Genomic DNA, 104,857 nt, shown 5'->3' with positions numbered 1-104,857 from the left:
ATGGAGAAAAAGACCAAACACTGATGCAGAAAGAAAGAACTCATTCTGGATGGAAAATGAGCTCCAATCTTTATTACATTGCAAAAGAAAAAGCTTTTACCCTTTTATTACTAAGTGAATTTAACCCAAGTTTGTAAGAAGAAAGTTTTGTTCTTTTAATAAGACTAAGTCTGCCTTGTTGTTAACAAAAGACCTTTTCTGTCCCATGGTAAGGAGGAGCCTGCCTGTTCCTTCTGCTCTCTGCAGCTTCTTCTTTTTTCCTCTTTCCCTCTGCATTCTGCACATTGCTATCTTAGTTTTTTATGTTACCTATAGTTTCTAAAGTATTCCACTCTGCATCCTCCTTCTAATCTTGCTCTCTCCTCCTGCTCTGGTGCCAAAAATAATGCTCTAACTCTCAATCCCTTTTCTCTGAAAGCTATGCTTATACTTGAAAGTTCTCCTTAAGTTCAGCTCTGTCTAAAAAATTCTCCTCAGCTCAGTTCTGACTCTTCTCTTTTGTCTTCAGCACTTATACATCTTTCAGAATATATGATCACATGTGAAAAAGTTCATCACAAGTTCACACATCAGATCATCAACTGAAATAGAAGTTTACAACAGAGACTGTTTACATGCATATCCATTAGTAGTAATTATCTGGCTAAACATCCATCATCTGTCTCAGCTCCACAGGTTCACTGAGAATTAAAAAGCCATAACTAAGTTATTAGTGAAGTTTCGTGTAGATAAACCCAATCAATATTTTATCTTCTGTCCTAGCACCTATAATAAATCATCAGTTCCCGTTTTATGACCTTTGGTTGATAGTTTTACAACCTCTTGGAATGTGCTCTGCGTAGTAGAAAGTCTGGTTACTAACTAGACGCAATTAACTAGTGACATATGGGAGACTGGTAGAGTTCTCATTTCAGTTTTGACTATCAGAAAAGGACCTAAATGCAGTCCTAGTATAAAGACCTTAATAAATACTGATATAATTTTAGGAATTCTTATAGGATCATCATTAAGAATTAAGAAGTCATCTATTTGTCTAAACAGCATCACTATAAGACAGTAATACATCTTTGTAGTTCTGCAGAGATCTGCTCAAAAGGGGTGGGCTAATACCTAGTGATTGTTATATATGTCTAATAATAACAGGAAAAGCATATGAATAGCAGGAATCTTAACCTAAAATGGTTTTCTCCTGGGCCTTGCCTACCGGAGTTCCATCGTTGAGGTTAATCTAAGGCAGTCATCTCAGGAAGATCACCTGCTAGTATCAGCTTGTCCTATGATGGCTCCTGACAAACTAGAGTCAGTGCAGACCCACTGGTCAGATGGCAGTGGTGGGAAGCTGTGTGTGGAGGGGGCCAAGACGTAGACACACTCTGAGTTCTCTGCTCACTTGGACTGTGAACCCAAAGCCACTCTGAAATGTGAAGTTTATTAGCATAATTACTATTATTTGGGCTTTCTTAGACAAGGCCTCATAGGTTAGCCCAGGCTAGCCTCAAATTAACTTTGTAGCCAAGGATGACCTTGAACTTCCAACCTTCCTCCTCCACAGCCCTAAAGTTGATTCTTTTTTTCCCATGAATCACTGGAGATGTTTGCAGTAATAGCAAATAGGCTGGTCTCCAGCAGACACTGTCCAACATATCACTGCTGTCTTATGGCTCGACTCTTGTGCTGCCTCCCACCAGCACTCCAAGGTGGCTACTACCCACATAGCCGCAGGTTACGTATGCATAAACTTCTGTATTATTCTTTAAGTGGCTAAGCAGCATTACATCTTATAAATGTACCAACGTTATTTTAAAAACCATTTACTCCAAAGCATTCAGTTGTGTGTACATCTCAACTATTAGAAATATTTAATTCAACAACTATACATTTCTATATATTAAATAGAATATAGTCATTAAATATGCAATTTTATAGCCTTTTAAATTTAAGGCTCTATTAAAACCATGGTTCCATATCACTAAAAGCCACTCACAAACACAATTTTAATGGCTCCATAATAATATGTGGCATTATGATCACAATATCATTATAATATATCACAGCAACTATAGGAACACCCACCTGGCTCAGTTTCAGTGCTGGCTCCAGTTTCCCAAGACTACAAATAATACTGAAATGAATGTACATACACACGGAGGGGGAGGCTGTGTTTTTCTTTTATTTTACATTGGGCTATTTGAATTAGAATCATATGTCAAAACACTGATTGCTTCAAAACTGATGATAAAGTTCAGTTAGTTCCCAGAACGGTGCCCAGTTTCAGACCCACCTGAGTGGTCTGAAGTAATTCGTTCGATTGCACCCTAGACAGAACCATTTGCATTTTTTTTCTGAGCGTGGCATACCCAGGTACCAGGCTCATAAATCCTCCTATAGCCAAGAGCTTGCAAAATGCCCTCTGTGCACACTTGGGAGGACAGTGGACCAAGGCAATGTGGCTTTGGGATTGCAAACTCTGCATCTTTTCTTAGGGAGCTTGGTCTCTGATGGATGTGCCACCTTCTGTATCAATCATGTCACCAGAGGCATAATCAGCGTCGTGGGTGGCAAACAGCCGAAAAATCAGTCTACTCCACCACCATGAATTTCAGTGGCTTCCGAAAGAACAGCCTGTTATTCTGTAGCCTAGGAAAGTGCCTCAAGCACAGCTCTCTAGAGGAGCAGACCAACAGAACACATATATCTGGGGCTTTGCTGAACTGGCATTCACAACAGGACTTGGGTAGTCTAGCGGTGGCTGACTGTGCCCTCAGGAGCCTGAGAACCTGGTAGCTGCTCAGTCCAGGAAGTAGGTCCCTCAGCAGTCCCGATCCAGCGATGCCAGCCTGGAACTCCCTGGAGAGTTTCTGTCTAACCTTCAGTCCCGTTTAAAGGCCAGAGAAGATGGATTCTCTTGTCAGGAGCGGAGGTCAGCAGCAAGTTCAAGAGGAAACACCAACAATTACAACCACACTGCTCTCTCATTGGGCAGCTTTGTCTCTGGGTCTGCTCTCTCATTGGGCTACTTTGTCTCTGGGTTGCCCATTGGTAGGTGCTTGCATGTAGGGCGGGTCTTCACTGTTAGTTACTTTCTTGAAAGGATTGTACAGATGGGGGATGGGGTGGGGTGAGGTGGGGGTGGGGTTGGGGGGCGGGGTGGGGTGGGGGGCGGGGTGGGGGGCGGAGAGGTGAGGGCTTCAGAGTGATTCTAAATTCTCCCAAGTTGGCAAACAAAAGCAACCGTGTGACACTCCCAGATGTCCTTCTGTGTCAGACGGGGCTGTTTGTAAGGAGGCTCATCCACAGGGCTGAACAGTCAGTGCCTTAATTACTTCTAGTGCTGTGAAGAGACCACTACCAAGGCAGTTTATAAAGGATCATTTAATTAGGGCCATGCTTATTATTTTTGAGGATTAGTCCATGACCATCACGGCCAGGAGCACAGTGGCAGGGAGTCAGGCCTGACGTTGGAGCAATGGCTGAGAGCTCACGTCTGATCCATTAAAGTTACAAGTAGAGAGAAAAAGCCTGAGTTTGGCATGGTCTTTTGAAACTCAAAGCCTACCCCCAACGACACACCAACTCCAACAAGGCCACACCTCTAATTCCTCCCAAACAGTTCCACAAATGGAGACGGCGGGCGGGGCACCGGTCGTGGGGAAATAAATGGGTGGGAGAGATGACCAACGTCCCACCAGAGCTCCAGGGCTCTGGGCGGGTGGACGTGGGAGACTGCCTCGGGACCCCACAGAACCGGAACCGCTGTGGGATGGGCATCTGGCCATGTTAAGCCACTAGACCTCACTCCAGGAGTGAGGGGAAGATTCAGTCTTCTGTCCGACTCTTGGACACCACAGACCACTGGGTACCACTGAAGAGTCGGCTCTGGGGTCTCTGGGCCTCACAGAGGCCAGAGATGACAGGTTCTCAGCCTCAGACATCCCAGACATCGCTGTGTTCCCGGAGAGCTGAGAATGAAGTTGAGAGCCACACAGGCAACTCAGTCAGCCCCAGGGCCAAGGGAGAAGGGGCAGGGGGAGAAGGCGCTGGGTGGTTCCCGCTTAGCTGAGAGTCCTTGGTCTGGTCTGGTGGCCAGAAACACTGGGAGACCTTCCTAAGGGAGAGTAGACACAGCTCTTTAGGGGAAGGTCTATTCCATTGTTCTAGCACAGTGGGTCTTGATGAACAGAGATGGTCTATAGCTTTAGAGCCTTATTGAAGAAAACAGAGAGAGAGAGAGAGAGAGAGAGAGAGAGAGAGAGAGAGAGAGAAGGTGGAGAAGCAGAGGCCAACCATGGCCATGTGGAGAGAGAGGGGAAGGGAGGGAGAGAGAAGGAGCAAGAGGGCTAGAGGGAAAGCAAGAGAAGCAAGAGAAACAAGAGAGGCAGGAGAGAGAGAAGGGGCCAAGCAGCCCCTTTTATAGTGGACTGGGCTACCTTGTTGTTGCAGGGTAACTGTGGGGAAGATCATACTTGGCTATGGCCAGGTAACTGTGGGGGTGAAGTCTGGACAGCCTATGTGACTGATGGTCACAGAATGATGGAGTTGGGGGCTCCTGGTATCAGGCGTTTGTGTCTGGGGGTGTAACTCACTGTTCCATCCCTTGTAGAATTTTCTACTAGGTCTCTAGAGTAACCCTCACTCGACCAGAACACAGACTGCCTTTCACAGTCCCACAACCAAACATTCAAATAGCGGGCTTGGCTGCAGCTGAGGATCATGGTTCCTGTCTGTGTGGACCCTTCCACAAGATTACAGGGGCATCATCACAGCAAGACAGCTGGGTTTCTAGGGCCATTACTTCTGAGATCCATGAAAGGGGAGCTGCTGGGCTTTCACAGTGATATCACTCTATCCGTTTTCTGTTACCAAGTAATAAACTACCACAGATGAGGTAGATTGCAGAGGTGCTCGGTCTGTGCCAGGCTGCACCAGGCTGTGGAGGCTCTCAGCCAGTGCCTGGCTGCATCAAGCTGCATGTGCTTCCAATCTGTGCCATTCTGCACCAGGCTGAAGTAGTGCTCAGCTGGTGTCAGGCTGCACCAGGCTGTGGCAGGCTGCAGAGACCCTCAGTTGGTACCAGGCTGCAGCAGACTGTGGCAGCACTCAGTCGGTGCCTTGCCGTTTTGGAGGAAATAATTCAAGGCTGATGTGGCTTGGTTCTCTGCTCAGGGCCCCCTAAGATCCTTATTTCTAAAAGTTTCCAGGGTCCCAGGCTGGGTTTGTCTCTACTCTCCATCTTCAAAGACGCAGAACAATAAAGGAAGCCCTGTTCCTGTGTCCATGTCTGGCTTCCTCTTCTGCTGCCAACTAGAAAGAAACTCTCTTCCTTCCAAAGGCACACATGAATAAGAGGCAATCTCTCTTCTGTCCTGTGAAAGCTGCCATATTCACAAGCAATCTCACTGGAGGGAAATGGACTGCAAAGGATATGACGCAACAGGAGACTCTCACCATCTCACCTACTACACTGATACCCATGGTACTTGGTCATCATCCTGTGATGGTCCTTATTCATAAGCAAAGGGAAGGGGACCGGAGGGCATGTGCCTCATTGGGGGACATTCATGACCCCCCCTACTATATTCACACCCATGATGCCCTATCAGGAGTCAGAGTCTAGACTGAGGGACAGAAGTCTTAGAACCTGCCCCTAACCCCTGCCAATAGAGGAGTGCTGAAGAACTGTGGGTCATGAGAAGATGGTTCGGTTGTTTTACCTGTGAGAAGATGCAGCTGCGTTAACACCTTATATTTGTTCTCCCTCACTTTCTGATGTTATTATTACCACAGTGAAATTCCCGAAGCAGGGCTAAGCTTATAAAGAAAGGAGTTCTAAAGTGGAAATTTCTAGTTTCTTTGGGGACTCTGTTGTGTCATGTGATGGTTTTCTGGAAGCTGTCTTAAGATGTTTTGCTGAAGCAGACACACGGGAGGATGTTTTGCTGAGAACAGACATGCGGTTGTTTGTTTGTTTGTTTTTCTGGAAGCTGTCTTGGAAAGGGTCATGTGATGTTTTGTGAGAGTGGATGCTTGAGAGGACATGTGGGAAGGATATGAGTATAACCCAACAGGCAGTGGACAGGGCTGTGTGACATTGGTTCACCTTGACGCTCTTTGCTGGTCTTCATTGGACTTTGCTGATGCCGGTCTTCCCTGATGACACCGTGGCATTGGTTCACCTCGCCTTCTTAGCTGCTCATCATTTGTTGTGACTTCGTAGAGAAAAAATGCACCAAAGAACTCCTCATGATATCCAGGCAGCTTCTTGTCTCTTCTGAGTGGACTCAGGCTGATTGGCAGAGCCTCATAGTTTCTTCTGGATCCATCTACTGTTGCTAATTCATGTGGACTGAACTGCTGGTATCCTGCCAAAGAAGATTAGAATCCCACCCCCCTGAAGAACTATTTCCAAACAGGTCCACATTCTCCTTTGCCCTATTGCCTTTCCCTTCCATTACCTCTGGTGGCTGATGGGCTAGAAGGGAGGTTAAAGTATTTAAGAACCATTATAAAATAGGTTTTGAAAACTCTGAGTCTCTCATGGTGTTAGCTTCTTATCTATGAGACTACACACTTGAGGAAATCAACTTGAAAGGAGGAGTTATTTGGTTTTGTCCAGAGGTTTCAGTCCATGATCACTTGGCTCCCATGGCTTCAAACCTATGATGAGGCTGGGAGCATGCAGTAGATAAGGTTACCCTGTTCACCAAAGAGCAGCTGGAAAGGAAAGAGAGAAAGGAGAAGTTGAGATCTTGATGGCCTTCTCCAGGGAATGTCCCTAGTGGCCTAACTTCTCTCTCACCACCTCCCAATATCTACACAGCTGATGGTCAAGCCTTTAATTCACCAGTCTTTTGAGTTGATGGTTAACTTCAGACCCAAACCACAGCAAGGTTCAGGGGGCCTAACCCTAGCCCCGGCTTGGCTTCATGAATGTGTAAAATCCCATATGTGTGAAAGATCTCAAAACCAGATAGATGCCAGATAGGCAACCCCACCTGAGAGCATGCTGCCTAACTGACTTCCTTTCAGGTCCTCCCAGTATCCCACACACCTCAACACCTCTAAATACAGGCCCTTGGGTGAAAGATCACAATAGAACCACAGCACTTGGGGTCAATGAGTTCCCAGTCCACAAGACACAACTATCCTCCTGGGAACAAGAAGCCTATTGAGACAACCTGACCAGTTGACAAGCATCTGTGATTGTTGCAGAATGCCGTCCTCCAAACATGACAGATTTTGACGTGTTCATCAGCAGTGGCTGTGACTGCTAGCAGGACTTATTAACATCCCCCACTGGAAGAAGTAGAGTCATCAGAAACTGACTTGAGATCTCAGCCACTGCCTCCTACAACACACACACACACACACACACACACACACACACACACACACACACACATTCAGGATTCTGCTTTAATCATATATGGCCTTGTGGTCTCAGCAGCTGCTAGAATATACTGACTGGGAATGGTTAAATGATGGGCCTCCCCACCTATGCAGCCATTAAGAAGCTATCATCCCAGCTGGTTGAGTCTTTCAGGTTGGAAGACTCCTTTGGTGTCACCCTGTATATTAGATAATCCTCTGCCCAAACTCTATAAGCACCATAAACTCATTGACTCCCTGGGTTGGACCTTGGTGTGACCATGCCTGGTTCATCACTTAGTAACTTGGAGGAGGTTTTTGGTTTTTGTCTCCCCAGGAAAATTTTCAAGCAACCATGCTGTTTTGTTCCAGGTTTTCCAGAGGACCGGACTACATTTGAGGACTTTGACTGGGCCTTGGGTCCTACGCCAGGAGTTACACACACATACACACACACACACACACACACACACACATACATACATACCAGTTTTCCTGAGAGTCACACAGTCCATACACTAGCAATTGGCACAGAGTAAAATGAGAGTTATCCGTGAGAATAATCTCAAAATTTCAAAGGCAGAATGTGTTTTGAAAACAAAGGAGAAGCAGAGATCGCCTTTGGGAGCTCCTAGTCTAGTTTATTCCATTCTATTTTTACTGATGAATCTTGCCTCAGACATGACTTGATGACTGCCACAGCACAGGTATGCACACTGAGAAATAAGCATGGCGTCCTTTTATGGCCATAGGTACTTGCACCAGAGCTGCTCGTTGCTAGGGAAACAAAACTCCACAGATGTTTTTGTTAGCTGCAGAGGGACTCTTCTTGTTTCTGGGTAAGAGAATTGAATTTACTTTGGCTTCAGACAGGAACATTTATCAAACAGGCTATTGTGGGTGAAACACAACTCCGCAAAACAGCCATGCCTGAGCCTTAACCTCCAGTACCTGTGGATGCCTCCTTATTTAGAAATGGAACCACTCCTGAGTAATCGAGTTCAAACAAGGTTAAAAGAGTAAGCCTCAGACACTCGGAAGAAAGACCATGTGGAGAGACCCCAGAAAAAGCCAGGTTCTGGTGGACAGAGACTAGAAAAATAGATGCTATACCACAAAGAAGGTCTGTGGATACCAACATCTGAAGATGCCTGGGAGAAAAGTTTCTCCACAGATGGAATCCAGGGCACTGATGCCTGGGTCTATGTCTTGGAACCTCTTCATGGCATTTCCTCCGTGCAAACCACTGGGTTAGGTCTCTTGGTTACAGCATCCTCTTTATAACTGGACTGCTGGCTGGAAGGTGCCATCTATTCTGAGTGTAGGCTTCCCACCTCAGCCAGTCTTCTCTGTAAATATCCTCAAACCCAGGCTAGGGGTGTGCCTTCTAGATGACTCCAAACCCTCACCTACCCCTGCCAGGGCAGCCATCCCTTCCCTAGCACTGTATGAGCAGTTGGACGACTGAGGATGGAAGCCAGGTAGTAAGCAAAAAAAGCTTAAGCTAAATTTTGCTCAGAAACCTGTGACCGGGTTTGTCTGTCAGGAAGAGCCAATACTTGTATCTCTATCAATGGGACATCTAGTTCCCTATTAGCATGGACCTATAGACACATGCCAAACCCCCAAGCTATAGTCCCTAAGCAGTGGGCTGCAAAATCCTTCAAAGTGGTGGCCGGCCCCTTGCTTCCCACCCCAGCCCATGGCTATGGTAAGATGCAAAATGGTGATTCCTGTCAAAATGGCAGCACCATATTCTTCTCAGCCTGCAGCTTTCACAGTAGCTACAGGAGTTGCCACGGTGAAGACACCTTTCCAGCCTCAGCCTAAAGCCTTAGTGAAATACCATAGGAGCTCTCCCACAGGAGCCGTCTGTCCTTAGTGGCAGCACCTCCTCTCCACCCTGGACTCCCAGTAGCCCCACAGAGATGGCTCCTCAGCAAAAGCTTGCTGCATCCCAGAAGGACTTCCCACCCTAACGCATGGTCCCACTACAGGAAAAAGAGGGGGGCAGGGGAGTCACCAATTCCTGAGCAGGAAAACCCACCAATCCCTGAGCTCCTCAAGCTCAGGACTTGAAATCCCACCAATCCTCAATCAGGAAATCTCTGGCCTGACAAGCTCCAGCCCCTAAGAAATCCTATATAAGCGCTGCCCCTTTGTCCAATTCCCTGCTGCCCACTTCTGGGGACAGAATCCCTGTATTCATCCCTCCACACCCTGGACCCTCCAATAAATCTTTTTCATGAGATTTCCTGCCCAGTGTGACTCTCTTCTCAGAAGAAGCTAAGAAGCAAAGAGGAGCGGAGCTGAGGTTCCTGAGCCTCCCCTGGGAGCCGCAACTGAGTTGCTGCTGAGTTGTATGGTCCCTGGGCTCCCAAGTCCCAGGATGCCCTTCCATCCGAGCAGAAGTACTTACACACACTAGCTCCTGGAGTCTTCTCCCCTGTTGCTATCCTAACTTCCATCTTACAGGCTGCCTCCTGTCCCTGCCTGTTTCTTTAAAATCAGAAAGGCTCCCCACCTTTTGCTATTCTCTCTTCCTCCAAGAGGTAGTCATGATGTCTTCCAGTTCCCTCCTGCCCAATAAACCTTTCTCTGCAGCCAAGGAGTGGTCCACTTGGTGTTTTCACTGCACACTTGCTTACGTTACGATCTGTGAAGCCATGAACACGATGTGCCGGCTGTGGCTTTCCCTCACACACTTACACAGACTCCTAGTGACCAAGACCAAAATTTTATGTCTGTGTTCCAGAGGGTGACTTATGGGTCGCTCAGGAAGCCAGTAACCCTCTGTCTACTCAGATCCTAGAGAGGAGTCCTGGTTGGCCCGCTGAGGAGAAATCCTATCCACTTCCAGATCTGGAAGATCCATCATAAACATCTGGATCCTTCCTGCCCTGCCCGTTTGAAGCTGTCAGCAGCCCTTTTATCTTGACTGCAACAAAGAAAGTTGTGTCCCTGCTGCTTTCAAATGCTGATACCCTACTGGGAAACTCCTGCAATGTTAAAAAAAAAAAATTTTTTTTGATCCTACCCGGAACAAAAGAAACTATTTTGGCTCCCCTTAAGTAGGGCTAGCAGTTATGAACTGTTAACATTTCCTACAGTAGCTGTGTTTTATGAATTCCTCCAAGCGTGTTTAAACATCTCAGCTGCTGACCAGCCAAGGGTTGAACAGCTCAGGGTTTCACGCGCAGGAGTAGAGCCCAGTGCCCCAGATCCCAAGGCAGTGACTCCTCAGCTCTGTTTGGAATCACAGCATACCACAAGTTGTGTGGAGCAAAGGAAGAATAATGTCCAAAGGAGTCTAACACCTTGTCCTACTTGCTCACAGCCTGATAAGGTGGCAATAGGTCCTTCAGTACTAATGTTTTATTCATGAATGTCACCTATGGCTCAGGATTAGTCTCAGCCATGCGCAATTTGGTATCTTCTTCATTGCTCTTGCAGAGGACTTCAGTTCATGCCAGAAGCAGCATAGCGCTCTCTCTCTCTCTCTCTCTCTCTCTCTCTCTCTCTCTCTCTCTCTCTCGCTCTCTCTTTCACTCTCTCTCACTCTCTTTCTCACTCTGTGTGTATGTATGTGTGTGTATGTATGTGTATGTGTGTGTGGTATGTGTGTGTGGTGTGTGTATGTGTGTGTGAATGTGTGTATGTGTGTGGTGTGTGAGTGTGTGTATGTGTGTGTGAATGTGTGTGAGTGTGTGTATGTGGTGTGGTGTGTGTTTGTGAGTGTGTGTATGTGTGTGTGTGGTATGTGAGTGTGTGTGTGGTAGGGGGGTATGTGAGTGTGTATATGTGTGTGTGTATGTGAGTGTGTGTATGTGTTGTGGTGTGTGTGTGCTATGTGAGTGTGTGTATGTGTGTGTGTGTGTTGGGAGGTGTGGTGACACAGTTCCCGCCCCTAGAGCATTGCCAGGCCATTGATCCCCACGTGTGTTGTTGCCCTGAAACTGATATACTGTCTTTTCTATATTACTTTCAATCTTGCTTTCTGGGGAATTTGCTTTCTCCATTACTCAGAGCTAATCACTCCATAATAAACAGATCCAGTTCTCAGGAATGAGGGACGGAGGTGGACATGAGGCTGTGGAGAATGGGGCACAGGCCTTCCGCTTGGCCTTTAAGGCCATGGGAAAGGATCTAAATGACATAACCACAAAGGCCATAGAAGCCTACATGGTCCTTTTCACTGCAGAAATAGTTCATTGTGAGACTTGGCCTTGAAACTTGGAATCATGAGGAGATACAGGTACCTTCCAGTCCAATGACTGCTGCATTAATTAGCCAGGGTGACCTTGGGGACATCAAGGACAGAGAGTTAAAATGTCTCAATAAGAAAAGGCATGGATAGGAAAAGAAGGGATCTATAGAAAACAAGCAATGGTGATGGGTTTATCTTACAGGAGGAAGGTTTGTACATGATGTAGAAACAAATAGCATTAGAAGAAGAGTATATGAGGCCACGGAATTGCCAGCGTAGGAAACAAAGGTTAGAGAATTAAAACATGATGTACAAGCGTATAAAACATTAGTATTTTGTTCTCCTAGTTTCTTGAAGGATTGAAGACGACAGTGCCTGGAGAGATATTAGAGAAAGCTAGCTGCTTTACTTACATAAAATTTAAAACTTTGCAAGAACTTATTTAAACCCCAGTAGTCTGTCACCTTTCTGTTCTTACATGAAAACAGTTACTGCTGTTAAAGACTGCTCCCTGCTGTACCAGGAAACTGCAAGAGCTGTGCCCAGTTACCTGTGAAGAACAGGCTGTGTAAAAACCATAAAGAAACATGCTTTTGCTCTGTGTTTAGTTTCTGTTTTAAGGAAGCAGGAATTGGAACTAATGACCTGGGATTTATAGAAATATTATATAAATTTAAGGATTTCAAAAAAATATTAACAATAGTGAAACCCTTGATGGTGTAGCTTTAGTAAATAAAAGACTGGGTGCAGGCTCTCTGGTCAGGAGAAGGAAAAAGAATGAGAAGAAGGAAGAATTATGAGACTGGGGTCTTCATGACTGTGCAGAATACCATCTCTCCACTTCCCTGGCTTCATTCTTCAGGTCCTGTGTTTAGATCTCTATAAAGGGGGCTCTAAGGCACCCATTAAGTGTGAAGCCCCATCTCTGGGCCAACTGCAGTGGCCTAGCCAGGCAGCCTAGAGGACAAGCAGTCACACACAAAAGGCACAAGTGCAACAGGGGCTGGGCAGTTTCCTGTGGGCAGGGAAAGAAACCGTGGGGAAAACATGAGTCCACTATGGGTTGGTGGGTATTTTCACAGCTGATTGCTTGTCAGTCTGTAAATATGAATCTCGCCTTCTTCCACATCCTACTTCAAACCCCACTTGTGTCAGGGATCTTCTGAGCCTCCTGGTGCTTCTTCAGCAGGCAAGAAAATGCCACTACCCACCTCTCTTCTGGATGGAGTTCTCCTTTCACCCTAGTCGACCACTAGGTGGCGACAGACCTCATTAACCAGAGCTGTAAGATACCAGCCTGAGTGCACAGACACCCAAGACAGCTGAGCTGGCCCGTGCATGAGAAGGAGCTACAGACAGGTATTTCCACGGTGTTAAAGGACACTGGTGCAGGGACCAAGAAGGAAGGACCTGAGAGAACAGCAGGAGGCCTTAGGGAGGGTGGGCATGCCTTTGGAGAACATTTAGAAGAGTTTTGAAGGCAGGTTATAGTATTTCATTTACTGGGATTCTAGTGTTTGGGAAGAAGTCAGGAAACATATTTAGGGGTGTTGTGTGAAGTTCTTTCTGGGGAGATACAAACACCTGCTCCTCCCCATACCCAAACAAGGCAGCAACAAGCCCAGATTAGGTTGGCCTGATCCTGCTTATATTCTAATGCTAATATTGGATCTCCAAGACTGGTCGCCCCAGAGACAGAGTCTGCCCCTAAAAGCTAAGTGGCCTTGCCCAAGTTATTTCTAATTAGTAAATATAGATGCCAACAGCCAATAGCTCAGCAGAAGAGACATCGGTGGGGTTTAGGTTTCATGGGCTTGGGATCAGAGGAGGATCACAAGGGGGAAAGAAGGTGAAGGGAGGAGGAAGCCGCCATGGGTTAGGTAAGCCATAAAAACATGGCCCTGAGGGCTGGCCAACTGGAGTTAGGAGCACCCCAGATGAAACGTAGTAAATAGTAAGTGATAATTCAGGGTGAGCGATAGAAAGTAGGCTCTAATAACATAGAGGGTAGTTATCCACCCAGGTCTTGTGCTATTTATTGTAAATATAAAGGGTGTGTGTGTGTGTGTGTGTGTGTGTGTGTGTGTGTTTTATCAGGGAACTAAACGGTCAAAGACAGGATACAAACCCTGGGTTGAAATTAAACAATTTCTACAACAAATGTGCCATTCCACCAAAGCCCAACTTGGGGGTCCCTTAAGTTTATTGCACTTACTTAAACATCATGGATTTGGGATTATTTATAGGACACAGGGAACCCCAAAGCAGCCGCTGTTGTATTTTATAAAAAGATGAGAGACCAGAGACATGTTTGGTAGAGGCAAGATATGGTATAGGAGAAGGGGGTGCCTCTGTGGGCCCACACTGAAGCATCCGTTCCCCCTGTGGTACCAGCCACAAGCTGGTATAGTATAGAATAGAGTTTATTCAGAGCATGGGGAGGAGGGTTGAGATGGTAGTAGAGACAAAGAAAGGCAGAGGAGGTGGGGGCGAAGAGGCCAGTCATGAGCACATGGGGAGGGTGGATGGGAAGAGAGAGGGAACAGGAGCAAGGGGACAGAGTAAGAGCAAGAAAAAGAGAGTGAGGAGGGGGCAAGCAGCCCCTTTTATAGTGGGTCAGGCATACCTGGCTGTAGCCAGGTAACTGTGGAGCGGAGTCTAGACTAAATGCCAACAGCCATACTTCGGAACATGTTACCCCAACATGATGTTCCCCACAGCTATATAAATAAAGTCCTTCCCTCCACCTTCCACAGTCCACCCCCTGTGAGCACGAGGCCACTTGCAGTTTGGGCAGAATTAGACACAGTTGACTGGGAAGAACAGGGTACGGTGACAAACTCTCAGGGGACATCGTGAGGAGCCCTCCCCCTGCTCACAGCAGTAGTTACTGTTGTTGGAAGATAACACTCCACCACACAGGCGACTCTGATGCAGTAGTACTAAATGAGAGGAAGCTGGAGTGGCGGACCATGCGCTCCAGCTGTGCCAACCATTCCCCTGGATGGTCGCTAGGACCATGATAGCTGTGGGGCTGTGGAGCTATGGAGCTTGTCATGGTTTGAATAAGAATGCCCCAGAAGCTCATATTTAAATGCTTAGCAGTGTAGCTCTTTGATAGGATTAGAAGGATCATGAAGTATAGCCTTATTGGAGGAAGTATGTAACCAGGGGTGGGCTTTTCATAAGGCCCACCCAAGGTCTATTCTTTCTGCCCCTCTCTACCAATCGGGAGGAAGTTCTCAGCTACCGCTCCAGGACCTGTCTGCATGCCACCATGGTCCTGCCCTGTTAATGAACGAAACCTCTGAAACTGTTGGTTTCAGTAAATACTTCATTTTGTAAGAGTTGCCTTGGTCATGGTGTCTCTTCACAGCAATAGAACAGTGACTAAGATATGGCTTCAGGTCCATGCAGTGGAGCTGTGAGGCTGCGGGCTTGTGGGACTGCGGGGCTGTGGGGCTGCTGGGTTGTGAGGCTGTGGGGCTGTGGGGTTGTGGGGCTGTGGGCCTGTGGGGTTGTGGAGCTGTGGGCCTGTAAGGCTGAGGGGCTACAGGGATGGAGGGCTGTGGTCCTGTGGGGCTGCAGGACTGCAGGGCTGTGGGGCTACAGAGCTGTGGGGCTATGAGCCTGTAGGGCTGCAAGACTGCAGGGTTGTGGGGCTGTGAATCTGTAGGCCTGTGGGGCTGTGGGGCTGTGGGGCCGTGGAGCTGTGGAGCTTTGGGGCTACAGGGACACATGGATGGGGCCCTGGGTTTCTCATATGTCTGGGGCCATGGAGGCCTTTGCTTCTCCTTGCCACTCCCTTATGCTCTCTTACACATGCCTTTCTCAGGCTCTTCCCCTTCCCTCCTCTCCCTCCTCCTCCTCCTCCCCCCTCCTCCTTTCCCTCCTTCTCCCCCCTTCTCCCTTTCCTTCCCCCTCCTCCTCTTCTCCTCCCCTTCCTCCTCTCCTCCCTATTTTCCTCCTCCATCCTCCTCCCCCTCCTTCCCTTCTCTTCCCCTCCTCCTCCCCTTCCTCCCTTTCCTCTTCCCCATCTCCCACTTCCCCTTCTCCTTCCCCCTCCTCCCTCTCCTCCTCCTCTCTCCACTTCTCTTCTCATGCCCTCTTCTTTCCCCTTCTGTCTTCTTCCCACCTCCCTGCTGGCAAGATTATTCCAGATCCCAGAACTTTGTTTCCACTATGACTAGCACCTTGGATCCCAACTGTGACATCCCTGGAATATGGACTCTTAACTGTTCCACCTTAGTTGGCTGTCCCTACAACTGGCTGTTGTTGTGGCCATGAGGATAAGCTACAGTTTCAAAAAAATGGGTTTCAGAGACCTCTTTGTAGGAAGGAGAGTGTCAGAGAAAGGTTTGACACCACAAAGTCCCTTAGATAGAAATTCTAGAAGCTGGTAGCCCCTGCCCAAACCCAGAACTCATACCCAGAGCCAGGACTACTGTCAGAGATGTCCCCAACTCAGACTGCAGAGTGACTCCCCAAGACTGTCTTGGCACGTGAGCATGGGAGCACCTACACACACACACAAGTTCTCAAGTCACTGAGCTCTGTGTGCCACTGCAGCCATCTGTCCTGCTACACAGCCCAGGCCTAAGATGACAAGGCCTGCCCATTGAGCGAGTGACTAGAGCCCTTCTATCTCAATTCCTACATTTGGAAGAAAGAAAAACAGACACACACACACACACACACATACACACACACCCAGGAAACATCCAGTTTCGAACAAGAGGCAAATACTTTTTAGGATAAGTATGTCCCATGAAACAATTTATGGAGCATATTAATACTAAAAATATTTGCTGTTCATCTGCATACTTGAGACCCCCTTAGGTGTCTTCTGATGTCTTAGGTGTATTACCGATGATCTGTAGTTAGCTGCCCTACAGTTTACCTGGCAATACCAGGATGGCCATGTGGTAATTAGTGAGGGAAAGCTAAGAATCAAGCCTTCCAACATCTGAAATGAGCCAAGCATTCGCTGACTCAGTGTCAGGATCACTTTTTCCCTCCAGGCTGTGTTTGTTCTCAGTGAGATTCATTCACACTTGGAACTCTAGGGAATTATTGATCATTTCCCATTTTACAATCAAAACTCTTTAAGTTTGCATGATAAAATTATGTAGCTGTCCCAGACGAGCAGAAACGGTGCAGGTTGGGATGAAGTACTGTACTTCTGCCACCAGAGGGCACTGCAGGGTGAGAAACTAAATGAAAATTACACTTAGTGATTTCTGTTGTTTATTTTTTAAATGTATGCCCATCCCGTGTGTGTGTGTGTGTGTGTGTGTGTGTGTGTGTGTGTGTGTGTGTGTGTGTGTGTGTGTGTGCCCTTGGAGGCCAGAGGACAACTTTGTGTGGATTCCTTGGTGACAGTGCCATCCTCCTTTGAGACAGGCTTGCCATTAAGCTAGGCTGGCCAAAGAGCAAGCCCTAGAAATCTTATTTCTGTCTCCCTAGATCTGGGAATATTAGCATGTTAAATAACACCCCTGACATTTTTATGTGCTTCTTGGGATGAAAGGGGGGTCACACTCAGGTCTCCATACTTGCAAGGCAAGCATTTTGCCAATGGAGCCACCGCCTCAGCCCTAAAATTTTAATTTACTAACATCCCGGAGCTGTTTCCCTTCCTGCCGGCCACACACACACCAACCACATTCTGTTTTACTCTGTGAATGCCTGAGTCAGATGCTCTGAATGCTCATCCCAACAACACAGGCTGTAGATTCTACTACTATAGAAAAACCATGAATGAATGACTATCCCCTACCTGGCTTTATTTTTGCATATGAAGATGTGTGTTTCTGCTTTCATAATCCAGTCTAAGATTAGCTCAGGCATTCTGTACTCTTTGAGAGGAGGCACCTATTTAGATGAGTGTGTGGAAGGCACTCTCAGCCTCTGGTTAAACGTGTTGCCACCCACCCACCCCACACCCGAGGTTCATCAGAAATGGTTCAGGGCCCCAGGGATGGTACCAGCAGGTGCTGTAAGGAGGTCCTACAGTCATTGGTAATATGTTCTCAAAAGGAACTGTGGAACCCTGGTCACCCCTCCCTTTTCCATCTGCCATTGAGCACGCTACATGCAACCTTCTCCAGAGGACCAAACAAATGAGGCCACCTGACCTTGGATTTGAACCCCAGAATCATAAGGAAACCTTATCAGGGGTTTCATTGTAAATGACACAAGCTAGTTAACATAGTGACCATACCTAGCATGCATGGTGGATATAAATGCATGCTTAATGGAAACAGGTGAATGAGTGAAAGCCAACCATGAATGTTACATGTTGTCTGCAAAAATTCAAGCATTGATACCAGGTAGTGATGTCTGCGAAATTTGTGAGGAAAGATGATGTAATCACCTGAAATCTGGATCTGTCTCTATTGAGAAAACCTACCTCCTACACTCTGTCCCATACCATCTTAGGTCAGTACGCTGAGAGTGCACACATCAAAAGAGGACACAACAGACCCAGACCTACTGAGGAAGCCATTGCAGTGAGAACACATTGGACTAGGTAGTAGAATATTATTCAAAAATGTCAGGTCCACAGATTCACCTATGGGCAGGAATAGCCATAATTGTTAGTTAAAAGAATGTTCTTGCTATGAACCGCGCTGTGTCCTCTTCGAATTTCTGGCTTTAAAATAAGTTACATCAGCATTTCATCCTTAGCCGAAGGCCCACAACCTCCCTCCCTCCTAAGGTGTAAGGCGCTAACACAGAGGTCCACAGCCCATCACTCTTAGATTTCATCCAGGACATCATGACTCTCCAAGCTCCAGCACCAACTGTGAGCTGCGCTCAGAACTGTCACATCAAGTCATTCTGTTTCTCATGTCAAGTCTTCCTGACATGCCTCCATGAGGGTTGCTCCAGCCACTTGCTACAGGCGAGTCACCATCCCAGACTCCATTCCAAAGAGACCTTGGCCTAGAGCAGATCCTGGATATTGTGTTTTATAAAAAGAAAGAGAAACCAGGGATATGTTTGGTGGAGGTGCCTCTGTGGGCCCATGCTGAGACATCCCTTCCCCCTGAGGGACCAGTCACATGATGGTATAGTATAGAATAGAGTTTATTCAGGGCATGGTGAGAGGAGTTGAGGGGTAGTAGAGACAGAGAGAGAGAGAGAGAGAGAGAGAGAGAGAGAGAGAGAGAGAGAAGGAAAGGGGAGTAGAGGCCGCCATTAGCACATGGAGAGAGGGTGGAGGGGAATGGGGAGAGAGAGGGTAGGGACAGGAGCAAGAAGAGAAAGCAAAAGAGTGAGGAGGGGGCAAGTAGCCAGGTAACTGTGGGGCAGAACCTAGACTAAATGCCAAGACTGGAGACCAGGCTTTGAACAGGAGGTGAATGGAATAACAAAGAAGTTAAAGGTCAGGCTTAGATCAGCCATCTTCCTATACCAGTTAAACAGGTTTGAAGATCTCTTCTGGTTACTGTAACAAAACCATCGTAACAGAAAGGGTTTGTTCAGCTCATGTTTTGAAGGATATAGTCTATCAGTGGGAAAGTCAGAAGGAGAATTACATTGTGTCCCCAATCAGGAAGCAAAGAGAGATGAATGGGAAACACAACTCCCTCTCTGTTTTCAGTGTTTATTCAGAACTGGCATCCCAGGCCATGGGACAGTGCCTTCAGGGGGAAGAGTGGGTCTTCCCTAAGCTTAACTCTCTGGGAGTGGCCTCACAGACACTCCAAGAGCCCTGTCTCCTGGGTCATGCTAAATCCAACCAAGTTGACGATGAAGAATAACCCTCACACCTAGCTAGTGGGACAAGAGTCGGATTCAAGTGTTTTGATTATTTTTCTGTTTTATCGGTCAGTATTCAGAAAGAAAATGCACATTAGAATCCCAGAGGCCGAGGGCCACAGGCCTCATCCGCCCGGATCAGCACAGGGGTAGCTAGAGCGCACGGTCGGCTGACACCCGCCAGCTACCCACAACACCCGCCACAGGATCTTAGGACTTCTGGAGAGTGGAACACAGCTTCTGCTCCAATCCAATTGCGCGCGGGACCTGAGACTGCATTACTTAGGGAAGCAGAAACCGGCCTGAGTAGGGCCACAGGCCTCATCCGGCCAGATCAGCACAGGGGTAGCTAGAGCACAGGGTTGGCTGACACCCGCCAGCTACCCACGACCCCCGCCATAGGATTTTGAGACTGCTGGTGAGTGGAACACAGCTTCTGCTCCAGTCCAATCACGCGGGACCTGAGACTGCTTTGGTTGGGGAGGGAGAAATCCAGCCTACATAGGGCCACAAGCCTCTTCTGGTCAGAAAAGCACCGGAGTAGCTAGGGCGCAGGGTCGGCTGACACTCGCCAGCTACCCACAACACCCGCCACAGGATCTTAGGACTTCTGGAGAGTGGAACACAGCTTCTGCTCCAATCCAATTGCGCGCGGGACCTGAGACTGCATTAGTTAGGGAAGCAGAAAACCGGCCTGAGTAGGACCACAGGCCTCTTCCGGCTGGACCAGCACCAGGGTACTGCCAGCTACCCACGACCCCCGCCACAGGATTTTGAGACTGCTGGTGAGTGGAACACAGCTTCTGCTCCAATCTTTAAACAGTGACAACGACAACAACTAACCCCAGAGACTACCAGATGGTGAAAGGTAAACGTAATAATCTTACTAACAGAAACCAAGACCACTCACCATCATCAGAACCCAGCACTCCCACTTCGCCCACTCCAGGGCACCCCAACACACCGGAAAAGCTAGACACGGATATAAAAGCATATCTCCTGATGATGGTAGAGGACTTCAAGAAGGACTTTAATAACACACATAAAGAAATACAAAGGAACACTGGTAAACAGGTAGAAGACAATAAAGAGGAAGCACAAAAATCCCTTAAAGAATTGCAGGAGAACACTGCTAAAGAGTTACAAATCCTTAAAGAAAAACAGGATAACATAATCAAACAGGTAGAAGTCCTTACAGAAAAACAGGAAAACACATCCAAACAGATGATGGAAATGAACAAAACCATACTAGACCTAAAAAGGGAAGTAGACACAATAAAGAAAACCCAAAATGAGGCAACACTGGAGATAGAAACCCTAGGAAAGAAATCTGGAACCATAGATACCAGCATCAGCAACAGAATACAAGAGATGGAAGAGAGAATCTCAGGTGCAGAAGATTCCATAGAGAACATCGGCACAACAATCAAGGAAAATGTAAAATGCAAAAAGATCCTAACTCAAAACATCCAAGAAATACAGGACACAATGAGAAGACCAAACCTACGGATAATAGGAGTGGAGGAGAATGAAGATTTTCAACTCACAGGACCAGCAAACATCTTCAACAAAATTATAGAAGAAAACTTCCCAAATCTAAAGAAAGAGATGCCCATGAACATACAAGAAGCCTACAGAACTCCAAATAGACTGGACCAGAAAAGAAATACCTCCCGACACATAATAATCAGAACAACAAATGCTCTAAATAAAGATAGAATACTAAAAGCAGTAAGAGAAAAAGGCCAAGTAACATATAAAGGCAAGCCTATCAGAATTACACCAGATTTTTCACCAGAGACTATGAAAGCCAGAAGATCCTGGACGGATGTTATACAGACACTAAAAGAACACAAATTCCAGCCCAGGCTACTATACCCAGCCAAACTCTCAATTAACATAGATGGAGAAACCAAAGTATTCCACGACAAAACCAAATTCACACATTATCTCTCCACGAATCCAGCCCTTCAAAGGATAATAACAGAAAAAAACCAATACAAGGACAGGAACCACGCCCTAGAAACAACAAGAAGGTAATCCCTCAACAAACCTAAAAGAAGACAGCCACAAGAACAGAATGCCAACTTTAACAACAAAAATAACAGGAAACAACAATTACTTTTCCTTAATATCTCTTAATATCAATGGACTCAACTCCCCATAAAAAGACATAGACTAACAAACTGGCTACACAAACAAGACCCAACATTTTGCTGCTTACAGGAAACTCATCTCAGAGAAAAAGATAGACACTACCTCAGAATGAAAGGCTGGAAAACAATTGTCCAAGCAAATGGTAGGAAGAAACAAGCTGGAGTAGCCATTCTAATATCTGATAAGATTGACTTCCAACCCAAAGTCATTAAAAAAGACAGGGAGGGACACTTCATACTCATCAAAGGTAAAATCCTCCAAGAGGAACTATCAATCCTGAATATCTATGCTCCAAATACAAAGGCAGACGCATTCATTAAAGAAACTTTAGTAAATCTCAAAGCACACAGTGCACCTCATACAATAATAGTGGGAGACTTCAACACACCACTTTCACCAATGGACAGATCATGGAAACAGAAACTAAACAGGGACACAGTAAAACTAACAGAAATTATGAATCAAATGGATCTGGCAGATATCTACAGAATATTCTATCCTAAAACAAAAGGATATACCTTCTTCTCAGCACCTCATGGTACCTTCTCCAAAATTGACCACATAATTGGTCACAAAACAGGCCTCAACAGATACAAAAATATTGAAATTGTCCCATGCATCCTATCAGATCACCATGGACTAAGGCTGATCTTCAATAACAAAATAAATAATAGAAAGCCAACCTTCATGTGGAAAATGAACAACACTCTTCTCAATGATACCTTGGTCAAGGAAGGAATAAAGAAAGAAATTAAGGACTTTTTAGAGTTCAATGAAAATGAAGCCACAACATACCCAAACTTATGGGACGCAATGAAAGCATTTCTAAGAGGAAAACTCATAGCTCTGAGTGCCTCCAAAAAGAAACTAGAGAGAGCATACATTAGCAGCTTGACAACACACCTAAAAGCACTAGAACAAAAGGAAGCAAATTCACCCAAGAGGAGTAGACGGCAGGAAATAATCAAACTCAGGGGCGAAATCAACCAAGTGGAAACAAGAAAAACTATTCAAAGAATCAACCAATCAAGGAGCTGGTTCTTTGAGAAAATCAACAAGATAGATAAACCCTTAGCCAGACTCACTAGAGGGCACAGGGAAAGCATCCTAATTAACAAAATCAGAAATGAAAAAGGAGACATAACAACAGATCCTGAAGACATCCAAAACACCATCAGATCCTTCTACCAAAGGCTATACTCAACAAAACTGGAGAACCTGGATGAAATGGAGAAGTTCCTAGACAGATACCAGGTACCAAAGTTGAATCAAGATCAGGTTAATGATCTAAACAGCCCTATATCCCCCAAAGAAATAGAAGCAGTCATTAATAGTCTCCCAACTAAAAAAAGCCCAGGACCAGATGGGTTTAGTGCAGAGTTCTATCAGACCTTCAAAGAAGATCTAATCCCAGCTCTTCACAAACTATTCCACAAAATAGAAACAGAAGGTACTCTACCCAACTCATTCTATGAAGCCACAATTACTCTGATACCTAAACCACAAAAAGACCCAACAAAGATAGAAAACTTCAGACCAATATCCCTTATGAATATTGATGCAAAAATCCTCAATAAAGTTCTTGCTAACCGAATCCAAGAACATATCAAAACAATCATCCATCCTGACCAAGTAGGTTTCATCCCAGGGATGCAGGGATGGTTCAATATACGGAAATCCATCAACGTAATCCAGTATATAAACAAACTCAAAGACAAAAACCACATGGTCATCTCATTAGATGCGGAAAAAGCATTTGACAAGATCCAACACCCATTCATGATAAAAGTCTTGGAAAGATCAGGAATTCAAGGCCCATACCTAAACATGATAAAAGCAATCTACAGCAAACCAGTAGCCAACATCAAAGTAAATGGTGAGAAGCTTGAAGCAATCCCTCTAAAATCAGGGACTAGACAAGGCTGTCCGCTTTCTCCATACCTATTTCAACATTGTACTTGAAGTCCTAGCCAGAGCAATTCGACAACAAAAGGAGATCAAAGGGATACAAATTGGAAAAGATGAAGTCAAAATATCACTCTTTGCAGATGATATGATAGTATATATAAGTGACCCTAAAAATTCCACCAGAGAACTCCTAAGCCTGATAAACAGCTTCGGTGAAGTAGCTGGATATAAAATTAACTCAAACAAATCAATGGCCTTTCTCTACACAAAGAATAAACAGGCTGAGAAAGAAATTAGGGAAACAACACCCTTCTCAATAGTCACAAATAATATAAAATATCTTGGCGTGACTCTAACTAAGGAAGTGAAAGATCTGTATAATAAGAACTTCAAGTCTCTGAAGAAAGAAATTATTGAAGATCTCAGAAGATGGAAAGATCTCCCATGCTCATGGATTGGCAGGATCAACATTGTAAAAATGGCTATCTTGTCAAAAGCAATCTACAGATTCAATGCAATCCCCATCAAAATTCCAACTCAATTCATCAACAAATTAGAAAGTGCAATCTGCAAATTCATCTGGAATAACAAAAAACCTAGGATTTCAAAAACTCTTCTCAAGGATAAAAGAACCTCTGGTGGAATCACCATGCCGAACCTAAAGCTTTACTACAGAGCAATTGTGATAAAAACTGCGTGGTACTGGTATAGTGACAGACAGATAGACCAATGGAATAGAATTGAAGACCCAGAAATGAACCCACACACCTACGGTCACTTGATCTTCGACAAGGGAGCTAAAAACATCCAGTGGAAGAAAGACAGCATTTTCAACAAACGGTGCTGGCACAACTGGTTGTTAACATGTAGAAAAATGCGAATCGATCCATTCCTATCTCCTTGTACTAAGGTCAAGTCTAAGTGGATCAAGGAACTTCACATAAAACCAGAGACACTGAAACTTATAGAGGAGAAAGTGGGGAAAAGCCTTGAAGATATGGGCACAGGGGAAAAATTCTTGAATAGAACAGCAATGGCTTGTGCTGTAAGATCGAGAATTGACAAGTGGGACCTCATGAAACTGCAAAGCTTCTGCAAGGCAAAAGACACCATCAATAAGACAAAAAAACCACCAACAGATTGGGAAAGGATCTTCACCTATCCTAAATCAGATAAGGGACTAATATCCAATATATATAAAGAACTCAAGAAGGTGGACTCCAGAAAGTCAAATAACCCCATTAAAAAATGGGGCTCAGAACTGAACAAAGAATTCTCACCTGAGGAATACCGAATGGCAGAGAAGCACCTGAAAAAATGTTCAACATCCTTAATCATCAGGGAAATACAAATCAAAACAACCCTGAGATTCCACCTCACACCAGTCAGAATGGCTAAGATCAAAAATTCAGGTGACAGCAGATGCTGGCGAGGATGTGGAGAAAGAGGAACACTCCTCCATTGTTGGTGGGATTGCAAGCTTGTACAACCACTCTGGAAATCAGTCTGGCGGTTCCTCAGAAAATTGGACATAATACTACCGGTGGATCCAGCAATACCTCTCCTGGGCATATATCCAGAAGATGTCCCAACCGGTAAGAAGGACACATGCTCCACTATGTTCATAGCAGCCCTATTTATAATAGCCAGAACCTGGAAAGAACCCAGATGTCCCTCAACAGAGGAATGGATACAGAAATTGTGGTACATTTACACAATGGAGTACTACTCAGCTATTAAAAAGAATGAATTTATGAAATTCCTAGCCAAATGGATGGACCTGGAGGGCATCATCTTGAGTGAGGTAACACAATCACAAAGGAACTCACACAATATGTATTCACTGATAAGTGGATATTAGCCCAAAACTTAGGATACCCAAGATATAAGATACAATTTGCTAAACGCATGAAACTCAAGAAGAATGAAGACCAAAATGTGGACACTGTGCCCCTTCTTAGAATTGGGAACAAAACACCCATGGAAGGAGTTACAGAGACAAAGTTTGGAGCTGTGATGAAAGGATGGACCATCTAGAGACTGCCGTATCCAGGGATCCATCCCATAATCAGCTTCTAAACGCTGACACCATTGCATACACTAGCAAGATTTTGCTGAAAGGACCCAAATATAGCTGTCTCTTGTGAGACTATGCAGGGGCCTAGCAAACACAGGAGTGGATGCTCACAGTCAGCTATTGATGTATCACAGGGCTCCCAATGGAGAAGCTAGAGAAAGTACCCAAGGAGCTAAAGGGATCTGCAACCCTATAGTTGGAACAACATGATGAACTAACCAGTACCCCAGAGCTCTTGTCTCTAGCTGCATATGTATCGAAAGATGGCCTAGTTGGCCATCAATGGAAAGAGAGGCCCATTGGACTTGCAAACTTTATATGCCCCAATATAGGGGAATGCCAGGGCCAAAAGAATGGGAATGGGTGGGTAGGGAAGTGGGGGGGGCACTATGGGAGACTTTTGGGATAGCATTGGAAATGTAATTGAGGAAAATATGTAATAAAAAATATTAAAAGTTAAAAAAAAAAAGAAAGCAGTGGCTTCTATTACATTTGCATTCATTCAATAAACCTCTCTCAAGTCAGCAACACACGGGCCTCGAAGGTCAGCCTCTGCCCCTGGCTCTCCTGGGGGCTGGCAGTGTCTGCAGACCAGCAAATCTTGAAGGCTGCTGTTTCACAACCACACAGCAATGCATGTGAAGAACCCAAGATGCATGCAAACAGCTCAGGTTTTGAATAAATGCACAGCCTGTTGACAAAACTTCCTTCATGCACGTCTCTTCCATGAGTAGCTTCCCTTCTCCGTCCAGCCTTAATTCCAGGAAAAACTTCTGTGCTTCTGCCTCTGATAGTTTATCTGTCATTTTTCTTTTAAATGTTATTTTTTAAAGATTCACGCACTTTATGTATATGGGTGCTTTGTCTGCATGTACATTTGCATGCCAGAAGAGATGATAATAGATTAAACCTCTAAACCTGTAAGCCAGCCACAAGGAAATGTTTTCCTTTATAAGGGTTCCCATGCCGGGCAGTGGTGGTGCACGCCTTTAATCCCAGAACTTGGGAGGCAGAGGCAGGTGGATTTCTGAGTTCGAGGCCAGCCTGGTCTACAGAGTGAGTCCCAGGATAGCCAAGGCTATACAGAGAAACCCTGTCTCGAAAACCAAAAAAAAAAAAAAAAAAAAAAGAGTTCCCATGGTTGCGATGTCTCTTCACAGAAATAAAACCCTAACTAAGACACTTCCCTAAGTCCCTTTTGGTCAGGATTGTACCACAGTCAGAGATATGAAGATAAGTGGCTAATAACACAGTTAATATGATCTTATGATTTAAAATTGCCACTTCAGATCATACTGACAGCCCCTCTTCTTGCCACCCCAATCCCACGCTGGTCAATACTAGTAAAGTTTCTACTGTTCCCTAGAATTTCATGCATATTGCACCCATTTGCTTCCCTTGGTGGCTTTAGAACACAGCAGAGTCTTTACTGTATCCTTTATACCACAGACGAGACGCTCAAGGCCCAGAAACATCAGGAGACCTGTCGAATGTCACTTAGGAGTGAAGGGACCCGAGTTGAATATCAAGTTGGGCCCCTTCTGTTGATTTCAGGCCCCACAGAGATGGAAACGATATGCATGGTTGGTTTGCAGAGTCCTGAAAGCTGACCACAGCATACCCCTTGGGCTCAATGACCCAAAAGACACAGGCAGAACTCTTGCTAAAATCACTCTTCAGGAAGATCTTACCACTCAGCTTCTCTAGATAAAGGGCTTTTGAAGACCAGAAGTTCTACTGCAGGAATGTCAGGAGGTCCATCAGGGACAGGCATTGTCCTGTCTCTTTCCTCACCTTTGAACTCCCTCAACGTTTCACTCTGTTTATCTGGAAGGGAAGGTTTAATAGTTATCCCTCCCTTGAGATTCATTCCCAGGTAGTTAAGCCTGAGCACCAGGCTCAGCTAGCACTCTTCCCTTTTGTGAAGCTCATCTTAAAAGTCTCCTCCCAGACAGATGTGATTGGAAGGAGCCTGTCACTCAGGGCTGCTAGAAGGAACTTTTGGTGACTCTGAGCATGAGCCTCGGATCCCATCTCCCTGGTTCCATCAGTTTGCTTAGCATCTTAGAGACTTGCTGTTCCTCAAGGGCTTAGCTACTTAGGCTCTGAATTCCACTCACATAAGGTTACAGCTTCTTTCATTGGCCTCACATTAGCTTGGAATTTGTTGTGTCTCTGTGTTTAGCTCATAACTTCTGCAATACTCTGGGGAAACGTCTGTTAAGTGATTTAGTGGTTGACCAAGATCTGAGAGAGGATGCTGAAGGCATTAGAGCCTGTGGCAAATTATACTGATGTGTAAAGAATGACTCAAATAAATGCCACAGGACTTTTACCTAGAAACATCTTAGACAAACACATTGCCCTCCTATGTACCCAGAAAGCAGAAAGTTGGTCTCCTCTTACCTCACAATACCATTCAGGCTAATCTAGTACTGCTCCAAGCCATATGAATGAGAGCTTTGTGGGTACTTCAAAAATGTTTACAAAGGCACCAATTATATATTATAAGGGTTATACTCATTTAGTCTTAAGGTCCATAATCTTTGCACATGAGTCCAACCTAAAGACAGCCTAAAGTGGAGAACTTGCCCCTGTGTGGTTCCATTTTCTGAAACATAAATATTTATCAACCCACACAGGACATGGACCTGAATCACAGCAGTTTTTATTTACAACAGTTTAAACTAGAAAAGATTTGAATGTCCACACCGTGGAAGACGAATTAACACATTTGGATATTTTCGTACCATGTAGCACTATTTAGCGACAGAAAAAAAAAAGAATAAAATATGTTATACACAGACAGAGAGAGAAGTCTCAAAATGGTATTCTGAGCACAGGCACAAAGCGCTCATCAAAGATGATTGTGTCTACACAGATCTAGAAAAGCTTTCTCTTACCCCCACTGTCTGGATGGACCACTGGCTGCTGTGGGTGGCTACAGGCGTCTTTGGGGAATTTGTGTTCAATTTGCTATAGCTCATCCTCCTAGTGATTCATATTCACTCTACATACAAAGTAGTCATTATATCCAAAGACCTAAATTCTCAAGCCAGTATACTGTCAGCCCCATTTCAGAATCTCTCATCTTATGGGCATTATTAAATATCTGCCATGCTGGTAGACCCTGAATAGCTTGATAATACCAGGTGAAGTGAGGTTTTTAAATAGTGAGGTCTTTCAAACTCTCTTTTGCACCTGAATCAGAATAACCCATCTGGAAACAAGCCGATATTTTTATATTAGTATTGGAAATGTGTCTCTCTCAGCATCTCTGTCCTAGGAGGAATACATGTGCAAAGAAACTCATCACAATAAGGAAGCAGTGTCTTCCGGACACATTAGAGCTCATGCACTTACAATTCAAGAGACTGACAGTGCACACAAGGCCTGCACGAGTTCAAACAAGACAAAATGACAGCACCAAAGAAGGGAAAATCAGTTGTCTCCAATGGAGCATCACTGGACATATCAATCACACAACAGGGAAGGCCCAATGCCCAAGTGTAGTTGACCAAAACAAAATGGACACCATGATGTTTTGGTTGGTTAGTCGAACTTACTGGGTTTTCTGCTTGTTCTTTGGTGTGTGTGTTTGTTTGAGAACAAGACACACACAGAGGAGAGAGAGAGAGAGAGAGAATAACATTGGAGAGGTAAGGAGGATTTAGGAAACATCAGAGGAGAAAAAAATAATCTGATCAGAATATATTGCATAAGAGAATTTTTGTAAATTTTTGAAAGAAATAAGTCATGGAAAACACAACAAGGAGTGTCCACAGCACATAGACATATACCGCTGCTCTGTTCATCAACCGTGGAGAGGGCACGTTTTGGCAGATCCAGAGAACAGACTGTCTTCATGTTAACCGTGCAATGAAGCTAATTAGAACACCAGACAAACTTAGCCATCCTGCTTGTAAGCACGGCCCTAAGCCATATAACATCAAAGCGAGGCGAGGTGCTGATCATCAGTTGTGTGTCCTGAGTCCCCTCATAACTATCAACACACGACACATACTTCGAGATTCCTGTATATTTTACTTTTCTCATATATAAGAATAGATTTTAAAAACTCATGCAGCAAATATCAGTTTGAGGATAATTTAGCACACGTTGATTTTGTCAGTGGAAGTAAATTCCAGCAAATAATAGTTAGAACGGCATAATTCGGAATACTGACACCACCAAGCACTGGCTACTCTTTGGAGCAACACAGCTACTCTTCTGCAACTGGTGGGAAGGTGGACAGCCTGGCCACTTTGGAAGGCAATCTGCAGGCTACTCACAGAGCTAGTGCATCCTTCCCTCACAGTTCCTCCATCTGCCATGCTCTTCAGCACTGACCCAAAGGATTTAAACTCATCCGACACAAAGGCATGTGTATTTATAACAACTCTACTTACTGTAAAAACTGGGATAGACTGGATGACCCCTCAAGAGATGAATGAATTTTTAAAAACTCCAGACAATGGAATCGTATTCAGCACTAATAAAGGAAAGGAATGAACTAAACTGGATCTTTCTTCCCTTGAGTTGTTTGCTCTGGGTCTTTCACCGGAAGCAAAAATAATGAACAGGGTAGCACCTCAGACTGCCCAGAAGTAGAATACTAAGGAAGAACGGCTAAGATGCTGGTGTAATAATTAATGTATCATATCCAGAAACATCACCTGCATCATGAAATTACATTTCAGTCAAGGACAGACTGCATACAAGCCTACCCCAGTAAGACTATAATGAATATTATTGCCCAAAGACACCACAACAGCATCGAGACACACCACAAAACTCACAAACCTAACATACTGCCCATTGTATAAGCACACATGGGGGCTGGCAAGAGGGTTCAGTGGGTAAAGGGGCCCATGGGATGGGCCCACACCAATCCGTGACACTATTAATGATACTCAGCTGTGCTTGCAGTGAGGAGTCTAGCATGGCTGTTCTCTGAGAGGCTTTGCTAGAGGTCCAGCCTCAGTGTGAGGAATGAGAGCAGCTCTGCTTCAATAATGACTTGGAGTCAGCAGTGGATGCGAGCTGTCAGTTCTGGTGCTCTCTCTTTACCTGAGGATTCTCATCATTCCTCAATCTTCTCCTTTCTTCTCATTCTTTTTCCTTCCTCTAACCAGAGAGCCTGAACCCATGGCCCCTAAAGGCCAAGCGGAGGCCTATTCCTCTTCCTCCACAGCCTCATGACCACCTCCGCACCTCATTCCTGAGAACTGCATCTGCTTCATTTATTATGGAGCGATTAGCTCTGATTAATGAAGGAAGTATATTCCCCAGAAAGAGAGATTGAAAGTAAAACAAAAGAAGAGACTGCACACCAGCTTCAGGGCAACAACAACCGTCAGCACCCTGGTGATGCTCCTGGGGCAGAAACCGTGGCATGATGCCCCTTTAGCAACCACGCTGGACCAACTAGGCTCCACCCAGCAGCTGATGCAGACAGATGCAGACACCCACAGCCAAAGAGTGGATGGGGCTTCTGGAAACTTATGGAAGATTTAGGGGAAGGATTGTGGACCCCAAATGGAATATGAACTCCACAGGAAGACCAACAGAATCAACTAACCTAGACTTTGGGGGCTCTCAGAGACAGGAACCATCAGCCAAAGAGCATACACGAGCTGGACCTAGGCCTGCCACACATATATGCAGCTTGGTCTTCAAGTGGGTCCTGAACAACTGGAGCATGGGCTATCCCAAAAGCTGTTGCCTGTATGTAGGATATGTTCTTCAAGCTGGGCTGTTTGGCCTCAGTGGGAGAGGATGCACCTAGCCCCACAGAGACTTGATGTGCCAGGGTAAGGGGATGGGGATTTCACCCTCTCAGAGGAGAAGGGGAGAGGGGAAGGATTGTGGGAGGGAGAGACCAGGAGTGGGGGGCAGTGAGCAGGATGTAAAGTAAATGAAAAATTTTAAATTTTTAAAAAGCTGTATTTTATCATGCCATAAAATGTAATGCCTTATCATGCTGTAACATGTAATATATCCAATGTTAGCCACGTTTCCCAACTGTAAAAAGAGGTTGCATAAAGAGGCCAACTACCTCATCGTAGAAAGATCTCCTGGCAGCACACTTCTTAGAACAAACTCCATATTGGGTGAGGTGGTTGTGCCTGTTGTGTGAACACCAACAGCAGCAGCAGGCAGGGCCCCAGCTGGGAAAGGGGAGGAGAGGGGCAGGCTGCTGTTGGCATTCTCTGTGGGTCTCACAGCACAGAGGCTCCGTGCATGGGTTAACATTTGGGTTAAAGTAATTACTCCTTAAAATTTACTTATATAAGAAAACTCATATAAGCCTATAACTCTAAGAACCCATCTTTACGCATCAAAAAATTACACATACTCAAAGCCTTTAAGAGGGTTCCACAGCCCAATCTCAGCACTAATCGTCTCCAGAAACCTTGGCAGATGACTCCTTAGATATGTTTTAAGCCCTGGAAAACAAGCAATATTCCGCTCAAGCTGGCACTTTTTTTTTTTTTTTTTTTTTTTGAGAGCACTGAAAATGAGGCCTGGCATTGCAGTCGCCTGACACAGCTGGGCTCATTTTCCCTATGTAACTCTGACAGTAAATGGGCTATGCCTCAGATGAGGATCCACGGCCCCCAATGTCACCTCTGTGGAGCAGAAGACAGACATGGACTGTCAGTTGCCTGCTGACTCGAGTCATAAGTCAGCATTTGTCCCTGGACTAATCGCAGGGAATCCACAGGAGTTGGGCATCATTAGGCAGCCAGCCAGCGACACGTTCTGCCACATCACAGTTCCTAGCTGGTCAGAAAGCATTGAGGAGAAAAATCTGGGGAAAGGAAGGAAGGGCTCGTGGGAAATCACACCCAGTACTGAGAACATAGGGAACTCCTCTGTGTGGTCATGAGGCAGGAAGGGGGAAACACACTGTTAATCATTGATGCTGTGCAAATGCATTATGGTATATAATATGGAGGGAGATGTGTGTGCTCCATGCTAAATCCACCCTGTAAAAACCCTCTTATTGACAGTAGGTTGCCTATTGCCTGGACACGTTTTTATCACTTACTTTGTTTTCAGAGGTGTCAACTTGAGGTTGTAAACTGAGTGGCTAGCTGTCAGAAGGTCATTTGACCATCAAGCACATGTCATTATCCTTACTCCAGGAAGGATTCGGTTTCCCTTAGGCAAACTGCCACCAACACCTCTGACCCCTCACACCCTCCCGTCTTTCCAGGTTGTTTGTTTTATAATTTTCCCACCTTCATAGTTCCCCAAAGCCATGGGGTATAGCTTCATTTTTATTCATTTTCATCTCTGGAGATATTTGTATTTAATACTGATAAATATCCCTAATAAGATTGTAAGACACTCTGGTTCCAAACTCTAGGAAACATCACACTGAAACCACACCCTCACCTCCATGAGTGTCAGGGACCCTGTGGAGGAAACACACCATGGCTGACTTTTGGTGCAAAGGCATAGCGCTCTGAGATCTAAGCCATGTCCAGCTGGAGGCTCTAACATATCAGTGAGGGGGTCTCAGAAATCACCACCAAGGGTACAAAAAAGCATTCTGAGATCACATGTGTAGATATGGACGCTCGTTAGGAGAGCCTTCAGGACTAACTCCTGAGCAAGGCCATATAGCAGACAGCTTGTGCTACCATAGGATGTTTCCTAGGGAGCCACGCCCACCTTTCAGTCAGTCTTCTAAGCCCAATTCTCTTTTCCCTGGAGCTTGCAAAGGCTCAGTGGGCTCATTGGAGCCAGACATTACTTTCCCCCAATGCTGATTAACTTGGAAACCTTTGAGCAACCACAGGCTCCAAGTCTCGCCATGGGAGGCTTCTGTGAGCCCATCCACCATGGGCTTTGCTCTTCCCATCATATGCCAAGATGGAGCTGACCTGCTGCCTTCACCACAGGCTCCTGTGACAGCATCTGAAAAGGTGGCAGGTTAACCCCGTAGGAAAACCCTGCCTTAGCATCCGATCTCCACACACCCAGACCTGACAGGGCATGGACAAGGGCAGTCGGTCCTTCTAAGTCCCGGTCTTGACTGTCTGCTCAGGTGATCACAACCACATTTTTGAGACTCTGTGTTTCTCTTCCCTGTTTTTGGAAATATGGCTTAGGCAGGTCCTGGAACCCTGAGTCTGGTTATCATCTACCAATATAAACCCTGTGTGCCCCCTCCCCAATACCACCTGGGCCATTGAACTCGCTGAAAACAAACAAGCCATCAGCCATGCACAAGACTCTTGATAATATACACATGCATATTTCTTTCTACGTTGTGGATGCAAAGGTATGGGATTTTAAAGTGTCCCTAAGCACTCCAACCTCAATGGAAGAAAGGATTTGTTTTGGGGGTTTCCAGCTTCAGGTCATCTGGCTTCTGCTAGGTGCTAACTAACACAGCTTGAAAGTCCTCACTAGGCACTGGTGGTCCCATCTCCAGAATAGCTCCTTGCTGTTGGCCTGAGTCCTGCCAGTTCTGGAAGTGTTCTTCAGCCTGACTGCTTCAGACTCATTCTCTACAGCTAGCCTCAAGTCTGAAATGAGGCACCTCTGCAGGGGCCTCTAACCCCTCTTGTTTGAGTCACCACAGGGTAGGCAGCAAGGGTCTGCATGATGAAAGACCACCCACAGTGTCTAGGATTATAACCTAGATGACAGTAAGAGAGGGTCTCCCAGAGAAAACAAACCATGTATCTCCCAGTCCGGTTCTAGGCAAAGCTTCCAGCCGACCAACAGACCCTGTGTATGCATCTCCTCTCAGCAGCACCCACTTCTCTGGTTCTAGACCCCATTGCTCCAAGTGTTTTGCCTCATTCCATACCTGCCTCAGCTGGAAGGAACCCCTACGATAGGCTTAAAGTCACTGTCAGAAGGTGTAATTATTTCTGTACTGGGGATTGCTGTAGAGTGGGTATCTCACTCTACAACAAAATCATTACACAACAGAGTCTATTTGTTTTGGGTTTGTTTCTTCAATTTTTAGAAACTTTTAATTTTTATGCGTGGCCATGGAAATATATTCACAGGCTACAAAGAAAGAACAGGAGTCCCAGTAAAACTGAGATTTGAGCTTTTCTTCAACCACTCTCTGCTTGTTCTGTGCACGGCCAGGGAGGCTTTCAACTTAGCAAAACATCATGAAAACTGCTGATTCACGCTCCACAGCCAGGAGTGTTATTCCTGCATTGGTGCACAATTTTCTATTGCTTTCTCCCCCTCCCTCACCCCCGGAATGTAAGCATCATTTTCAATCCTTTGCTAAGGCAAGCCATGTTCCTGTAAGCAGTCCTTATATGTCACTTCATTGGTGCTGGAAACGCCAGCAAAGGGAGAGGGGGGTCGGCCACCAGCATGGGGGGGGGGGATCATTAGCTCGGAGGATAACGGGAGTGTAAGACTGCTTGGCTATCGCTAACACGCTACACACCTTCTCAAAGGAACGCTTAGGGTGGTTTCCATGACGACAACTTGATCAAATCAGATCGATTTCCCCCGTGATCCCTTTTTCTGTATGATTCCAAAGTACTGTTGGCAAACCTGGAACTCGCACAAAGTTGGAAGGAGGAGTGGAGCAGGCACTGCCCTCACTGCAGGTTGCCATGGTCACCACCAACAGCAGCAGCCAGAGAGAGACCCGGCAATGGGTTCCAGCCCCAGCTTCCTCCCCGCTGCCTCAGCCACACGCACAGCTCCGCAGCCACAATGAACCTGCACCTGCACCTCCAAGGCCCTGGCTCCCCTTGCAGCTGAACCACATGGCTTTTCAGTGTGGAGGCTGCCAATTCACCTCTGATCCGTTAGCTCTGCCTCCTCAAGCTCCTGCTAAGGTGGCAGAAGCCCATTCCTCCAAGTGAACTCCTTTCCCACGCCCCGTGGGTCTGTCTCGCCCTAGAAAAGAGAAGTGTGATGTGGGAAAATGACCTCTGCTCGCCATAGGAGGTCAGAGAGGTTCATTTAGGCTTAGGGGTAAGAAAACCTGTGAAACCCTGACCTCTGACAATGCAGGCCCAAGCTAACCTTACATGTCTCATTTCTTGTGTACTGGTCAGAGCTTGCCCAGAGGTGCCATGAGAGATCGTCCGCAGAGTGGGCAGGGCTGTCTACGCTGGAAAGTTGTGGTCAGCTATTGCATGATTTAGACTAGGGGTGGGAAGTAGTTCGGTTTGTTTTGCTCTCCCTTTTCCTTTTTAGCTTGAATTCAAGCACATTTGTCTCTGAAGGTGCAAACCAGGTGGACACCTTGGGTTGTGTTCTTAAGGTGCCCAAATAAAGCACAGTCATGACTAGCTAATACCTCGTATTGTAGGCAATAAAGCCCACAAGGCCTCAATCCCAGACAAAGAGCTACAGGCAACTAGAGAATGCTGAGAGTGGGGAAATAGCCTTCCTCAGGAAGAGCGCACAACTGGTTCTCCAATACCAACTAGAAACAGACATGCAAATCCTATCACATGGGTTGAGCAGGTTGACTTTATGTTTTTAGGAAAAAACAGATTACTGGTTATATAATATATTCTTAATTAAAAAGGACGGGAGATGTGACATAACTATTATAATTCCCACCCAATTTTTTTTTAATATACACAACAGATAGAGATCTGGAGCCACTGGTCCTACTGCCCCTTGTTCAGCTTCTGCCAGCTCTAACTGCCACCCCTCCAAGCTTCCACACACATCTGCCCCACAAATTAGAACCTGTCTATGCCCTATCAGCTCCTGCTTTATGACAACCACTTACCTTGCCTAAGTCATCTTGGTAGTTGGGAAGGGAAGCTCTGGCAACCATCGTTTCCTGTGTTTCTGGCTAACACAAACATCCTGGTTCCTATGGTTATTTCAGAGATCTCAGCTACCCTCTCCACAGGCCACAGGTCTACTTCTGGCTCTTAAGTGAGCCCCTCCCTCTAGTGGGAAGCTCATCTAGTGGTTCACTGCTGCACAGAATACCAAAACAGGGCCCTCTTAAAGACAGGATTCTGCCCTTCCCCTATGAAGTTCGACTTTTGCTATAGGCTTTCTGTACACACTAGTTAAGGTTTACAGTTACAGTCTACAGGAACCAAATCTCAGCAGCAGAGTGGTATCAGGTAGAACAGGAAATCCATGTAAGTCCAGCAAAATGGCTCAGAGTCAGTAGAACCCAGAGAACAAGGAACATTCCAGAATGTCCCAGGAAAAGCACCAAAAGATGCTTCTGCCCCTGTAGTCAGAGATAACCCCAAACCCAACTTCTATCTTGTGGAGCCTGACATCTCAGGCTAACGGTCATTGGTTAGCCAGAAACAAATCAAGGCCTTCAGAGGACAAAGTAAGGGAAGCCTGAGAGGGCCTTGACCTGAGGCTTCTGAGCATTTATGAGAATACAGCCTTTTCTTTATAAGTATCTCAGCCTCAGGTATACTGTTACAGCAATGCAGAGGGCCTAGACACCTCTCCCAGAAGTGCTTGATGCTAGATGAACCATGTTACGAAGGTCTGGCCAGTGAGGAAAGGAATCATGTTCAGTCTACCCATCTGGTCCCCAGAGAGAGGAACAGGCTATTCTCTTGACCAATTTATCTTTCTTACTTGTGGGAATAGATTATAAAGATTTTTTTCTGTTGTCATATTCTTGATTTCCAAGTTCTTTCTCTGTTCTCTAGCTGTTTTTAATGTTTTACTTAGTAATATTGTATGTGTGATATGTGAAACTGTGAAGACACATGTATGTGCCACAGAATACATCCTGTGTATCCTGTGTATGTGTGTGTATGTGTATGTATGTCTGAATGTGTGTGTATGTTTGTTTATGGTATGTGTAGTATGTTTGTGTATGTATGTGGTATGTGTAGTATGTTTGTGTATGTATGTGGTGTGTGTATGTATATATGTGGTGTGTGTGTGTATGTGTGCCACAGCACACATTTGGAAGTCAGAGGATGACGTCTGTTAATCATGTCTCTCCTTCCATTGTATGGGTCCCAGGAATCAAACTCAAGGCCTCAGGCTTAGGTGGCAAACCCCTTTACCCATTGTGCCACACTGCCAGCTGGAATTCTCATTCTTTTTTTTTTTTTTTTTTTTTTTTGTGCAAGACAGGGTTTCTCTGTAGCCCTGGCTGTCCTGGAACTCCCTTTGTAGACCAGGCTGGCCTCAAACTCAGAAATCCACCTGCCTCTACCTCCCGAATGCTGGGATTAAAGGCGTGCACCACCATGCCTGGCCTCCGAATTCTCATTCTTAAACACTTCCTCTGCTTGTACTCTTCATGTCCTTTCCATTGCTGCCATAAACGCAACCAGAAGCAACTTGAAGAGGAGAATGTTTCCGCTTCCAACCCTTGGTCACATTGCATCCCTGAAGGAAGTCAGAGCAGGAAACTGGGCACAAGGACTGAAGCAGAGGCCGTGGAAGAGTGCTGCTCACTGGCTTGCTCCTCACAGCTTGGTCAGTTTGCTTTCTTATACAACCCAGGACCACCTGCCCAGGGTTTGCTCTGCCCATAGTGAGCTGGACCTGAGCACATCAATCATTAATTAAGAAAAGTCCCTAAGGATTTGCCCACAGGCCAGTCTGATGAAGTTAATTCCTCAGGTGAAGTTCTCTCTCCTTAGATGATCCTAACTTGTGCCAAGTTGACAAAAATCTAGCCAACACATTGACCCCTTGCCAAATCAACACACAAATACATCACTCATAACCTCTCTTTTTTAATTATCCCCAAGATCTTATGTAAATAACATGATATAAAACGATATAACTTTAAAACTCTCATGGGGTTTAAATTTTCAGCACTTAAAATCCAAGTTCTCTGTTTTAAAAGGTTTTAAAAATCCAAAGACTCTCATCACAGGCTCCTGTAAAATCAAACATAAGTTAAACAGCGCTAGAGAAATGAGAGAGATGGTTCAGTGGTTTGATTTTACAGGATCTTGCCACTGGCTGATCTTGCAGAGGAGCCAGGTTCCATCCCCAGCATGCACTTGGCAGCTCACAACCACTGTCTATAACTCCAGTTCTAGGAGATCCAGGGTCTCTTAGCCTCTGCAGGCAGTGTATATGTGTGGTGCACATACATGTATGTAGACAAACATAAAATAAATCTCAGGTGGGGGTGTGGAGAAATGTCTCAGTCTAAGAGGACTTGCTGCTCTTCTAGAGGACCTGAGTTTAGTTCCCAGCACACCCGTATCAGGTAGCTTTACCAGTTCTTATAATTCTAGCTTAACATCTTCTGACCTCAGAGGGTAACAGTACACACACATGAGAACACACACATGCACACATGCACACAATTAAGTCACATGTTTCTCATTCTGTAAAGGAAGGACCAAGGCAAAACCAAGTGGAGCAGCATAAATACCTTAGTGTCTTCTGGTGTCTGAGGCTCCTTGATCATGAGAACCCAGGATCTCCTCTGTCTCACTCTGCCATCTGCACACGTGGCTTCCTTCTAAGCTCAGCCGAGTGTGTAGTTCCACTACATATCTTCTGCCATACTTGATGGGCATCTGACATCTCCATTGTCCTGGAGTCTCCACGGGCTGTACCTTCATAAATGGCTTCTTGGCCTCTCTTCAGGGACTCCCACTTTGCCACACAGCCCAAGCTGTTCTCCATAACCCTACAGTCCTGGGATTTTCACTGTTACTGAGACTATTTCTTCATCAGTGTCCTCTCCAGGCCTCTCCCTGTGCAAAGTCTCAGCTGCCTTCCATGACCCCCCTCCATTCTGCAGTTCTCATACTGCTAAAACCAGTTCCACGTGGGAGACTCTTACACATGACCAAGTTCAGCTGCCAGCATCAGATGCACCCTTGGCCCCCTCTGGGCCCATCACCATCACCAACACCAGGGAGAGAGGGAAAGAGGGAAAGAGAGAGGGAAAGAGGCAGGGAGGGAGGGATATAGTGAGGAGGGAAGAGAAGAAGGGAGGGATAGAAGGAGGAATAGAGGAAGGGATGGAGGAAGGAAGAGAAGAAGGGAGTGATGGAAAGAGGGAGAGAGGGAAGGAGGGATAGAGGGGGAGGAGTAGAGGGAGGGAAGGAGAGAGGGAGAGAGCTCTAGGAGGCTATAAAATGAGTGATAAGCAAGCTTGCAGAGTTGATGTGATCTAATCCTGCCAGGCCTCTTTTAAGATACACACATTTAACCATAATCTGAATTCCAGGCATAAAGCTCGGAGGTGACCCTCAGAAAGAACATATGCTTCCCTTGGCAAACAGTTTCTACTCTCTAAGACTCTGAGTAGGGTATTTCTCAGGTATGGGGTCTCCTCTTCCACATTCCAGAACCAACAAATCACACACACACAAGCATTAGCTGTTAACAGCTCACTTCTGGCACCATGGTTTAGTATAGTATTTGAAATCTCAAAATAGAAAGAAATGAGTAGAAAGTCTTGCTTGGTTCTGGTGTTGTCTCTGGGAGACAGATCTCTGGAACTCGCCACCTGGTTAATATGGAAATGGGCTGCTCCTGTCTGAGGCTCCTCCCTGTCTGTTGTCACCTGAGGCACACAGGTGTTACAGTACATGTGTGGGACTCAAAGGACAACCTCTGGCGTCACCTCCTGCCTTCCACCTTGTTTGAGGCATTGGCTACCTCGTCTACTGGGCCAACTGGCCCTCAGTTTCTGGGAGTCTCCACCTCCCATCTCACAGTAGAGAGGCTAGGATAACAGACATGTGCTTCTGTACCCAGCTTTACGGAGGTTCTGGGGATCCAAAAGTGAGGTCCTCTTGCTCGAGTGGCAAGCACTTTATCCACTGAGCCATGTCCCTGGCACCTCTTCTGGCTTCTTAATAATCCAACGCAGACCAGAGTCTGTCATGAAGCAGAGGCTTACAGGATAAGATGCCTTGGGAGATGATGGAGAAGCAATCTGGACACCACCCCCTCCTATATGCCAGAAGTGGTTACCACAGGGAGGGTGCTGTCCCTACACCAGGATGGGTCAAAATGTACCCGGTGAGAGAAACAAGCTGAGAACAGATAGCACAGGGAAGGCTGTCGGTTGGAACAGTTTTTACACTAAGAGAGAAAGAGAAAGACAGAACTGGAGAGGAGGAGGTCTGGAGAAATGCCAATATAAACAGGGAGAGCAATCTGTATACTGAAGGACTATTCTAGAGGGGATGGGGGGCCCTGGAGCTGCAGATGGATAATAAATGATGGTAGGAGCCTCGTTGGAGAGGCAGCAAGACTGACATGCAGGCAGGACTGGGCCAGCCTTCACAGAGAGGCGAGGCATAGCTGGTGGGTGAGGGATGAGCAGAACCTTTGGAAGCTGGCATCCTGCACTTCCATGCACAGTCCTGCTGCTTCCAACTTTTGTTTGGTTTCTGAGACTGGCAGAGGAGGCAGGCAGCACGGAGCATGGGTGCAGAGAGTCAGTGGCTGCACCCCATCAGACATGACAGTCACGCTAACGCCAGAGGGAGACGCTTCTGATTCATCCACCTTAGACACATCAGAAACCCAGGATCCAAACTGTACCTCTGAAAAGGATAATTATCAAAGACCCCAAAGGCACAGTCAATTCGTAATATTAATTTCTTAAGCTCAAACAAAAGGAAACTACACCCGAGAGAGAATAATTCCAGAGGATAATTACCTACTAATGTCTGGATTTATAATTACCAACAGTACCCACACACACACACACACACACACACACACACACACACACACACACACACTGCTCCATCAGATGTTGAGTGCCCCAAAGTCCTCAAAACTGTAGTTTTATGGCTCTGTTTCCATAAAATGTGAGAATCGAGAAGTCCTCGTATCTTCCGAACATAAGCAAGGATCTCCAGCAGTACTTTTCTAAGCATACAAAATCAAAGCCAAATTAAAAAAAAAAAAAAAAAAAAAAGTTTTTCTGTTTTTCCAGAACCAAACGCCAGTGGAAAGATAGCAAGATAGTACAATTTAGGCCATACATGTATTGCTAGCTTCAGAGGAGCTGAAAGTTAGAACCACTCACACACATTATGCTGCTTATAACTTAATTTTTATTAAAGATAAATATCATTAATAAATCATAAATACATATACCCACTCCCCAAGTACAGTATCAGAGCCTCATACAGGCAAATGACAATTCCAAACTCCATTCAGTGACACTTAATTTTTAATCCTTTTGGAAATCAAATTTAACCACAAAGTGTCCGCAGGTGCAGATGAGTCGTTTGCAGTCATAGGAGGCATTTTTTTGTTTGTTTATGTGAAATGAGTCAGCTCTCCTCCTCTGACATTTCCCTGAAGCAGAATGTAAGCAGCGTCTGGGCTCCCCTCTGCGTGGGACAGAGAGATGGTACTGGATGACATCCAGGGCAGGGTGGTCTGATCCCGCAGGTATCAACCTGAGCATCTGGTTTAGCTTCCCTTCTGTTACTGTGACAAAATCAACTTGGGGAAGAGAGGGTTTATTTGGCTCACAAGTCCAGGTTGCAGTGTGTTATTGCAGGGAAGTCAAGGCAGGAACATGAAGCAGATGGGCACACCACAGTCTCACAGACAGAGAGGTAAACACGGATCCTTGCTTGCCCTTGGCTGGCTTTCTCCTCTCATACTGTTTAGTATACCCTGCCTAGGAAATAGTGTCGCCCACAATGGACTGAATCTTCCTACGTCAATTAATAATGAAGAAATAATTTCTCATTAAAACTCTCTTCCAGAGTTAGCAGTTAGAAATACCCAGCACAGCATCTGAACTAGAGGCACCAGGCTCTGGTCCCCAAGACCCCTGCAGGAGGTAGTAAACCGCATGGTGCAAAACAACTCAACAGGGGCTGCAGAGGCACAGTAGGGGAGCCCTGATAAGCATTAGGGCTCCATCCCCAGCACCAAAAACCACAAAACAATACCACAAAAAAAGCAGGTATATGACATTTGGCCACAGAATCCATTTTCTACTTGTATTTAAAAGTGTTATACCTGGTAATTAGAAAATGCTACTTTTAATGGACTTAAAACCTTTTGCTATTGTTACTTTGCTTCACTCTAACTTGCTCCTGTCAGGCTTACACAGCCCTTCTCGACTCTGAGCTTGGATAGTTTCACCCTTCACCTCCAGGATCAATCTAAGGCCGGCTCTGAGGGTCTTATCCTGGGAGTTAAATTAACAGGTAGGAAACTAGACAGACCTGGGGCAAGACCCTGACAAAATTTTCTATTGAATTCCCAACCAAACTAAGGCATTTTGCAAATAATCCTAACTGAGAGGGTTTTTTTTTTCCTACTATACCTGTGCCAGTGTTCACACACAAGGATTTGCATCATGGAGAGCAACACAGAAATAAAAATAAGCAAAGACCTTCAGAGGTCACTGTTTAAAGGAGTCTTTGCAAAAATTGTCTCACTTACATGTTACTTGTTACAGTTTTGCATGCACATGTGTGCAGGCACGTATGTGTGCCACTGCGGGCTTGTAAAGATTAATTCTCTCCTTCAACCACAGGGGTCTCAAGGACTGAACTCAATATGTCAGATTTGGCCACACATGACCTCGTGAGAAGGCTAGTCTCAATGGGAGGTTTGTGAGAATTCCACGGATAACCCCAGGGCCAAGTCACGGGAAGTCAAGCAGAGCCAGGAAGAAGTAGACCAACACTCAAGACAACAGCCAGGTCAGAAGTGGCCGCGTGCAGGCAGAGTGAGATGCTGGTGACTCCTGGGGTAGCACCAGCCCCAAGCTTCTGAGAGAAGCAAGCCCATGAGAAGGGATGTTGATGGTGCACCAAAGGAGAAGACAGAGCATTGTGTCTGTGCCACGTCTCCGCTGCTGGGTGAGTCACTGAGTCACCTCAGCTGCCTCTGCGGACAACCAATCTGGTTGTAAGAATGAAGGATGGCCCCTTGCCAGGGGTGCTGGCATCTTCAATGCAACAGTAAATGTGACCACGTCTGCTTAGGCTCCAGTGCCCTGTGCATATACTTACGCCCAACCATCTTCACTGAATGCTCGATCTTGTATGCTCTCTGCAGACCTAACCTTGACCTTGTTCATGATGTGCAGATGCAAAGAGCAATATGGCTAATGAATGAGTAAACAGAAGGTCTAGCACATGGAGGCTGGTACTAGGTGCCGATGCCAGCTCTCCCACCCTCTAGATAGCAACACCACCACATGATTACAAGCTTTGGCTTCCCCCTCTGTCAAAGAAGATGTAGGGTTGGGTTGGGTTTGGATGGTGTATGTAGTCCTTAGTACACACCCAGGAACAAATACCCTTTCTCTTTACCTGGTTCAGAATTTCACATATTCTCAGTGAGGGTCCAGAACTTGGTGCGGCATGATTTTGAAGAATGTCACAGACAGAAGAAATTTCCCCAAGAGTTGTGGAAGAGATTCATAGGAGAGACAGGAGCAAGCATGAAAATGAGGCCCTGGAGGCAGCTTCCAGCTTCCTCCAACCTAACGGTGTTCCGACCGTTAAGTTTTCCTGAGTTCAGGTGAGAGCATATTCCAACATTTACAATTACACAGCCTTTGCCCCAAGCACATAGTAAAATCTAGAAGAGTAAAAAGCTGTGGGAAAGCAATAATTCCTGTGACACAGAGCAATATTACATGTCTGATGAATGGCCATAAGTCCCCTGTCTTTACCCAGCTCTGAAAACCTTCAGGGGTAGGGACACTAAGCTGAGAATAGAAAGTTAAATTCCAAAAGGCAGCACTCAGCATGTCTACGACTACATGATAAATTCTGGGAGGTCGGTAAGGACCACAGATTCGGGAAGAGCCCCTAGACTGGGCCTACTTCCTGGCTCTGTATCTCAGGGGCTTAGACCCAGTCCAGGGCTCAGGAAAGCTCCCGGGTACCCATACAGACCATGCCTGTACCTGGCTACCCTTGAGTTTGAACTTAGAGGTCTGAAGTTCCCCCAGGGTTGCAAATAGTCACTAGTAGTGCATCCAATGCAGAGCTGTCTCAGTGGAGACATCTCCCTCACTGGGATGTTAGCAGTAGTCAGTCTACACAGAAAGACTCAGCAGCGGCTTGTCAGCCTGACTTTTATGGTCCTATAAACTGGGCTCCTTCTAGCATGGAAGTGAGTGACAGAGGCTACAGGCATGCTTGTCTCCTAAAATCATACTGAGGACACTTTGGGTATCAAGTGGTTAATCTATATTAACTCAGTGCCCGGCTATATCATTTGAGCAAGAGGCAAGGTCTGAGAAGCTGGTTCATACCAGCCTTAACATTCAAAAAGTACAAGTGAGGGGCAGGAGACTCCAGAAAAGGACTGAAGATGCTACTTAGTTATAAGAATCCCCCACACACACACACAATTTCTCCCACCACCACCTTCTCCCAAGGCATGGGATACCCAGTTGGGGATCGACCACCAATTGAATCCTGATACCGCTTGATTCTCATTCCCAATTTGTCTACAGGCTGTGAGTCTTTGAACGAGTAAGTGACCCTGGCTGCTGGCTCTTAACCTACCCAGGGCTTCTAATGTATGCTGAGCCCTGAAACAGGTGGATGAAGGGCATGTCTCAAGCATTGAGGGCATCCCACAAAGGCCTGAAAAAACGAGATCTGTTATTGCTCTGGGTGCCGAGTGGGAAGAAGTCATTCCTCAGCTTTCGTATGTATCCTTTCCCATGTGCCTCTGAGAACATCCTCATTGTCTCTCTACCCGAGACAGTTTCCAGCAAGACCATCCCAGATCATCCCAAATCATCACCAAAGGTTATCAGAAGTTTGTCCTAGACGCCCCCCAGGGTCCCCTCAGACAGCAGGACAGTCCTGTTCTTTAGAGTTCTCCAGTGCTTGCCAGTAAGTGAGCAGGTCCTGGGGCTTCATAAAATGGCATGCCACAATTTTCTGAAAGCGGCACACGGAAAAGCGTAAACCGCCAGGGAAGAAGGTCTGTTTGGTGTGCAGCTCCTCCGGCCGGATCTTTAGCTTGGCCAAGCAGAGCCCAACAAACACATCCTCCAGCTTGATGAACGGAACGCTCTCTGAGACGTTGTATACTTGGATCGCCACGTCGCTGGAAAAGACATAACCAGTACCGGAGCAAAAAGGTGGGTACCTGTCCCAGGGATATTCGAACTTACTCACAAACCACTTGTTGAACTTCTGCCGGATGGGAAAGTCGTGGGGCTTTATGTAGCCTGTGAAGAACCTGGTCGTTTTGTTTTTCTTCAGCAGCAGTTCCGTCAGATAGCCAACATTCACAAACATGTCAGAGTCTGTTTTCATCACGTAAGCTGTCTGAGGACAAAAGTGGTAGACCCATTCCATACCCATCATGGTCTTCAGGGTCAGGTTGAAGTAGGCGTCCTTGAAGTCCTTCTGGATAATGTCGCGGTGCTGCTCGCTCTCCAGGGTTGTGGCATCCATCTCCTCGGTGTTGTCAGAGGTCCCCAGAAGGAAGAAGGTCCTCACCTGTTGGCCCTGCACCGATGTCTCTCTACCCCACGTCTTGCGGATGGCCATGCGAGCGGCCAGCTGCTTGTGAGATGACGTCACCAGCAGCACCAGGAAAGGCGGCTTCTGCTTGCAGTCTATATCCGGAATCTGAAGGAACTTCCCGTGACTTTTCTTGAAAACAAACGGGAGTTCTCTGAAAGAATCCATGCTGAAGTACAAGCAGAGTGCGCCCATCATGAGAATGGAGGCGTAAACTAGCCTCGTCTTCATGTGAGCCATCTGAAAGAACAAAGACAAAATGGCTAGGCCTGAGAAGTGTCGGGGTAGAGTAATAAAAGCCCGAACACATAAACTGAAAAAATTTTTAAAGTTTACCAAGAAAGTTCCCGATGCAAACGAAAAATAAGTGTTTAAGGAGATAGAATTGTTGCTAGCATTAATTGTATAACCTTTCTAAAATGATATAAAGCTGAAAAACTCAGTAACTTAAGAGTGAAGACAGTTGTAGACCAACTTACAAATCAATTGTGGCAATACACAGCGTTAAGGATAGTAAATTGTTTCATATCTCAAAAGTACTGAATTTAGAAATCACTTGTTTGATACCACCTTTGTATGTTTGTCTTTTCTTGTGTATCTTTAAATAACTGGTGATTGATGTTTGAATAAAAAGTTTTCTTTGGTGTAAAAAAAAATTAAAATTGTGAATCGGTGCAAACATCACTCATTATATATGTGTTCGGAATTATATCAAACCCCATACATATACAATTTTAAAAGGAACTTTTAAAATAAATGCTGAGTTGATGTGCCAGGTAGGTGAGATACATGAAGAGACGCACAGTTGAGTAAACTCTGGAATCTTTCAGAACAGAAGTGGAAGCCACACCTCAATGGTGAGGCACAAAGGACTGCCTAACACATTGGCTCACAGTGCCACACCTGGGATTCTAGACACTGGTCCCAGTTCTAGCCAGCCCCTCACTGATGGACTATTCAGACTCCTTGACAAAGAATGGCACAAAGTAGCTAGACAGCCTATGGGTCTGGAAGCTGTGCATTCTGGGTATACGCACAGGAGTGTCCACAGACTTCTCTGTGCTCAAAAGTCAGCTCTTAAGAATTTGAGTTCCTGAGAGGCTCATGTGTCTGAACTCTTACAGCTAATGGTGCAGCTATAGGAGAGTGTAGAGTCCTTTATGAGATGGGGCCCAGCGACAAGAAATGAGTTCTTAGGGATGAGCGTTTTGTTTATGACACGGTCCACTACATGTCCTCTCTCTGCCTCCTGGTCCAGGAGAGGTGAGCAAGCAACCTCATACTCCTGTTACCATAACTACAAACTGCCCCCAGTGGTACCTATGTCTTCCTACTGCAATGGACTATAACCTCAAATCATGATCCAAAATAAGTCCTTTCTCTGTGGCCGTCTCTCATCCGGTACTCAGTCATGGCAATGAGAAAAGTTGTGAACTCAGAGCCACGTCCAAGTTTTCTGATTTGAGAAATTACCTTGAAACTCTCAAAACCTGTGACTGTTTTAAGGCTACTCTTTAAACCCTCCAATCTGGTTTTCTTTTATCACCCGCCTGCTCTTCTTTCTCAGTAAGTTTGGGAACAGCTGTGTTAGTGTGGTCATACTGAGAAGGAACAACACTCACCTTTGCCGAGTAAGAGCGCAGGTCCGTCCAGAGGGTGAAGCCGCAGAATAGAAGCCAAGAGGAAATTAATTCCTTTTGAAGAGCAGCCAGTGAGTGAGGTCCCACACTACCTTCTGAGATAACCTTTTGGACTTGGTTTATCTACCGAAAATGATGATTGTGTCTCTCGGAAATAACTAAAAAAAAAAAAAAAGATAGAGTTCACGTTGTTCACACTTCACTGGAGGACTTGACACTTCCCTCTCTCAGTGTGACCTTGAGCAAGTGTTTGAACTGCAATCCTAGCCTCAGTTTTGTCACTTCTGAAATTGGTACAACCGAGATGCAAAGCCAACCCCTGCCTACAACAACAAATATCTGAGAATCCTCTTGAGCCTCACAGGTGATGATAGGACCTGAGGTGATTTGAATGTGAATGACCTCCACTGGCCTATATGTCTGAATATTTTGTCATCAGTTGCTGTAACTGTTTGGGAAGGGTTGGGGAATGTGGTCTTGTTGGAAAAGGCGTGTCACTGGGCACGGGCTTTAAGGTTTTCCAGTGTGCACTCTTTTGCCTCATGGTTATGGATCTAGATGTGAACTCTAAGCTGTTCCGACCATCTTGTCTTTGCTCTGCCATCCTGGACTCAAACCCTCTGAAACTATAAACCCAGGTGAATACTTCTATGAGCTCCGTTGCTCATGGTGTTTTTGTCACAGCAAGAGAAAAGTAACACAGAAGTTGGTACCAGGAGTTGGGTAAAGCTGGATCGCCCCGACCTTGTTGGGTTCTAGAGGAACATAGAAGACAGTGGGACTTATGACTGAGGCGCTGGTTGAGCACTGTAAGCTGAGCTTAGTGGGCCATCCTAGGAGGAGTGTGGAAGAAAGTTCTGTGGACTGTGGTGGCCTACCTCAAGGGGTTTTAAAGGAAACAATATTAGTAACCCAGATAGAGACCATGCTTGTGATGTTTTGGCAAAGAATGTAGCTGATGTCTGCCCTTGTCATAAGAGTCTGCCTGAGATTAAGTTGAAGACTGAGAGATTGATTTCACTTGCAGAGATTTCCAGACAGCTTAATACTATTATTGGCTTTGGTTATCTGTAATGACTCCTATGCAAATACACATATGCAAAATAATGCACGGTTTGAGGAAAAAAAATCACTTTCCTCAACCAGGGAATTTAATGTTGGAGCCAAGACTTGTGCTGAAAGAGATAAGGAGATTAAAGGAAGGCCTGATCCAATGTGGAATAAAGGTGTCCTCAGGACAGGACCCCACCCAGCTAAACTCTCATCTTATGAGAGAAAAGGACATCTGGAACTTTCTACTCCTAAAACACAACAAAGGAAAGAAACTGCAAACATGATTTCGGGGCGGGGGCTAGCCAAACTTGAAACTGTTGTCCATGTGGTTCTGGCTTCAGAGTCATGAAAGGTACGAGGGTAAAGGGCTGTGGAGTCTTCCTCTGTGCTTAAGGAGAGCTGCTGAGGCTAGAGAAGTCTCTTCATGAGGTCCTGAGAGAGCTAGAAGCCCTGAGAGGCCATCGCATGAAGTGGTGAAAGTGAAGCCTGGGTTGCATGGAGACTCCAAGATTTTAGACCTGCCAGAGCCATGGGAATCTACCGAGGAGAGCTGCACGCAGGGAGTGGAACGTGAGAGAGCCATATGATGCGGTGAGCAGGGCTGGAAAGGACGAGCCAGCTAAGCTCAATGACATTAGATAGAGAACCTCAGCATTTGGACGTGGCCATGCTTAGTTTCAGTCTTGCTTTTTATCCAATATTTCTTCACTATGAGCTTTGCTTCCTTTTAGAATGGATATATACATACATATATACACAAACCTATGTGGTCTGAGAGTGTACTAAAGCAGTTTGAATGAGAATGGCTCAGAGCAACTTTCTCGGAGGACCTGAGTTCAGTTCCTGGTACCCATGTCAGGCAGTTCACAACCACCTGTAACTTCAGCTCCAAGGAATCTAATACCCTTTTCTGGCCTCCGCAGGCAACTACATTTTGTGTACAAACCCACACAGAGTCACAATAACACACACATAATTTTAAAATTAAATAAAAATACATTTTAAAAAATCATTACAGTGTGTGTGTGTGTGTGTGTGTGTGTGTGTGTGTGTGCCACAGTACATGCATGGAGGTCAGACAAAAACTTACTGGGAGCCCCCTTCTCTCCTTCTACCATGTAGATACAGGTCTCATGTCATCAAAACTGGGAATGTTAGCATGTCTAGGCTAGCCCTGCCCCCCACCCCCCTAGTTACCTGGCAACAGCCAGGTATGCCTGACTCACTATAAAAGGGGCTACTCACCCCCTCCTTTCTCTCTTGCTTTCTTGCTCCTACTCTGTCCTCCAGCTCATGCTCTCCCTCTCTCCCCTCTCTCTCCACGTGTTCATGACCAGCCTCTACTCCTCTACTCTCTCTGCCTTTCTCTGTCTCTACTCCCTCAACTCCCCGCCCCATGCCCTTAATAAACTATTCTATATACTGTTGTGTGGCTGGCCCCTCAGCTTGGATGTCTCAGCTTGGGCCCACAGAGGCAACCCCTTTCCCCACATCTGACTTTATATCCACCAAAACATATTCCTTCTCTCTTCATCTTTTTATAAAACACAACAATCATGTTTGGTAGCACATACATTTACCTCCAAGGTGCCTTTTCTCTAGACACTTCACAAAGACTGACGTTCCTAGGGACAAACACTCCACTCCCTCACTTCATACATAGATAGCAAATGCTAGTCCATGGGCAAAGAAGAGGCCACACCCAATGCCACCACTTCCTGCGTTTCCTGTTCCCAAAAGGAATTGGACCATTTTATTCTATCTACAATAGATTTACCAAGAAGCTATGTCCAAAGTTCAATATCCCATGTAGAGTAAATATTTGTACCTTGAATTGTAAAAAGCAGACACCTCCCTCTCAGAAATTAGAGTCTGAGAGATACTAGAACCAGCAGGAATATAGATTAGGACAGCATTTTCTGGAAGGGTGGTGTCTCCCTAGATTGTAGCCCCAAGCTTCTAGTAGACAGAAGCAGGTGGTCACTATGTGTAATGCCAACCAAATGTGAACACTACGGCAGAAGTGAGTGGGTGAGCTTGGGCTACTTGGCCTTTAAGCTGTGCAACCTGAAAAGATCCATTCTGCTGAATGTAGCCGAGAGGGGCATGAAAGGAGTGGCTAAGGACGAGAGGACAGTACGCAGAAAGGAAATGAACTCACGGGTCACCACAGTTGAAGCCAGAGAAGAACGATGGCTGCTCAGTAAATCCCATCCCAGGATTACCAGGCAAAGACTGAGCCACCCTTTCCCAGGAAAAGGCTTTTTCATGATTTGCAAGGAAAGCAGTCCTCAGGCCCCACTGGCAGACGCCATGTAGGAGGAACTACAAAGGGAAGTGAGCTGCCTGGAGATGGTCAACCATTTTGCGCAGCTGCGATGGATGTACCTCGAGAGATACAGCCTCGGGGACTTCATCTCCCGATTGCTTCTTACTGGTGCTGAGTCTTCCCAAGTTTGTCATTGCTGTATTCCTCATATATGTTGTGATTAGGCATGGGGAGACTCTCACTGCCTATAGTCTGGTATGATTGCTTCCTGAGAGACCCAAAAGTAAAACCAGACATATGTAGATACTTGATTTTTTTTTTGTTTTTTTACAAAGAAGCCAAAACCATACAGTGGAAAAGGGAGGGCATCTTCAGCAAATGTTGCTGGTCTATCTGGATGTCTGCATGTAGACAAATGCAAATAGATCCATATTTATCACCCTGCACAAAAGCGTATCAAAGACCTCAACATAAAACCAGATACACTAAATAAAATAGAACAGAAAGTGTGGAATAGCCTGAACTCATTGGCACATGAGACAATTTCCTGAAGAGAACAAACAGTGGCTCAGGCCTTAAGGTCAACAATTGACAAATGGGATCTCATGAAACTGAAAAGCTTCTGTAAGGCAAAGGACACCATCAATAGAATAAAATAACAGCTTACAGATTGGAAAATTACCTTCACCAGCCCTACATCTGACAGAAAGTTAATATCCAAAATATGTAAAGAACTCAGAAGTCAGACACCAACAACCCAAATAACCCAATTTTAAAATGGGTATATTAGTCAGGGTTCTCTAGAGTGACAGAATTTATGGATTGTCTCTAAATATTAAGGAAATTTGCTGGAATGACTTACAGACTGCTATCCAACTAACCCAACAAGGGGTAGCTGTGAATGGGAAGTTCAAGAATCTAGCAGTTTCTTAGCTCCATGAGACTATGTATTTCAGCTGGCCTTATATATAAGCTGGAATCCTTAAGAAGTAGGTTCCAACAGATGTACTGACCAGTAAGTGCAAACAGGCAAAGAAGAGAGAGCCTTCCTTCTTCCAAAGTCCTTAAATAGGCCTCCAGCAGAAGGTATGGCCCAGATTAAAGGGTGTACCACCATGACTAGATTTAGAATTTGCTCTGTCCCAGACTGGCCTTGAACTCAGAGATCTGCTTGCCTCTGTCTCTTGGGATTTAAGGTGTGTAGTTTGCATGGGCCTAACCTTTTCATGGTCACTATGCCTCAAGATCTGAATCAAAAGTGAAAGACATCCCATGTCAAGATCCAGGTCAGAAAACTGTGTCTTCTAGCCTCAGGATCTCGATCATAGGGGTGTGCCCTCCATTTCTGGATTGTAGTTCATTCCAGATGTAGTCAAGTTGACAACCAGGAACAGCCATCACAATGGGGTTCAGAGCTAAACAGAATTATCAACAGAGGAATTTCTAATAGCTGAGAAACACTTAAAGGCATGTTCAACATGTCTAGTCATCAGGGAAATGGAAATCAAAACAACTCTGCAATTCCACCTCACACCCATCAGGAAGGCTGAGGTCAAAACCTCCAGGGACAGCTCATGCTGGAAAGGTTGTAGAGAACACTCCTCCATTGGTGTGGGAGTGCAAACTTGTGCAACCACTCTGGAGATCAATTTGGTGGTTTCTCAGGAAATTAAGAATAGCTCTACCTCAAGACCCAGCTATATCACTCCCAAAAGATGTTCCATGCTCCCAGAAGCTCACTTGCTTAACTAGGTTCATAGCAGCCTTATTGATAATAGCCAGAAATTGGAAGCAACCTAGATGTCCTCCAGCTGAAGAACAGATACAGAAAATGTGGTTCATTTACACAGTGGAGTACTACTCAGTTATTTAAAACAAAAAAATTCACGCATTTTTGCAGGCAGATGAATGGAACTAGAAAATATCATCCTGAGTGAGGTAACCCAGACCCAAAAGGACATACACAGTGTGTACCCACTGATAAGTGGATATTAGCCATAAAGTACTACAGGATAACCACAATACAACCCACAGACACAAAGAAGCTAAGTAACAAGGAGGGCCCAGGGAGGATGCTTGAGTCTTTCTCAGATGGGAAAACAAAATAGATACTAGAAGGGGAGGGGAGTGAGGAAGGGGAATCAGGTGCAGGAAGAGCAGGAGAGAGAGAAGGGAAATCAGCCGGGATTTAGGGGACATCTCTAGGACATGCCAGAGACCTGGAGCTGGAGGAGACCCCAGGATGTTTATGGGGATAACTCTGAGACTCCTCACAGTGGGGATATGGAGCCTAAAGTGGTCGCTTCCTGTAGCCAGGCAGGACTCCCTGTGGAGGGATAAGGACACCAAGCTCCCTCAAAAACCTCAACCCAAAACATTCCCTGCCTCCAAGTTGTGCAGGGACAATGATAGAGGAGCAGAGAGGGAGGGAATGACCAACCAATGACTAATCTAAATTGAGACCCATCCCATGGGCAAGAACCAATCCCCTGACACTATTAACTGTATTGTTATGCTTGCAGGCAGGAGCCTAGCATAACTGCCCTCTGAGAGGCTCCACCCAGCAGTCAAAGGAAACAGATGCAGAGACCCACAGCTAAACATTAGATGGAGCTCAGGGAGTCTTGTGGAAGAGTTGGAGGGAAGGATTGGGGAACATGGAAGGGATAAGAAAAACCAAGAGAGTCAACTATCCCAGACCCTTGGGGGCTCCCAGAGACAGAACCACCAACCAAAGAGCATATACATGGGCTGGATTCCCTCACCCCTACACATATGTAGCAGAAGTTCAACTTGGTCTTCATGCAGGTCTCCCAACAACTACAGTGGGGGCTTACCTTGACTCTGTTGCCTGCCTGTGGATTCCATTCCCCTAACTGGGCTGCCTTGTCTGCCCTCAGTTGGAGAGGATGTGCCTAGTCCTGCAGTGATTGAGGTGCTGGAGAGACAGGAGTGGGGGGGGTGATAACCAGGGGAAGGGCTCCCCCTTTTCAGAGGAGAAAGGAATAGAGAGAGGATCTGTGTGAGGGGGTACTGAGAGGGAAGGGTGCTGATATCGGGATGTAAAGTGAATGAACAAATAAATAAATCACTTTTAAAAGATAAAAATAAATAAATAAATAAATAAATAAATAAATAAATAAATAAATAAATAGATGCAGCCTTGCTGCAGGAAGCCTGTCACTGGGCTTTCAGGATTTATAGCCTTGCCCACTTCCTGTTCTTGCTCTCTGACTTCTGTGTGCAGATGAGGTGTGATCTCTCTCAGCTTCCAATCCCTGCCCTGTCACTGTGAACTCTGGAACCATAAGCCAAAATGAATCCTCCCTCCTATAAGTAGCTTTGCTCACATTGCTTCGTTGCAGTAACAGAGAAGTAACGACAAATACCAGGCCTCAAAGGTGGCTCGTGTTGAGGTGACAGAAGTGTTTTCTGCAGGCATGTGGAGGAGGCACCAGACCCTGAAGGAGCTTCTGTCGAGGACAGAAGGAGTTGGAACCTCTAAAACATTCTTCAGAACATACAGGAAGCAGCATTCAGAGGCACAGAGCAACGATGTCATACAACTCAGTTTATACCAAGCTGACTCAGGAAAACAGATATTTGATATGTGTCTCAGCTAGGGTTTTACTGATGTGAGCAGACACCATGACCAAGGCAAGTCTTATAAAGACAACATTTAATTGGGGCTGGCTTACAAGTTCACAGGTTCAGTCCATTATCATCAAGGTGGGAGCATGGCAGTGTCCAGGCAGGCATGATGCAGGAGGAGCTGAGAGGTCTACATTTTCATCTGAAGGCTGCTAGCAGAATACTAGCTTCCAGGCAGCTAGGATGAGAGTCTTAAAACCCACACCCACAGTGCCACACCTACTCCAACAAAGCCACATCTTTTAATAGTGCTACTCTCTGGGCTGAGCATATACAAACCATCACAATTTGAAAGCTGAGGCTCCCTACTCATCTTATTGAAAAGGTCTCAGGGCCCACGGAGAACACTGAGGCAAAATGTCCTTTTACAGGAGTGATTCGTTATTAGAGTTATTAGGGCCATTGTTGCCATGGGGAAAGCATGGCGGGGGGATGTGAGAAGAGCTCATACCCGTATGTCAGAGTAGAGCCATTGGCCCCCAGGAGATTGATCCTCAACCCACTGTAAGCCTGTGTCCACCTGTACTGTTCACCTGAATCATGCTGCCAAAGGTCACAATAGCTTGCTCCGGGTCAGAAAAGACCACAGGGACATGCAGAGACACCCACACTGACCAGGAATGAGAAGAATTGCATTTTCAAACCCTCCAGCAGGTGTATATTTTAAGAAATGCTTCGTTAAGAAAGCCCCACCTGCTATGGCAGCATCCACCCAAAGGGGCACACATATGACTCAGCAAACATTGCCTGATCCTAGTCAACAGAAATTAGTGCTTACAGACACCAAGAGACAAGGCCCGGGGCGTTCATAGCAGCATGGTTCATAACTGCCAGAAGCCACTGACTTACTTGCAAACAGAAAGTTTAATATAAACAAAAGCCTAGTACAAAGAAATTGCTACCTTGGGGGCACATGTGGATACATAGCCAAGGAAAAGCCTCACTGATCCAGATCTGGACCTGGTGGTAAAGGCAGAGCCATTCAGTTCTATATCATAGGAACATGCTTGAAAGCACACACACATACACACATATACACATACATACACACATACATATGCACACATATATGCACAAAGACACACACATACATACACATATACAGACATATATACATACACACACACACACACACACATACAAACACACACGCACACATACACATATACATACACATACATATACATACACACATATACACATATACATACATACACACACATATGCACACATATATACACATATATACACACATATATATACACATATATACACACATACACACACATGCATACATATAAACACACACAAACACATGCACACATACACATGCACACAGATACACATATACACACACATACAAACACACACACAGAGACACACATGCACACACACAAAGAGAGGAAGGGAGGCAGGAGGGAGGGAGGGAGGGCTGGAGCACCTTGGGCTGCCTGAGCAAGCTGTGTGCAAGCCCTCACTGCTGCTCTGGAGTGGGTGGCCTTGCTCAGAAGCTGCTTTCTGCTTGGTGCTGATGGCGATGGCACCCTCACCATCAGAGCCTGTCATGCCAGCAGCGCTGACCTTCACGGAAAACTCTTTCCCCTACAAGGCTTCTCCGACACTGACAAGCTTTAAGAGCTGGACTTTGAGCAGCAATATTCAAATGGTCCATATCTACTTTCACAGTCCATGGAGCGGGGGACAGCAGGAATACATTGATACCCAACACAACTGTTGTCAGGAAATAACATGTGAAATGCCATACAGCCATAAAAATACAAACAACACGTGCACCACATGCTAACACAACAACACTCTGGCGTGGGGGCGGGGAGTGAGAGAGAGAGAGAGAGAGAGACTACCCATGAATGCACCCATTTATCCCAAGCAGAACAAGGAAAAACCTTTTTATGGTAGAGGAAGTCAGAACAATGATTATCTTTGGCGAGGGATTGTTGTCAGGAAGGGACACAAGGAAACTTCTGGAGAGCTGAATACATTCTATTCTTGCTCAGAACAGTGGCTACAAGGATATAATCATGTTAAGACTCATTGGAGCAGGCAGCTAAGACATGTCCTTTTGTTATAAGCATACACCATGCATGATGCTTTGATGGAGCAATGCTCCCCATAGGCCCATGCTTTTGAAAACTACACTTGGCCTCCAGTTGGTAGTGCTGTTTGGGGAAGTTATGAATCCTTTGGGAAATGGAGCCTTGCTAGAGAAAGTACATTACTGAGGACAGGCTTTATATCCTAGCCTGTCCTCTCTCTGTCTCTGTCTATCTCTGTCTCTCTCTGCCTCTCTTTCTCTCTGTGTGTATCTCTCTGTCTCTCTCTCCCTCTCCCCTCCCTTCTTCTCTCCCTCCTTCCCTCCCTCCCTCTCTGACTCTCTCTGTGTCTTTGTCTCTGTGTCTCTGTGTGTCTTTCTGTCTCTCTATCTCTTTCTCTCTCTCTCTCTCTCTCTCTCTCTCTCTCTCTCTCTCTCTCTCTCTCTCTCTCTCTCTCTCTCCCTCCCTCCCTCCCTCCCTCCCTTCCTCTTTCTTCCCTCCCTCAGCTGCATGTCAGAGGATGTGATTGACTGCTAAGCATCCTGCCCTGCTTTCATGCTTGCTGCTATTCCTCCCGTGATTGACTTTTATTCACTTGGAACTTTAAGCTGAAATAAACTCCTTCTTTCATAAGTCACTTTTAGCATAGTATTTTATCTTAGCAACAAAAAAAAAAAATAACTAACACAGTATGCTAATACTTCCATGGAAATTAGAAATCTCTGAAAACATGGTATCTTCTAAGAACCATCCGAGTTCATTTGGTCACAGATTTAATCCCCACTACCACCACCACCACCAATGCAGTTCATGTTCCTGTGTGTCACAAAACAAGCCGCAGAGAGAAAACTGGGTTTGTTATTTTCAGTCTCATCCAAACCACATATCAGTGGCGGGGAAGGCTGGAAGCTGGCAGAACCCTTGATCACTGTGAGTTTGTACAATGACTCTTGCAATATCTCATCAGTTAATGAGTCAGTCAATTACATGCCAAAGCCAATTCTGATTCCCATTATGAACCGGCTGTGACGCAGCAGATGCAGATACGGGAGTCCCAGGATGCAAATAGAATGGAATAAATCAGGAATGTGGAATCAGAAGACAGTCTACAAGGCTGATTCGGTTGCTGCAAGCATACAGACATGAATTCTTTCAGAAAAAAAAATCTTATGAAAAAGAAATCTTGAGAATTCTTCAAAAGAAATCTGGGCATGATGGCAAACACGTCTGATTCCAGCACTGAGAAGATGCGGACAGCAGGTCCCTGGGACTCACTGGCTAGCCTATTTGGCCAGCTCTAGGCATGAGGAATGAGACCTGGGGTTGACCTCTGGCCTCCACATACATGTACATACACATGTATCCTCACACACAAACCCAAAAGAAGGCTGTTCTCATCCAGCTCAGTCCCAGAATGTCATGTAGTGCTCCACACCTGGGTCCTGAATCCCTCATCACATGGAGGACGGAGTGACTGTGACTCTTCCCACTACAATATGGTAGCACCAACATATGGTACCTAGAGATGCCAGCTTGGTTTTGCTCCGTGTGTCTCACCTTCTCATAGGCAGCATGGGCACTAACCTTCCTGTCGATAAATGGAGGTCTCCACGGGTTAACTGGAAAGCCCAGAGGATAAGATCCTTGCTCCAAACTCGTTGGTTACATTTCAAAGCCTCATCTCTAGGTCTAAGAACACAGCCAAGGACATCTGCCCCTCAGAGATCAATGGCCTTCTCTTAAAGGGCAGTGTGAATGCACATCTGGCCTCCATGACTGGGGCAAAAATTTATCCAAAGGCAGCAGTGGGCAGGGCCCAGGCCAGGGAAGTCACTCATGGGGATATTTAATGGAAGCTACTCCACAAGCCAATCAGTAGAGATGGGGCATCCACACTGGCCTGGTGGGTAAGTACAATGTGTGGAGGAAAAGCTGCCCCTGAGGGGAAGCTAGAGAGGCAGTTCCACATAGCCTTGTAATGACCACACTCAGAACCAACACATCAAAGGAGGAGGCCATGCAGAAGATTTCTCCAATTGCTCAGCTGTGGGGGGAAAACACAGAGTGGCTAAAATCGTAACTGTACCACCCCACAGATCTAAATGTGAAGTCACCAGGCAAGGGTATCAGCTGTTTAGGAAGGACCTTCTCCCTACCCTGTCTTCACACAGCAGAGACAGAATTCTAATGTGTGTTTTGTTTGTTTGTTTGCTTGCTTGCTTGCTTGAGACAGGTTCTTTCTACATACTCCTGGCTGTCCTGGAACTCACTGTGTAGACCAGGCTGGCCTCAAACAGAGATCCACCTGCCTCTGTCTCCCCAGCGCTGGGATTAAAGGCATGTGCCACCATGCCAAACTGTCCTTTTCTAACCTTAAGGTGACAGTGTTTCCTTCACCAGAACTTCACCCTGCTGAACTCAGCTAAACCTGCTCATCTCCACAAGACACCAAGTTGGTGCTCTGGAGGCTAAGGCTCTGCCTATGAACTAGAGGATGCTAATCCAGTCCTCTGCAGGAATCATCTCCAACAGTATGAAACACCTCTAACGTTGTGAGCTATCCTGGACATCTCTCAACCCTTGTCTTAGTTAGGGTTTTACGGCTGTGAAGAGATACCATGACCAAGGCAAGTTTTATAAAGGACTGCATTTAATTGGGGCTAGCTTACGGGTTCAGAGGTTCAGTCCAGTATCATCAAGGTGGGAACAGAGCAGCATCCAGTCAGGCATGGTGCAGGCAGAGCTGAGTGTTCTACATTGTCATCTAGAGGCTGCTAGTGGAAGACTGGCTTCCAGGCAGCTAGGATGAGGGTCTTAACACCTACACTCACAGTGACACACCTATTCCAACAAAACCACACCTACTCCAACAGGATCACGCCCTCTAATAGTGCCACTCCCTGGGCCAAGTGTATACAAACCATCACAACCCTACAGGGCTTGGGTTGTCTTTGAGAAAATGTTCTTTTCCAGCCTGACAGGGGAGCTTCCTGCTGGGAAATTACACTTGACCTCAAATTCTTCTTTCCTGGGCATGAAAAATGTCATCTTACCTTGCCTAGAACTTCAGATGGGGAACAAGAAGGTGTCTGGGCTGTATTCAAACTCTGTCCCTCACTCTACAATCTGCTCCCTGATGAAGATGCTGGGCTTCTGGGTAACCCAGATTCCTCATCTGTTGAAATGGAGTGAGAGGAAGCCCTACTTGAGGCTTAAGATATCCCTAGCCACATAGGAGGCATTGACACAAAGCACAGGATCTAACATAGAAAACTATGGATGGCAATTGTTCAATACTTCAGGGACATATTCCCTCATGCACGACTATGGTAAGCTTCTGACAATGTAGCCCTGCCCCTTCAGGGCAGCTGTGGGAGCCACAGCAGAATAGAAGTCTGATGTTGTCTCTAACCAATAGACTGAAGAATGCAGGTTGACTGAATCACTTTTCAGAGTGACAGTCACATTTCCAGAACCTATCTTGTTACCAACCTATCTTGAATGCTAAGTACTCAGTTGACCTAAAGGAAGACAGGTGGCACTTTGTAAGCCTGGTGTTGGATAACCCTGGGCTCACTCCCACTAGGACTGAGACTAGTGTTGAGGTGGTGTTAGGGCTAGAACTAGGGTTAGGGTTAGTATTAGGACTAAGGTTAGGTTAGAGGTAGGATAAGAACTATAGTTGAGTTTAGACTTTCAGTTATCATTTCCTCCCTCCTCTCCCATCTCTTTCCCTTCTCCAGCACTAAGCTTAGAACCAGGACCCTACCTGGGTTAGCCTTAGGCCAGTGTCAGGACAGGAGACAGAGCTCTGTTAGAGATGGAACTAGGTTTAGGATTAGGGTTCTAAACAGGATTCAGTTAAGGATGGATTTGAGATAAGGTTAGTGTTACACTGAAGATTAGGGTTGGGGTTAAGCTTAGGCTTAGTCTCGGATTTGGAAAGGCTTAGGATTGTCTTTTAGGTTAGGGCTAGAACTAGGGTCATGTTTCAGGTTAGAGTAGAGTCAGTTTGGGTTCTGGTCATGGATGTCTTCTGTGATGTCAGGATTCACCTGGGATTTCTGTTTCTTGCTCACTGAGGGGAGGCTATTTGGACAGTTTCCCTGATAGTCTTTCAACTCAGTTCTCATCATTCACAATTCCTCATTGCCTCTCCTTCACCTCTAGGACTATTACCTTAGCACACTGGACACCCCAATTCTTATAGCAGAAAAAAAGGTCGGAGCCTTCCATAACGTCTTGTGCCCAAGAACACCATATTTAACACCAAGAAATCAGCCTCTGAATCCTGCTTTCTTGAGAATGACTTGGGTGTTCTCTCTTCAATAGCCCCAATGGCTAAACCTCCTCTGATACATCCCTGAAGAGCTAGTTCACACTCTTACATACAGCTTCAGGTCCCCACTTTTTTTTTCAATACAGGATTTCTCTGTGCAGCCCTATCTGTTCCAGAACTAGCTCCGTAGACTAGCCTCAAACTAGGATATCTGCCTGCCTCTGCCTGCTGAGTGCTAGGGTTAAAGGCATGGGCCTCCACTACTTGCATGTCTCCACTTTTCACTCAAAAACAAACAAACAAAAACATCATTTAGGTAGTGTACTGGCTAGTTTTGTGTCAACTTGGCACAGCTGGAGTTATCACAGAGAAAGGAGCTTCAGTTAAGGAAATGCCTCCATGAGATACAACTGTAAGGCATTTTCTCAATTAGTGACCAAGGGGGAAAGGCCCCTTGTAGGTGGGACCATCCCTGGGCTGGTAGTCTTGGGTTCTATAAGAGAGCAGGCTGAGCAAGCCAGGGGAGGCAAGCCTGTAAAGAACATCCCTCCATGACCTCTGCATCAGCTCCTGCTTCCTGACCTGTTTGAGTTCCAGTCCTGACTTCCTTGGTGATAAACAACAGTATGGAATTGTAAGCTGAATAAACCCTTTCCTCCCCAACTTGCTTCTTGGTCATGATGTTTGTGCAGGAATAGAAACCCTAACTAAGACAGGTAGCATTTTCCAGCCCTTTAGGAAGAAAAGAACATTGCGTGTTGATTTCCTTGAAGGAAAGATCATAAACAAAGAAGTTGCCTTTGGTAAATCAGTGTGAAGCTTGTTAAGTCTTTTGACAAGAGTTCCCTGCCAAGCGTGGCTTTGCCTTAGCAAAGAGGAAGGAAAAGCTTCAGTCAGTGAGTCACCTGGGAGATGTGTCAGAGGACAGCAACAGATGAGCCTGGAAACAAAGAAGAAGTCAAGCCAGACATGCATCAGAGGGTGGCTTACTGCTCAGAATGAGGACTTAGAATGGGCATTAAGTTTATGATAAGATTACATATCAGAGTTTTATACCATACAAGATTTGCCTGCATGTTCACTGATGGCTCTCGCCGCTCACTGGGCTTGTGGAGGCTTTCTGTTGGCCAATGTGTTTTGGCTCTGGCCAGTGGTAAGCAACAGCAGAAATACAAGGGAAGGTGACAGGAATCCAGACACCGGGTCTCTATCTAGCTTTGTCTGACAAAAGGGTTATTCTCTTGAGGTACTAGCCCATCAGATGGCCCCTTAGTACAGCTATACTTCCTACTTGGTGTTAGGTTACAAGCCTTCTCCCACCTCTCTGGGGCACCATATGATCTGTGAACATGGTTGTACCTGAGGTGTTTGCTGTGGTTTGAATGAGAATGGTCACAGCACATTCATATATTTGAATGCTTGGTCCCTAGTTGTTGGAACTGTTTCAGTAAGGATGAGGAACAGTGTCACATGAGATAGACTTTGAGGTTTCAAAAGCCCACACCAGGCCTAGTCTCTCTCTCTATCTATTGACCCATCCATCCATCAGTCCATCCATCTATCTCTATTTCTATCTCTCTCTACCTCCAACTTGAGGTTAAGATATAAGCTCTCAGCCACTGCACCATGCATGCATGCCTTCCTACTGCCATGCTGCCTCACCATGATGGTCATGAACTCACTCACCTTTGAAACTATAAGCAAGCTCTCAAATGCTTTGGTCATGGCACCGCTTCATCATAGCAAAAGTAACAAAGACAGTCCTTCATTTTATTAATCATGTTAGGAGAGAGTGTACCTGAGGCTCCTCTAACTACACCATCCTGTTTGACTTTAATCAAGTTTCTTAAAACCTTGAGCCTCTGTGTCTTCAAGCTTAGAATAAGGAAGATTATATTGGGTTATAAGAATGTGTTTACAGAATAAAGCAAACATTAATTAGAGGGATTTTGAAACTAAGATGAACTTGGCACATGTGAGTAGCTACTGCCTTAAAACAAAGAATCTGCACATTGTGAAGTTTGATTTCAGAATTACAAGCTTTATTCTCTGCAAACATCGTGTCTAGTGTCATATAACTCTATATAAAAAACAAAAAAACAAAACGAAAAACAGGGTCCCTGCAGTGTTCCTCATTCACACACGAGAATGCAATGACCAGGTATGACTTGGTGGCAGAGCACTTATCTAGTATGCACAAGGCATCAAAGAAAAAGACAGGGACTTCTGAAAACTTAAAATAGAAGCCTTAGCTATGTCTCTGTAAACCATTTAAGAAAATAAAATATAATAGACTATTCTAGAACCATATTTTAAAATTGTATTTGTACATGGATTCTGTGTTGATTACAGATATTATTTGTGCCAAGATCTCAGTTCAAGACTTACCAAGCCAGAGAAGTCAATGTCATGTCATAATATGAAGTCACCCTTTTAAACTGACCTTTCCCTTCAACCTGGGACTACCTTATCACAGTGATGGTAAAGACGACTGTTGAATCATCACTGCTTTCGTGATTCCCTCATTACCATGGGACCAAAGCACAAGAATGACTGCCAAAGCAAGCCCTCGTGGAGTCCAGTAGATGGGAACACCAGTCTGCTAAGTTCACATTCTGTTGAACCAAGATGACCATTCCCCTGAACCCAGCAATCCATCCCTCAGCCTTTTCATGGAAAAAAAGCACAGTAGCCATTTTCAAGGGACAATCTTTGTGGTCAGAAAAGTCAGCACAGCTTGTACATTGTTGTCTGTGTTTCTGCCACATGCTCTCTCACGCTTTCTTAGTGACACGGGCCACAGCAGGCTTGGGTGGAATTCTACCCAGGAATATCACCATTATGTTGGTGTCTATCTTAACTCTCAGAGTTGGATGGCAGGGAACACTTGTCAAAGAGGATTAACAAAGAACTCTGACTCCAAGGCTGTCCCCTCCAGCATCTGGATTTCTTTTGAATCTGATTTTAGCTTCTCACATTCACATCACTCCAAGTCTGGCTGCAAACACACGGCCTGCTCTGGAGATGACTTTGCCAGGAAATCTACAGATTTTACTGTGAAATGATTCACAGCTAACATGCAATACATATTACAACCTTGTTAAAAATTGTTAAACATTGATAGGTTTGTTAGAAAGTCCTCCTGTTTAGTAGAAAGAAGCCTCCTATATTTCCACAGGTGTCTGGCTTTCCGTGTTGGCTGACACAGAACAAGTTGGGACTGTTTTCCCATGAAAACACAAAGTCGTAATTTTGTCTACTGATTTTATTATATATAATTCCACTTGTTTAAAAAGCCAGTTGATTGAGGAAATATGGAGGTGGCTCAATGGATAAAGACCTTGCTGAAGAAATTTAACGATCAGAGTTCAGATCTCTAGTACCTTTATAAAAGCTGGGTGGGCATGGTGGCTCACCTGTCTTCCCAACACCAGAGAGGCAGAGACAGGGGATCCTTAACTACCTACAGGATCCCCGAGAACTGAAGTTACAAATGACTGTGAATCATCTTGTGCGTGCAAGGAATCAAACCTGGGTCCTCTGAAAAAGTAGCCAAATTCTTGAGCTCCAAGTTCAACAAGAGACCCCACCCAAGGAAAATAAAATGGAGAGTAGATGAGGAAAACAGCCAACATCAACTTCTGTTCTGCCCACCCACATGTGAAACACACACACGACACACAGACACATGCAAAAATAAATAAATAATTGAGGGAATAAAAACCTTAATTTTATGCTAAAATTGGAGCGTTGTGAGCACACCTTCCAGATTCTAGTGGCTCTCGGCTTAAATCGGCATCGTTGTTTTTACATATACCTCCACACACCAGCACAACCACATCACATTTAAGCAGTGGACTGTCATCCTGGTCACGAGGCAGCAACTAACATAAAAATCATAAACATAAACTTCATAAAAATCAAAACGTCTAACTCCTTAGTAAGAAAGAAAATCGATCCTAGGGATGGAGTACAACCCCTGCACTAGGGAAACCAGGAATAGAAGATCTTGAGTTTGAAATTAACGTCCCTAGACAGTAGGAGAGAGGAAGGGAAGAGGGAGAGTAGAGAGGAAGAAGAGGGAGAGAGAGAGAGGGAGGGAGAGAGGGGGGAGAGAGGGGGGAGAGAGGGAGGGAGGGAGGAGAGAGGGGGAGGGAGGAGAGAGGGGAAGGAAAGCAGGGAGGGAGGGAGGAAGAAGAGAAAAGGAGGGAAGAAGGGAAAAAGGGAGGGAGGGAGGAAGGAATGAAGGAGGGAGGAAAGAAAGGAGGTTTCTGCTGCTGTTGTTTCGTTTGAATTCCATTCTATTCTTTTTTTGTATGTCTGTGCACCACATGCATGCCTGGCACCTCCAGAAGCTAGAAAAGGATGTGGAATTGTGATTATTACAATTGTTATATGTGTATGATGTGGGCACACGTGCTACAGTGCACGTCGCTGGGCTTGTATGTTAGCAAGTGCATTCAACTCTTCAAATCGTTTTTCACTACCCCAGCTTTCAGACTCCTTAAGATGCTGACAGAAGCTAGGCTCTGGTGGTTCCCGCCTGCAAGCCCAGCTTTCAGGAAGTTGAGACACAACGGGTAGCCCAAATTTGAGGCCAGCGTAGACTACACAGTAACGACTTCCAAGCCAGTATGGTCTACAGAGTGAGACCCCGACTTCAAAAAAACCGAAACAGCAACAACAAAGAACACAGACAAGACTCGCTTGAGTTTTTCTGATCTTTGTGCCCTTGCCAGATTGTCAAGGTCACCAATAAAAAACCGGAAATTACATCAAAAGCAACAATGCCTCTAAGAAAGCGACCCAGCACACTAAAGAGGCTCACCAGCTATTGTTTTTGATTTTCCTAATGGCTTATATATTGAACTTTATACTAATGTCTACATTTAATTGGATAATGGCTAAAAGGTGGCTAGAGGTTGTTTGGGGTGAGTCTGTTGTAATGGACTGGCTATAAAATGTGTCACAGCCTCTTTTGTACCTAGGGTTCTTGTGATCATTGTTTGGGGATCAGTTCCAGCCTCATCTCGGACACCTCTGCCCTTGCTGGGAAATAGAACAGCCTTGAAGCTTCCAGCAAAAGGCAGCACATGGTCAACTCTTTGTTCCCTCTCCCACCAGCCACTCTGCCTCTCCATCCCATAACTTCCTCTGTTCAGTATGTGTAACAGCTGATTGCATCTGATGGAAGCCACAGGCGCAGAATCTTAGTCTCTGACAGAAGGATAGCATCAAATTAACACTAAACAAGTGGAAATAACCTACACTTAAAACGCTGAAGAAAAGCATAGCAATTGATCAAATACATGATTACATTCAGTTTATGTCCATTGAAATGACTGCATCTTCACACTTACCAAGCTCTAGGAGATAAAGATAAGGCAAGGAGATCTCTTATTGATTAAAGTAAACACCAAATTGTACATTATATGTGGCTAAAACAGAGGCTTGGAATCCAGGATGAACAGCAAACAGATGGAAACACTGTTTCTAGATCGCACAACAGAAAAGTAAGGAAAAACCAGAGGGTGAAAAATATCCAACAGGAAACAAAAAAGTAGAGAATGGAGCTGAAGAAAATGTGGCAAAGAGGAATCTACTCACTCCAATGCCTCAGAGGACGTATTTTAAATGAATTACGATAATTTATTTAAGGGAATGAAGGAATGGCTCACAGGTTAAGAGCACTGACTTTTCTTCCAGGGGACCCAGGTTTAATTCCCAGCACACACATGGCAGCTCAATCTGTCTTTAACTCCAATTCTGGGAGATCCCACACCCTCACAAAATACACATGCAGACAAAACACCAGTGCACATAAAGTAAAAATAGCAACAACAACAACTACAAAAACCTATGAAGTAAAAAGAAATTTAAGACTTTTAAAAAAGACTAAAGTAAAATTTTCAGACTTGGAAAAATGAGCTACATATAAGTTTAAGTTCTGTCTTCAGAAGGGAAGTATAAAGGAAGGTCAGGAAACTCTATGGAAAAATATTTATAATTGCAGAGAAAATTTTAAAAACTGCTTCCATGAGAATACTATTATTAACTCTATCAATAAATTCCAAATCTGAAATTACTTTATAGCAAATTATAAACCTATAAAGTTTGCTGAACAAGAAACAAAACTTGGATTAAAAAAAAGAACAATGAGACAATAAGTCTGTAATAAAAAGTCAACCTGTCTTCATTCTAAGGGATATATATGTGTATATCCCTTAGAATATATATTTCTAATATATAATATATTTTTAATTTTATTAATATTATATAATATTTATATAATACATATATGATAAAGTATGTAATGTAGAGTATATAATATTTATTATTATATCATATATCATGTATCATATACTAAAATATATTCTGTTATACAATTAATATTAGCTAATAATAAATGTTACATAATTTATATATATTATATATATATGATTTCAAAGAAACAATAGCCAGGTATGGTGGCACACCAGTATTTGGGAAGTAGAAGAAAGAGAATTAGGGGTTCAAGATCAACCTTTCTATTTGGGGGCCAGCCTAGGCTACATGAGACCTTGTCTTTAAAAAAACAAAAACCAAAGAAAACAATAAACAAGCACTCAACTGCAGTCAAGGATAAAGAAAGAAAAGCAAACTGTAACCACAAAAGCAACATCTCTAAACAACACTATGTGTGAGTGTGGGTTGAAAAGAAACAACACACTATGTGACAATATTGGGGGGGAGGGGACAAAATATTGTTGGGGAAAAAAGATACATCAAAAATGAGTCAATAAGTTTAAGCACTAATTCATCATTTTAAAAAGGAAACTTCTTTTTTTTTTTAAAGATTTATTTATTATATGTAAGCTGTCTTTAGACTGTAGCTGTCTTTAGACACTCCAGAAGAGGGAGTCAGATCTCCTTATGGATAGTTGTGAGCCACCATGTGGTTGCTGGGATCTGAACTCCGGACCTTCGGAAGAGCAGTCGGGTGCTCTTACCCACTGAGCCATCTCACCAGCCCTAAAAAGGAAACTTCTTAACTTGACAAAAAGTAACCATCAGAAACTTAACATGGACACTGCACTTCAGAGTGAAACTTAGAAGCATTGCCATCAAGGTCAGGATCAAGACAAGAGTGTCTATCATGGCTGCTTCCATTAACCATCTCACTCTCTGGCCATAGCCAACACAATAAGACCAGGAAAAAAATGAATAAGGAATACAATAAGTGGAAAATGAGAGCCCAAGCTTGTTTTCAGTCAATATAGTTCTGATCTCAGACTGACTAGGCTAGCCTGTCTCAGAAGCGATTCTCAGATCTCTGAGACCTATCCCTGAGGTGACCAGGCTGCTCTTGAAAGCAACTGGCTTTCACACGCTGGTTTATCATTTTGTACTATTTTGATTTTTACAGCATATTCATATCAACGTGTGATTATGCCAACAGACTGAGGACAACTGGGAAAATCAGACACCAGCATGAGATGTCTTAGCACAGATCAATTCACTTCCCTTCTCATCAGTCAGGGAAGTCATATGTCCATGCTAACTCCTAAAGGCTGGAGAAGCTGTATCCTCCTCTTTGTATTCATAATCAAAACAGCTAATATAACCAGCTGTCCTCAAACAGTCAAGACAGGAGCTGGGGAGATGGCCCCGTGGTTGGGAACACTTCCTGCTCTTTCAGAGGACTCGGTTGGTTCCCAGTTCCCACGTTGAGCAGCTCACAACTGCCTTTAATTTCGACTCCAAAGGATCTGATGCCTTCTTCCGGCCCCCACAGTTGTATAAACACATGACATACATTCACACACAGAGAAATAAAAGATAGTAAAATGTATTTTTTACATTTAAAGACATAATACATATGAGCACGTATACCAATTAGAATATGGCTAGTTTATTAAGCCTCTACGGTATTATTAATAAGAATTCATAACTTCACACTAATGATAAGAAATGTCAGGCAAACTCAAACTGAAGGATACTCCAGGAAACAGTTGTCCTGGCCTTTCCCAATATGTTAAACCCATGAGAGACAAAGACTGAGACACTTACAGAGCGAATGTGGCAAAGGACATGACAATCAAGAACAACATGGGGTTCTGGCTGTGATCCCAAGTCAAAATGATATCAGCAGGAACACTGCGCAAAATGTAAAGAGTCTGGAAATTCATCATGCTGAGCCAGGTTCTGTGGTGCATAACTATAATCCCCAAACTAAGGAACCTAAGAGAGAAGAATCTAAAGTCTAAGGCCAGCCTCAGCTAAATATCATCATCGTCAGTGTTGTACTTGCTCTGAAATCAACAAATTACATCATGACAGAAGAGCAATCCTGAAAATTGACAAAATTTTTAATTCAACCTGACAAGTGAACTTGAAATTTATGTAGAGGACAAAAATAGATCAGCAGCACATTACAAAGAAAAACGGAGGGAAACGTGATGCCTGTGAATCCTCCCAGTCACCCACTGAGTCAAGAACACATAAGGGAAGTACAGGCAAAGAGGCTAATGCTAAGAACTAAATGGTGTCTCCCCAAAATTCATACTGGAGTTCTGGCCCCAATATGGCAGAGCCTTCAGGCTATTAATGAAAAGTTAGATGATGAGGTCTCAGGGTGGGGCCCTAATACAATTGAGTGATTAGAAGAAGGAAGAGAAATGTCAGACCCCTTACAGTTACAGAAAGTAGAAGTCTGCAACCAGAAAGAGACCTCACCAGAAGCCAGCCATCCTGGAACCTTGACCTAAGACTTACTTGCCCACCACAAGTTTCTACTGTGTAAATCCTAGATTAAGATGTTTGTGTCTTACATAACCACGGTAACCAATAAAAAGAGAATAAACACATTGGAAACAGATCTGCACATTTATAATGAGGTGGCAGCCCATCACTAGGAAAACAGTCACACCTGAGGCCACTGGCTATTCTCACAGAAAAGCCACACCTGACCTCACAAATGATTCAAACCAAACTCAAGGCACGTTAAAAACCCAAATGGTTTTCTCATGTAGGGAAAGTTGCCCAAACTTTAAAACCTTTTCAACTTTACAACTTTTATAAGGAAAACAATGTGACTGTCTTCAAAAATAGCCTGGAAAGACGCTCTGAAGACAGAGCACAAACCACAGACAAAAACTTGACAAATTTGATTAAAGTAAAAACTAAAAAGTGGGGTTAGACAAAATATGACAGTACAAGCCCCAGACCAGAAAGAAGTGTTCCCAGTGTAAACGAAGGCTCTAATGAGCTTCTGCAACCAATAAGAAGAGACATCCAAAATAAAAAATATACAAAAGATACAAACAGGTCACTCACGGAAGAATCCCAAGCAGTAGGCAGACAGACAGACTTCCATACTTTGAATGTGAAATGTCCCTCATGGACTTTTGAGGATAAAATGCTTGGTCCTCAGCTTCTGACCCTGTTTGGGGAGACAATGGGCCCTTTGGTGTGAAAGCATGGCTGGAGACGGTGGCTGCAGGCCTTTCAGAATTGTAGCCTGGCCTCCTTCTTGCCTAAGCTTTATACTCCCTGGTTTGTGTGATTTAACGACTCACCTTATGTTTCTGCTGACACAGAAAGCAGTGGGTTCTGACTCAATGCTACCCCTCTGTGATAGACTCTACCTTCTATTCTGTGATCTCAGTTCTTCCTCTCAACTTGCTTCTGTCTTATTGGGTATTTGGTCACAGTAAAAAAGAGACATAGATAGATAGATTGATGATGATGATGAAGATAGATTAAAAGATAGCAGAAAGATAGATGATACATAGATAAATGATAGATACATAGGTAGGTAGATAGTAGATAGATGATACGCAGATAGATAAATGACAGGTTGATAGATAATGATGATAGGTGATAAATAGATGATAGAAAAATACATGATAGATGATAGATAATGATGACATGATAGATAGATAGATAGATAGATAATAGTTAATGATGATAGATACATTGATGGTCTATAGATAATAAATAGATAATAGATGATAAGTAATAGATGATTGATAGATGATAGACACAGGGATAGACAAGAGATAGTAAATGATAGATTATCAATAGGTATATGGTAGGTAATGGAGAAATAGTAGATGGTTATGACTAGAAGACAGATGACAGACAATAGGTATACCAAAAAGATATACAATAGAAGATAGGTAAATTACATAGATTATAAATAGTAGATGATAGATTAATGACATATATAGATGACAGATGCCTGATAGGTGATAGATGAATAGATGATAGCTAGATTACACAAACTGATTGATGGTTAACTGATACAGCAGATAGACATTAAGTAATAGATTCATGGTATATGTTATAAATAGAAAATAGACAAGTGATCAATCATAGATGGTAGATGGACAGATGATAGACAAGAAAATATGGATGATAAACAGAGAGACAGTTAGAAGATGGAGATAGATCAATCGACAGAGGATAATTACATAGATAAATAAACCAGACACTTATATGTAAACGAAAACAACCAGCTGTTCTAGAATCAGGTCAATGCACTGAACACAGTGAGACTGAGTTCCTAATCTTTCTATTAGTACAAATGCAAAGATCTAACCATCCTACATGTTGGTGAAGCTGAGGGGAACCGGGCACTGAGTTGCTGAACCATGTGGTTGGTGAGAGTGAGATTTAGTGCACCACCATCCCCCAAATAGCATCCTTCCAGATCTAGGACCAAAGGAGACGAACATGCCCCAGAAGTCAGTTGTGCTAATATGAATGGATCCTTAATCTACAAAAAATTAAATAGGTGTGCAAGAGATAAGTGACCAGGAATGACTACAACTGTGTTTGATACGAAAATGTAAAATAACATCTAAAGATCCAGCAGTAGCGATGAGAGCACAAAAAATTAGCACTGTACCTCAACATCGTGAATTTCAAAAGCATGATGGTGGCAATGTGAGATGCAGATTCACATGTAGATTTATGAACTCACACACAACACAGGGTGGGGAAGAATCCAGTGAGAAAACGCAAAAGGTTCAAAGAGACCTGAAGGCCAATGCCTTCCAACCAGCTCACTTTTACAGTCTTACCTCATAAGCAACAAGCAGGTGCCACCCATGTGACAAGAGCACACCCACACACAAGCATGCTCACACATGAGCAAGCTCACACCCAAGCACACTTACACACACACACACACACACACACACAGCTTGTCTTCTGCTCTCTGACTTCTCTATATGCCTGAAATATTTCTTAAAATTCTTACCATTTTAAGAAAAATAAACGTGATTCCTCCCTGGCCTTGAAAACTGGTTTTAGTAAAATTCCAGAAAAAGCAACCTGCCGGTCGTGATTATTATCCACGCAGCCTGATGCCTCCCTCGTCCCCTTTTTTCACAGCCTGAGACAAGAAGCAGATTATGATACTCGGGACTCGATTAAAACTCTGAGAAGTAGTCAAATTAAGACCCACATAATTGGAAAGCAATAATGAACGGTCAACTTAACTTTTACCTACAGAGACAGCCAACGAGGTAGCCTGTCCTTTGTTAAACAAGACCGGCAGCACAGATAACCTGGAAGAATGAACTCACAGAAGTGGATCAAAGGTGAGCCCAATAAATGTACTGCTCTCCAGAGACACCCAGCACTCAGGTGGCAAAACACAGTGGGCATAGGAAATGACGAGAGACCCAGGAGATTAAAAGAGGACTTGCAGAGCTAACATATGGTAATTAAAACACCCTCAGGGAACAAAGAAATGAGGTCTCGCAAGAAAGACTATAGACAGACTTGGACAGTGATCCTGGAAAGGAAGTTTGGACACAGAATCAAAAGCTCATGGTAGAGAGTACAAACCCCAGTTCTGCTCATTCACCACTGAACCCCAAAGTCTGTCCACTATTTTAGTCATTCTACCATGCCCCAAAATATCTGTGTCATACCAGCTGACAATGACCCTGAAAAGTCAATTACTTTATTATTTGAGAAGCTTTTTATTCTTTCCATACTCAAGCAAAATTCAGCAGAGCTTTGAGAATGATAGGTAAATGATGGCTTCAATAATCACTGTCACTAGAGGCCCAGGGAAAGATGGGACAATCTAGTCCTCACATGCACTCAGAGAAGTAATATTAACAGCATCTATGGCAGTGGCTCTTAACCTGTGGGTCTTGACCTCTTTGGGGGTTGAGTGAGCCTTTTAAGGGGGTTGCATATCAGATATTCTGCATATCAAATGTTTACACTGTGATTCATAACAGTAGCAAAATGTACCAATGAAAATAATGTTATGGTTGGGCGTCACCACCACATGAGGAACTGTATTAAAGGGTTGAAGCATTAGGGCAGTTGAGAATCACTTGGTCTATGGCGTCAAAGGAGAGAACCAAAGTACAGGGTTAAAGCTCCTGGGTTTCTCTGTGAGTATACGGAAATGATCAACTACATTTTTAACGCTATTTAGTCCCAAATGACTTCTAGCTCCTATTGGGGATATGGCACAGTGTTTAAAATCAGATATTAAAAGTCTAATTGAAAGCAAACGACTGATATGCCCAACCAATACAGGGACCCCTGTGGTTGAATCAGGGAAAGGCTGGAAGAAGCTGAGGAGGAGGTCAACCCTATAGGAAGACCAACAGTCTCAACTAACCTGGACCCTTGAGATCTCTCAGACACTGAGCCACAACCAGGCAGCACACATCAGCTGGTACAAGCACCCCACCCCCAACACATATACAGCAGAAGACTGCCTGGTCTGTTCTCAGTGAAAGAAAATGTGCCTAACCCTAGAGAGACTTGAGTCCCCAGGGAATGGGGAAGCCTGACAGGGGAGCCCCTCCACCCTCCACATCTTCTTGGAGATGGGGGGTGGGGTTAGGAATGGGAGGTGGAACTGTGGGAGGGTGGACCACCAGGAGGGGGTAACAATTGGATTGTAAAAATAAATAAATAAATAAATAGATAGATAGATAAATAAATAAAGGCAATTTTTAAAAAGTCTGGTTGGTATCTTTAAACCCTTGATCTTGGTTTTTAACTCAAAGGTGTTTTGTTTTGTTTTTGGGGGGGGTTTTTTGGTTTTTTGGTTTTTTGGTTTTTTTGTCAAACAAAATGCCAAAACAAACAAATGGCTATTTGGAATGCCTATGAGCCTACCAAACCACATGCTGGCTTCGGGGCTCTCTCAGTACCTGCGACTACTCAGCTCTTCTAACCCGAGCTACTACCCTAAACTTCTTCAGCTCATAGGCTTCCCTTCCCCCAGCTTCCCATTCCCCTATAGCTCTGTCATTTCTGCCTCTTCTCTACTTTTGCTCTCTTGTTTTCTTCCTCTCTCCCCCTCTCTTCCTCTCTCCTCTCTCGCCCTCCCCTCCACCTCTCTCCTCTCATGGCCCAGTTCAGTCTACTGGTCATGTTTAGTCTACTGCTTTCTCTCCCCGCTCCAGATGCTTCCAGAGGCCTCGGGCTGTACTCCCCCTCACATCTACAACAAGAACCTTCCCTCCAACCGTACCTCCGAGTGGTCATGTCCTCACTTTATACAATTTCCTCAAAAGCTCTTTAGTTTTCTCACCCGTAGCTGAATCTGCAGGTATGGTTTACAAATGACAAACCAGTTCTGGAAGCCAGCAGGAAATTTCAGTACCCCACAGCAGTCTTATCCTGTCCCAGAGCAGATGTGCACTCTGGATGGTCACTTACTCAGACTGCTATAAGGGGTGTGACATGCATGCTGGCATCAGAGTTTGTCATGAGAGTGGGGCAGATTTCCAAGAGTCAGGGTGCTTCCTCTTTCACTCCCTAATTTGGACAGGTGTGTTTTTATTACTCTACTAAAATTATAAGAAACCTGGGTCATTTTTGTCAACATGGCATCTAGACCAGAGAGAACTGGTCTAGAACATTACCACCCCACCCTCCGTTAGCTGGACAGTTGGGAAAATGAACTAACGTAATAGCTAGCGCCAAAGGCTGTGGTTTTCAGTGTCCAGGGTTTAATCTTTGAAACCTGTGCACCTGGCAGGACAGCTGGTCATCAGTTGTTTCGGGGTTCAATCTGATCACATTATCTCCTGATCCTGGTTTTAAACTGAGAGCTGTGTTGCCTCCCCAGAATCTCTATCACCTGTCTCACCCACTCTTTTACTTTGTAGCTTGGCTCAGACAGTTCCCTTACCAGAGGTAAAGAAAAGTGTTGTGTAAACCCACTGGAGACAGCCACAAAGCCTGATGGAGTGAAATACCCAAGCCTAGCCAGAGGGTAGACTGAAATTTGGAAAGGAGAAGGACCAACTGTGTGTACCAGAGGCCACTCCTCAACTCTCACCTCTACCTTCCTCTCCTACAACCCCACCCCAGCGTGAACACACAGGCACGCACGCAAGCCCACACTCAGCTCACCCAACCCAGGGTGGAGCCAATGCAGTGAACTCCTGACAGCTGATATTCATAGTCAGGTGAGAAGACATGGTAGCGTTTGTTCTGTCAGGACCAAGCAAGGGTCGCACCTTAACTTACTTATCTAGGGACAGAGGATGCCCTGCAGCAAGCAGCTGCTCCAGGACACTGGAACTGTGGGTGGATGTTCTGGACCAGGATCTAGTCCTGACAGAAAACCCAGGAGAAATGGGATCAGAGGCCCAGTTAAATAGCACAACAAACGGATGGCAAGTTTCTGAGCTCAGAACCAAAGGCCAAGCCCAAGCCCAGAGAAGCAGAGACTGCTCTCTGGAGGCCCTTCTAGGATCCTCTGAACCTGCCCTGCCTACCTCCTGAGACCAGAGAGTGAAACGGAAGGAGACCCTGCTGAAAGGAGACTTACATCATGCTGGGACATCTCACCCATCTCACAACTCAGAGATGCCCAGGTTTATTCAGAGCGCCTGCCCAAAACCAACAAGAAAGGGGCATCTGTTCAGAGGGACATTCAGAAAGGAACAAGTGTCTGGGTCAAGCTGGGCGAGGGGGAAGGGGACCCCTTCCTGCTCCTCAGGGTCACTTCTCAGACTTGATGTCATCAACCTTGTCCTGAGCTTCTCCCTCAAAAATCAGACTTTATTTTTTAATTAGACACAAACTGAAGGTAACAGAAAACAGTCAATTCTGACATGATCTCTTTGAAACCAAATGCACATATTACTCAAACTGGGTTTGTTTGTTTGTTTGATTGTTTGTTTTAAAGAAGAGACACTGAAGAGATGGAACAGTTAGACAGAGCATATACAAGACTGGATGGATGGCTGATGGACAAATTAAACACAGACAGTTTTGTTTTGTTTTGTTTTGTTTTGTTCAGTTCTGAAGATTGAGCTGGGGCCTCCCACATGTCCAGAGGCAACTGTATCACTAAAGCTATATTCCTTGCCCAAAGCTATAATTTAACTGAAAATTTTCATTATACAAGAATGAGCTTAATAAACATGCATATAACTCAGCCATGAACTAAGAATTTCCTACATTTATAAAATGGATAAAAGCCCAACACTGACTGGAGCAAGACCTTTCCCCAGACCCCAGTGCATTAAAACCTACACACACACACACACACACACACACACACACACACACATATCATATCATATCGCATCTAACCCCTACCCACAACTCACCCCCAAAGAAAATGTTGATTACCAAGCCCAAGGCACTCCCATGACCAGAAGAACACCCCAGGAAGTCAGCCTCTGGCTGTCATCCCTGACTGTCACCCCTGGCTGAGAAGAAGGCTTTTTTCTTTCTTGTTCTCAGCCCTGGGCCCACACACTGCAGGAGCTGCTGCAGCAGGATGCTTCGGAGTTGGCTTTAGAATTTGACTTGATTTATGTTATTTTCTCTAGCTCGGGCTATTCTTTTGAATCCTGTGCTGTGTCCATCGATGTGTAACCCTCATTTATGTGTGCGCTGCTACCCACCCAGAAGCACAACTTCCTTCGGTGTGGAATATATACAAGTCTCTGTCAGTGAATCCAAGCTCTCATCAAGCTCCGTGATATCTCTGCCTTAATTTTACAGGAAGAACACATGGATGCCAGCCTGCCCTGCTGTTTCTAGTGCCTGCGCCCCGCGCCCCCGCCTCCCGCAGCAATCCCTTACCGTCGTCCTGCTGGAGCTGAGAAGGGACAGAGCAGGGGACGCAGGCGGCCGAAGGCTCTGTCCAGGCCAGGGCAGCCGCAAGCTGGACTGGCATTTGCAAGTGGGAGGAGCGCGCGGCAATGCGCTTAGGGACTGTGATAGGTGCTCGGCGGCAGGAGGAGGTGCACTTTCCCCGCAGCGCAGCAGTGGCCGGTTAGTCAGAGCCTGGGTCCCTGGACCACAGAGCTGCGAGCTGCTGCGCTATGGAGAAGCAGCAGGAACCGGCTGCCAAGGTCCCGCCTCCCGAGTGCGCTGGCCAGAGCATCTTCCCTGGCACCAGCATTTGCGCAGATCCTCAGATCCTCTAGGGCCGCTGCCGGCTGTGCGCTCTGGCCCTCCCAGGGGACAGTCTTGAAGTTAACTTTGAATTTACTGGCGGTGCAGGCCAAACCGCAGGGTCCTGCTTTTCCCACACCCAGTAACCACCGGAAGACCACGACGCTCCGGGGGTGGGGGCGAGGCAGGGCGAGAATTCTCATAAGAAAGATTTGTGCAAGGTCAAAGAACCTCATGGGAATGTGACTGCATCCTATTCACTTGGGCAGTGACAAGGGTACAATTCATTTTCCCGTGTTGCAGGTTTGGAAATTGAGGCACAGGAAAGTTAAGAGACTGGTGCTGGGTACTGCTCTCTGCCACAGGCCAAGTGGGAAAGGATGCGTTGGTAGAACCAAGGGAAAGAGACTAGCTGGAATAGCAGAAGACACCAGACCTTTCTCTGGCCTGAAACATGTCCATGTATTTATGTGCCCATATGTACAAGACTGCACAGTTTTTTACCAGTTGAATACTGCTGTAATTCAGTGGTCCTCAGCCCTAGCTGCACAGTACAATCTTTGAGAAGCTCCAAAGATGCACAGCTCTCATCCCAAGCAAGCGAAGGTCGCTTATTTTCCTTAAGGTCGTGTCTTCCATGTTCTCAGAACAATGAAGGTTCTCGTTTGCCTACAGTTTAGCATGCTGTTGTTTTTACACAAATGCGTTCCTGGGCTAGGAACGTGGAGCAAACATTAGAAAGACTGGAATCCGTGGCCCTAATGATATAGACTGCTTTCAGAGAAGGTGGGCAGGGTCTATGGATTGTGAGGACTGCGGAAGAGGAAAGGCTTTAAGTGATACACTGCCAACACCCATGATTATTAAACTCTCACGCTGCTACTCTGTGCAGGGCTTCATAAAGAAGCTCAGTCTCCTAGGGTAACCAGAGACTGATGTACAAGCAGAACTAAGATGTACAGAGCCCCCTGCAGCCTGGGGGCTGAATTTTCCTTCCAGGTTTCAGGGCTAAGGCCACTACCCTCCACATCTGCCTCTCCCTCCTGGCTCTACCTGACTTCTGAGCAATCCCATCCCTACCTCTCCCATAGTTTCTCAGCCAAGGTCACCTTGGTCTCAAACAATTGAGGGATGCAACCAGATGCAGGAGTATTCCATTTGTTTCTGTGTTTACTTACAAAATGGTAAGTGGTGTCTCTGGATGGGCAAATGCCTCATGGAGAGCAAAACTGTCTCCAGTTGAGAACCACTACTCTAGTAGAAAGGTAGGACCCAGGGACCTACAAACAGCCTTATAGAGAGTCACTTGCTTGGGCATTTTGTTAAAGGAACAGATCTGACTCCTATAGCCTCTCTTTAACTTGTTCCACGTTACTGCTTGGCAGTTCAGTGGACACTTGCTTCTTTGGTCTCTGTCTTCTGTGCCAGAGGAGACGCTGGGGTACACCACCACATCATAGTTAAAGCCCCAGCCTAGCATGTGGAAAATGAGCAAGCAATACTGTTTGGAGCAATTTAACGAGATGAGGAGTGGATGGTGTCTGTGGTGTGCCAGCCGGGGTTGGCAAAAGTGGTGACAGCGAGGTCATGCTGAAAAGAACGGACAATACTTTCTTCCATTGCTGACCTGGGCTTGGTCCTGGGACACAGAGGAAGTATCGCTTGCCTGCCTCTCACTCTTTTCAGAGAGCCTCAAGCAACTGCCAGCAAGATATTCCTGGCTTCTGAGCCAAGAACCTGGGTAGGGGCAGTGTGTGGCTGAAAGTCCCAGAGACCCATCAGAGGTTCTGTGAGGCCTAGAAAATGGTTCTCCCAGGGAAGCCATTACCCTAATTACAATGACTCTGCAGGGAAGGCTTCTCAGGCCCACAGCAGTTTTCTGAACCATTAAACACAGCTATCCAGTGGAACAGGAGAAGGGTCATTGAGACAGAGTCGGAGGATAAATTGGCTGCAGCTCAGAGTGCCTGGTGTAAATGCTGGATGCTAGGTGTCATGGACAGGAGGTCACTATCCCGAAGCCCTGCATTCCTGTTCCACCAAGGGACACCCTGCCTATGTGTGTTAGCGCTCCTCCACAAATAGGCTGATCTTTCCTGACCTGGGCAGGGACCTTTAGTCTGGTGGCAGAGTGGAAAAGGGTTCCTACCCTCCCTTTGACCCACATTGGTAAACCTTCACCTGTTGTAACAGAGAGGCAAGGCTGAGGCCAGTCATATCATATATGCTGACAAGTATCATTCTTGTAAGCAGGTGGGTCCTCAATGCCCAGGTGATGGAGTCCACCCTCTGGAAGGTCAATGTGTGTGACAAGCACATACCACACACACACACACACCACACACACATATGACACACACACAAGTACACACATATACCATACACACAAACACACACATATACCACGCACACAAACACACACATATACCACACACACACAAACATACTCTGGATGGCCTCCCTGTCCATGACACCTAGCACCCAGCACTCACACCAAGTACTCTGAGCTGCAACCAATTTATTCTCCATCCTACACTGGAGAAACCGAGGGTCAGGTTAATGGAGGAAGGCTGCATTTGGAGGTCTTTGGTTACCTCTGAAATGCAGAACCTTCCAGTCCTGCAGCCAGTAGGACTGAATGGTGTTGTGGATGCAGACTGTTGTCCCCTCCCAGAGACTCATGCCCTAAAGACCTGTTGGAGAAGCTATTGAATCCCAGGGACTCTGACCTCATAAACAGTTTTAGTCACTTGTCACTTGATGGCACTGAGAGATGTGGGAGGATGGAGGGAGTATGTCCTGGAAAGAGGGGGTGGTATATGTGTATAGGTATGTTTGTGTGTGTTATGTGTGTCTGTCTGCCTGTGTGTATGTGTATGGTATATGTGTCTGTGTGTGGTATATGTGTGTGTTTGTGTGTGTGTTATATGTGTGTGTTTGTGTATGTGTGTTTGTATGTGTATGTGGTATATGTGTGTGGTATATGTGTATGTGTTTGCGTGTGTGTGTGTGTGTGTGTGTGGTATATGTGTGTGTTTGTGTGTGGTATATGGGTTTGTGTGTGTGTTATGTGTGTGTGTGTTTGTGTAGTGTGTGTGTTTGGTCTCTGTGTGTTACACACATTTGTGTACATGTGCATCTGGCATCGATGCATATGCCAGAGGTTCAGTGTCTTTTCTCAGCCTCTCTCTACCTTATTTTTTCAGACAGTAGGTTTCTCATTGAACCAGAAGCTCACCATTTTGGCTAGACTGGCTGGTCAACAAGTTCAAAATCCTCCTGTCTCCACCCCTACGGCACAATTACAAACAATTAACCCCACCCTGGCTGAGTCAGGAGGCTCTAAACTCAGCCCTCATGCTTGTGTGCATCTTACCTACTGAGCCATCTCTCCAGACCTTTGTCTCTGGTCATTGCTTTCAGTTCTGACTGCCATGAAGTGAGCAGTCTCTAAGTACAACTCCTGCTGCCATGATGCTCTGCCTCACTTCAGACCAAGCAGAGGATCCAGCCAACGTTGACTTCTAAAACCACAACTCAGATCAACTCTACCTCCTTATAACTAGTTTCTATAGTTAGTCAGCGGCTAACTCACATGAGGGAGCATATCTACCCACTTTACAGTTTGCATTCTCATATATTATTTGAGATTATTCCAGAAAGATAGTGTTTTATGGCACGCATGAAGTCCAGGGACGCTGAGTGTCCTAGTTTGATTTCCTGTTGCTGTGATAAAACACTGACAAAACCAAGCCAGAAAGGATGGGTTTCCTGGTCCCCACAGTTCCAGGTCAGCCCATCACTACCAGGCAGTCCAGGTGTCATGAGGTCAGGAGTTAGCCCCTCCCAGGCAGGCGAGATAGGGCTCCCAGTGGCTTTCCAGGTATCAGCTGCTGAGCTGACAGCTTGTTGCCTGGTGACAACAGCTAAACTCATTCTGCTTCCTAACTTCTTGCCTCACCAGGAACTTGAAGCACAGTTAGTCCCTTCACATCTTCAACCCCCAGCAGAGGACAGTGACTTTACACACATGCTAGTGCTCAGAAGGACCTTTCACCATTGCACCAGCCAGCATCCCCTGCTCAAGGAGCAGCGCAACACACAGTAGAAGGTCTTCCCACCCCCTACAGACACAACCATGAACCAACCTGCTCTGGAAAATCCCTCACTGAGACTCTCTTCCCAGGTGATTCTACATTGTGTCAAGTTGACAATTAAAGAGAACCACCATACCATTTACTTATAGCCAGGGGGCTAGCTATCCATACAGAACACCACCCTTGGCCCGAGGCTGTTCAGGCCAACATATCCAGCTGGTTCTGGATAGGAACCCTAAGATAAGTCAAAGATCTTCACATCTAAAATTCATCTGGAATCTTAGGATAGTAGTTCCAAGCCAGAGAGAGGCTACATTGGTTGGAACATGAAGAATTTAGCCAACCTTTGTAATCTTCCCCAGTCTGGAGGTTGGTTCTACCCTTCAGTTTCTTCATCTAAATGTCAGGTACCAGCTCCAGGTCACTGCAAGGACTATGGAAGGACCATGCAGTGGAAAGCTGGGAGTCTCCTGGGGGCCTTGCACTTGACTTTGCTAACATGTAACATTTGTTTAGTTTCATTTCTGCCTTTGCTACCAGGTGTCAATCTATGGACAAGAACTGTCACTATCTTACTAATGTTGTTTCTCCAGCTGCTGTCATAGTGCAATACCCGGTGTGATGGTTAGTATAAACAGTCAACTTGACACAGTTACCTGGAAAGAGAGTGTCAGGGGAAATTGTCTGGATCAGGTTGACCCATTGCATATCTGCTGAGGATTATCTTGACTATGTTGACTGAGGCGAGAAGACTCGACCACTGTGGGTGGCAGCATTCCCTAGGCACAAGTTTCTGAACTGTATGAGAACGAAAGAGGAGCCTACAAGATGGCATAGCTGCTGTTAAAGGTGCTTGTCTGAACTGGAGCTATGTGGAAGGAGATACTTCCCAAATGTCCTTTGACAGCCACACACATACATGTACTGTGCCACATGTGACCAACACACACACACACACATACACATACTGTAATTTTTAAACAGTAGACAACAGAAGCTAAATATGTACATATGAATCTGTTGCTCCCTGCTCTTCACTGTGGATATGATGTGACCTCCTGCCTCGAGTTCCTGAAACTTTGATTTCCCATGATGACAAACTATAACTTGGAACTGTGAGCCAAATAAAGCCTCTCTCCATTGACTTGTTTTTGTCAGGGTATTTTTATCACAAGAACAGGAACAAAAAGTACAATGTGAGCACTCAGACAAGGGGTCCATGGATAGAGCAAACAGTGGAATACCAAATGCACTTACAAGAGAGTGATGGGTAGAACTCAGCACAGAGCCCAGAATGCAGTGAGTACTGCACACACAATGCCCAGAATGCAGTGAGCACAGCACACAATCGGCTTCATTTGCCATCCCAGGGCTCATTTTATTTTGTTTTTACAACAAAGGGTCTTTTGCTAGGAACATTGCTCAATGCGAAGATGATGCCATCAGTGGTGATTTGGGAACAGAGGATGATAAAACGTCTCTCTCCCTGAGTACAAGCCAACAAAGGCACTTCTCATTGGTCTTTCCTACACTGCTTCAGAGGAGAAGATGGAAACCCTGATTCTTTAAAGCAATGTGGAGCAGGACTGGGGACATGGTTCAGTGAGTAAAGTACTTGCTATGCAAACATGAGGTCCCAGGTTCAGCTCCTCAGCATTCATGTAAAAAGCTGGCTGCCATGGCACTGGGGAGCCAAAGACAAACAGATCCCTACAGGCTCATTGGCTGCCTGGCCAGCCTTACTGCTACAGGTTCACTGAAAAACCTCTCACAAAGTAAGATGGGAAATAACTGAGGAAGGTATCCAGCATCATCCTCCCCCTGCCCTCCATAAGCATGAGCACAGATGAGCTGGCAAACCCACACACATGTAAGCATGCACCTAGCACACACGCACACACACACACACACACACACACACACACACACACACACTGAGAACTGTCTTTCTGACACTAGCAGTGAAACATACACATACAGAGAACAGCAGTTTGGAGAATTGAGACAGTTCTAGCTGTCATTCAAATCCATGCATAGCCTGGGCTTTCTATAGAACCATCTAGAAGTGGAATTGAAGAGCCGATAGCTGGAACAACTAGGAAAGAGTCAGGAAGAAGCCTCATTCCACAGTAACGAGCTGTTTCTCTGAAGATGCAACAGCCTTCACATCTGCGAAGCTACCCTGTCACATTAGAACCCTCCTCTCAGCCTCTCTTAGAACATCTGCCACCCTCTCCAGAAACTCTTTCTTCAGAGCCACATGTCACTCTTGTCAGAAAAAAAAGCTACCTGCTGGCACCAGATGAGCTGGTGACGATGAAAATCAAGTTCAGAAAGATAAGGAGGTGTTTGGTGATTCTGTAAACTGCTGGGAGACAGATGAGACCTGCACCATTTGCACTAAGGGACACTTGTCTGAAGTGTACCGATTCTTTGTTAGCTTCATACATTGATCTACTTTTAAGGATAAGTACTTGAATCTGAACTCCAGAACTCACACATACAAAACAAAAAAACAAAAAAAATTGAACATGGTAATGAACGGGTGTGACACCACCACTGTGGGTAGGGTTGCCAAGACATAAGCAGCAGCACATGTGTGCTTGCACATATGCATGCTCGCACATGCACACACACATGTACACATTCACAAACATGTACATGCATACACACATGCATATGTTCATATGTACACTTACATGATAGTCTTTCTTCCTCAGGAACACAGAGGAGCATGAAGAACAGCATGGAGCCAGCAGCTTTTCCAGTGCAGAACCAGGATTCTCACACGGGGACAGCTCAGCACAGGATAACTGGTGGGTGCTAGAGAACTTAGTAAGATCCATCCACTGTTCTCTGTTTAAGGGTTAGAAGCTCTTGCCCTCACATAATGTGTGTGAACGTGGATCAAAACTAGCTGAAGAGACCTCCAGTCAGCAGACGACAGAGATAGCATCTTCCGTCTCTCCCACCCCTCTGCATCAGAGGACTTTCCACAATGGTCAGTGGGATCCCTGTGCAAAATGCAGAAAGGAAGCCACAGGAAGAGGAAGCCCAGACAGCTTGTCACCCTAGTGTCCCAGGCATCTCCTGCCGCCGCTGCCTCCTTCAGTTCTCTGTGGCTAGTCCACGTGGTAGATCACAGGAAGAGGCCTGACAAGAGGTTTCTTGTGGGCTCTCTGCAAAGGCTGAGATGACGCATCCACAAAAGCTGGGGTGAACAATGAAGGCCGGCAGCAGTAAAGAACATGAGATACCGCAGTGAAGAGGTCACAAAACATCACTTTGTGAAATCAATATACACTAATAAAAATTTTAACGAATAAAAAAGCAAAATGAGCGCCTGAAGATCCGCAGTCACGTGCCAGAAAGCTGCAGCTTTCAAACACCGTTTACAGGCATCTGCGCAGCCTGAGAACCCATAGCCCAGAGTGAGCAGGATGTATTATTTACATCTGAAACTGAGACCCACCGGTGGCTGAGCCTGTGGCCTCTCGTTACCTCCAAGTGCAAGGCTTCCACGAGTTAGCGCTCAGCTCACTTGTCACTGAGTGAGCAGCCCCTTGGGAGAAGGGGCAGGAGGAAGTGCCAAGACAGAGAGCCCATCCCTCTGTGTTCTCTCCTCTTACTCTGTCAGGCTGGTGTCCTTGTAGTGGCTGTGTGCACCAGGAATAAATTAAAAATGCAACTGGGTGAATACAAAGAACGCGGCTGTGGGGAGACTATTTTTGGTGGTTGGTCTTGCCAAGTAAATCGTAGGAAAAAGAGCTAATCAAGGGCCATTTGGAAAATGCATTTAAGTGCATTTTTGAAGCAAAAATATTAATTACTATTATTAATTACTATAATAACTGAGTCGATCATAATTCCAAGTAACGGCATATTAATTCATTTCCCTATCACCTCACTCCTATAAAGCAGATAAGCATTGGCCTGTAGAACACAGCATCCTAGAAGCGAGGAATGAAGAGTGTTAGTACTTTGTTAGCACAACTAATTCATTCTTCGCTTTTTTTTTTAAGATCCATTTTTATTTTGTGTGCATTTGTGTCTAGCCTGCGTGTGTGTACCTACCAATATCAGAAGTGGGAGCCAGAACCACTAGTTACAGACTGGAGGAACAGGTAGCTGTGAGCTATCTTGCAGGTCCTAAGAAATAAACTCTGGCTCATGCATGGTCAGCAAATGGTTTTTGTTTTGTTTTGTTTTGTTTTGTTTTGTTTTGTTTTTTGTTTTTGGGGGGTTTTTTTCTCCGTGGTCTTTCTTTTTTTTTTTTAATTAGATATTTTCTTTATTTACATTTCAAATGTTATCCCCTTTCCTGGTTTCCCCTCCGAAATCCCCCTATCCCATTCTCCCTTCCCCTGCTCACCAACCCACCCACTCCCGCTTCCTGACCCTGGCATTCACTACACTGGGGCATCAAGCCTTCACAAGACCAAGGGCCTCTCCTCCCACTGATGACCAACTAGGCCATCCTCTGCTACATATGCAACTACAGCCATGACTCACACCATGTGTACTCTTTGATTGGTGGTTTAGACCCTCGGAGCTCTGGGGGTACTGGTTGATTCATATTGTTGTTCCTCCTATGGGGCTGCAAACCCCTTCCGCTCTTTCTATAGTTCCTTCATTGGAGACCCTGTGCTCAGTCCAGTGGTTGGCTAAGAGTTTCCACCTCTGTATTTGTCATGCACTGGCAGAGCCTCACAGGAGACAGCTATATCAGGCTCCTGTCAGGAAGCATTTGTTGGCATTCACAATAGAGTCTGGGTTTGATGATTGTATATAGGATGGATCCCCAGGTGGGGCCGTTTCTGGATGGCTCCACACTTCATCTCTGTAACTCTTCCCATGGGTATTCCGTTCCCCTTCTAAGAAGGACCGAAGTATCCACACTTTGGTCTTCCTTCTTCTTGAGCTTCATGTGGCCTGTGAATTGTATCTTGGATGTTTCGAGCTTCTGGGCTAATATCCACTTATCAGTGAGTGCATACCATGTGTGTTCTTTTGTGATTGGGTTACCTCACTTAGGATAATATTTTCTAGTTCCATCCATTTGCCTAAGAATTTCATAAATTCATTGTTTTTAATAGCTGAGTAGTACTCCACTGTGTAAATGTACCACATTTTCTGTATCCATCCCTCTGTTGAGGGACATCTGGGTTCTTTCCAGCTTCTGGCTATTATAAATAAGGCTGCTATGAACATAGTGGCCTTATTACATGTTGGAGCATCTTCTGGGTATATGCCCAGGAGTGGTATTGCTGAGTCCTCAGGTAGTATTATGTCCAATTTTCTGAGAAACTGCCAGACTGATTTCCAGAGTAGTTGTACCAGCTTGCAATCAAACCAACGATGGAGGGATGTTCCTCTTTCTCCACATCCTCACCAGCATTTGCTGTCACCTGAGTTTTTTGATCTTAGCCATTCTGACTGGTGTGAGGTGGAATCTCAGGGTTGTTTTGATTTGCATTTCCCTGATGACTAAGGATGTTGAACATTTCTTTAGGTGCTTCTCGGCCATTCAGTATTCCTCAGTTGAGAATTCTGGGTGCCCTTGCATTTGGAGCATACATGTTCAGAACTGAGAGTTCCTCTTGGTAGATTTTTTCTTTGATGAGTATAAAGTGTCCTTTCTTATCTTTTTTGATAACTTTTGGTTGAAAGTCGATTTCATCCGACATTAGAATGGCTACTCCTGCTTGTTTATGGGGACCATTTGCTTGGAAAATTGTTTTCCAGCCCTTTACTCTGAGGTAGTGTTTGCCTTTGGCATTGAGGTGCATTTCCTGTATGCAGCAAAATGCTGAGTCCTGTTTACATTTCCAGTCTGTTAGTCTATGTCTTTTTATTGGGGAATTGAGTCCATTGATGTTAAGAGATATTAAGGAATAGTGATTGTTGCTCCCTGTTATTAGTGATGTTATTTTCATGTTTGTGTGGTTATCTTCTATTGGGTTTGTTGAGAGAAGATTATCTTCTTGGTTTTTCTAGGGTGTAGTTTCCCTCCTTTTGTTGGTATTTTCCATCTATTATCCTCTGTAGGGCTGGATTTGTGAAAAAAATATTGTGTAAATTTGGTCTTGTCATGGAATATCTTGGTTGCTCCACCTATAATAATTGAGAGTTTTGCTGAGTATAGTAGCCTGGGGTGGCATTTGTGTTCTCTTAGTGTCTGTATAACATCTGCCCAGGATCTTCTAGCTTTCATAGTCTCTGGTGAGAAGTCTGGTGTAATTCTGATAGGTCTGCCTTTATATGTTACTTGACCTTTTTCCCTTACTGCTTTTAATATTCTTTCTTTGTTCAGTGTGTTTGGTGTTTTTATTATTACATGATGGGAGGAATTTCTTTTCTGGTCCAGTCTATTTGGAGTTCTGTAGGTTTCTTGTATGTTCATGGGCATATCTTTCTTTAGATTGGGGAAGTTTTCTTTTATAATTGTTGAAGGTATTTACTGGCCCTTTAAGTTGGGAATCTTTGCTCTCTTCTATACCTATTATCCTTAGGTTTGGTCTTCTCATTGTGTCCTGGATTTCCCGGATGTTTTGGGTTAGGAGCCTTTTGCATTTTGCATTTTCTTTGACTGTTGTGTCAATGTTTTCTATGGAATCTTCTGCACTTTAGACTCTCTCTTCTATCACTTGCATTCTGTTGGTGATGCTCACATCTATGACTCCTGACCTCTTTCCTAGATTTTCTATCTTCAGTGTTGTCTCCTTTCGTGATTTCTTTACTGTTTCTATTTCCATATTTGGATCCTCGGTGGTTTTGTTCAATTCCTTCATCGTTTGGTTGTGTTTTCCTGTAATTCTTTAAGGGATTTTTGTGTTTCCTCTTTAAGGTCTTCTACCTGTTTACCTGTGTTCTTTTGTATTTTTTAAGGGAGTTATTTATGTCCTTCTTAAATTCCTCTATCATCATCATGAGATGTGATTTTAAATCAGAGTCTTGCTTTTCTGGTGTATGAGGTAACCAGGGCTCACTGTGGTGGGAGAACTGGGTTCTGATGATGCCAAGTAGTCTTGGTTTCTGTTGCCTATATTCTTGCACTTGCCTTTCACCATCTGGTTATCTCTGGTGTTAGCTGATCTTGCTGTCTCTGACTTTGGCTTATCCCTCCTGCAAGGCTGTGTGTCAGTACTCCTGAGAGACCAGTTCTCTCCAGGAGAAATTTGGGTATGGAGAGCTGTGATACAGAGTCAGCTCTGGGGTGCAGACAGAGACCAGATGGATCCTGTCTCCAGCTGATCCTTGGTTCCGGTGTCCTGATGACTCTGTGAGTGTCCCTCTTGGGCCAGGAATTTGAACAGAAGTGGTGGTCTTACCTGTGCTTGCAGGTGTGTAGGCACTCCTGGGAGACCTGCTCTCTCCTGGAGGTATTTTTATATATAGCTCTGTAGCACAGGATCAGCTCTGAGCACAGATGGAGACTAGAAGGCTCCATCCCAGGCCACCCCTTGGTTCCTGTGTCCTGAGGGTTCCGGGCCGGTTCTTCTGAGCAGCAGAGATAATCCTACCTGTATTCATAGGCCTGTCCACACTCCTGGGAGGCTTGCTCCCTCTGGTGTATTTGGGTATGGGGCCCTATGGCAAATAATCTGCTACAGGTGGAGACAGAAAATGGAAGGCTCTCAGCAAGTGTTCTTAACCATTGAGCCATCTTTCCAGCCCCATCCCCACCACTTGCTTTTTATAATGAAAAATTAAAGTCTAAGGTCTCCAGTAGGAGAAGTCAGCCTGCAGTGGTGGGATGGCATAGGCTAGTTAGCAGGATAGATTCATTTCAAAGGGAAAAAACCCTAAAGCCATAATTAACCGCTAAGCCAAGCAGATGAGACACCGTTAAAAACAGAGACAAGGGACTAATTGCCCTACTTTCATCTGAGGTAAAATATCAAGAACTAGAATAAATAAAAAAATTTAATGAGAGAGTATGGAAAAACTGGAAATGGAAGATGAAAGCAGTTGACACACTCTCCACAGGGTCAGGAGATGCCCCTCACGCCAGATCCAGGGCTGCCCAAGGCCCTTCTACTTTCATGGACTCTCAATGTGACCTTAAAGTCTAGCCTGGTTTGACCATGCTATGACAATGTCTACAGAGGTCTAAGCCCAATTGCTAAAACTATAGTCAGCAAAAAAGTGCAAAACAAGGGGCTGGAGAGATGACACACTGGTTGAGAGCAATTACTGATCTTGCAGGGACCACCCTCTAGTCCCCAGCGCCCACAAATTGGCTCATAACCATCTCTAACTCCAGGCCAAGAGATGCACTGCCTTCTTCTGGCCTCCATAGGCACCTTGCATGTATGCCTCACCACAGGCTATAACATTCAGTGCTGCCCGGGGATTCTACAAAGACATGCCCCACCCAACTCTACCCTGAAGTGGAAGTTTCTGGATATGCCAGGTGATACAAACTTACATGGTGTTTTGCTGAGGTAAAACCTGTGGGAGAACATGTGGTGTTTGGAGAGAATATAAATAGGACTCAACAGACGGTGATAGTGGGCTTGTATAGCTAGCTTTGCAATGCTTTCATTAGTCTTTGATGATCTTCTCTTCATTGAGAGAGGCACGGCAGGGAACTTCTCCTGCCTGGAGTCCCGGCTGGTCTTGGTGACTCCCACTCACTCATGCCAATTCAGCAGTGGCCTGGCAGTTTCTTCTGGATCACTGGATCATGCCACCACTACTGATTCCTGTTTGCTATCCTGACACTACTAAACTGGACTGCTGGTATCCTAACAAACAGAGATGGGAACCATCCCCAATGAACTACTACTAAATAGATCCACCCCTTCTTGTCCTATTTACCTTCTTTTCTCCTCTACCTTTGGATGGTGGGCTAGAAGGGGGGTTGGAAGCATTGAGAACCCATATTAAAAGTGGTTTTACAAAACTAAGCCTACACTGCCCCCTCGGCAGATGCAGTCCTTGGACTTCTTAGCATCAGATGGTATGAGTTGCCTTTAATCCCAGCACTTGGGAGGCAGAGGCAGGCAGATTTCTGAGTTCTGGTCTACAGAGTGGGTTGTAGGACAGCCAGAGCTACACAGAGAAACTCTGTCTCGAAAAACCAAAAAGTTTTAATCTTAGATAAGCCATTGTAAAAGAGACTTTGCTCTGACTCTGAAAGAAAGTAGCTTCTGTATCTAGAGCCCAGGATTCCACACTTGTAAATGCTATGCACCGACCTCCTGACTTTCACTTTTCTTGAGATGGCAAGGTCTGCTTTACCAGGCCCACCCAGATCCTCGCTGATAAGGAACCAGTCAATAACTTACTCTGCCCAGCTCTTCTTACCATGTAGCACAGGACAAGCCAGGAGCAAGCTATCCATTTAAATCTTTATCTTTGACCTGCCTCAAGGCTTCCGAAAAATACAGGTATGGGTCACACACTCGCTGGATGTCCTCTGAGTCGCCCTTTGCCCTACCTGAGCTTACCTGCACCCTGCAATCCAAACAGAGGTTTAAAGTATCTGCTAGAAACCTGCCTAGTTTTTGCATCTTAATCAGTGCCGGCAGCTAATTTTATATCAACTTGACACCAGCTGGAGGCATTTTTGGGAAAAGGAAACTTCAACTGAGAAAAATGCCCCAACGAGATTGATTGATTGATTGGTGTAAGAGGACCTAGCTCACTGTGGGTGGTGCCAGCTCTGGGTAAGTGGCCTGGGTTGTATAAGAAAGCAAACTCAACAAGCCTAAGGAGCAAGCTGATGAGCAGTGTTCTGCTCCAGTTACGTCTTGTCTTCCCTCTGAGAGGGACTTACAAGATGTAGGGTGAAATAAACCCTGTCTTCCCCAAGTTGTTTTTAGTCATGGTACCGTTTCACAGCAATAAAAACCCTGACAAGACATCAGGTATTCCATCAAACCAACTGAGCACAATAAGTCAGAGATCTGTAAGTCATAAGCACAAACCACTGGGCTGCCAGCACTACTTCCTATCTGTGCCTTCCACATACTCAGATCCAGCCAACGGAAATTGTACTGTTCTGAATACACAGACTTTTTCTTGCCAATCCATAAGCCATACATCACAGCGTCTATTTAAATTGTATTAGCTGTGCTAACTTGTCCAGAGATGGCTCCATAAGTGGAAGGATGTGGGAGGGTTTTATGCAAATAACACATCATCTTCTGGCAGAGACTTGAACATGTGTAGATGCTGGTTCTTGCAGGGATCCAGGTAGCCCTCCTGGGCACCACTCAATTGTTGGTAACCATGAGAACTTATTACGTTATGGTTTTGATCCAATATATATAAAGAACTCAAGAAGGTGGACTCCAGAAAGTCAAATAACCCCATTAAAAAATGGGGCTCAGAACTGAACAAAGAATTCTCACCTGAGGAATACCGAATGGCAGAGAAGCACCTGAAAAAATGTTCAACATCCTTAATCATCAGGGAAATGCAAATCAAAACAACCCTGAGATTCCACCTCACACCAGTCAGAATGGCTAAGATCAAAAATTCAGGTGACAGCAGATGCTGGCGAGGATGTGGAGAAAGAGGAACACTCCTCCATTGTTGGTGGGATTGCAAGCTTGTACAACCACTCTGGAAATCAGTCTGGCGGTTCCTCAGAAAATTGGACATAGTACTACCGGAGGATCCAGCAATACCTCTCCTGGGCATATATCCAGAAGATGTCCCAACCGGTAAGAAGGACACATGCTCCACTATGTTCATAGCAGCCCTATTTATAATAGCCAGAAGCTGGAAAGAACCCAGATGTCCCTCAACAGAGGAATGGATACAGAAATTATGGTACATTTACACAATGGAGTACTACTCAGCTATTAAAAAGAATGAATTTATGAAATTCCTAGCCAAATGGATGGACCTGGAGGGCATCATCTTGAGTGAAGTAACACAATCACAAAAGAACTCACACAATATGTATTCACTGATAAGTGGATATTAGCCCAAAACTTAGGATACCCAAGATATAAGATACAATTTGCTAAACGCATGAAACTCAAGAAGAATGAAGACCAAAGTGTGGACACTGTGCCTCTTCTTAGAATTGGGAACAAAACACCCAGGGAAGGAGTTACAGAGACAAAGTTCGTAGCTGTGATGAAAGGATGGACCATTTAGAGACTGCCGTATCCAGGGATCCATCCCATAAGCAGCTTCTAAACGCTGACACCATTGCATACACTAGCAAGATTTTGCTGAAAGGACCCAAATATAACTGTCTCTTGTGAGACGATGCCGGGGACTAGCAAACACAGGAGTGGATGTTCACAGTCACCTATTGGATGTATCACAGGGCTCCCAATGGAGAAGCTAGAGAAAGTACCCAAGGAGCTAAAGGGATCTGCAACCCTATTGTTGGAACAACATGATGTACTAACCAGAACCCCGGAGCTCTTGTCTCTAGCTGCATATGTATCGAAAGATGGCCTAGTCGGCCATCAATGGAAAGAGAGGCCCATTGGACTTGCAAACTTTATATGCCCCAATATAGGGGAATGCCAGGGCCAAAAGAATGGGAATGGGTGGGTAGGGAAGTGGGGGGCGGTATGGGGGACTTTTGGGATAGCATTGGAAATGTAATTGAGGAAAATATGTAATAAAAATATTAAAAATTAAAAAAAAAAAGAAAATCAGAAATCCATGCGTCCCTAGAGCCTTGTTAGCATGACAAAGATAACTTCCCACTACTTAGTGTGGATGGTCTTTGCATATTGTCCCTTCACCGGGAGAGCCTACTGGGATTGCTACCCCAGGGTGGAGGCCATGAGCAGAAATGAGTGCTCTCCCAGGCGCCCTGCACTCCTGTGTCCTGGTGCCTCTCAGAGGCTGCTGGGCTAGGTGCTCACAGTTCATGGGTCACTTTGTAACTCTGGTTGCAAATCCCAGTGAGACTTGCACTCAGTCAGCTGAGATTTCATTCTAGGTTGGAGAAAGCCTTCTGTTGCCCCTGTGTGGTAGGAAAGCTGAGCTTGGAGGAGTTAACTCTGTCAAATTCTTTCCCAAGAAAACTTTTCCCACCCTCACTTATCACCATCTCATTCAGTTAAGAAGTAGAAGACAGCCAAGCAGTGGTGGCACACACCTGTAATCCCAGCACTTGGGAGGCAGAGGCAGGTGGATTTCCGAGTTCGAGGCCAGCCTCACTCTACAGAGTGAGTTCCAGGACAGCCAGGGCTACACAGAGAAACCCTGTCTCAAAACCACCACTTTTTTCCAAAAAGTAGAAGACAATTAATAAATTCTGGGGCTCAATGGTTAAGACCACTGGCTTCTCTTGCAGAGGACCCAGGTTTAGTGCCTAGCTCCCGCATGACAGTAACTCCAGTCCCAGGGGATCGAATGTTCTCCTTCAACCTCATCAGGTTTCTATACACATGTGGTACACAGATGGACACTATGGCAAAACATCCATTTCTTATAGAAAATTAGTAAATCCTATTTTTAAGTCTCTTGTTCCAATTGCTGGATGAAACTTTTAAGCCCTTATAGAAGTTTTAAGTGAAAGAGATGAATTTCCAAGGGAGACAAAATTAATAGCTCATCTATCCACATATTGTAAGCAAAGCATTCTTACTGAAACTACAGCATTAAAAGAGAAAAAAAATGTCACTAGAGCTGATTAGATTTCCTTGGTCAACTATATTTGGGCTTTTAGATAGGAAGGAAGGGCCTCTAACTCACATATATTGACATTTTAGAGAAAGGAGAGGGCAATTTGTAAGAAAAAAATTTAGTCAGGATGAATCATTAAAATTTAGACATTGCTTTTATTTAATAACAGTGTGGAAAGAATGCTATCGTAAGATTTTAATCTATGCAGCACACGACTTCGTTCCCTGGAGAACACCTTATCAGCCTGGGCTTGTTGAGTCTCCACACCTGCTTGCTGGCCCTGTGCTAACACTGTTCTCATTCATGTTAAGATTATGGAAATGTATTCAACACAATTGAATTTTAATAACTGCCATTTCTATAAAAAGGTACTGACTCTTGTAACTTTCTTTCCTCTGTACTCAGCTCAGACAAAATGCATCTAACCTCTCTAGTCAGTCATGTGGGTTATTTATCATTTCTGAATATCTGAGGGTTATTTAAATATATCTTCCTGTTATGGATTTCTGGTTTGATTCCGTGTTGGTATAAGAACACAGGTTCCATCACTTTGACCATTGGGTCTTGTCCAATGGCCCAAACTACAGTCTATCTTGGTCTATCTTGTGCAAACACTAGAAGACAATATGTACATACACACACAGACACACACACACACACACACACACACACACTCTGCCATTTATATTAGACTTTTCATAATGGCTACTCAAGCCCATTGTACCCTTGTTGACTTATTTGTCCCGTCAATTAAGGGAAGAACCCTGGCCTGACATTAATTAATTCATAACTAATTATGGATTCATCTATGTCACTTTCAACGCCAGCACACTGGCTCCATAGAAAGCTCACATGCACAGGCCATATTGACTCTTTTTGGTGAACTTGTGTCATCATGTGTGTGTGCAAGTGTATGTGCAAGTGTGTGCAAACGTGCATGTGTGTGCACCACATATATACATGCATACGTACATACGTACATAGGCCACAGAGGGTGTCAGATCCCCTGGGACTGGAGTTACAGATTGTTGTGAGTTGTCATGTGGGTTCTAGGGAAGCCCAGGTCCTCTGGCACAATAGCAAGCACCCTTAACTGCTGATTTCCAAGGCTGGCCTTACTCTTAGGTTAGTCCTAGAAATCCATATTTTAGGATTTTTTTTTTAGCAAAATTGGACCAATTGGCCAACATTAATAGAGTATGTCATTAACAAATCCACCCCTAGCTCCCCTTTTCCACCTACACCCTCAGCAAGTTCTGGGGAAAGTAGTTTTATCTCTAGATGATCTGAGCAACCACAAAGTCACATCTCACAGGAGTGGGGCAGTTCTCCAGGTGTGGTCCGTTCACTCCTGACACTGACAGAAATAAGCGAGAATCCCCTTCCCATCAGAATGGCCTGCACCTCCTACTGAGCCCTACTCCCCTCCTTTAATATATTTTTAAGTAGCCAAAAGCAGAGTACATGCAGGCATGAGAAACGGGAGAAACCTAGCTGAGAAGAGGAATATTTACTCATCTCAGATCAGTCTTGGTAAGTGTTCTAGCATGTAGAGAAACATGTTAATCTTTAAAACCCAACTGGCATTTCGCTCACCTTTGGTTTCTATTTGTTTATTCTCAGGGGGTGTGCACACGTGGCACACATAAGGGGCTCAGAGGACAACTTGAAGGTGTTGGTCCTCTCCTTCCACCACATGGGTTCTGATGTCCAAACTCAGGTCACCCAGGCCAGCAGCAAGTGCCCCAGCCTCTGAGGCATCCCTTAGGCCCCTCCACTCCACCTTTGAGCATTTGCAAACAACTCTATATTTTACTTTTTTAAAATCTAATCACCCAGTGCATCTTGATTGACTAGCCGCTCTACACAAGTGATTAGCTGAGGGCTCATGGAGCTCTAGAAAATGTCTATCTATTGTGCAACCCCACATTCTCACAAGCAAATCTCCCAGGTCTTCATTTTTATAACAACTAGTGTTCAGGTGTTTTCTCCTAACTAAAGCACTCCTTCTGAAGCAGGGAGGGAAGCTTATAAGACTCAAAAAGTAAAGTAGACATCCCAGGCCATAAACAAAAGTTAGAGGATTCACAAGGCACCGTCTCAAGGTTACATAAGCAGTAACAAATGCTGCCTGCCAGCCACACAGGGCATCCAGGTGCCACGCCCAGCACGACTTGGTACCTTGACTTGACTAGAAGCATCAAGGGGATGAAAAAAGGACAGATATATGGCAGAAACGCTAGGATCAGGTGAGCTGTGCTTGCTCTGATCCAACATTCCTACTACCCACCGCAACATGAGTCTCAGCACCTCTACAGCACAGAGAGGGGATTGACTAGTCTCAGAAGCAGGTCTCTGTAGCTGAGCTGTAAACATTCTGGAGTAGAAAGCCAATGTTGAAGTTTTTAACATACTCTGGTCAATGGTTCCTAATCCCTTGTATTTGCACAAACCTTCACCATTGGAGCACAGGCCAGAGGAAGGCTTTGGTAGCCCTCTGTGGCTCCCTCCAACATGAAGCCTTTGTCTGTTCTGAGTCTGACCCTGGGAAAGTATTGCTATCCCCAGGAGTCTTAAGCATTGTTCCTTGACGTGGCCAAGCCCATGTCAACAGTACATGTTCACTCAGAATTCATCCACTCCTACACGGCCCCTCAGGGATTCTTCAGGTCCCCACATCCAGCAGTACGGCTTTTGGGAACATCCCACGTGGGAGTGGGCATTTCAGGATATAGCTGTGTCTAAGTTCCCAATCCTCCTGTAAGTAATCCCCAATAATTTCATCTATCCTATCCGCCAGTAAACTCACTGGTTTCCATAAACGAGACTGAATGGAATCATTCCTTCAGTCGGCCATCTGTGTCCTATCTGGGGTGAATGGATGTTTGTTCACATTTCCCCAAGAGAGGTCACACCACAGCAAAACCACCCTAGGAGTTCACGCCTCTCAGCTACACTGTTTGTGTTGGGATTGAGAGAAAGAATCATATTCTAAGTAAGACCATTTCGTTTTCAGACTCCATTTAATCACAGAGAAAAAAACTAAATTCGAGGGTCCCAGGCCCTAGGGGAGCTGAGGACTTCCCAGTAGCCGACCAACTTCTGTTGTAAACAATTGCCTGAGTTTAGACATCCCAGAGACAGCTTGTAAGGAGACAGATGTCTGAGTCCTGCCATCTCAGGGAAACTTTTCCATCTTGCTTTCAGGGTGAAACAAGTTCATGTTCCCAGGCCTGGGAAGGAACTCCTATCCCACTTCTCTGAACGTTTCCTTAATTATCTGTTTACTGGAAAGGAACATAAAAATTGCTGTTATCTAAACCATGGTGCCTAAGTTGTAAAACTGTGCAATGAGTTGGCATTTGTGCCCTAATTAGCCACAAGTAGCTGACCAGCTCCTTTGTCCCTTTATCACTGTGAACTCAGGACCTAATGTCTAAGGGGAATGAGTTAAGACCTAATGAGTTAAGGGCTTTGAGCTCTGGACCTAATGTCTAGGGGAATGAATAAAAAACCTTGAAGCCAGGTGCTCTCAATAAGGCTCAGTCTCCATTGCTTAACCCATAGTGTCAAAATACAATTGGATAACACTGCAGCTCACACACACACACACACACACACCCAGCTCACCCCTCACCTTGTGTTCCCATTCTTTAAAAATGTTGTACGATCTCTCTTCCAGGACAAAGATCAGATCCCAGACTGACCACCTCCCTGAGCCAGAGAGTAAAGCTTTCATTTTTAAGCTTCCATATCTAAAATGAGTTTTCTTGGCTTCCACCTAAACCCAACATTCAAACAGAGTCATTTATTTGTTAAGAATTTGCATTCTGAACTGGGTGTGGTGGCACACACCTTTATTCCCAGCACTCGGGAGGCACAGGCAAGCGGATTTCTGAGTTTGAGACCAGCCTGGTCTATAAAATGAGTTCCAGGACAGACAGGGCTATACAGAGAAACCCTGTCTTGAAAAACAAAAAACAAAAACAAACAAACAAAAAAGAATTTACATTCTGGACTCTAATCCCACATAAAACTCTGATCCTCAAAAATATACATTTTCTCTGTTACAGATCAGACAGAGCCTTTTTACCAATCTGTATGCCATTCTTCCATGTAGAGTTCAGTTTTGGAATTTGTTATCTCAGATTCTGCTGGAAATCCCACTACTGTCAACATATGACATCATGTCTTTCAGCCACCTGGAGAGTAGTGGCTAAGAAATACCCAAGTATCTTAACAAATTGAAGACAAATTATCCCTGGAATTGTTTGTTAAAGCAAGCAGGAAAGTAAAGCTGTTGTCAAGATATTGCTCATGAGAAACCAAAGCTACACAACACATTCCATGTTTCTCTGGCTGATGCTTGGGAGCCATCTGTTTCACAAGCCACTCAGTGAAACTTCCAGGGCCTGAGTTGAAATTTATCCATCTAGACTACCTCTGCTTCTCCCTTTCCACAGAGGAGAACTCACAGTGAGTCTCTAGAGTCCCTATGGACCCTCAAAAACAGCGGGGTACATGACTCACCTAGAGTTCAGAGTCTGTCCACGCCTGGCTCAGTGCTCCTTAGAGCTCCTCCTGGTCACTTCAGGCTGCCTGCCTTTGCTCTGCCCTCATGAACCGGAAGATCCTCTCGGGCAGACAACCACATGAGGACTATTCTTTGCCTTTTTCCTTCTTCTACTGGTTAACAATATATCCGCTAAGGAAACTTTAACTTTTTATCCCCCTTCTCCTTGCTCTCTTGAAAAGCTTGGCCTTTCCTCTGCCTTATCCCATTTACACAGAGAGAGAGGTAAATGTGCACGCACCCAAACACACATACACCATATGCACATCACACACACAACTCATACATACACACACACAACACATACATACACACACAACACATATATACACACATACATCATACACATATACACACACATAATACACACATACACACACATACACCATATACATATCACACACACAACACATACATACACACACAACACATATATACACATACATCACACACACATTACACATACACACATAAACATCACACACATCACTCACATACACATCACACACACACATATACACACACATATCACATAGTATACACATACACATTACACATACACACATAAACATCACACATACAAACATATCCACACACATCACTCATATACACATCACATACACATCACACACACACACACACACACACACACAGAGGCTGTCCTAAGTTCAATTCCAGCAGTCTCCCTGTGTAGATCTCTGTCTTCTTTGATGCCCTATCTATATGTATAATTTGCAGCTTTTTGACTTTTCATTTGTTCATTTCTATCCTTGTAAGTTTTTGTCCCTTTCAAGAGTCTATAGTTAGATCTTTGAAATGTTAGGATCTTTTGTTTAAAAAAAAAAAATCTTTTAACCAGAAAAATTCAGTAAGCACGGAAAAAAAAAAAGCACAGAAACAAGAGATAAGTTGAAGGAATGCCAATTAAATAATTAGGAAAGTTTCTGGGCATTGATGGGATCAGATTTAAGATTACTAAAATAGGAATCTCCAAAGTATGATGTCAGGACTTGAGAGAAGGTTCAGCAGTTAAGAGCACATTCTGCTCTTCCAAAGGACCTGTGCTCAATTCCCAACACCCACTAAGCAGCTCATAACCATCTGTAACTCCCATCGGGGGATCTGACATCCTCTTCTGGCCTCTGTGGGCACCAGCCATGCATATGGTGCACAGGCATATGTGAAGGCAAAGGCCTTATACACATAAAACAGTAACAATGGACGCTACTTCCACTGTCATCGGGATGTAAAGGGATATCTGGGGATAAAAATCAAAGAATTGTGTAGTTTTCTCCATACTTGTGCCAGAAACACCAGAAGCACATATACTGATTGTGGTATACTCCACAGACATCCCAGACCCCAGGAGGAGACAAGCCACAGAGAAAAGCTCATGGGGACCTAAATGACAAGATCTTTGCTGCTGTCTTTAATCTGAAAACCTAAAGGAAAGTGTGGTGATTTGAATGGGAATGGCTGCCATAGGGTCATATGTTCAAATGTGTGGTTCCCAGTTGAGTGGGAATGGCCCCAGAAGCTCATCTGTTTGAATGTGTAGTTCCCAGTTGAGTGGGAATAGCCTCCATGCTCATATGTTTGAATACCTGGTTCCCAGCTGATAGGACTGTTTAAGATCAGGAGGTGTGGCCTTGTGGGAGAAGGTGTGTCACTGGGCATAGGTCTCAAAAGCCCATGCCCAGGCCTAATCCTGCCTTCTTCCCTCCAACTTGTGGATCAGACATAAGCTCTTAGCTACTGCTTCAGCACCATGCCTGCCTGCCTGCCTGCTGTCATGGTCCCCACCATGATGATAATGGAGTCACTCTCTGAAACTATAAGCCAATAAACTCTTTTATAAGTTGTCTTGGTCATGGTGTCTTTTCATCGCAATAGAAAATGAACTAAGACAGAAGGTGTACAGGGAGAGCAGAAGCTCTGGAGTTAGCATTGTCCCACAGCCTATATATTATAAACCAAAGGGATTATTATTGTTGTTTTTAAATCAGCTACTGGGCTCTTTGAGTACCTGCCCAAGGTGAAAACAAATTATGGCTCAGGATGCCACTGTAAAAGCCACCCTCCCTAAAGGACACAAGATGGAAGCTTAGCTGCCATGCAGAGATTCACTTTAAAAGGATGCATATCCCCCTGTTTTATCCATATGCAAATCAAAGAGCCTGTCTCAATATGCAGACATGCATTATACACACAACCACATGTGCATGCCTTTCCTGTCATCATATTTACATTGAATCCTGACATAGTCTAAATAGTTCTTGATGACATCAGACTCTGGACTGCCTGAAAATACTCTAGATTGTGCAAAACACCTTTTTTTTCAGGCTGTGCCTTATGCTATAAGATTTTATTTTGAGTGCAAACATAGAGGTAGGCTGACTCTGTACATTATTGGGCACACAAACAACACAACTGTCCAGCATTATCCGCAGGATACAGCCTGTAACTAAGAGAGTCAGTTATGTAACACCTACAGAAATCATTTTTGCATCTCTATCAGCCTTCAGTGAGATTCCTTGAACTCATCTATGGCATTAGGACCCTTCGGTATGCATTCTACAAGATGATAGATAGATAAAAGATAGATAGATAGATAGATAGATAGATAGATAGATAGATAGATAGATAGATAGATAGATGATAGATAGATGATAGATAGATGATAGATAGATAGATAGATAGATAGATAGATAGATAGATAGATAGATAGATAGATAGATATAAATGATTAATAAACAGATTTGCTGTGATTTGTCACTTTTATCCTTGCTATGACCAAATATCTGGCACAAAAAACTTTAAAGGATGAGGGGTGTGCTTTGGTTTAATTCAAAGAATACAATGTACCATGATAGAAGCTGGCTCCTCTCTATGCAGTCCAGAACCCTCCATGGAACAGTACCACTCATCATTAGGGTGTATCTTCCCACTTCAATGAACATAATCTAGAAAATCCTTCAAAACATTTCTAGAGATTTCTCTGAAGTAGAAACATCTAGTTGCTTTGGAAAGTCAGTTGTGTCAAATGATATTTTTCTAGAGCACACATGTGAAAGGATACATGATGAAGCAGTATAAATATGACCCCACAGACAGTGGGAAAAGAGTGTGGGTTTGGTTTGCTCCACCTCAATTTTCTTTGCTAAGGACATACATGTATTGGTTCGCCTTACATGGTGTTGTTGAGTCCTGCTTGTGATAACACTGCCATTGAGAGAAACTTGGCAAAGAACTTCTCATGAAGTTCCTGTATTTCACCTCAGGCCAGTTGGCAAACTTTGCAGTTTCTCCAGGACTGGACTGTAGCTCCTGATTCATATTTGGTGTTTGCTACAAAACTGAACTGCTGCCAAAGAAAATTGAGCTCACCCCCAAAGAACTATTGCTAAACAGGTCCACTTCCCCCATATCCTAATAGTTTTTCTCTTCTACTACCTCTGGTGGGTGATGGGTAAGAGAAAAGGTTGAACAATTATTAAAGTAGCTCGCAAAAAAATGTATGCCTACATTTTTCTCCAATCAACAAAGTGAATATTAACATAAACTATCACAGGTCAACTCCTTGTCAACCTGACACCCTGACATACCACTTTTAAGCTATAACCTTCTGCCCCTTGTCCCTTCTGATAATGCAAAATGAAGTCAATCCAACTTCAGAAATCTCTGTGGTCCTTAATATTCTTAATACTGTTCAAAAGTATGAATTCTAGGTCTCCTCTGATTCTTGAGGCTCTTAACTATGAACCCCTATGTCTTAGTCAGAGTTTCTATTCCTGGACAAAACATCATGACCAAGAAGCAAGTTGGGGAGGAAAGGGTTTATTCGGCTTACACTTCCATACAGCTGTTCATCAACAAGGAAATCAGGACTGGAACTCAAGTAGGTCAGGAAGCAGGAGCTGATTCAGAGGCCATTCTGGGATGTTCCTTACTGGCTTGCTTCCCCTGGCTTGTTCAGTCTGCTCTCTTATAGAACCAAGACTACCAGCCCAGAGATGGCACCACCCACAAGGAGACCTCCCACCTTGATCACTAATTGAGAAAATGCCATACAGCTGGATCTCATGGAGGCATTCTGTGTCAAGTTGACACAAACCTAGCCAGTACACCCTATAAAATCAAACCAAGTTACATAGTTGAAGCATATGGTGATACAAAGTACACATTCACATTTCAAGAGGGAGAATAGGGCACAATAAAGAATGATAAGACTAAAGCAGGGATGAAGCAGTCCCATGTCCAGCTTCTGGGGCTTGTGATAGAATTGTCCGGGCCCCAAAAGTCTTGCATAGCCCCATCTGTTCAGGCCTGCAACCTGTCACACTCACAGCCTCTCTCTTCCTCAGTGGACAGCCAATGATCCCAGCATCTCCAACAACTTGGTGTCTCCATTGCAATGTAGACTTCATTCTTACAGCTTTACAATATGATCTCTTGGAGCCCCTATGCAGGAAATTGTGACCTTACCACACATGGCCAGACCTTGGTCTTGAAAATGTGAAGCAAGGCTTTGGTACCTTCAATCTTACCTCTTCTATGTTTAAAAAACCACTGTTATATGCTTAATGTTGCCAAGTTCTGCTACCAACTTGGTAAGAAGTGCGATCTCCGTGGACCACCATTCAGTTACTGTGTGCTGATCTTGGGGAAACACTTTCCTACATGGTGTTTGTTTGCTTTGGATGGTTGATTGATTGGCTGGTTGGTGGGTGAGTGGGTGAGTGGGTGGATGGGTTTGTTAGTTGGTGGGTTAGTTGGTTCATTGGTTGGTTGGTTCATTGGTTGGTTGGTTGGTGGGTGGGTGGGTTTGTTGGTGGGTAGGTTGCTTGGTTTATTGTTTGATTGGTTGGTGGGTTGGTTGGTTGGTTGGTTGGTTAGTTGGTGGGTAGGTGGGTTGGTGAATGGGTAGGTAGGTGGGTTGGTTGGTTGGTGGCTTGATTGATGGGTTAGCTGTTTTGCTGTTTGGTGAGTTGATTGGTTGGTGGGTTAGTTGATTCATTGGTTGGTTGGTTGGTTGATGGTTGGCTGGTGGGTGGGTGGGTGGGTGGGTTGGCTGATTCATTGATTAATTGGTTCATTGGTTGTTTAGTTGGTTGGTAGAAAACCTGCCCAAGAGCATTGTCAGTTTGGATTTTCCTTACAAGTCAACTTGCATTTTTACAAGATGCTGTCCTAGTGTAAAAACAAGTATTTTCCCTTTAACAATGTTAATCTCTTCAACAATTATAGCTGCTTTAAAGCTTGCATTGCCTATAACTTTACAGCTTATAAAAGGTAAGCATCTATGGAACATTGTTGTAGCCCAGACTTTATGTATTCTGAGTCTCTGTTGTTGGATGTGAATATAATCATAATTTTCATATCCCTTCACATGAGCCTTACCTCACATCATATAGAATTCACCGCAAGGAGGATTACAGAATGACTGTAGAAGCAAAAGTTAAAAAACTTTTAAATGAGACACACAAAAAGTCTTCATGACCCAAGGTCTATAAAGAGTTTTTTTAATGAGAGGTAAATGACCTTCTCATATGCAATTATATTGATGGACAACAAGAACATTACTTTGTCTATAAAATCAAAACAAATCAAAGGGGCATGGTTATTTGTTGGCATAAACACATATTGGAAAAAACAGAAATAATCAAACAGGTCAAGGATGCTACACAGTCTGATATTGTGGGAAAAGAAAAAGGGAAGTAATTTCCTTTTCTGACAAAGGATTAAATAAGGCAAAACTCCATTTTTAAAAATGTAAAGAAGACCAGGTGTGGTGGTGAAGCCTTTAATCTCAGCACTTGGGATGCAGTGGCAGGCAGTGAGTTTGAAGCCAGCCAGGTCTACAAATTCAGTAAAAGACAGCCAGAGCTACACAGAAAAACCCTAACTCAAAACGAACAAACAAACAAACAAACAAAGGCATAAATCCAGAGGACCAGAGAGAGAACTGCAACTTCAGCCCATACCCACAGCTTGCAAAGGAGTGCACTGTGGTCAACAGCCGGCTTGGGAAGCAATACAGAGAAACATTAGTAACCAGAGTCATGCAAATTAAGGCCAGGGAGAAGTACTTCACACCTATAAGCCTAGTGGCAGTCAGCAAGCTGTGACAAGCTGTCAGGGATGTGGAGATATGAGACTGTGCCTACTGTTTGCAAGGCTTAGCCAGTAGCCTGGCCCAACTCAGCCATGGAGAGCCCAGAAGAATCTGACCCTACACCAGAGATGGAGGTATATTTGCACAGCATCTGTGATGACACAGAGAAATGCTCACAGTACTCTTATTTGTCCAATGGAAGCTCCAAGCTCTAGTGGCCTGCA

At 44.8% G+C, this 104,857-nt stretch overlaps 1 protein-coding gene across 2 annotated transcripts; it reads right to left on the bottom strand.

Annotated features, from left to right (window-relative positions):
* Positions 1 to 41,480: 41,480 nt before the first annotated feature.
* On the bottom strand, positions 41,481 to 84,404 carry B3galt5 (beta-1,3-galactosyltransferase 5). 2 transcript variants are annotated; one of them, XM_029470839.2, is made up of 3 exons: positions 84,033 to 84,404; positions 47,527 to 47,702; positions 41,481 to 46,144 (listed from the first exon to the last, which is right to left on the bottom strand). In XM_029470839.2, exon 3 carries the CDS (start codon positions 46,142 to 46,144, stop codon positions 45,218 to 45,220), a length of 927 nt encoding a protein of 308 aa, XP_029326699.1. In that variant the 5' UTR covers positions 47,527 to 47,702; positions 84,033 to 84,404; the 3' UTR covers positions 41,481 to 45,217. The 2 variants fall into 2 exon arrangements, with proteins under 2 accessions (XP_029326699.1, XP_029326700.1); XM_029470840.2 differs by lacking the exon at positions 84,033 to 84,404 and adding an exon at positions 76,922 to 77,180.
* Between the last annotated feature and the right edge of the window lie 20,453 nt (positions 84,405 to 104,857).

Source organism: Mus caroli, unplaced genomic scaffold (assembly GCF_978045245.1).
Source record: "Mus caroli unplaced genomic scaffold, Mus_caroli_1 scaffold_17, whole genome shotgun sequence".
Taxonomy (NCBI): domain Eukaryota; kingdom Metazoa; phylum Chordata; class Mammalia; order Rodentia; family Muridae; genus Mus; species Mus caroli.
Note: the sequence above shows the minus strand (reverse complement) of the source record. Positions and strands in the feature narration are given on the sequence as shown.

Bases quoted from the DNA above. Each gene is read 5' to 3' on its own strand.
- B3galt5 (XM_029470839.2), bottom strand. From the start codon at position 46,144: ATGGCTCACATGAAGACGAGGCTAGTTTACGCCTCCATTCTCATGATG.